Source organism: Argopecten irradians, chromosome 2 (assembly GCF_041381155.1).
Source record: "Argopecten irradians isolate NY chromosome 2, Ai_NY, whole genome shotgun sequence".
Taxonomy (NCBI): domain Eukaryota; kingdom Metazoa; phylum Mollusca; class Bivalvia; order Pectinida; family Pectinidae; genus Argopecten; species Argopecten irradians.
In genome coordinates, this window is record NC_091135.1 from 49,452,912 (window position 1) to 49,597,090 (window position 144,179).

General features: G+C 33.5%; 5 protein-coding genes and 2 long non-coding RNA genes across 12 annotated transcripts in view; 5 read left to right on the forward strand and 2 right to left on the reverse strand.

The window, feature by feature from the left end:
- The first annotated feature begins 17,613 nt into the window (after window positions 1–17,613).
- Window positions 17,614–28,508, forward strand: LOC138316687 (b(0,+)-type amino acid transporter 1-like). The gene is made up of 8 exons (XM_069258352.1): window positions 17,614–17,838; window positions 18,793–19,019; window positions 20,126–20,227; window positions 22,115–22,375; window positions 25,207–25,332; window positions 25,986–26,085; window positions 26,667–26,711; window positions 28,376–28,508. Exons 2-8 carry the CDS (start codon window positions 18,821–18,823, stop codon window positions 28,506–28,508), a joined length of 966 nt encoding a protein of 321 aa, XP_069114453.1. The 5' UTR covers window positions 17,614–17,838; window positions 18,793–18,820.
- Window positions 28,509–32,925: 4,417 nt separating this feature from the next.
- LOC138315797 (uncharacterized) lies at window positions 32,926–34,668 on the forward strand. Its single transcript, XR_011207525.1, has 3 exons — window positions 32,926–33,044; window positions 33,775–34,093; window positions 34,512–34,668. It is a non-coding gene; the product is annotated as an uncharacterized lncRNA (long non-coding RNA).
- A 4,572-nt stretch (window positions 34,669–39,240) lies between these two features.
- LOC138315799 (b(0,+)-type amino acid transporter 1-like) lies at window positions 39,241–63,408 on the forward strand. Of its 4 annotated transcripts, none has more exons than XM_069257070.1 (15): window positions 39,241–39,400; window positions 48,551–48,731; window positions 51,494–51,595; window positions 51,882–51,983; window positions 52,501–52,625; window positions 52,866–53,001; window positions 53,717–53,842; window positions 54,129–54,228; window positions 54,440–54,484; window positions 54,613–54,736; window positions 55,234–55,337; window positions 58,585–58,681; window positions 60,490–60,639; window positions 61,487–61,655; window positions 62,168–63,408. In XM_069257070.1, the coding sequence occupies exons 2-15, from the start codon at window positions 48,710–48,712 to the stop codon at window positions 62,227–62,229; spliced, it is 1,464 nt and encodes a 487-aa protein (XP_069113171.1). In that variant the 5' UTR covers window positions 39,241–39,400; window positions 48,551–48,709; the 3' UTR covers window positions 62,230–63,408. The 4 variants fall into 4 exon arrangements, with proteins under 4 accessions (XP_069113171.1, XP_069113173.1, XP_069113172.1 ...); XM_069257071.1 differs by lacking the exon at window positions 39,241–39,400 and adding an exon at window positions 47,803–47,942; XM_069257069.1 differs by lacking the exon at window positions 39,241–39,400 and adding an exon at window positions 47,804–47,942 and having other exon boundaries at window positions 48,231–48,731.
- A 1,786-nt stretch (window positions 63,409–65,194) lies between these two features.
- On the forward strand, window positions 65,195–90,406 carry LOC138315798 (protein unc-93 homolog A-like). Of its 3 annotated transcripts, none has more exons than XM_069257068.1 (6): window positions 65,195–65,321; window positions 81,970–82,054; window positions 82,778–84,249; window positions 84,486–84,621; window positions 87,364–87,495; window positions 88,246–90,406. In XM_069257068.1, exons 2-6 carry the CDS (start codon window positions 82,012–82,014, stop codon window positions 88,479–88,481), a joined length of 2,019 nt encoding a protein of 672 aa, XP_069113169.1. In that variant the 5' UTR covers window positions 65,195–65,321; window positions 81,970–82,011; the 3' UTR covers window positions 88,482–90,406. The 3 variants fall into 3 exon arrangements, 2 of the variants coding, with proteins under 2 accessions (XP_069113169.1, XP_069113168.1); XR_011207526.1 differs by lacking the exon at window positions 65,195–65,321 and adding an exon at window positions 74,254–74,466 and having other exon boundaries at window positions 86,851–87,495; window positions 88,246–88,262; XM_069257067.1 differs by lacking the exon at window positions 65,195–65,321 and adding an exon at window positions 74,259–74,466.
- On the reverse strand, window positions 90,401–94,052 carry LOC138316688 (LWamide neuropeptides-like). Its single transcript, XM_069258353.1, has 2 exons — window positions 94,008–94,052; window positions 90,401–91,048 (listed from the first exon to the last, which is right to left on the reverse strand). The coding sequence occupies exons 1-2, from the start codon at window positions 94,050–94,052 to the stop codon at window positions 90,401–90,403; spliced, it is 693 nt and encodes a 230-aa protein (XP_069114454.1).
- A 17,923-nt stretch (window positions 94,053–111,975) lies between these two features.
- Window positions 111,976–132,010, forward strand: LOC138315801 (forkhead box protein F1-B-like). Its single transcript, XM_069257073.1, has 2 exons — window positions 111,976–113,345; window positions 131,307–132,010. Exons 1-2 carry the CDS (start codon window positions 112,247–112,249, stop codon window positions 131,435–131,437), a joined length of 1,230 nt encoding a protein of 409 aa, XP_069113174.1. The 5' UTR covers window positions 111,976–112,246; the 3' UTR covers window positions 131,438–132,010.
- Window positions 128,088–144,179, reverse strand: part of LOC138315802 (uncharacterized) — a 24,223-nt gene continuing 8,131 nt past the window's right edge. The window contains exon 3 of the long non-coding RNA XR_011207527.1: window positions 128,088–128,163. This is a non-coding gene — a long non-coding RNA (uncharacterized lncRNA). The remainder of the gene's footprint in view (window positions 128,164–144,179) is intronic.

Sequence of the window (144,179 nt, forward strand, 5' to 3'; positions counted from 1 at the left end):
CGATCTTTGGTTTGAATAAACATAGAAACAGCCATTGTAGTTTTCATGCTCGCAACAAAATTGTTTAGAATATCCAAATAACTTATTTCACGATCTCACAACAAGTTTGAAGACTTTTCATTCAAGAAATAATCGCGATATTTGTTTCATTATCTACTCTTCCTTTGAGCCTAAAAATCAGCATCATGTTGAAATGTAAGATATTTTTTAACCCTAAAATTACCTCATTCTAGTATAATTGATGTTATTTGAAATTACTAATCATTCTTGTCCGTGTTGTGATTTTGAGCACTGCCGATACATGCGGGTTTCTGATCAAAACCAAACACATATATACACAAGCTTCTGACAAAGCCATCATGGGGTTGGAACCACATTATGAACAAAATGCAAATTGTGTACAATAGGGCAAGTGATGACGATAAAAGGCGAAATGTGAAATTAGACTTATGAGTAGTAGGTGAAACTTTGTCTCACGGGACTTAAAAGTCAAAAAGATCTTTAAAATCGATATAGGCTTCAGAGTGAAAAAAGTGATTCGATAAATATCCTTGAAATAATTCAAAAATGTTTAATGAGATATCCGCGAAAATCGTTATTTTACTTTTCTTCATACAGATGACATTTGTTATGTAATCAGAAATTCATTCATGGTAAAAACAACATTGAAATATTGTAGTTGTGGGGATATCCGATGATCAGTCACTCTATCAATTAATCCACCACTGTTTTTATAAGGCGATCAATATTGGATATATTGTTAATGTTGTGGTGGTATCGCCTACTGTTAGTACTGGCGCTATAACAGAACTCCCACCATGGGTAGACGCGCCTATTCATCAGACGTACGTGGTGCTGTCATTGTAAATATTACAGCAGACATAACCGAAGGCTCGTGGGAATAATCTAAATCATTTATTTATTGAGCTCTTATAGATGAATACACTTGTGATATGCTATAGACACAACTAACAAATTCTGCAAGGTTTACCAGGTAGGAACCTTCAGACAATAAGAATCAGCACTAACGTTTATTTAATCACTGATTATCCTAATGACCGGAAGTTTGATAATCATAAAGCTTTAAGACCTAAAAGAATTACAACCTTAAGAGGATTCGAAAGAGATCATCCACCATCAGTGGAAATATCGTTTACTATATATATGCTTCCTTCGCTGATATAAAATTTAAAAAAGTTTTTTATCTTCCTATGTAGATATATGTATATGTATTTTACAATGTGTGATGGTCAATAATGTATGGCGTATTTGTACTTTTGATCAGTACACGACAAGAAAATATGGTGTTTAAGCCACCAACCAACTGTAAATTGGTGTGTTGTTTAAGTTCACATAGTAATTGAAAACACATCAAAAGATGAAGCATTCCGACAGCAAAAGACCCATTAAGGGCATAAATCTATTATATAAAGAGAAATTCATAGACATACGCTTACGGTTTTGCAGTTATATTCTAAGAAAAGGACTTCAAATAGTTGCGCTTTTGTTTCTATGGCAACCAATAAGATATCTAACGAAAATGGACGCTCCCAAATTGAAAAAGAAACAACCAAGCCCGTAACCTACAGGACATTTTTCGGAAAAGAAAGGATGTTGTAATTTGGTATTCCATAAAATATATCGAGCAATGGGAAGTTCCCAACGGCCAAGCCAACAAAAAACTTTGTAGGACTGAAATAAACGTTGTTTTAGCCCAGAAACGTCACGCAGATGTAGGGTAGGACAGACCAACCGAAATCAATATCCTCTGCAAATCTCTAGGTGGCTAATTATATCGACTAATTCAAATCATTTATAAACACAAACTGGAGACTTTTTAGATGTTTTACCATGTTCGACAATCGAAATACCCTGGGAGAAAGTCATCAAAGGATAGCTGTCAACCGAATGTTTATGCTCGATTGGATAATAACAAACGAGGCAATATATCAGGTCAATGCAATTTAATATGATATCGGATTCGACTGTATTACCCTATGGATAGTGCAAACAGCTTCTTGTTTCTTCTAAAATATTTGTCTTTGTTAACGAAACAGACTTGTGGAAAGTTAAACAGAACTACGTTTGTAATACAAACAATCACATATGTACTGTTATCACTTTTAATACGTTTGTAAACATGTTGTGTATATTGCAATGGATGTTTATTTCCACCAAGACTTCCGAAGCACGTGAACCATGCTATTTTATCTCGCCAACTAATATAATGTCTTTTGTGTACATCTATACATGGTATTTCGAGTGCACGGCGTGCATATTTAGTTTATTCTATTAAATGTCCCATTAAAAGCTTAAAAGAGGAGGTAACTATGTACGCCAGCGATGGGCATTGCAAACAGTTTCTATGTTATAAAACATGAACTACTTTTAATAAACTAAATTTTGCTAATTAATATAAATTGATTTTTTAAAGACATTACTGTATGTACAGAGTTCATGCTTAATGTTTCAGCGATGCTCTGAAAATATCATGTTAAAGTCATATATTTAAAAAATTACATACACAACCAAGATTGGTCTCCATAGCTATCCATTGCAATATCCATATGAATGGCATTACAAATAAACTTGAATGCCAAACTGATACTAAAATAAAGTTAAACATACATGTAGGTATGATTAAGCGGTAAGTTTGTACTCAATTAAATTGATATTTTTTATTAAGCACCAGCAAACACAAATGTCAAGTATAATAGTGTTTTAATGAAATTCGGGCAACATCTGTGATCTTCGCGGTGCCCTGTCGAATGAAAAGTCTCGTTTGACTTTTAACTTATCATTCTTACGCTAAATACAAATTGTTGTATAACAAATATGGCTTAAACTTCATTTGTCAACCATCGTAAATTAGAAAACTAATATTCCTTGTCATGTCAGCAGGTTTGTTGTTCATTATAACCTCGCTTTCGGTCAGCTTTCGTTTTGTATTCCAAAAATAGAATATGAAAGTCTATTTTTATCATTTTTGAGGTAGGTATTCCCCACGTTTTCCTGTCGTTTTAGATAACCAATTATTGTAATAAAATATTCAATAAACATCTGAAAACCATATCTAAACATACAGAACAAATTATTTAAGGTTCTTGTCCCTTTAATTTTGTGTCATGGTTATCAAATTAAATAAACCGAACCATGAATCAGTTAACTGGTAAATATGACATTGTTCAATGTTACATACAATAAGAAATAATTGGAATAGTATAGGATATAGAATAAGGTGGTTTTTTTATTTTATTTGTGAAAGTAGGAAAACAACTAAATGACGGAATATTGCAATAAAATATTAAAGTGTTTTATCGATTTGGTTCATCGAGATATTGAAATCTGAAATGATCAACCTACTAATCTACTGAGTTCAGTTAGGTTTAGGTAACTCCTTATTACATACATGCTATTTATGGTATAAAGTGAGGTCTGTGCTGATAATAATTTGATATCACAGATATTTACAATTTTATAATCGGCTAAAGTAACACTCACTATTATTTTTTTTTCAATTATTTTGGTAGCCTTTGTTTAAAAGATACGCTTAGAACCTTAAATCTTTTTGACTTGTAATAAGTATTATTTCATTATCTTTCTATGATTTTCCTGCAGCGTGCAATACTCACCACAAGACCGGACCGCCGCCTTCGTCTCCCGTGGTTATCTTTATCGTTTTCCTCCTTTTTGTCTGACTGTCGCGCCCATTTATTTTTCCCCATTTTGAGTTTTTCCAACGTTGAATTTTTCAACTCAATTTAAACTGTCATTCTAAATTAATTGACACCACGCCAAAATAGCTTACATATACAACACATGGAATCACATGGAATGGTTGCATTACGTAAACAATGGTGCGTGTTCGTTAAAGAGCTAAAACTCCCTAATCAATATTGTAATTAATCTTTATCTGGCGATCGCCCAGTCCAGATCACTTAAAACTTTCTATTCAGTGTTATGATGACCTTCTGATTGTATATTAAACGACAAGGCTTAAACACACAACAACCATTTAAAGCATAATATCTACATTTACAAATGTATTATTCTACATTGATAAGGACATGGAGAATTATTGCTTAATTATAAAAAAGGACAAAACCTTATTGATAGAATTGGCCATCAAACTAACCAGGCGTAAGCAATTGTTGACCTTCCCGAAGTGATACTATTTGAAGGTCAACGAGTGCAGCGACTAAGGTATCTCAGACAACGCCCTTTCCTAGTCTAAATATGTTTTTATCAAACTAGTAAAAGAATCCTTACTGGATACATTGATTTATATATACCATGTATATTTTTATGTAATATATTTTTTTTTATTTTAAATTAAAACTCCTAATCTGGGATTTAACTCGTGACATAATGAACTTTTCAATTGATGAAAGATGTCAGTTATACAATAAAGAGATCAAACTTATTTAAAATGACATTATTTTAGAACAAGAAAACTCATGTTTTATATTCTAAGTACACAATATAAAGCAAAAATACAAATGAAAATATCGTCACTTATATCATGGATATCAAACAGATTCACATTTGTGATCCTTAAGTAAAGTCACGAAATCATTGATAGGCATTTGTATCACGTAAGTAATGAGAGTTATTATTCTTGCAAAACTGATTAAGACTGCACAGAATACAGTAACACATCTATATCAACACTAATGAAGGGGAAGTGGAGTTCGAGTGTAAACATACATTAGCATACCAATGGTTCAGATAGTGATGTGCAATAAATCATGTTAATGCACGGAGAATAAAACAATAAATCGAAAAACAGGGACAATAGCCACATCATGACATGACATATAACGGAACTAAGACAAGGGGAAGGATGGAATATACAGCATCGTGATCAAAGTCAATTTAGACTAAAATACTGATTTAGAATACGATTATGATTCTTCCAGTGTAATCACATCAAAGCTATTAATTTCAAATTTTATGATTATACATGGGGTTTTTTCAATAATCTAATTGTTTTGTCATTAACAGTTCGATTGTAAACGATTGAGGTGCATTTCCATTGAGACAATAAACTACAAGTGTTCGCTCAAATTTTGTCTGTCATGCATTGAGTGTTAAGATTGTATTTACTGAACACAAGTTAACATGATAATATTGTATTATCTTTTGAACCGTTACGATACTCATTATCGACGGTAAATTGTATGTAATTTTTAGCATTCGTTATATTTGCCTGTACAATATTTCGCTATGATATACAATATCGGCAACATTTTGGAGCATTAACTATGCAACACGCAATGTCACGTTCGTTACCCGTGATATTTAATCAACAGCTACCTAGTCATCAGTTATAGCAATTTCTTTTTAAGGTTGAAATTTAAAAAAGGAATCCAATTAAAGAAAGTAATAAAATTTGGTTGAAACAACTCAAGCACAAAATCAAGACGAAAATAAACCCAATGTATACAAACAGCTTAATTACATATTTATCGAATGGTTGTGTTTAGAACCAGTGTAATTTATTTAATTTTCCTATTCTAACGAGCTACATTGAATGCTAAATTGAATTGTTTAAATAAATCTGAAAAATCAGACACAATTAACACAAAATCCACGCTAATATACATAGTAAATTTATAACATATCAACCTAGACATCAAATCTAATGAAGATAGAATGTAGCATCGCAATTATCATCTCCATAGAATTCTGTCGCTATATCAGGAGAGGTAACTCTGCCATACCAGTAATTGCCTGGGACAAATACCACAGACGATATGGCTCGAGTGGTCATACCTATGATTGTGTCAATGCTTGAAGGGTGAACATATAAACGTTAATATAAACTTCACGTAGTTTCCCTTTGTTTAATAAAATATCCGTTTCCAAAGATATACTTTTCAAATGTGTATCACATTAAAAATTAACACATGCCATAATTAAATGAGTCATAGTCAATGTTTAATATTTTATTTCTACATGTATATATTATCTAATAGCTAGTATTAGGGTTTGTGATCTTATACAGGTCGAGGAAACTCATTTTCCTTCAATAAATGTTATAATTGGATGTTGAATCTAATTGGTTTATATTAAACTTCTGGTAGAGGAAGCCTTTCAAACCTAAATTCAATTTTATTTTCAATAAATTTACATGACAGTCAATATCATCCGTTGTGTTTAGGAAGTTTAGAATGAATCATAGTGCACAAGGGCGATATCTAAATTGTCAATAAATTATCGATATGATATTATTCCTCACATCTGCCATGACGCCACTTCTCTTTTAGGTATTACATGACGGTTCACGCCAGTGAAGAAGTCTGTAATGAATGCAGCCGAAGACACTAAGCAACACACCCCATCCGGTCACATACTGGCAACAGGCGAACCAGTCATCCCATTCCCGGTATGCTGAGCGGGACATTTGTGTGTCTTGGCAGGGGACAGAACCCGGAGACTATCCCACAGGAAGTGCGGCGGTGTCAAGGGAAACGTTAGAAAGAAGAAAGTTAGTTAGGAAGAAGATAAAAGATAAGATCCTAAATTTAGTCGCCTTTTACCATCATTCAATAGAGAGGGCAACAGGTACTATTTAAACGCCCTATGTACAAGTCAGTTCATGGTTGGAGTAAAGAGAGTTAAATGACTGATTTGCCCGTTGTCAGTATAATGTGAAAGTTTAGTAGAAAACAAATTTACCGGTTAGTAAATCCATGTATAAATACCATCCATTTGCCTAACATAGCCATTTGAAATTTCCGATTGAAAAATGTATGTCTCTAGCCGCCATGTAAGTATGTGTGCAGTAGAGTTGTTTTGTCGGAGTTGATTGGCTCTCGAAAATTAATTGACCAATCAACGCCGAGAAAACAAATGTACTACACACATATCAACATGGCGGCTAGAGACACACGTTTTTTTCAATCGGAAATTTCAAAAAGCTGTATTGAGCAAATGGATGGTATATAGATAAATACTAACATACCGGTAAGTTTGTTTTTTACCAAACTTAAATTCCTATGAAGCTGAAATGTTGACATGCAGTGGTTTTTGAGCTACCCATTAGAGCCCTGGCGTGTTTATCGGAGGACACCACAGTGTCCAACCAGTTGAAATCTGGCTGTTTCCGAAGTTTCTGGATACCTAGTGACATTTATACGGCATGATATATATTGTATCATATACCAAATTAAAGATAAATTATCTGGCTGTCGATTGAGAGTATTCCTATTGTCATATTCTATACGGTTGGTTAATAATCATACTTTTTCTGAAATTGGGTAGTGTTATGTGGCCGGCCGAGTTATAGACCTTGACCCAGTATTATACTTATACTTATATTAGAAACGAACACCTGTGATGTGACAAGGTGAGTTGTTCTGTGATTTTGGCAGTTCAGTATAATTTAGTGAGATAACACTGTAAAAGAGTCCCACTATATTAAGTAAACAGACACATCACAAATTAATTTTAGTTTCCCAAAACATACACAAAGCTACCATAGCGCGCACAGTGGGGGCCGTCCTCAAGTGGCCTTAGATGCTACTGGGATATTAAAGTTTAAACAACAAGCATCCCACCGTTGTTTTTCTAGCAAAGACCTGGCTCGTCATCCCACTCGCTTGATACGGAAAGTTCATAACGTTTATAAACTACCACTTGTATAAACTGTGGTGTCTAGATATCAAATGCCTTCCTCGCAGGGATGAACTATCAGGCAACAACAGAGGTAGTGGCAACATATCTTTAGATAGTCCTTGATGGACATTACATCTTGAAGATGTACCACGAGTGGAAATAAAAAGAACATATAAAATGTCAAAATATGGAGAATTGAAAACAGAATTGTATTCAAATGTTTTCCTACTTTATCTATATAGCTTTTATCACAAAATAATAAATAACATAAAATACAGCTATGTTAATCCATCAACGTTCAATTCATCAATTAATTGTCGGAAACAAGTACCTATAATATTATGTGATATTATTCCCTACGTTCGAAACCATAAATTTTTATAAAAGTAAAGTAAGGTAAATCTCCTGTATTTCGATTTAAAAATCCTAAGATTATAAATGATACGACGTTATGGTATTTCACTCATCGCATTTAAATATTTTGCGAGCATTCTGAAATGACAGATTTCCATGTGGTTAACGATAAAATTAATGAAGGAGAACCTTACAGTTAAACCCTATTTCAATTGAAATGTTACCAATCACAAATGAGTGATAAGGTCATACCATATCAAACTTGAATCGATATACAATTATTCCTTGTGGGAATATCATTACTACAGATTTGATAGAACTATAAATTAATGGATTGAACATCATCAAAATACATCGTTACCTCCTCTGTTTCGGCGTTATGAGCGGTCATCCTTTCCTTGACATTTTCCATCGTAATTTCCTATTTAAACACACAGACTCCGTGTAAGATTTATCAAACAGTACTTCATGAGCAATCCGGATATTGTTCACAAGATAGGTCCATATATTACAATACTCTAGAAAATAACGTGCTGGTCACAAGATAATTGGATATCCATCAGTATCAGCTTATACGGAATCCATCATCCTACTGCCGGTGGCATCGCTGTGTTCTAATGAAACTCGCCATCGCATATATCTCCTACATCTAACATGATAGATATTTTGACATTTTGGAGCATTGATACCTAAATGGTGTTTATTTAGCATAATGAATGACTGAATTGTGATAATGACATTTTAACGTTAATCCATTAATATATAAATTCTTATAACAGTGACTGTTGCTATTCCCTTGGTATAACTATTAATATTTAGCTGAATATGTTGCAGCCGATACCAAACGCCCTTCACATTTCATATATACACCGAATAGGCCTGTTAACGTTTCGTCTCATTAGCATGATTGGGATTAATAGACGTTATTAAAACAATAGTGTATTATACATCACATGCTTGCAACAACCAACAATTCTCGAATTACATTTGTTCAATTAAAAGGCTAAAAAACACACATTGAACTCCTTTTAAAAAATCAACAAGCTAGCATCAGTTAAATGCAAAAAAGAGGTCCATGGACTATAACGAGCACATGAGCTCTGAAATGCAACAGAAAGAATCCAGTCTCGCTCCGATTTCAGCCCCTTGATTTGTATACAATAATACATTAATATGTGCATTGGCCGGCATGTATGATGCTACACATCATATCGGGTCTTTTGTCTCCAGTGATCGTAAAACCATTCGGTCGATATTTCAGCATCACCACCAGTGACCAGTACGACCAAGTATGACAGTCAGTCTTTAAACCTCATGAAACCATGCTACATACCATGATACCAGGCATGGGTGATTACAATTAATTACTCACAAAAAGTAATCGAACTTATTTTCAAACAGTTTTCGAAAAAACAAACTTGACTTACTACTTTTCATCTTTTATAACAATATTTTCATAATTTCTACAATTAGATGGCATTTCAAGACCTGTTAGTAAGATATAAGATTCGGTATGATTACTTTTCTATTTTAGATGTACACCTGTCCTTAATCATACTCAATAAATTCACGGTCACGTGGACAACCTCAGTAAAAACGTCTGGAAGGTCTAGTTACCTGATATAGAATATGTAGCACGCAGAGAAAAAGGCTACCAGGATAGTTTAATATAAATGACCTTGACCATAATTTCTTGTGGGTGAAAAGCCCGTCAATTTGACCAATGACAATATCTAGTTTAAGGTTTCTTTGTTTCAATGAAACAATCTGATTGTGTTATGATATTCAATTAAGATTACACGTAAGGTTACATAAGGGTATTGTCTTGTACAAATATCAGTAAAATGTAATTTTATTCCATAAATGTACACTTTACTCCTATAATGTTGGAAAATCATGATACTCGTAATAATTTTTAAACTTTAGTTTGAATAAAAATCATTAACGATTAAGTCTCCAGCATTTCTTTAATTTCTTTTATATAGTCGGAAAATAACATTCTTGGAATTATAAACATTGAAAGTAAACGATAATCACTTAGTTTAGTTTGCATAGCAAATTATTTCTTATATCGTAAACTCTATACAATCCAGTTCCTTCAGGACACTCGTCAATCCATTTCCTTCAGGGAATTAATTGGTTGATCAACTAATTTTAAACATTCCACTGACTCCAAAACCTCTTTGCCCGTTTGACCAGGCCCCAGGATTATGAAACAGTCTTAGACTTAAGTTTTTGGTTAGTCAATCAAAAATGAGGTAACGTTTTATAACGTCATCTGAGATTGGCTAAGTCTAAGTTTAAGACTTAAGAATATTTCGTGATCTTGGGGCCAGGTATTGTATAAAGAAATAAGTGCCCTCAATAACACCAAAAAAGTATCAGATGAAAATAGATAATTTTTCCAAAATCTCTCACGACTTTAAATAGGTAACTCGAGCATCCAAAGATAAATAGAAAAGAAAAAAGTATTTTTTTCACTAATTATCACTAAAGTTCACATACATGTAGATAATTAGGATGTCTTGAACTTGTCCTTTGCAAGGTTATGAATTCAAGGTCAAGGTTTCTTTTACTATTTTTAGGAAACATTGTCAAATATCTCGTGGTTTCATATTCTCTCGCGGGTTTTCATTAAACATGTACAAATACCTCAAATTATCGTGAACAGGTTCGATTTTTTAGGGTTATCTGATCGTATTAGATGTTGAGATGTCACCATATTTGCGCGAAATTTAAAACCAATAACACAGTAATAAACAGTCTCTCCCCAAACGATAGGATTTACGCAAATGAGGGTTTGAAAGGCATTATCTAACCTATTCTTTTATCAGATGCCTTCCGTTTTATTCGTTTCGAATTTTAAAATTTTTGCTCGCTATAGCCTCGCAAAAAATGAAAAATTCTAAACTTGTATCATAAATCTTTTATAAAGGGAAGCTTTTGACTTTGACAGATTCTCTATTAGTGTAAATGATACGTAGGACTTCTCGAAAATCAAGTGTCTACGGCGACAGAATTTTATCTCAGCAAAATATATACAGTATAAGACCAGTTTGCTTTAGAATTACTTAACAATTGTCATATCACTCTTTATTTCTCTCGGCAGGCGGGTATCATGAAACAAAAGATGGCATGCATATATAATCCATTCAGGGGATAAGGACGTCATTATAATCATGACCGAGTAAGCAGAAACTTGTTTTCTGTATGTTTTACAGCTTCAGACGCCCACGTCAGTGAAAGAGGATTATGATACCCAGTACAAAATGCCAATGTCCAATTAGTTATCATTCTGGATATTATTCTATATAGCGACAATTTAATCCTCGAATCGTGACTCGATCAAATACGATGATTAATCTCTCATAAAGACATTCATGACATATCAACAACATAAAACCGTCGTCGTTCTTTCAGAGCATCGAGTCAACAAAATAATTTCCTGACCTATTTGTTTGTTATTCTTGGAAAATAAAAACAAAATGATATACCAGTTTCTTTGGTGAACGTGCACTTCTTTGCATAAACTGTACTGTCTATGACAAATGCATGTGCACATACTTTAGGTAAAGAATTACACAAAAATGTAATGCTTGCTATTACAAAAAGTTAATTTAGGGACAGAATATATCTTGTATGAATCTAATGGAAATAACATTAGTTTTCTTTTGAACAAGATACGAAATTTATCGTTGGCACAGCGTTCCGTGAATTTTCCCTTATTATTCATCGAAATCGGGTACACATTTGAAAAGAAAGTTTAGATCACCCGTTTCTTTCCTTAAGCCAACCAGATCACTCCTTTCATTCTGGTGACGTAGAAGCTCCGCCTACTTTTAGTCTTTCCAGCTGATTGCCTAGCTGATTTTGTGTATGTATCTGATGTTGTAACAACAACATGTTGTGGATGTTCTGTAACTTTAAGATTATCCTACTTCCATTTTATTCACTTCTGTTATGTCTCGACAATACTTTATGAAATCCATTTATATCTGTGACGACAACGTCACCAATTGCCAATAATATTTAAGTAATGAAAATGATCCAATGAAAGCAGACGTTATATCAACATTATTTTAGACTTTTGTTTGTGCTTTTACTTCTACGGATGGTAATTGATCAACATCAACAATGAAAAAAAATATTTAACAACATGTTCTGGGTAGTTTTGTTTTAAATACTATTCACAAAACAATATCATACATAGAACAACCTACCTGTAGTACGCTTGCCACAGAATCCCACAGCGCTTCATGGCGAAGTTTTTCACGTGGTGACTTAGACTTCTTTTTCCACATTTTGTAAAGGTCAGTTTTTCACATTGGTGATTATATACTGTAGACCACTGAAAATAAGATTATAATTAAACAAAATGGTCGTACATTTTTAGGCAAACGCTTCTCAAACTATCATGTCAACCGTTCGTGAGTAGTTTCATCCTTGTTTATTTGGTGCTTCATATCACACCATGAGTTGACATATTTGTGGTTTACAAAAGACAATGTTATATCAATATCAAGATTCATTTTTTTTTATTTGATATTCGGTGTTCAGTAACGAGCATAACAACGAATGTTTTTACTTGACGAACAAATCATTCCAGAGCAGTTTCGATTGTTTTGTTTTTAAGGACTGTTTTATTGGTAGACGGCTTCGTTTGAAAAGCGAAATAAAACAACAATGAGTTGACAATTAAAGTTGTTATTATTCTCTAATATTTAAATGTATTTTGCATTTGGCCTAATTAAAGAGTAAAACTGCTCACATAAACAACAGGGAGATAATATGTGCTGTATTAATATATTTTTATAAGTTCATAGTGACATATATAGTTAGGTAATGGGAACATGCATCTTTTGCTTCTATATCCATATCATATATACTATACAGTATTATATATAAAAATAAGTTCAGATTCCATAAAGCTTTAATAAAGCAGAGTGTACATTATACAGTTCATAAACAAATAATAAAGAACTCATGGACCATGCAAATACTCAATAAAACTGTTCTATTTGAACTTATTCGGATTTTCGTTTTACATATAACATTTACACAATTATCGTTCAACCATCTTAACCAATGTCTTAATTTAGTGTTGTATTCTTCCAAAATGTGTACCAAACAGTTATGTTTATATAAAACAAATATTTTGCCATGGTTTTTTTTTAAAGAAATTCTTTAGCTAAAAAAAACTTTCTCGTGCACGCATGCTCTTAATCTACATTTATATTATGTTATCACAATTCAATTGTTTTGTTACGCTGAAGACTTTTATTAGAGCATAAATATCTCAAAAATAAGTACACACTTCTGTGGTATATCTGCCACATCATCCTAAAAGAATGCCTTTGTGTGCTGACCTACCGTTTCGCAGTCGTGGACCGAAACAGATATTTCTCCTAATGATATTATTTGTATTCACCAGTGGTCAATTCATAAGTTCACAGCTCAAACACGCGTCCGGAAGCTTTGTTAGCGTAGCCCATTAATACATTAATACTCCTAGCACTGTGACTCCACAAAAGCGCAAAACTTGTTTTTGTGTATAACAGTTTCCAATTTGAATTGTTAAATATAAGTAATGAACACCTAATCTAAAAGGAATTTTCCCATGACAGGTTTAAATACTATCTTCATACTACGTGGACGACACACAGACAGCTTCCATATCTATAAGCAGGGGAGACATTACTTCTATAAAAGGATTTCGGTAGACGGAGACAAAATTCGATATCACGATAGTTAGCGAGACTCTCACAAATATATCTATATTTATGTATCCTAATTTATATTGGATTTCATTGTTTCAAATAATTCTGATTTTAATTGGAACAAGAACCTTGAATTCACGCCATCTAAGATACCACTATGCATTTATTTCTAACACAACATTCAGAATGCTACAGAACTACTTTTTATTTTATCAATTCCCCAGTAATACAAATTTTGGAAGTCAGTCTGGCTCAAATATACAATGGCAGCCATAAATAAAAGGTGATATTATTTACTAACAACAGTGAACAAAGGAGTTCTTAAGAAAATAAACTGTCCTTCTGGACTGACAATGGCTCGTTGAACAAGTAAACTTTATATCCTCAAACTTGTACTTTACGGGCATATGATTTCAAAGCAATAACGCGTAATTAATGAATAGATAACATAATATTATATAAAGTCTTTGAAGACAATTATAAAGAATTTGAAAAATGGGTAATATTGTTCAAAGTCAGCTTCATGAAATACGGAGTTTACTTAAATTATTTAGAAACATTTTCCTTACGTTCAGTTAACATAAATTGAAAATTAGGTTTGCTAGCTAGAACGTACCGTCATAGATAATTATAGTATTAAATATGTAACTATGGATTTATTAAAGATTTTAAGCTTCAATACTGTGTTGGTACTATAATTAATATTCACGCACACTACATGATATCAACTTTTCACTTAAAACCTGGAGTATGTTTAACCTTCATAAAGATTAATAAACAAATTAGAAAGAGTTCACGTGAATTTAGAATCAAAGGTCATCATTATGACACGTTAACCCTTACACGAGATTCGAGAAATCTATTTAGAATCAAAGCTAACCTCAAATGTATGCGTTGATTCACACGTTCCCTAAGAACCTAAAGATTTTGGGACGAGACCAACGAAATGGACGATAAGACTTACCTGTTGTATTGATGTATCGAGCTTGGTAAGGAAACTACTTCTATGTAGATAGGGTGTGTCTGGTACGATTGCCATCGAAGAATAATATGTTATCTCAAATCAATACTATTCGTATATCGTAACCAATAATGGATCAAATTCAAAACACTTCCATTTCATTACCGGTGCATGGTGTTGCCATAGAAACTGAACTTTGATATGTCTGATTTAGCTGATAAAACCACCTTTAACATTGCTAACTGTAATATGACACTAGTGTCATGGAGATTAAAACTTGTATAAAAACTGAAGCTGTTTATACACCATCATTGTCATTCTATAGCCTGTTTCCATACTATTACCTTATCATGTCCAACAATAATGTTAATCGTTATCATATAATTCTCTTTTGGTAATTACTTTTTGCAAATTACATTTGTTTATTATTCTTTTTGTAAACACTGTGTATATGATAGATGTGATCGAGTAGAAGCGGATATCATTGTATTTTATTGTCATATACGGAGTTAAGATTCATGTCAAAACTTAAATACTAAAAACGTAACAGATGGAACTGATTTCAGTGGGGAACTTATGAGCAGAAATCTTGGCCAGGGGACAGAACCCATAACCTTCTGAACGCAAAGCCAAAAGTGAGGCAATATTAAGGGAGACGTTAGCAAGATGAACGACAATTTGGAAGAATGGAAGAAATGGAAAGATAAAATCCTACATTTTGACGCCCTTTACGATGATCCAGAAGGATGCCAACAGGTACAATACTATATCATCCATAATAAAATGAGACTTGAAATATTTGAATAAGAATCCAATAAGCGAACTAGATATAGCATAGTCTTGTAAAAGTAATAGTTGATGTTTCTACTCAGCGTTGAATATTAATGGAGGGAAATTACTGGTTTGTTCATGGTCAGTAAAATGAGACGGGATGTGGTGTGTTGTTCAGTTCTCTGACAGTGCGCTTCAATGATATAGCTCTATAATATGGGCAAAACATTAATAAATTACAAGATGACATTACACAGACATACAGCAGGCTTTTAAAACACACGGATTCTACACTCGCGGTAAAATGATCATATTAGGGAATGTATAATCACACAATCTTCATTTACTTCCAACATCAAGGTAACAGGCACATGTAAACAACGAAAGGTCAGACGAATGATACTAGCTACAAAAGCCAAAAGTCTTCTATCAGAAAAATAAATCAAATTGTGAAGGAAGATATCAAACTAAGAAGGTGGGTCTAGAAAGATCGTTGTGTTTTTAAACTTAATCCAGAAACTGTAGGAAGATGTTCGAAGACGTTTGTTAATATTTTCGTGTATTGTGACTGTATTGTTAAACGGTCGACAATAGAAGATATCCCCGCGTAGACAAAACCCCTGTGTGTCAGAGTTTCCACAGAATACATGATCACAGCCGACCTAATACGTAATAAATAACACTGATTAGATATTAGACTTCCGTAACCTGATCTGTGGAGTGATTGGCACCGATCGGTAAGACTGGAAGTGAGAGATAGACTCAATTCACCTCTGAACGCTCTGTCAATCATTCATTGATTTTTTGTGTAACATTATCTACTGTTCATTTCAAGTGGTTTCCTAATATTATATGTAATTTCCGGCGTAATCTGACACATGCTCACATAAAACTTATAACACTTATAACACATAACACTTATGCAGCAGACTTCATGTTTCTACAAAAATATAACTTGATTTACCGTTATGTAATAAAGTCGAGTATGGACCAAATACCTGTAACTTTTAACACAGCGTGAAAAAAGAGATAATGAAGGCAATGGCATTACAACAGTATACTCCGATGGTTAATTTTGTCAAATACATGTATTTTTATCAAATATTTAGATCTTCTTTGTTTACAAAAAGCATACCATCCGACAGGTTTAACGCAAAGAATACGAATATACCACAGTCTCCCAAAACACGCACTTCGCACTTCATACACGCTACACACCGCACACATGAGAGGCCGTTCTTACATGACCCTAGCTGTTAATAGGACTTTTCATAAGGGTACTTACTTTGAGTGTAGATACTTTTGTTTCTCCCTCACAAAGTCAACGTCCCTGTGGACAGAGTACGCACATTACACGTGCATCGGAGTCTGAAGTTTTGATAAGCTGATAAAAACCGTGAAGGTAAGGTTGATAAATTCTAACCAGTTGATTAACCTCACCCATCCATCACACACAGTCTCATTTTCACTTTAAAGGGACAATTCACTGAGGCTAATTCTTTTACATAACCAAGAAGTGAAATATGGTATAAATGTATTGTTCTATATTCTTATGAAACAAATAACGTTAAACATTGACAAATTCCACGTCATTGTTAAGTATGTACAAATTTTAATGTTCTCTTAGAATGAATTGGGCCTTTAAAGGCTTATTGACAGCTTCTGTTAATTTTTTCGTGAAAATAATTTGCAAAGAGTTTGGCGATATCTAATATAAATTCAAGGGCCAAATATCCGAAAAAAAATGTTTTTGATCGTATTTATATTTTGCGTTTGCTTTAGAGTTTCTACGTACGTCATTCATAATACCCAATTACTCATTTTGCTTAGACTTACGTACTGCACTTCTGATGTTTATGAATCGTTCTACAAACACATGTTTACTATTATATTTACGTATTTGATATATAGGTAAACATTGCAAAATACAAGGTTTACTAGGGTATATAGAAGTGTCGTATGTAAACACGCTGATATCATCCGATAAGCGTTGAGGGAGTTGACAATATTTGATATGCACACAATTAATTTGATCTAGTTACAAACTACACTCCATCTCCGTTGATCAGCGTTAAAGTCAAAATTAACTTATAGGGATACTGTATCACGTTCACGTGATCGATTACGTCACTATTATACACTAGTATACGATACCCTTATATGTAGTAATATATATTCTATTACGTTTTTCTAACTTACAACTGGATTCAACCGGTTGACAATGAACATTTATATACATCCTACCATACCATGGCATGTACGTCTAACTGCAGTGGTACTTTTCACAAGGGTACTAACTTTGAGAGTACATACTTTTGTTTCTCCCTCACAAAGTCAGCGTCTAGGTGGACTGAGCTCGCACATTACACGTGCATCATTGTCTGAAGTTTTGATAAGCTGATAAAAACCGTGAAGGTAAGGTTGATAAATTCTAACCAGTTGATTAACATAACAGTGCTACTATGGTTTTTTTTAATATATCTATATTCATATTTGGTACGTCAGCTAAACGTTCCACAGAAAGATGGCGAGGCAACTGGTTTGGGCTTTGTCATTATCATGTAATCGGATGAGGTGTGTTGTTCGTTGCCTTTGAGTGTATGCTTCGTAAATATACGTGATGAAGAACGTTAAGCAAAATTCACCAATCAAGCAAATTTCAGTCGAATGTCACTATACATAAAACAATTATCATATGCGAAAGCAAAAAAAAACGAAACTGACTTTCTTCTTAAAGTAGCAAGTGTAGGTAAGACTTCTGTCCTATTTTTACGAAACCTAATCATTATTGGTATTAAGTGTGGCCTTTGTATATCCTTCAGTTCAGCTGACTTACCTTGATAGGAAATCATGTCGCCAATTATTTTAACATTACTTTAGATAGGACACGCATTTGCCTATAACAACAATTATCCAAATACACGCCAATCTTGTGTTGTAAAAAAGGATTGGTAGAGTAGAAAGAAAAAGTAACGTAGCGACTGTATCATTTATATAAAATACCTTATCGTCTCTTTAAAGCGATTAAAGCAATTTTCCCACTATATTGAACACTAAAAAGACAAGATAGTGCGTATTTTTAGTAATTTTCATGTAGAGTTTTCTCCTAATGCCTGTCGTTGCTTGATTACAATGGTGATATCTATCAGCGGCAGAGAGGCAAGATATTAACCTATATTCTATCGTTTTTCACATGGTACAATGTATGTAATTATATTAAAAAGTTATACTAAACTAATTCAAATGCATGTCAGATACTAACTCGGTACAAATCGAAACAAAATTTTACACCCAAAACTAGATATATATACATATATATGGTAGGTCTAATCCAACGCTAACGTTTAACATTTAATTTTTATTTTGTAGTGAATAGGAGAGGAACTGCTATAAAAAGATGACAGGGAAAGACAAAGCCCTCATATCTCAACGAAAACAACAGAATGGCCTCCATACCAGTAGTCACAACAACAACAATGCAAAGTGTCACGACAAGTCTGAGAAAGAGCCAGGTCATGAACTGGTAACTCCGATCGATCTGAAGAAAAACATGGGCCTTATAAGTGGGACAGCTCTTATCGTTGGGACAATGATAGGTATTAATAATGTTTAATAATAGCTGTAAAACAAGCTGTGAGTACTAATGATTATATTTCAAACACATGTTTATGCTCCCCTGACTAATTAAATATTATCAGTGTACACGTGAAATATAGGCTCGAAATATGCCAAATCATTCCGAACTCTTCCTAACATCGTCACGACAATCTCGTAGTTGTGAAACCAAGAGAAAATGACAACAATTTGTCGTAAACAAAACATGTGGTCGACCTCAGCAGACTTGATCTATAAAGAAAATAATGCTCTCACATTACAATATTTCATTTACACAATATTGAATCGCGGCATTATGTGTATTGGATGTTTCAAATACTCGCTCTGTGGACATATTCCAGCATGATTTGCTTATATTATTATATGCTTATTATTATAAGGAGAACGTAAACAGAAACATATGCGCTTACGCTAGTTACCTGGATCATCACGTGCAGGTCGTGTGGACGTGAGTCACGTAATACGATTCGGAATTCCGACAAAACCCGATGGTACTGATCATGGCGGTGATTGAAGGCACTTTATTCAAAACCAAGAATATATGATCCCTAGATTTCGGCTCTCTTATAGACCTACATATGCGATTTAGAAGATAAATCATCAAGTTACATGTCCATGTCCAAATATCAAATGTTTAAGCGACATATCAATCCAGTTAAATTAGCATGAAATATAACTTTAACATCACGTTTTCGGATATTTTGAAGAATACACTGTGAAACCCAACAAGTGAATATTTTTATAATATAATGTATTTGAGCCACATACGTTGTAATTGTCAGCTATAAACCTTTATCAACATAGGTCATTATTTTATATGCATTTTAATTACTAGAACAATGGTGGCCTTAGGAACCCACCCTGCTCAACCTAGCTTATGAACAATGATAAAACATTAACCAATTTGCGACATATCGACCTCCACGCGATCGTTTATTAGCCAATGAGAACATTGACAAGTCGTATCATATCTAATATTATTATAATAATTCAAATCAGTGATTCTTAATCCTTTACCATGTTCAGGGGCAATTTCGTGAACCTCATTTATACTGTAAACAGGTTTCCCCTGTTGTCTATTTCTAAGGGTCGGGGATTTTTGTGTCCCCTCGGGGTGTCTTAGAGGGTTCCGGATCCATCGGAATGAGTCTTGTAGTCTGGACTACATGTGGCCTGCTTTCCTTGTTTGGTAAGTACAAATGTTTTAGGAAAAAAACTATTCTATCTAGTATGCCGCTAGATTGATAGGATTGATAGATAGCTTCAATCAGTAAGATGGTAAGTTTTGATTTATGTTATTTTGACTCTATTACACACTTTCATATCGTTGCTTCTTATATATTATCTAGGCTGAGCATAATACATCTTAATATTAAACACTCGTATTCATCACACATACGTTGTTAACATGTGATGTCGTACTTAAACCATGTTGTGCCATCAAGAATCTTCGAAAATCAAATGTAGTTTTATGATTTCATAAGAAACTTGCCTCATCATGGCTAGGAGAGTAAAAAACTTTTTAACTCATTTAATAAAATCCCATATGAATTGAACAGTTATTTAAAGTTATATATATGTTCCATAACTGAATGCAAGGTTAGACATGCTTTTTGTTTTGTCTTAATGATAACCAAACAAACAAAATGTTTTGTCTTCAGCAATGGTCTGACCGCATGCACTCATTTCACTGCACTTTAGATGTACATATAATGATTTTGGTAGTATTGCCAAAAATCATTTTCAACTATTTGTACTTTTAAAATTAAACTGTATTGAAAGTATTTTTATTCTCAAAATGTTGGTAACATTTGGTGGTAAATAACAAAAAGTCCTTCTTGATTCGTGAGTGTGCATAATATAGCACATACAATATTAGTTTAACTAAACCATTCAAAGGCACATTTAATAATGCATTATGCCTTATAAATATTAGTTACAAGTTTGCAAATTAATGTTTAGATGGAAACATAGCTGTAACGGTCTAATGTACTCAGTTCATTGTACTGTAGTCGTAGTTAAATCATTCATGGTAGTACTGGCACAATTCATTTTGAGTTTTTATTTATCTTCGTACAATTTAAACTTATATATTTTAAGTATTGTTAAGTTGGTAACTTTTAGTGATGGATAACATGAAAAGTTCTCCTTGATGTGTCAGTATAAAAATAACGGCGCATATAAATGTAATATCCTATATATACCGCTCTTGTAGTCTGATGCCATTCTCTTAAGTTCTAGCTATCACAGGTATAACCCCAAATCAAAGGTTTTTAACTTTTATAATTCATATTTAATTCATGTAAGATATGCATGATAATTAAATGAAGAATGATGGCCCTAGAACACCGCTCCTGTGAATTCACCAATTGGGTAATGTGAATTATATGTATTATGCTTTAAAATTGCACACATTCATATCAGTAATATGTGCTTTGTTAAAACGACCACAGATTTACTCAAATTACATTATAAATGTGTTCAGTTAAAACGTCCTATCTATTTACATCTTCTTACAAAATAACAACATGTATCATCTCAACGTAAATTATACGCTGAAATGTAATTAGATTTAAGGATAGGTAAGCTTTATGTCCTTTCCGCTCTATTAATCCTTTATAGTAGCATTTTCCTCTTTTATAACAAACTGACATTTCCACACAAAAATTCCATATATACGGTCTTTTGCTTCTTTTATCGTATATCTGTTTGAGCTGTCATTGTCTGAGCATTTAGTTATTAGAATTATCACTTAAATTATTTCAAAATTTGACCTTGTTACCGTACCGTTATTTATTAAAGTGGTAATTTCCACTCCTTATTTGCGTTCAGTATTTGGGAATGACGCTTTATATTGGCTCACGAAATAAAATAATGACCAAATAGGTTGTGATTGACACTTAAGTTGTGTAGCAATATACAAGTATATATAACTTTAAAAGAAAGGCTTGCAATGACAATGATACACTTTGTAATCTCTTGAATACATTGCATAAGTTGCCAATATGATGTTAAACTATATAAAACCAAGCACAAGGCATACAAATTATGTCTTTAAATTTATTTCCTTCTATAGGAGCCCTTACATATGCAGAATTAGGCACCGTTATCCAGGAATCAGGAGGGGAACATGCCTACCTTAAGAGAACGTTTCTGCCAATGGGTTGGCTAGGGAGGCTGCCTGTGTTCATGTTTGATTGGCTGGGAGTGTTCGTCCTCCGTCCTTCTATGTTCGCCATCATGGCGCTGAGTCTAGGAACGTACGCTACACAACCATGGTACGGTCACTGCCAGGCTCCGGAACATGTCATCAAAATCGTCACTATTATGTCTATGGGTAAGGTCCGTATCTGTTTGTAAGGTCAGGCTGCATGCCATTTATTTGCTTATATCTACTTCAGTTTAAATGTTACATGGAATAGAGGACATAAGTTGTTTGTTATGTCCCTGTTATTCCGTGGCGTCTAGGCCAGATATTATACAGAGGCGGGGCCATATATCTCAGATTCGGGTTATTTTGACCCAACACGAGAACATCTAGAAGAAGGGATTGGGACAGAAAGAAAATCATTGTATCGTTTAGGGCGTAATAATTGTACCTGCTGCCTCTAAAATTAGCACCGTATTTTTTTGTTTTCTATCTAACTGACTTTTTCTGTCCAAACGTCCCTTGACAACATCTGAGTTCTGTCCCCTGGCCCTGACACGGCGTGGGTAGTATAATGTGATATGGTGGGTGTGCTCTTAGGCATCTCTGGTGATAATGGGCGAGAGTTCCTCTTTTCAAAGAGACACAATATAAACATCTCTCAGTCTTCCAAAACCATATGCACCTCAGATACATTACACGTCGCATACACGGTAGGTCGACTTAAAATTTAAGACCCTGGTTGTTGTTGATATGACGTTTATATAACCAACCAACCATCCATTTATGCACATATGTTGGATGAACACCATGGCAACTAGTGTAAACTGTCATTACAATTGAATCAAAGAATCATAAATATTTCAAACACAATTATTTATGAAAAATCGTACGAATGATATACTCCTTTCTGCCATTTGTGGTTTAATCTTATGCAGAGTAAATTTATTAAAAAAACTGAGTACAGATGCAAGTCATCATGTGGGGATGATATCGTATTGATAATAAATATTGGAGCAAATTAAAACTCAGATACGACTGACGCATTTGTAATTACAGAGCATTTCTATATTGTAAAATGTAACGATAATGCAAATGAACAAATAAAAAGGAGTAATAAGTAGACTGTTGTTATTCTGTACAAACATCGCAGAATATATAACAGTGCTAGATATAGACGTTCTATACAGGTATGATAATAAGTAACTCAATCATGTGTATACACCCTATTATTCACAGTTTAGATATAAACTTAGCTGGGGTATGGTTAGCTTAACAGAGAAACACTGAAACCAATGTGGCGATACTCTGGTATTTGCGTGGATTTGCTTAGAATTAAATACAGAAAACCACACTCCGCACGGCCCCGAGATGAGACGGTGTCAAGGAAGACTAAAGAAGGAAGAAAGAAGCGAAAATAATATATCTCAAATTAAGTTATCTTTTACGATCGATGTAATCAGGCCGACAGTGACAATGCGCACGCCCTAGCAAATGTATAAACGTAATTTTATTTTGCTAGGATATGATATCATTAGTTGTTTCCAAAAGGAATCATGGTTATGAAATATTAAGACTGTTTAAGAATTATTCTAGTGACTTAATTATAAAAATATAACACTAAAGTAGCGTAGCTCCATCCTTATATTGAACAACAGCGCAAGGTTCGTTGGAACAGAAAGGCCATATTGAACACGGCTTGTATGAACCTATTGATATCGTTTAAGTGGTCCTAAAACGATCTGATTCGCAAAAGGATGTTGATTAGTTGTCTGGATGTCAACTTCTATTATTTAGCCGCTGAAGTTAGAAAGTATTACCAGTATATTGGCATAGACATGGATAGATAATCTTGTTAGGTTCTGTAACTTCATCTTGAGCTATCAAAACAGTTTACTTAACTTCACATATTTGCTTTGGGAGATAGTTGGTCATCAAAAAAACACCACCCAAACACTTTACATACAATAATAACACAAATCGTTACACTAAATATAAAGTTTCGTTTCTTACAGAAATAGGACGCCATCACGTAATGTGGTCTGGTTCTACGACCCATAAATAAAAACCAGATATCCTCAGCTGTATCCCGGGTATCTATTATTGTCACAGCTGTGGGACATACTAACCTAGGTCCTAAACTTACAAACGTAACTCCATCATCCGTTTGTGCAATGGACTAAATGTACATTTAATCCAAGATGGTTCCATGAATATTTACTACTTTATTATCCTACTATGCATTGAAACATATACCAAAGTGAGTGATACGTGTATTTTGTCGTGTCCAATATCGTTGAGTAGTTTCGCATTGCACACTCAATAGCCGTACACAACATATACGGGGATGATAGGCTGCTGAGTAAAATTTTGATATCATTGTTAGTTTCTTCGACACTTTTGCTTATGTAAGTTTCAGTAAAGTTCGTTTCAGGTTTTGGAATGATATCAACATATAAGTACAAATAATCTTCTCATGTATGCGGCAAGAAACAAAAATAATTCAGCACCTAAATATAAGATAATCAAATTTACGTCCCAGAAATAGGAGAGTCTAGGGCGTAAGGATCTACTTTGTTAAAAGTTCTTAAATAGAAATCTTATAAACAAATGGTTTTTTTTTAATTTGGCAACCCAGCAAATATGTCTCATATAGTCAAACAAAACATCACAATAAAGGGAAAGTCGTAGATGTTTCACCACAATATATATATCCTAAAACTATCAGTTTTTAGCTGGCGGTGTTCTTTTTCATTGAAATTATTTACACCTACTTAACGCAACCAATTTTCGTCCCATAGGCGTGCTTGAAGACAGAAAAAAATCTAAGGATGAATTCTAAATCATTAAGAAATAAACGTTTAATCTCTAAACTCATATTGCATGCTGTTTTTCTGTCATCGACCGGATGTCGGATGATGTTATTTTACTAAATGTACAGGAATGCGCACTCTATGTCTATGTGTATTTCCCTTTTCAGCTGTGGTCGGTTGTTTAGAGCCTTGTTTTCATTATTCCAGCCCTTGCTGGTATCATTAATGCCATGAGTGTCAATGCAGCCCTGATGGTCCAGAATACACTGACAGCTACAAAACTACTGGCGGCAACTATAATTATTGTCGGAGGCATAATTAAAATCGCCCAAGGTAATACGAGGATAATGCTTTAATTTAATGTTTAGCTGTATGAGCTAGAATCTTATTCACCTTAATGGGCCGACCCTTCTCACTAGGACGAATATCCTGATATCGGTCCATGAAAAAGACACACTAATACTCCCATACAGCTCCATGTCTGTGTATTGTGTGGCATGTAATATTTTTGTAATGGGTTAAGACCTGTTGTTCCTCTTAAACTATCAAAAGATTTCTTCACACCACGAGGAGCCATATTGTTTGTAAAATGTAGCCTCTACAAACGTAGTATTTATCAAATACACATCACTACGCATTCATGAGAAAGTATCCCTTAATTCCATCAATCTATGCTCTGACGTTTAATATAAAGCCAAAAGAGCGACGCCTGTGACAAGGCCCAAATTGTGTCCTTTAGTTGAGTAGTCGCCCTTTAGAGGATGATTGGATTTTGTCCTAGTCCTTATGCCAGTAGCAAGGATAGGCCACCAGAAAATATAGATTTCTAATGATTGTCTACCTTTATGTAAATTATGTCTAACAATATAAAATAAAGAATATATGTAAACAAATCAATATCAATAAGCGCAAAATGAACCACTTAGTTCACCAGGACTAAATCAGATCCGATAGTCGAGTGTAATGCATTTGTCTTTGATCTGTAGGGAGCACAGAGTACCTAGGTGAAGGATTTGAAGATACAAAAGAAGATCTATCATTACTTGCGGTGTCGTTTTATAATGGACTTTGGGCTTATGATGGATGGTAAGGCATTTTCGATTTCTAAACGAATGCACTATTAATTGAAAAAATTATCATTGTTATATAAATTTATTTTGTCCTCAATTATAACTTATGAAAAATTATACTATACAGTGTTACTATATGTGAACATAAACAATGAGGAAGACTCCTTCGTCGGTTTTCTTTCTCAAAGACTAATGTGTCTGAACACCTGTGTTTGAAGAAGCACTTATTAATTAAACAGATCTGTTGTATTGTCATTATTCCGATGATATATTTCAAGTTTACCTTTTTGTATTGGTGTTAATACTATCATGATCTAGTATCTAGTTAAATGAAAACTATCATAAAGAGCTTTACAGTAAGTAGAGAATAGACATGCATAAAATGAAAAACGTTTATAAAAAAATGAAAAATTAGCAAAGAAAGGCAATAATAATTGTTACTTAAATCTCTAAAATGTCTTCAATAGAAACATAAATTGCTTAAGTCTTGCTGCAACACCAGTCGAAAATGATGGTTTTTTTTAAATGTTATAGAGGACCAATTGAAGCAAAATCGAATCATTTTTCTACAAAGAGTAATACAATCTCTTTTTTCAGGAACAATTTGAATTTAGCCACAGCCGAGTTGAAGAACCCGTCGGTGTAAGTATTATTGATACGGTCAACATTACCCACGAATTTTACAAAGTGAACAGTTCAGATCAATTGAGTCTGGGTTGTACTTTCGTTAGTCACACCTGTATCTCAATCTTCTGCCCTTCAGATAGGGCGTTAGAAGTATACTTGCTTCCATTATAAATTATCGTAAAAGGCGACTAAATTTTGCTTTTCTCTTCTTCCCTTGAGCGATCGCCTCTATGATGAAGGCTCTGGGCTCTGTTCCCTGGCCGAGACACACATGTGGTAGTTTCTGCTCCTGCATAGCTTCGCATAAAAGGAGTGGTGTGACAGATTTGCCTGTTGTCAGTATAATGTGGCCAGATCGGGTGTGTTGCTTGTTATCTACGGCGACATACTTAGTGAATTCTATAGACAATGCATACCAATATAAATCAATTGACATTTCAAAAGAGGACAAAAACACTTTTTGGAGGTAGCAATGTATAGAAAATGCATGTGATCTAAGTACAGGTGGTATAAAGGTCATCCGAACAGGACCCCTTATGGGATGTTGTCAGATCCTCTATTGGACGGAGTGGTTAGAAAGATCTTTATTTAAATCAGATTGACATGATGGCTCTGCAGGTAGGGCATTAGAATTGTACCTGCTGCCCCTATTGTGTGATCTTTAAAGGCGACTAAATTTAGGATCTTACCTTTCTCTCCTTCCTAACTGACTTTATTCTTCCTAAAGTCTCCCTAGACACCGCCTCACTTTTGGCCATTTGTTGAGCGCTTGCCCTTGGAATGTCGGCTCTTGGTTCTGTCCCCTGGCCGAGACACACCAAAGTCTATAAAGGTGGCTCTTGGTTCTGTCCCCTGGCCGAGACACACCAAAGTCTATAAAGGTGGTAGTTTCTGCTCCTGCTTAGCGCTCAGCATACTGGTTCGACTGGAACGACTGGTTCGCTCGTTGTCAGTATAATGTGACCGGGTTAGGTGTACCGCTTGGTGTCTTCGGCGGCATGCTTCAGTGATATAGCACTATAAAAACGACAAAAGTTCCACTATACAAGTAGACACAACACGAATATACCGAAGTTTCTCAAAACACGCACCACACACTACATACAGGCAATACACTGCATACATGTGAGGCCGTCCTTACATGGCCCTAGCTGTTCATAGGACGTTAATTGAATCAAACAAATAAAGATTGACATGAGATGCCCCTGACTATTAATAGAATATTAATCTAACAAAACAAATAATCTAAATCATTGTTTATGCAAAACTTGCCTCCGTTTTAGTGAGAAACAAATAAGGACTATTTCATTAACCGGTTGTAGATTTTCATTGTTGACATTCATATTAATATTAGTCAATCATGTAACAATGAATTTTGTTTTATCTGTCCATAAAGCAACTCGTGACATTATCGTTTGTAACGGTGCTTCTTATTGGCTGATACACAACGGCCAAATAATTTCATAAAAAAAGAGTCCCCCACTACATTTTGAAGACATTATTTATAGAAGATTGAATTATTACGATTAACTTGAATGAATGCTTTGGTTATGCAAATAACAAATAAGAGTACACTCAGACAACTCAGATTCTTGTGTTAAACAATTTATTTGAGTTAATCTCATACGTTGACTGCAGTTATTAAATTTAATTTCTTTATACATTTTATGTCGATTTAGAAACTTGCCACGATCGATTATGATTGGAATTCCGTTGACGACCATGGTGTACATCCTGGTCAACATTGGTTTCTTCTCTGTCATGTCTAAAGAAGAGGTCCTACAAGTAGACGCGGTGGCCGTGGTAAGATAATATATCGTATATACAAGACTAACATATCTTATATAAGGTAAGCATACCTTATACAAGGCTAGCATACCTTATACAAGACTAGCATACCTTATACAAACTAGCATACCTTATACAAGGCTAGCATACCTTATACAAGGCTAGCATACCTTATACAAGGCTAGCATACCTTATACAAGACTATTATACCTTATACAAGACTAGCATACCTTATACAAGACTAGCATACCTTATACAAGACTAGCATACCTTATACAAGACTAGCATACCTTATACAAGACTAGCATACCTTATACAAGACTAGCATACCTTATACAAGGCTAGCATACCTTATACAAGGCTAGCATACCTTATACAAGGCTAGCATACCTTATACAAGACTAGCATACCTTATACAAGACTAGCATACCTTATACAAGGCTAGCATACCTTATACAAGACTAGCATACCTTATACAAGACTAGCATACCTTATACAAGACTAGCATACCTTATACAAGACTAGCATACCTTATACAAGACTAGCATACCTTATACAAGACTAGCATACCTTATACAAGACTAGCATACCTTATACAAGACTAGCATACCTTTATACAGCAACTATAAACTAGCATACCTTATACAAGACTAGCATACCTTATACAAGACTAGCATACCTTATACAAGACTAGCATACCTTATACAAGACTAGCATACCTTATACAAGACTAGCATACCTTATATAAGACTGCAACATATACAAGACTAGCATACCTTATACAAGACTAGCATACCTTATACAAGACTAGCATACCTTATACAAGACTAGCATACCTTATACAAGACTAGCATACTTATACAAGGCTAGCATACCTTATACAAGACTAGCATACCTTATACAAGACTAGCATACCTTATACAAGGCTAGCATACCTTATACAAGGCTAGCATACCTTATACAAGACTAGCATACCTTATACAAGGACTAGCATACCTTATACAAGACTAGCATACCTTATACAAGACTAGCATACCTTATACAAGACTAGCATACCTTATACAAGACTAGCATACCTTATACAAGACTAGCTACCTTATACTATACCTTATACAAGACTAGCATACCTTATACAAGACTAGCATACCTTATACAAGACTAGCATACCTTATACAAGGCTAGCATACCTTATACAAGACTAGCATACCTTATACAAGACTAGCATACCTTATACAAGACTAGCATACCTTATACAAGACTAGCTAGCATACCTTATACAAGACTAGCATACCTTATACAAGACTAGCATACCTTATACAAGACTAGCTATACCTTATACAAGACTAGCATACCTTATACAAGACTAGCATACCTTATACAAGGCTAGCATACCTTATACAAGGCTAGCATACCTTATACAAGGCTAGCATACCTTATACAAGCTAGCATACCTTATACAAGACTAGCATACCTTATACAAGACTAGCATACCTTATACAAGACTAGCATACCTTATACAAGGCTAGCATACCTTATACAAGACTAGCATACCTTATACAAAGGCATACCTACTAGCATACCTTATACAAGGCTAGCATACCTTATACAAACTAGCATACCTTATACAAACTAGCATACCTTATACAACTAGCATACCTTATACAAGGCATAGCATACCTTATACAAGACTAGCATACCTTATACAAGGCTAGCATACCTTATACAAACTAGCATACCTTATACAAGACTATTATACCTTATACAAGACTAGCATACCTTATACAAGACTAGCATACCTTATACAAGGACTAATACATACCTTATACAAGACTAGCATACCTTATACAAGACAATATACCTAACCTTATACAAGACTACATACCTTATACAAGACTAGCATACCTTATACAAGACTAGCATACCTTATACAAGACTAGCATACCTTATACAAGACTAGCATACCTTATACAAGACTACCTTATACCTAGCATACCTATAACAGGCATACCTTATACAAGGATAGCATACCTTATACAAGACTAGCATACCTTATACAAGACTTAGCATACCTTATACAAGCTAGCATACCTTATACAAGAGCTAGCATACCTTATACAAGACTAGCATACCTTATACAAGACTAGCATACCTTATACAAGACTAGCATACCTTATACAAGACTAGCATACCTTATACAAGACTAGCATACCTTATACAAGACTAGCATACCTTATACAAGAGCTAGCATACCTTATACAAGACTAGCATACCTTATATACAAGATTAGCATACCTTATACAAGACTAGCATACCTTATACAAGACTAGCATACCTTATACAAGACTAGCATACCTTATACAAGCTAGCATACCTTATACAAGACTAGCATACCATATACAAGACTAGCATACCTTATACAAGGCTAGCATACCTTATACAAGACTAGCATACCTTATACAAGACTAGCATACCCTTATACAAGACTAGCATACCTTTATACAAGACTAGGCATACCTTATACAAGACTAGCATACTCTTATACAAGGACTAGCATACCTTATACAAGACTAGCATACCTTATAAATTACCTTATACAAGACTAGCATACCTTATACAAGGACTAGCATACCTTATACAAGACTAGCATACCTTATACAAGACTAGCATACCTTATACAAGACTAGCATACCTTATACAAGACTAGCATACCTTATACAAGGCTAGCATACCTTATACAACTAGCATACCTTATACAAGACTAGCATACCTTATACAAGACTAGCATACCTTATACAAGACTAGCATTACCTTATACAAGACTAGCATACCTTATACAAGGCTAGCATACCTTAAACAAGACTAGCATACCTTATACAAGACTAGCATACCTTATACAAGGCTAGCATACCTTATACAAGACTATACATACCTTATACAAAGATAGCATACCTTATACAATAACTAGCATACCTTACATAAGACTAGCATACCTTATACAAGACTAGCAACCTTATACTAGGACTAGCATACCTTATACAAGATGACTAGTATACCTATATAACAATACTATTATACCTTAATACAAGAGTTAGCATACCTTATACCAAACTATCATACCTTATACAAGACTAGCATACCATTCCAAGACTGACTAGACTAGGCTCCTATATACAAGATTGGCATACTAATACAAGACTAGCAACCTTATACAAAGGACTAGCATACCTTATTTTATACATTAGACTAGCATACCTTATACAAGACTAGCATACCTTATACAAGACTAGCATACCTTATACAAGACTAGCATACCTTATATACAAGACTAGCATTACCTTATACAATACACTAGCATACCTTATACAAGAACTAGGCATACCTTATACAAGACTAGCATACCTTATACAAGATAGGCATACCTTATACAAAAGCATGGCACCGCCTCACTTTTGGCCTTGGAGTTGAGCGTTCGCCCCTTTGAGGAAGGCTCTGGGTTCGGTCCCATGGCCGAGACACACCAAAGTCTATAACAATGGTAGTTTCTGCTCCTAGTTCGCCTGTTTTCAATATAATATGACCGGGTGGGGTGTATTACTTGGTGTCTTCGGCGGCTTGCTTCAGTGATATAACACTATAAAAAGGGCAACAGTTCCACTATACAAGAAGACACAAAACGAACATACCGCAGTCTCTCAAAACACGCACCTCGCACTTCACACACGCTACACACTGCATACATAGGAGGCCGTCCTTACATTACATGACCCTGGTTGGTAATAGGACGTTAAAATAATCAAACAAACAAACAAATCTTTATTGTATCATATTTACATTTTGCCACTGCGACTCCCATTACTCTAATGGTAATCGTGATCTGCATTATGAGCCAATAAATGCAGCCTAGACTTGGTGTAGTAATATCTGCATACATGGATATGAGCATTGTTTACTGATACCATGTTAGTCCGCGCAGGAAAATTGGCATTATAGTTGAATGAACCATTTTGGTTATGAAACTTATGATAAAACCTTTTAAATGTATTGATTATTGAAAGAAAACTGAAAAGCTATTGAAAAACATTGAAATTTTGTGATCTTTTCCATTTTTATAGGGACTATTTTTTATCACATTGAACTTCGCTGATGAGGTTAACTGACTGAAGCGGGAAATTAAAATGTTCACTCGCATCTAAATTATGTTTTACTTTGAATAAAAAGAAAGTAAAATGTAAATATAACAATTGAAGGAATGTTAGATTGCATTTATTGGAGAAATAAATGCAATCTTGTTGGCAGATAAATATTCATAGCGCCCTAACGGGCGCTATTCTATTTATCTGCCACCCAGATTGCATTTATATCTCCAATAAATGCAATCTAACAATCCTTTAATTGTTAATTAAATGCCGTTACCGATTAGGTATATATTTCACTGCTGGATGTTTTTGTATCCACTCTATCAGGTTGACGTATGTGGCTGCCAAGGAGAGCCATCTTCCGTACGTTCTCTCCTATATACATGTGTATAGAAAGACACCGCTACCTTCTCTGATATTTACAGTAAGTATATGTATACGGGAATCATATTAACAGTATACACACTATACGGCAGTAATGTGTAACATTCAAAAGGAAAAATTAACCCTACTAGAGCATGACCCATCAAAAATCTATGTACTTCTGTAAATAACACTGTTCAGTCAGTAGTACCACGATTAAGATATTTCTCTGTAGAGAGATTTGGCACTAATGGCATGTGCAATGACAATCCGCGTGGACATCTCGGCAATTCTCTGTAGATACTAATACAACTTACTTCAGTGTATATATACGTGTGTGAGTCTATAAGAGTTATGTCCCTTTATTTGTTTACCTCAAAATATTACTTTTCAATACTATAAAGATACTCAAGATATTTTATAAACATTTTCTCCACAAACTTTAGCTAATATTCGGTGAGAAAGTGTATAGTATTAGCCTGTTATCCGATCATATTGATTGTGCAATCATCAATATCAATGCAATTTGTTGAAATGAAATGAAAATATTCAACAAAATATTTTTTTTAAATAGTGAATGTAGGGAAGGGATATGGGAACCAAGATTTACACGTAATGCTTCAGCATTTATTTTTTAATTTATATTCCATTGCCATATCCACATAATCTAAGTTTAAATATATTTGACCTAAATAGAAATTTACAAATTCAGTATGTTTGAGGAAAACGATGTGCGTCATCCACGCAAATCACAGTAAAATCCGGTCAATGCTGTATTTATTTATTTTCAGACGATAATCGGAATCCTTCTTATCCTACCTGGGAACTTAAGCAGTCTTATAGAATTTTTCAGTTTTTCCGCTTGGATGTTTTACGGTCTAGCTGCGCTGGCGGCTATTATACTGCGGTTTACAGAGCCGGATTTACCCCGGCCCTACCGAGTCCCTCTCATTCTCCCGTCCATTGTTGTCATCGCCTCCATCTACCTGCTCGTCGCTCCAATCATCCAGAACCCCCGACTGGAATTTCTATATCCCATTATCTTCATGGCTTTTGGGTTTATTGCATACATCCCGTGTGTTCATTTTAAATACTCGCCTCGCTGGCTTGGTAAGTGTTGTAAGATTGAACAGAACATGTTATTTTTTAAATCAGGTTCGGATCGATCTTATTTTAGTTTTAATTAACAGTATTCTAACAGTTGAATCAAATGTGTAATGTTGCAAATACTAAAACTATGTAATTAAATGAAATGTGTATATGATTACAATCTCGAATTGTAACAGGATAGTCGTGTAAATAGAAACCTGTATATAATACAGCATTACGTCAGGTGGTTTTGTTCCTAGCAGTGATTTAACATGTACTTCATTCGTACAGTAAACAAAATATTTTGCATATATTCAAAATATTAATATATATTTTGAAATATTGTTACCCAGTATATTACTTGAGCATGAAAGTTAATTACAATATAACTGAGAGAGGGAAAAATACTAAACTTATTATCGTTTTGTTTCTTTTTCAGGTTGGTTTTCAGTATTTCTCCAGAAATTACTCGTCATATATCCAACAGACACTAATTAATGGTTCATTTGTATAATACATCTACACCGACATCAAGTATCCGATACTGATTTTTTTCAGTGTATTATAACATAATGCCATTTGGTGAATTTTTTGATAATTAGAACATCTAATGATATTTGATATTTGCAAATAGCTTTATCAATGAACAATATCAAGTTCCTATATTTATTCAATCAAAATAATATCAAGTTCCTATATTTATTCAATCAAAACATATTGCTAATATTTCAAATGATAGCCATACACCGATAATAACTGTACAAACCGTTACTATAGAATTGGAATGTAATCGTCTATTGACATGTTTAGCTAAGGTAATTACTATACGCATCGTTTGTTCCATTACATATACAACCTGTGCTTCTATAAAACACATTTATAGCATTTATTGATTTTATTGTCTTATATAGATATACAATTTAAAATCTGAATACATACATATATTTAAATAGATACAACACGTTTTGTCTATACTATATCTTAACTTGAATCTAGTAACATATGTAGTCATCTTTATTTGTAAATCCATATCTGTATCTATTAAAATAATTAACTTGTGACGTATGGGCTCGTCAGACATAAATGATACTATCCTTTAAATGATTTCATGTCAATAGTTCATTACACATTTTAGATTTTCTTGTATAAAAACTTGAATGTATTCAGCTTGTTTGGATGAATTCCACCTTTGCTTTCCTTTACTTTCCAAAACTTTAAGGAATTCCTTAACATAAGGTCTATATGAAAGCAGTATAGAACTTTAATCAATTTGGGTTTCCTCTACTTCTGAAATAATTTTCTTTGGAGAATTTTGAATAAAGAAATTCATTTAAGTATTAATGAAAGTGGAACCTGGTCTTCGTTTGAATGAGTTGACGCCAGGACAGTTACAAATCAGCTGTTTGTTTTGTGTACATTCCATGGATGTTAATTACTGAATGGCTATATGATGTTAAATTGTATATACAAAGTTTTGATATTCTAGTGTTCACTTTCTATATCACGATGTTTCTTTATAAATGACATATGTAGTAACGTTTTAGTTGCATATCCGTGATTGATGTCAACATATATATCCATTGTTATTATTCATTGAATTACAATATTGATAATATAAACGGAAGTTATGCAAAATGAGATGAATCTGCATGAAGAAACGAAACAGCCGGTTATTCGCAATTTTTTTTTCATTAATCAACATAGTCGATAGCGAGATACTTTGAAACTAATATTCATCGAATTGAATGGCGATATATGTATTTACGTTTTTGTCAATACAGTATAATACATAATCTGGCTTTGCATCAGTTATTTTTATAGTTTATTTTACATTAAATTTTATATCGATATCTCATACTGAAGTGTTGAAATGAAACACATCGTCGATTTTATCAGTGAGACAATGCAATCCTTTATTTCATTAATATACTATGATAATGAGGCATCGCGTCACACCCCGTGAATGTATTCTACTACTTTCAGCATCTTGATTGAAATGTAAAATACTACAACATATTTATTTGGCAAATTTTTCTCTATAAAGAAATATTCATATTTACCATCTTTTTTACATAATCTTGAACTACATTATCTAAAAACGTCAGTAAGCATTCTATTACTTTTTGTTACATTTCTCCTTTGTTGCGCATGCCATTATAACTTGTCTTTATTAATACATATCTAAAGGCAATTCCCTATACTAATACTTAAATATCTAACCATGTCAATAATCGGAATACGTAAAAGGTGAATATTTTGATGAGTCTATTCCATCGGTTATCTATAAATAACTACACAATAACTCGATTGTGGTCACTGTTAATGCTTTCATTACAACACGTATGTGATATAAAATTTATCAAACGAATTCAATACTTTGATATGCCTTTAGGCGAGAGGCATATAAATTGCTTAACGAGTTTGATAAGTTCCATATCACATAGTCACTAGCGTAAGATTCTATTTATCCCATAACTTGTACAAATAGAAATATAAGCAAAATTTAAAAATTTCGTCTCTATATAAAACAGTAGAAACTCCGGCTCGGATGTGACGTTACCGTCTACTGAGATGATCATGCGACGTCATATATACTATCATGATGTCAAAACGAATTGTGACGTCATAATTGTGTTAGTATACCTGTGTCTACGATATTTATGACATGGCTGGACGGGCAAATTATGTGATAAAACAGGACTTTATATTGACTTCCATATGACCATCTTAACAATGTGACACTTATATCACTAATGTAATGATAAAGAGATGATTGTGCAATAAATATATTCAAATGAAAAAGTGTTGAGCATGTATCCATATACATTATCACATAGCATTGTCGTAAACCTTTCTTATCACGTTGGATTCTTTATTTGTCCGTAAGCATATATTTTACCGACTTAAATGACCTACTTCAGTGAATGTTTGTCGACTGCGTGTTCTTTTTTCGCCTGTGACAAGAAGAATAACATACTTGACTACGTAAGATAACTATATACCTTATAAACATCACTTGATCCGTTATTTTTATGGTGTACAATGACCGATAACCTGAGACAAATATAAACACTAAGATCAATAAAAGTTTGGGAAAATGTTGTTATGTACCCGACACTTAATTGGAGGTATGCTTCCTCACTCGTGCTCGCACCTGTCCTCTTCTGTCCCATCAAAGTTTTATATATGGAGACGGAGTCGTTTGTGCCATACAGAGACTTCTAGTGTTAAACCTACACATGCCGAACATATCTAGATAAGAAAACCATTTAAACAGAACATAACTCTACACGATTGCCATTTAAACAGAACATAACTCTACACGATTGCCATATACACAATGTTTAATGTAAATTATTTGAAATATTATGCACAATAAATGTTGTAAATGCTTTTTACGAAATCTAGTGGTGTATTAATCAGCTATAATATTGGAAACATTGTCACGTTCTCTGATGTTGTTAATTGTAGTAAAACAACTATATCCATTCTATAACTATTTTATTATCGGTGATGTAACTGCTATACAGCTAACTATGGACGAGTTAACATGACACAGTGCCGTTTGCAATGAAACATTAAACAAATCGGCACTACCACCCCTTTAATTCATCTATCATGTATATGTACATATACAACAGAACAGTGGCAAAACTTCTGATTATTAGAAAAAAAGATTTTGTCGCGCCCGTGGATTTCAGTTTTTGGGGAACAATAGTATTTTTCGTGTCCATCTTTAGAGGATTAGTGCTGTTGATGAGGACAGCAACTCAATGCAAAATTAGCATCAATAGGAACAAAGGTCATTTTCCATTTGTAGCAGAAAGGCAATACAGTTCTTAAAATGAATGTTTCATTCCCTGATAACTAAATATATGCATATACCTATATAATCATCATTAATGTGAAGGTAGGAAAGCCGATCACAATCAGGTATACAAGTTTTGAAATGTTAATTTTCGTCAGTAGATTTAATATCAACTTTCTTGATAATGAAACAATGCAACATCCGTGTGACATCAAAATACAACAAATTTGAGGTTTACATTACAATATATATACATGCAGTATTCTTCAAAGAATTTTGTATTAAAACACGTCTTTATTAGACTATCTATACGATATCTGGCTCGTGGTATTAAAACGCCCGAGAAGTCAGGTTCTTTTCGTGACATCTTCAAGTAGCATTTCTTTCTTCTTTATATAAATACAAGATTCTATATTTGTCAATCTTATATTTTATTCTTCGACAACATACTATGTGCATGAAACTGAAGGATGTTGTAATCGAAAGCTTAAGGGCACCGAATAATGAATACCGTCTATCTGTCCCTCTATAACATAATGCAATCTAAATATGTAAATTTTCTAGGAACCTTAGAAGTGCAAGGGAAATTATTACCATGTATGTCGCGATTTTAATAAGTCTGAGCGTCATTGAAGACATTTTCAATACAATAGAAAACTAGATCAAATCCAGATCAAACAAGATACATATTAAGTGATAACCACGTGATGACGATGGCTCTATGATAAAATTGCTGCACCAACCACATCTGTAGCATGCCAAGCAGTATTTCTAGTGTCATCCTTATTTTATCATCGAAACCTTTCTTTGTCTTTATCTCCTTTTTGGAATTATCTGTGTTTCATTTTTATTTGGGTTTTCACAATCCATCACATATTTTGCATTTTCATATATATTATATGTGTGTGTCATGCGTTGCATTAATGAAATTGATATGATTAACTCTCTTTTCTACTCGTATTTGTTGAGTCAATGCTCGGCGTAAGTAGGTCACCATAGAAATATAATATTACGAAGGTCATCTTATAGGGATAACATTACCGGCGATAAAGTCATTTGCACACCCTTTATATAATATTACAGAGAATTGTAGTAATGAGGAGGCAGCTACATGGAATGTGCAGCTATACGTGTACACCTGAGGAGAAGATGTCACAAAAACACCAAAACCTTGCCTTCTATGTGGTCGTTTCAGGTATTAACCACCAAAGTATGTGTATCCGGTTTTCAAACCAGGGTATTTTATGTTCTTCGTTAGAGAAAATAATATGTACAAATGGTGATGATATTGACATTGGTCACACAACCTCAAGTATCTTACACGTGTGCAACATACCCAGAATACCGTGCAACAGTGTAGTTCTCCCCATTGTGTTTCGGGGAGACACATGCATCACTTTGAGTCAATACGATATCGCTGTCTACACTGTGACGGATCAGTATACAGTGGAATATACTTGAGGGAGCAGAAAATTAGATCATATACTCTCCCAATCAAGGAATTATAGCGGAAATTAAAGGTAAGCTCTGCAATGCATCAAATGCAGTTTAGACCGAGATTTCTCAATTTCCTGAAATAAAAGGTGAAATAAATATGAGTCTTGAGATTAGTTCCAAGTTCATCTATTCGCAATATCGGATTAAGTTAGGCCACACCAATTTGAAAAATAGTTCTTCGGGATTTTGGGAAAAAAAAGTGGGGCGAGAGGGTTTTTTTTTTTCCCCAAAATAATGAGTCGAGCGGTATCAAAAATGAGAATATGATGTATACAAACATTAACACAAGGCTAAATCCATTATATTTGCGTTTTATTTACATGCTGGTTGTAGCATTTATGTTTTGAGAGTCAAAAGAAAAGATATAAATAACATCTTTGGCCGCTGTGCTATTGACTTGTTTGAAAGACTAATTGTTGTCTGAACAATGCAAAGATTTAAAGAGAACAAGGTAAAAACCAATATGATTATAAATTCAACATTTAATAAGAACAATGATACCTGACTGCCATGCCTCGGCATTGAAATTTTTTTTTTTATCAAATTCAAATATATTTATACTATAAAACTTCTACTATAAATCAACAGTGTTTCTCGTCCAGGTGGAACTCTACTAAAACATTATAGGAGAATCATAAATATCTTTGATCTACATTATTGGGAACCTGTAAAATTTGCCACACCCAATAGAACAAAAGGTTAGCATTTTCACAGTATAGATATAATCTTGACTAGTCATGCAAAACTATAGAAACATTCAATATCATCATATTAATTTCAATTGCATTAATTCTTATATTAGTTTATGTGACCTTGCTTTCATTTTTGATAACAAATATACAATAAAAAACATTCTAAAGTTGGAAGGAGATTTATTCCATGTTTCGCTGTTGTTGCCATGAGATGAAGTAAAAGCGAAAAAAAAATAATAAACATTGAATTTGAAGCCAATATTCAGAAGAAGAAAATAGGTTCGTAATTTTAAGCATTGAATTATCTATGAAGCATGTAATTTTACGTCTAACACATCGATCACATTTTCGTCATTTGCGTTTAAACAAATCTTTAAACGTCTAACGATACGGGGAACAACAACATCTCTGTCAAAAGTTCTCACAGTTGCAACATAAACACCCGCCATTTTTTCATTCGTTTTTTTCTTAATCTGGTTCCCTTTTGCGCTTAAACTTTCGTTTTCTTACCAGTTTAAGCTCTCAAAGGATTTCAGCGTGCCTAAAGCAAAAATCAGAAACGGGAAGGGAAAAATCGGACTTTCGCTCGTCGGATTTCCGAGCATCTGAAATAGGGGTGGTAATTTTTTTTTTTTTTTTTTTTTTTTCTAACTTTTCCATTTTATGGGCGGGAAATCCCGAAGAACTAGGTTTCAAATTGGTGTGGCCTTAGATGGAAAAATAACGTATTTCAAAATAATATGATACAATATGAATCGACAAAATGATAATTAGAAAGAGTATCTTATTTATCAGTTTTACTCATGTTTCTTAATATGGGATCACTGTTACTTACCATGAGTGCTTGATGTTAAAAGAAACATCGTCTTGGTTACGATTTCTGAGTCACTGTTTCAGTGATTTATTTGTATAGAAAGAGAATAATAGTGTTGTTATGTTGTAGTCATAGAATATTCGTGTTATATTTCCTAACAAAAAAAAGTAGAAATTAATAAATAACATAGAAGTCGTGAATATTAATGAAATTCTCATAATTTTATTTTTATTCTCTTCTCCCACTGTAGTGACACCCACGTTTCAGGTATACATTTCATTTTATTTTATTTTAATGGTAATCGCATTAAAAGAAACACACATCACCATATGTCAGATATAAAGTAAGCTAACGTATATGTTCCTGTAAACCAATTCAATTCCCTGTGACCGGGTGGTAAGGTGGTTGAGACGCTAGCCTTTCACCTAGAAGACGAGGGTTCGATCCCCGGCACGGACGTGAAAAGGTTAAGAGTCACCTACTCGATCACGCGTTTTTTTTGTTTTTTTTTGTGTCCGAGCATTCTGGATTCCTCCCTATCTTAAAGACCCCATGCGGACTTACATCCGGACCATTAAAAATGATTTCAATAGGTTGTTTACCTAGTTTGGCTATCGATGTAAATAAAGTTTAAGTAGATAAACGTATTTTTGGCGTGCAATGAAATTTCGCATATTTCGCTAATATGTTTCAAACATCCGTAGAACGAGGTTTTTTCCCACTCGGATCTGATTTTTTCCCATTCAGATCTGAGATTAAGGTTAAATCGCAGAATCCTTTGGATACGAAAACGCTAAATTGAATTGTCGCAAAAATAAGCTGGTTTGCAATACACGGATAGTATATTAGTTACCATTTTACTGCCCTACATATAACATAAAGAAAGGGTCGTGTGAACAGGCTATAAACCATAATACAGATAATGTTGGCAAATAACACGTTCAGCTCATAAACTTTTTAATCTGAACATTTTTAAGGTGAGATAGTAAATTTAAGTTTAAAATACGATCATTCGAAGTGCCCTGAATGTCAAATGAAATCAAAAGGTTAATTCGTAAACGAAAACGTGTCCACAAAAGATCCAAACGTTCTCCTACAGATGCTCACTGGTCAAATATCCACCAAATTCGTAATAAATGTATCAGTTCTATCAAACAGGCTAAAATCATCGCATATGTCAATAATCTTTGTGGAAACCTTCGGAAACCCTCTAATCTCAGTGTAAAGAAGTGGTGGAAAGCTATATTACTCATTACTTCCCTAATCGTAAAAATTCCGCAATACCCCGACTTCTTCATAATGACATCTGTATTTCTGATGATTTCGAAAAAGCTGTTTATTCAATGATTTTTTCTGTTCCCAGTCCAATATTGATGATACTGACACTGTTTTGCCTAACATTGACTATTGGCATAATCACAATCTATCTAATATTGACATAACTCTTACTGATGTTAAGGGTGCAATTTTGAATCTTGACTGTTCTAAAGCTTTTGGTCCTGATGTTATAAATGCTAGATCACTCAGGGAATCTGCTGATGTTATATGTAAACCTCTTTTTTTATCTTTGTTATCAGCTAATGTCACGCCTGTGCACTAAAAAGAAAGTAAATCCATCTTAACTAACTACAGACCTATTTCATTACTGTCTATTGTTGGTAAACTCATGGAAAGATGTGTCTTTATATATGTCTACAACTTCTTACACACCCACTCTATACTATCCCCTTACCAATCTGGATTTAAACATGGGGATTCACCGGTAAATCAACTACTGGCTATCACTCATGATATTTTCTCTGCATTAGATAACGGTAAAGAAATAAAAATGGTATTTTTTGATATTAGCAAAGCCTTTGATCGTGTTTGGCACAAAGGGCTCTTATGCAAACTGTCATGTGTTGGGATAATTAATTGGTTCAGCAATTATCTTCTTCATCGCATACAAACAGTAGTAATTAATGGTAAGTTTTCTAAATGGTCAAATGTAAGAGCCGGAGTACCCCAGGGTTCAATTATTGGCCCACTTTTGTTTTTGGTATTCATAAATGATATTGTGGAAGACATAAGAGCTAATATAAAGTTATTTGCAGACGATACCTCATTATACGTCATTGTTGATACAGTTGGAAATACTGCAGATATTCTTAATCACGATCTAAAAAAAATTCATGAATAATTAACTAAGTGGTTGGTTAAATTCAATCCAGCAAAAACTGAAACCTTATTAATATTTAAAAAGAATAATATTCCGCTTCATCCTCCTTTGTGCTCTTATGCAAACTGTCATGTGTTGGGATAATTAATTGGTTCAGCAATTATCTTCTTCATCGCATACAAACAGTAGTAATTAATGGTAAGTTTTCTAAATGGTCAAATGTAAGAGCCGGAGTACCCCAGGGTTCAATTATTGGCCCACTTTTGTTTTTGGTATTCATAAATGATATTGTGGAAGACATAAGAGCTAATATAAAGTTATTTGCAGACGATACCTCATTATACGTCATTGTTGATACAGTTGGAAATACTGCAGATATTCTTAATCACGATCTAAAAAAAATTCATGAATAATCAACTAAGTGGTTGGTTAAATTCAATCCAGCAAAAACTGAAACCTTATTAATATTTAAAAAGAATAATATTCCGCTTCATCCTCCTTTAACTATGAATAATACCTTACTAACTGCTGTTACCTCACATAAACATCTTGGTTTATTTCTTTCGGGAAATGGTGGGTGGACAGTTCACATCAATTTCCTCAAATCTAAAATTTCACCCAAACTTAACATGTTACGTAAGTCCACTTTAGGTCGTGCATTCCTTCAGTCTCTGTATTGTACTCTGATTCGTCCAATTTTTGAAAATGGCGACACAATATGGGACAACCTTACCAAAACTAAATCAGATATGTTAGAAGATCTCCAATTAGAAGCAGCACGGATAGTTACTGGTGGAACTACACTTACTAGTAGGGTAAAACTAATATTTCGAGACAGGCTGGTTTCCCCTAGAGCAAAGACGTAAACATCACAAGATAATCCACTTTCATAAAATAGTTCATGATCTCCTTCCACAGTATCTTCAAGAAATACTTTCTCAGCGCAACAACAATATTCATGATCATAATACTACATTAGGTAATAACTTCCGTCCACCTTCCTGTCGCACAAGACTTTTCATGAAATCCTTTCTGCCGTCTGTAATAAATCTTTGGAATGCACTTCCTGATGAAATCGAAATCAGTCCCTCAATAACAAAACATCTCATTTCAAATCACAAAAGTTCCAAGTCCCACCATATTATCTTATCGGCATTAGATTGGGTCAGATTCACCATGCGAGACTGAGGGTGGAGTGCAGTTCTTTGTTTCGTAGGAATCTAATAAACAGTCCGCTTTGCTCCTACTGTCAAGTTGATGAAAATAGCGAACATTTTGTATTACATTGAAGACTTTTTTCCGATCTTCGCATTCATTCCTTTGCTGTCCTAAATCATCCTATTATAACAGAACTATTACTTTTTGGCAACAATGATTTAACCATTAACGAAAATTCTTTGATTTTTACACGTGTCCAACAATTCATTATCGGCTCCAAGAGATTCGATTGATTCTATGATTTATTTCTGTAGTTATCGTTTCACAGTTGCATTTATTTAAAGTGAACAATGGCATGGACAGTCTCTCTTTTTCTCTTCCCCTTTCATCTCTTCATTTCCTAATACCTAAATCTCTTATTCATTCTCCCACTTCATTACCGTACAGAACTGATGAGTCTAAAATGGAGACGGATTAATATCAGTATAAACACTTGTTTCTGAACCCATTTCATGTTATATCTATTTGATTGTTTTTGTATTGTACGATTTATAATTGAATGAATAAAATAAAGTTTATATTAAATTTAAAATTTCGTTACATTGTATCTATGAATATTGTATGAGCTTAGCTCATGACGTAAGTTTTGATGATTACCAATAATGTTTAAGTGGTCTTTAACCCCAGGGATATGACTGGCGGGTTTAAAAGGGGTTATTTTGTTAAGAACCACTCTGTTGTTCTACCTCAAAAATACTTTATCAACGCGAACTACAGGATATTTTTCAAACTAACTATAAGCTTTTAAATATGTACGATGAAACAATATTTTTATTTTCACTATATATCTAACTTACTATGGTTAATAAATCAATCAAAGTGGATCAAACATTTTGTGATCCCGAACGTAGAATATCCCTATCCTTCATATCCAAATATGAAAGAGTATTTTTCTCTCGACGTTTCATTGCATTTTACTGGTATGATTTTCCGCCATTTTTAAATAAATTAAGTCAATTCTCAATACATGAATATTGCGTGATATTTTCAATGCAAATCCCGTTGTTTGTATCTTTCAAAGTAAACCCAGCCTAGTTTATGAAAAAAAGCGTTATTTGAGTAGCCAAATATTAAGTATGAGCGAAAATGTATACTGCATTACAACATTTTTCCTGCAACTGCCCCACATACTGACGGATAACTACTGCCTGATGAACTTGTGTTTTATCCGTCGATACGAAATGCTTTATCCGTCAATAAGATCACGTGAATTTGTTCAATATCTGACGAAACTTTTTCTAACTTTACCCAAAATTTTAATCTTCAGGTGAATGAAACGTTATTCAGTCCCAAATCACGTCATTTTACGATATCGAAAATCCCGTCTTCTTTTTCCAGGCTCATGGCAAAGGTATGTATTGTAACGTAGTTCTTTAACTGGTAATTATTGTTCGTTTTTTCTATTTGTTTCTTTCCAACGGTTGAAAAACGGAGTACACTCTCATTCGGTTTAGCGAATGAATCTTTCCCTTCGTACAAAGAAGCGTCCAAGTAAATAACTGGTATTAAATTGCTTTCGTTTTGAATATCAGAATGGTTGCAGGACAATACATGGTTAGTATCTTACAATACAAGTTTTATTTTGGTGCTCGACACGGAATGACGAGATGATTTGGCATATTCTCGTCACCTCGGGATTCCTAAGTCTCGCACCAATATAAACCTTGTATTGTAAGATACTAACCATGTATTCTCTATACATCCTTTGCAATGGACAGTAGAAAATTGTTTTTGTATTAAACGACCCTCGTCCTACCAATCATCTTCGCCATATATTTTGATAACTGGATTTTCTTATAATACTGTTATTTCAATTCATGTATCCCTCGTAGTATATATATACACTATAGTGAGTATAGTGGTTAATCATATCTAGTTACATTTAACCTACTGTAGGTTATTATTTTGTATCGACATTACATTTTTTGTCTTGCATGCACCTACGTTAACCACAAACGCATATTGATCTGCAAAGTCGACAATGTTTATCACATTACCGGCGTTACACATACTCACCTACATATATTATGTTGGTTAAATGTTCGAGAATTGGTAATAAATAAATGTCAGTATATTCAAGTCAGACGTGGTTAAACTAAAATTATTTTGTATAAATGCCCTGCAGGTAGATACAGATTGAAATAAGTACTACTATTAGTCATCAGGAGTGTGCGATGATGATGCAGAAATAAATAGGTCTAGACTATCCAGACTTTCCTCTCTGCCCGTGACGATGCAGAAGCCAGCAGTCGTTATAGTTAGCGACCTGTGTCTACACTCACATATACTGCTCACTTGCTTTGAAAATATATCGGTATTGTAAGTAGACCGTAAAGCCTGTTTTACAAGAGTTTCGAAATAGAAGGGTCACTTTATAGAACTTTGTAGATTGTAGCCATGATGACAGAAATCAAAAGGTGAATTTGGGTGTTTGCGTACATTATAATGTTAACTGTTGTTAATTTTCTATATGGGCAGTGGTAAGATAACTCTCATGTGCTGGACATCATATTTATGAAATGGCAAGTGCGCCGAATGACACTATGTCCTACGAAAACTCAACAAGCATATGTTCTATTAGTACACCGTTTTGCCAGACAGATGTTGATGCCTTATTTTGGTGTAATAAAAACTGTTTTAAAACCAAAACAAAATCAATGGTTTCTTCAAATTGACCATTATTTATATAATCTGTTTTCACCATGACGACAATTATCAAGCTGAAGTATGTATACAATATACGTCTTGTGAATCGTCTGTATCAATATTTGATGGTTATTTGCCGAGATATAAAGAGCTGATGAAATCAAAACCCTAATGCCGTCACATGTGTTACCACAAAGAGTATTCACGTCTTGATACAAGTCATCTTTGGCCAAGGGATAATCTTTTGACGGGTGTTCTATGATTTATAACGATGGCTATGCATTCCGAGATGTTCCGATTATCATTCATGTATGTTTAATGCCTCTGATGAAGCAAAGCGCATTCACTTGTTATTGGTGAAGACTCCGTACAAAACTATATTTCTATTCAAGCCCTCAGTCCTACGGTTAATGACACCATAATTACACAGTGTATCATATGATTTGACTTCAAAGCAAAAACTTCATTCTGTTTAGCTGTGTTTTAACAAGACTAAAATATACTAAAACTTGAAATATAAACAAAGATAATGATAGGTATCATTGTTTCTTCAAAGACGTCTGACGTCACCATTTTCCTATTTTAGGATATATTAAACTTTCCAGAATACCGGCAATATCCTTTCCTTTTTATTACGTTTACACTATCAAGAGAGCGTCGTTAGCGCAGTATTTAAGACATTCAAGTTCCTACAACTTACCTCTCATTCCTGTATCTAGACTACTGGATCGAGGTCAGAGATCGGTGTCATATCATTTTCAGGTAAATACAGGGAGAAAAACAACACCTGTACCTAACACACCTATCCGGTAGATCCGGTTTCATTATTGATAAAATATGTATAAGGGATGTTAAGTTCAGGTATTATATTAGCCTATTAGACATATCCTACGAACATCGAAGGAGAGAATGAAACAAAGGATAGGACTAGGAAGTAGTTACATAGAAATACCTTCGGTACAAAGGAGTTGAAAGTATTACACTATTTCTATCAAGGGTTCAGCATTGATCTGAAATTGAAATAGCTTTCCATATAGGTAAGGTCAACAGGGTAATATCTTACTACTGAAACAGATTTTGACAGATACAGGGCATCATGCCAAACATGTTTCTACGCTGAATAATATGTCCAAATTCGAGAAAAGAATTTTCTAAGTTGAGCAATTTACGATCAAGTTAATTTGTAATATTTGGTGTTCCTAGTATAACATGAAAAGAAAAACATTTCTCATTCCAGTCTGTATTTTCTAGTGCTACATATTTCTACAATATCTTCAGGCAAATTCAGGTCACCTGAAATTGACATGAAAGTTTCTTCATTTCAGGTCATTTTCACGTGAATTCCAGGTGGATTTTAGGTCAAGCTCTTTTCAGGACAAATTGACCCAAAGATATATTGCCTGTGTGAAAATCAACATAAACAAAATTTACACTAGATTATATTTCAATATAGTGCCTCTCATATCTTATAGGCAATCCACACAGTCGATATCGACGATCATATGAAATAAAATCCTTACGTCAATCCTTCAACATCTATAAGGTACCCATTCCTTATATAGAACCACTGTTCTAGAATAATCCTACACCACGCCAGTCTGTGATTTACAGCATACCCAGCTGTGTGTATTTCTCTGCATTATAGGGAGGGGAATCCCACATACACAGCCGGATACATAAATAGAATGTTTTCAAACTGGCGTCTGCATAATATCCTAGACCGTCGTGGACCACGCAACGTACAGGTATACATAGGTAAAAAGACGGACATATACACAGACTGGTCATCTTATATACTGTAACCATGAAGTTAGTTAACAGATCAGGTAAGTTGAATTGTATAGTCTTTGTTTATTCCATATTGTTGATTCTGTAACATTTTGTATGATAAGCATGTACATACGTGTTTACAAATCATTGGTGTATACTGTTTACGGTGTATGTAATAATTCGTTAATATCATGATTTTACACAATTTTATATAGCGATGACTTGAAAATGGTTTAGTTTGTGGGGGAAATGGAGATAGTCTACACGATGTTTATGAATTGTAAAATATACTACGTGTAAAAATCGTTATGGCTGTGTAAATTCACATTCAATAAATACAAGTGAATGTATACTCTCGAACGGTATCATTTCAATCAGTACAATTAACTGGTACGTAAAGGAACCTTCAAAGGGTTATTTTTATCCTTTATCTATGTAATGAAATGTGTTTTAGCGGACAGTAAATATATAACGTATGTGTGTAGCTGAAAATCATGGAAGGGTTAGATTGTCATCATTAGATAAAGAATTCCTCTCTCTTGGAAACGTTTGCAATGAGTCCAAGTTGTTGTAATAATCAATATCAATTGGATAATTTAAGCAATATATCGTCATTAACCCGGTATGTCTGAATAACCATGTATGCTACCATACATATCCTACAGAAAATATATGCTTTCCTTATACAGACAGGAGCATCATAAACATATGAATCAATATAGATAGTTATTGTTTATGGTAGTTTAGACATATTTCAGTGGTCTGCAAATAAAACATCATATAACACACATTAATCGATGTCATACTTAATAATATTTGTTTTCGTAATTCAACCTGCTGAATATGTTAGAACGGAAGTTTTGAGAATCCATGCTTGATCTTGTGACTATTTGATATAATGTCAAACATTTGTCAAATGTAATATGATTTTAAGTATGTAGGAAAGTTGTAAATGAGTTGCCATCTTTAGAGGCAATTTTCTCGGTAACTATATCGATCTTCCAGTGACACTGTTATCTTGTGGAGCTGGTTCTTTGTGACATGTCAAACGAAAGTTCTAGTTAATGCTCCCATGAGATTTCACAAGCACTGTTAGCCTAGGAATGAATCGAGTATATTATTGGTTTAATGTAATGCTTTAAAATGTTACTACACAGTTGCCGGTTTCTTTGTTGAGGATTGATTCGTCCTTACATTACTTGAATTTCTTCCTTAAATGTTTACACTGAATGTTTGCAATGAAATTCTATGTAGACCTTTTGTTTACATTTTCATATCTGTCTTCAGGTAACATGAAAATCTGGCGAATAAAACAGTTGTAGATCTTAAAGATAACGATCTACCATGCAATATGATAGCGAGTACATAACCAAGGCAACAAGTACCATTTTTACTTGGTTAGTAATATTCAGCGTGTTTGACCCTAATCCATCGAGCCTGGGATGATGAAATCCTCGGTAGCAGGTTTGATCACAGACACAGCTGTGGAGAGCTCGAGGTCGTAGGCTGATGCAATCCCTGCCCATTACGGGCTTCACAGTCATAGCTCTCTACTCATTCAGAAAATTATCTTTACAGAAGAATAGCTGACTCTACGAAATATATTCATAACCATCAGCATAGAAATCTGATATATAAGCCGTCATATATATGTACGTGGTTTCTTGTCAGAAAGTAATATTGACACTTACAACAAATACACAGTATCCTGTCGGAGTGGTATTCAGAAACTTTTTAGAAATAAAACGACGATGTAAAACGAAAAGATTGGAAAAAAAAAACATTTTCAATAGGGAGAGAGATCTATAATATAAAGACTTGTAAATGGTTAATATGTATTCCCGAATTATTATTTTTCAGCTATAAAGCCTTATGTTAAATTGCATTGATCTTACAAAATGTGTTTGATGATTGACTGGTTGGAGATAAAACGCATAACATTGGTTTAAATATATATTTATGAAATGCTGAAATACTTATGGTTTTACTTGTGGCACACTTATGCTCCATACCATTGAAGGTATCTGACCTGGTAGTGTTTTTCTATAAAAGTGACACTAGAGTAGATTTATATAGTCTGTTATTGTTCCTTATTTAACCTTACAAACACAATGTATATACACCATCTGACACCTCCAACACGTGTGTCCACATAGTGCCATACACGTGGTACATAAACAGTAATAGGGACTCTTCAAATAGAATTCTTTTAAAACACGAAAGGTCAATAATCAGAGCTCACATAATGGTTTTGTTCTTGCTGATTGTCCTCACCTGAATAACCGTCCGTCTAGACCGCCAAAGTCATTGTCCACGACGCGATCACGAGAATCCATCATGCAGCACTTCTTTAAACATATTTCAGCTTATAAGGAAAACGGTTTAAAAAATAGTATTAACGAAATAGCTAACATATATCAAAACGTCAAATGGAAAGGAACAATAATATTAATGCGATAGATATAAAAACAAATAATGGATAGTCATTTAGAAACACTGACGGGGGGTTTTCACCGACACTACCCGAGATTTGTGGATTGATTTCGAATTATTCCCATAGATCGATCCATGCACAGAGCTTTCATATCACAAAATTATGTAACAATCAGTCTGCATTGTTTTATATGTTCCCGTCGATTGTGACCTCGGTTGGTAATTAGACAACTTGCAATGTTAGCACTATTTGGGTGCTGCCAACGGCGGTTTTTCATAAAATATTCTTTCAGTTTGGAAAAAAAACTTCAAATCAAAGCAGCTTTTAATCCAGTTGGTTTATTATTATTATTATTATTATTATTCATTTGTTTATTTATTGAAGAATCATCCAGTATGGAATCAGACACCAGCAGTGGTGAAGTGAAGCTGAAGAAGAGCGTGGGTCTATTTACAGGAGTCGGGCTTATAGTCGGCTCCATGATAGGTTAGAATTTGGTTAATTAAAATATGTTTATATGACAGCATATAGGATTTAACTACCATTAAATAATGAATTCCTAATTAAAATCATTGAGGCACATTTACACTCATAATGTACAGTAAAATATCTGGATGAATTTGTAAAGGAAAATTTAAAAACATAAGCTTTGATTCTTTTTTTATTAAAGCGTGTCACACGTTACTTTGGTGAGGTTAAGACTTTGAAAGAATGGCGTGTTATCTCAAAACCAGGTGTATAGCATGTTGTAACGTTTTTGTCTCTTCTAAAGGATCAGGGATATTCATTTCCCCGAAAGGCATTTTAGAAGGTACGGGATCCGTAGCCATGAGTATGATCATCTGGGCGTTATGTGGTCTTGTCGTTACACTAGGTAAGCTGTGTCTCAGAGAATCTTTTGTTTACTGTACTTAGAACAGAGTTTGAAATCATACACTTTTTTTTTATTTGGGTCAATAGGACAGGAACAGAAAGTATGAAGTCCTTGAAATAGTAAATCCTAAAGTATGTTTAAATTATATAATATTAATGTTTTATTCATATACAGCCTGATGTATTTAATGTCTCCTACAGTGTACTTGAAAGGATCAAATACAAATTTAAATACACATAACGACAGAAAAATAGTTGGTGATATTATAACATATTTGTTATGAAGGTGTGTAAAATTTTATTTTCAATGTTCATAGGACAAATGTGGCTTCATTCATAAAAATGTGTTGGAATTGGAAGAAAATTTCTTTATATGAATTTTATACAACTGTAATTAATATTTTTTTCTTTCAATCGCATACACCCATAACATACCGATATGGTTGTTTGTAGCAATTGATAGCAATGAGCACTGACTAATACTTTTTTTATTACTTTCCATACCAATATATTTCCAGGTGCCCTGTCCTATGCTGAGATGGGTACCGCCATACCAAAGTCGGGAGGAGAACACTCCTACCTCATGTTTACATACGGACATATGAGCAAATTTGGTGCTATTCCTTCATTTATATTTGACTGGGTAGGTATCACAATTATTCTCGATAATCTAAGCTTAACTGGCCATATAAATGATAATATTAGACATCTCATTCCTTCAAATGAGAAAAACTTTTTTGTTTTATTTCGCTTGATTACAATTATTTCGCAACTCAAAAAATTGTTATTGATAAAGTTTAGCTTGTAGATGCCTTTCCTGTTTTCTTTGTATCCAGCTACAGTTTTGAATTGTTTAGTGAACTGAATGTAAAATGTGTTGCAGGTGTCACTGTTCATTATACGACCGACCCAGTTTGCCCTTATAAGCCTCAGTCTAGGGACGTACGTGGCCAAGCCATTTTTCCCGGACTGTGACCCTCCTCTCAAGGCCGTGAAATTGATCACAGCAGTTGCCATGCGTAAGTGTCATGTGGCGATATCATACAATGTGATTCCTTTAAATCTTACCCTATCCATGGGTATCCCCATGGCCAGAGCAATTTTACTTTACAAAAAATGAGCGAAAGGAAACAATGGATGATTATGTATTATATAATGTACAAGTAAATAGGGATCATATTTATTTAATCCTATTAACTGAACACAGTCATATATATATACCAATTAGATCTGTTGAAATTGTAATCAATAATAAAGGACATAAATTTCCTTTAAGATGCTACACCGCTGATGAATGGTATTTGGAATCTATTAAATCAGGAGCAGAGGAATTAGTTTTTTCTTACTTACAAAAGTTACTTACTTTACATCATTATCATCATCACAAATGTTGAGCTTCTTATTTAACTTGAATATGAAAATGTTAAAAATGACGAATTGCGTTCCGAAAAAAAATCTTGGCACTATGCCCTTTATGGAATGAAGTACTGGTTGCGGCTGTATCAAAAGCAAAACAAATTATATTATGTGCATACAGAATTTAACATCAGTTGTTCAAAAGATGGGTATCGTTTATCTCTGTCGGCAGGGGAGCATCTTAAATGAGAAAACAAATTAAGTAAGCGGAGATGTCAACATCTCCTGAGATGAACAAATACTGGTCCATCACCATTCAGAGATACATCTTACTGTTATAGATAACTAAAGCTAAAACGTGTTGTCTTTTTTTTGCAGTTCTTGTCACTTTTATCAACATCACGAGTGTTAAGGTGGCCGTTTGGCTCCAGTCCTTCTGTACGATGGCCAAACTACTTGCCATAGCTATTATCACTGTCGGAGGGATATACAAATTAATTACAGGTAAATATTAAAAACTAATTATCAAAATACAATGTTCAGATCTTTTTTCCAACACCAACCAAACGTAGAAATAGACTGCACTCATTTCCTATTGTAGTATATTACCCTGAGAAACACATTGTTTAAACTCTATTACGGTGTGTAGACCGCAACGTAGAGTAGGTTAGTTACCTTGGTAACCGACGATGCCATTTTATATTGCTAAAAGCAAATGACGACAACAAATACCCGAAAGATGGACAACGTACTTCATTCCAATTTATATGCCTTCTTTATGATTCCGCAGATGGCGGAGAACATTTAGCAGACGGCTTTGAAGGAACAAGTGAGAACGTTGGTCTGATCGCTATAGCATTTTATAATGGGCTCTGGGCTTTTGATGGATGGTAAGTTTTTTCATGGCGATAATGTTTGCTTTGTCATACCTTTTCACCGCTAAGTTAAAGTATCTCTTTTTTTAAATGTTGATCGCAAATCCAAGATGGTTCTGACATTCTGTGGTACTATTTTCCCCGGAAGTACCCATCATATTTATAAATTCATGCTAAATACATTGATGTTTTGCATTGAACGTAAAAAGTGTGCTTTATCTTTCAGGAATAATTTGAATTTAGTAACAGAGGAACTGAAGAGCCCTCAAAAGTAAGTTGATGTATTAAGCTGAAATGAAGGAATGCTACATTTAGAATGTATTTAAAGTTTAATTGATTCTAATTGGTTCTATAACGGTATCATTAATACGGGTACTTAGTATCATTTCACCGTTTCAGAAATCTTCCATTGGCGATTATTATCGGAATTCCTATGACGACTATGTGTTACCTCCTCGCCAATATTGGTTACTTTGCGGTCATGTCTAAACACGAGGTTCTCGAGTCACATGCTGTAGCTGTGGTAGGTGTCTCTGTTGTGACTTATATGAACTTATTACCTACAACACCTCCTAATCATTGTTTTAAAGACCATCTACAGTTGATACTTCTTAGATTTAGGAAAACTTAAACATTATACGTAATTTGAAATAGAAAAAGGTGCAGCAAAGTCGTGAAATATAGTCGATCATTTTGTGTTGTGATGGTTTAAACAACAACTGTTATTAGCACTAATGATGTACCATTGACAATAAGATCGAAAAATAGGCCAAGCCTATATTGATTCTTTCCATCAGTGGCATATTATATTGCGTTTAAAATATAATATAAAAGAAATTATCGTATTGATTATTCTTCATTTCTATGTGACATTTGTGTTTTGAGCGTACTGTTTGAGAAACTATATGAGAACAATTTGAAAAGTGCAATTGGGAATAAAAAAAAATCAATATACATGTACTAGCTAGAAATTCATTCGATAACAAGACGTTATCAGGAATATTTATGTTGTCCAATCAGACCTGGGGTGACCACATGCTCGGTGTGATGTCATGGACAGTGCCTCTCTTTGTCGTTATATCCTGTCTGGGGGCTGCCAACGGTTGTCTGTTTGCCACTTCGAGGTATGTCATACCGTCAACAGAGTTGCTTCCCTTTACTTTATAATATGTTTTTGGAGGCTAAGAAAAATTTCGTTGTTTTTAAAGATAATATTCAATAATGAAACGGAAATAAAATATATTTTATAGGACATATTGCAAGCAAATTTATGATAAATGTAAATACATAGTGTATATCACGTACGCTTCCCAAATTGGTACACTTTTAATATATATGAAGCAGAATTTTCAGTTTACAATCTAAACGGACAATAACTATCCTGAACAAAAATTAAGTTGCTTAATAGTAACTGTGAAATTTGTCCTATGTCATATTATTTCCTGTTGCTTAATATCTGTTTTTAAACAGAAAAAATAATGATATTATGAAAATAAACAGGGAAACTACGTCGTGCGACAACCCTAAAACACCATATATTTTAAAACAAGGAAAACATTTGCTGAATAGATATTTTTGACAGATATATGACTGAAATAAACTAAAAATGTCTGAACTTTCCTTAAACGAATTCAAACATTTTTAATCATATATAGATATTTATAGATCAAATCAAAGTTTGGAGGTGTACCATTTTGGGTACTCAAAGACCGGATTTATATGCACTACTGACAAGCAAACAAATCATGAAATTAAAACTGAAGGCATCTTTTTGTGGAATGTTAAAAGAAAAATCTGGATTCAAGCACACGTTAGAAAATTTGAACAATTTTCTTCAAAAGGTGTACCAATTTGGGTAACGCAGCGTCACGTTAACTTTCTTATTCGGATAACAGAAAAACATTATTAATGTCTCTTCGTAAATCAATAAAATAATCCTTCTTCGAAACTGGCAATGACATGAAAGCAATGAAAATCAAGGTGTGAAAGAGCATCAAATAAAGAACTTAAAGTGTACACGGAATGGAAAATAATATTTAGATATGTTATTCTGTTTGATCTCCTGACAAGAATGTTGAAAACCGCATCAAAATCGGCCGCTTCAGTACCGTGATACCGCCCTCCGAAGTGCTCGATTTTTACCTGTATATCAACTGCTAAACAGGCTGATTTGGGGATTAACCGGATGTGACGTCACGAGGACAACGGCAGTGAGGTGTTTGGTAGTGGGGTTATAGCACAAAGGTGGACATATATGTATTCCTAAAATGGGGTTACGAGAATTTTACATATATACATACAGTATACAGTTATGGTGACGACTTAATTATATATAAAATAGGAAATATTGCAACTGAAATCATGCTAAATACATAAGTAGATTAGCGGAAACATGTATAAGTTATTTATGTTTCTGGTAAAAGCCATGTGTACCTTGTGTAAAAACTTTTAAGTAGAGATCTTATCTCTGTTTTAACAGCTTACTAAATTATCAAACCTGGGGAATATTCAATTTTCATAATGTCATATAAAAAGAGACGAATTCGAAAAATGATAGTCATATAATAATCCATTTGAATATGTGTCTGTATAAATAAAAATTCACTAGGCCTATGGATTTCAAGAATCAGCATAACGAAAAGAAAATGTATTAAATGTATTTTATAGTTCAATACACGTAGATATCATAGACATAAATTGGGAGGGGGAGTAAATAAAAAATAAACCACTTGAGAAATTGAATTTAAAATACATAATTCACTTATAGCTGTAACGAGTCTATCTTCCTTTTAAAGCTACATGTACATGAACACGTATTCAACAGTACATTTATTGGTCATATACAAAAAAATGTAGATTATCATTAATAGTATTATATAATGATCGATATTGACCAAATTCACAAAGAATTGGATATCCAAAATCTAGCAACTACCAGAAATATCAAAATTCTGTCATTGTGCATCATATTTGCATTGTTCTTTCTCGACATGCCATTTGTAAATAATTTTGTAGTTTCTGTTAAAAAAAATACATATACATATAACTAGAAGCATATACACGAGACAAATGTATACATTGGTCATTCTGAAATATACAATTATGTATACATCTAGTAATTTATACACTTGTTATATGTTATGTTCGAACGGTATATTTTGCTGTAAACCAAGGATTTATAAGTGTAAACAAATATGACATTATACAACAATTAAATGATGGTCCATCGCTAACTTACCTGTGATCTTACTTTTGACACCTGACGTGAGCTAATCAACGAAGCGGGACAGGTCACTAAACACCTTTCTTACGTAATCTGGTTATTAGCCCCCTCATTAGTCTCGGTTGACCACGCGTTTTAGTTACTGCAGTATGCAGGTAAAGATATAAACGCAGCACGACATATTCGGAAGTACAGTTCTGATTTTGTTCTGTACTTGATATCTGCAACTTGGATTAGACATAGACATCTTCAGTCTTTTTTTCGTTTGACTCGTGCATGATTTATTTTTTCAATTAAAGACACTAATAAATGAACTTGAGCGAAATATCAACAAGTCGTCGGATGTATTTCGTCGAAAAAAAAAAATGGATCGATTTCAGATATAACGCAATTAGTAAATGCATTAACATATATGCAAAAAATTCTGTTTAGAATCATCAAAACTTAATCGTATGGGCATATTTTTGGGGTTTTTTTTAAGTCAGAAATTTGTAAAGCGGGTTTGACCAGTACAACGACCCGAGTCGGGTTTTGGATAACATAGTCAAGAATCCTTTACATAATATTCATGTATATGTGATTCCAAATACCGTAGATTTATAACGTACGTGGATTATGATACACATTATATTGTGTATAATTGTGCAGAAATCGCACAGAAATGTTCATTTATCTACGACAGGTACATCAATATATGCATGGTATAAATCTCTATTTTCAAGCGTATTCCAAACTCATATCTGCGATTTAATATTAAATAGGTATCGGACATGACCACAGGTACTTGTGTCTGTAAAAATCGATATTTACAAACAGATAGTTTATAATAGATGGCAGACACAGAAAATCGCCACTCTATATCTTATGCGAGTAGAGTAGGTCCCGTTGTCCTCGTGACGTCACAGGTCAGGGGTCCCGAATCGGGGTCAATGGCTTGGGGCTTCAGGTGTGTTCTAGAGAAAAGTCGCATTATCTCTAATACCGTATTCGCTATGAAACTCGTACTTTCTCCATTCTAAATTTTATACAATGACACATTTATCAAGCCTTATATACCAAACCATTCCGTGTACACTTTAAGAATCTCCGTATTAGAAGAGGAAAAAAAGAGAATAATTATAAAAATATAAGTTTTACTTGTGTTGTAGGCTGGTATATGTGGCGGCTAGGGGAGGTAACTTTCCTCAATTTTTATCCTTCATTAACATGACCAGACTGACACCTCTGCCATCTGTCCTTTTTACGGTAATTATCAGTAATTTCAATACAGAAATTCACAAATACAATGTATGTTCAACATTCATTAGCACTAGCATTGTTTGATTGATATTAGCCCGGATATTTGATATTTAGAGAGCTACTGCTCTGATAGCGCGATTTTATTACTAATACTGTCTCTGTTATCTTCATACGTATCACTTAATTTAGACAAATTGGTTTATTTATAGATAATAACATATTGGATGAACTTTAGTTTACCAATACAAAAATATGTATCACTTAATTTAGACAAATTACTTTGCTTTATTTAATATAAATGATAACCTATTTGATGTACTTTAGTTTACCAATAGCATATCTACCAATAGCATATAATAGTATTAACATGATATAATCTTACATAAGTTTAGATGGATCAGTTTTATGCTGAAGGTGATTAACATGTATCTCGTAATAAATCCATATATAATTTATATTAATGTGTGAAATAAACGATAAGAATTCATATTTAGATTTACAGTTATATTTTTTTATTCCACCGTCTTTGGTAGGTTTAATTTTACAATATTTTTGTTATTCCACCGTCTTTGGTAGGTTTAATTTTACAATATTTTTGTTATTCCACCGTCTTTGGTAGGTTTAATTTTACAATATTTTTGTTATTCCACAGTCTTTGGTAGGTCTAATTTTACAATATTTTTGTTATTCCACCGTCTTTGGTAGGTTTAATTTTACAATATTTTTGTTATTCCACAGTCTTTGGTAGGTCGAATTTTACAGTTGTTTTTTGTTATACCACAGTCTTTGGTAGGTTTAATTTTACAATATTTTTGTTATTCCACAGTCTTTGGTAGGTCTAATTTTACAATATTTGTGTTATACCACAGTCTTTGGTAGGTCTAATTTTACAATATTTTTGTTATTCCACAGTCTTTGGTAGGTTTAATTTTACAATATTTGTGTTATTCCACAGTCTTTGGTAGGTCTAATTTTACAATATTTGTGTTATACCACAGTCTTTGGTAGGTCTAATTTTACAATATTTTTGTTATTCCACAGTCTTTGGTAGGTCTAATTTTACAATATTTTTGATATTCCACAGTTTTTGGTAGGTTTAATTTTACAATATTTTTGTTATACCACAGTCTTTGGTAGGTCTAATTTTACAATATTTTTGTTATTCCACAGTCTTTGGTAGGTTTAATTTTACAATATTTTTGTTATACCACAGTCTTTGGTAGGTCTAATTTTACAATATTTTTGATATTCCACATTTTTGGTAGGTTTAATTTTACAATATTTTTGTTATTCCACAGTCTTTGGTAGGTCTAATTTTACAATATTTTTGTTATTCCACAGTCTTTGGTAGGTCTAATTTTACAATATTTTTGTTATTCCACAGTCTTAGGTAGGTTTAATTTTACAATATTTTTGTTATTCCACAGTCTTTGGTAGGTTTAATTTTACAATATTTTTGTTATACCACAGTCTTTGGTAGGTTTAATTTTACAATATTTTTGTTATACCACAGTCTTTGGTAGGTCTAATTTTACAATATTTTTGTTATACCACAGTCTTTGGTAGGTTTAATTTTACAATATTTTTGTTATACCACAGTCTTTGGTAGGTTTAATTTTACAATATTTTTGTTATACCACAGTCTTTGGTAGGTTTAATTTTACAATATTTTTGTTATACCACAGTCTTTGGTAGGTTTAATTTTACAATATTTTTGTTATTCCACAGTCTTTGGTAGGTTTAATTTTACAATATTTTTGTTATTCCACAGTCTTTGGTAGGTTTAATTTTACAGTTATGTTTTGTTATTCCAGTCTTTGGTAGGATTTGCTATCCTTATTCCCGGAGATATTAGTACTCTAATGGACTTCTATGGATTCTCCGCCTGGTTTATCTACAGCATGACGATATTTTCTGTTCTAGTCCTCAGATACACACAGCCTAATCTCCATAGACCATATAAGGTAAGGGGGATCGTATAACTAAATCTCCATAGACGATATAAGGTATGGAGTGATATAACTATATCTCCATAGACCATATAATGTATGGAGTGATATAACTAAATCTCCATTGACCATATAAGGTATGGAGTGATAAACCTTAATCTCCATACACCATATAAGGTATGGTGTGATATACATGTAACTATATCTCCATAGACCATATAAGGTATGGAGTGGTATAACAATATCTCCATAGACCATTTAATGTATGGAGTGATATAACTATATCTCCATCGACCATATAAGGTATGGAGTGATATAACTATATCTCCATCGACCATTTAATGTATGGAGTGATATAACTATATCTTCATCGACCATTTAAGGTATGGAGTGATATAACTTATTTTCCATGCACCATGTAAGGTATCGAGTCATATAACTAGACCATAGAAGGTATGAAGTGATATACATGTAACTATATCTCCATAGATCATAATCATATAACTGAATCAACATAGAATATGTAAGGTAAGAAATGATAAAATAAAATGAAATCTTCAGAAATCATGCGATACAAGGAAAACTACTTAAATCTTAGAAGACAAAGGCAGGTAAGATATGGCTAGAACGTTTACGTATTGACATTATAAAACTGAAATTATGTAGACCCTATTATTAGGTTAGCAATAAATCTAGCTAGAGGTGTTTAAGACATTAGAAGACAAGTATTTGGTCGTCTTCTTTTTCATGTATCAGCCCATATGTACGTTTTAATATCGTAAATTATAGTTCACTATATGAAACAACATTACATCATATAAAATGGATTTTTAATGGATTCTCTTTTCTCTTTACTTTACAGGTTCCAATTGTTATTCCCATTTTCGTCTTCCTCATAGCATCATATCTACTGATCTCACCTATCATACAAAGTCCCAGGATACAGTTTGTCTATGCCTGTATATTTATAGCCAGCGGAATGTTGTTTTATATTCCTTTTGTTTACATGAAGTTACAAGTACCTTTTATTGGTAAGTGGAACGCTATACATATCCTGAATACAAGTTTTATTTTGATACTGTCATTTTTTTAATTATTCTTTTATCAAAATGTATTAGTCAGCATGATTGACTAGAAGTCTAAATCTATACCTACTCGTATAAATGGGTTAAATAATTTAAATAATGTTTTGTTGGTTTTTTTTAACATTTTCACAGTAACACAAAACTATCATTTTAATATAGTGTTTTGCCAACTAATTTCTATAAGTAAAGGGAAGTAACTCATATTTCATCTTAGCTATTACAAAGAAGATACTTAATTATCGCAGTGTAGTTTGTTTGGGTTTTTTTTCACAAATTACAGAAAAATGCTATTTTTTGCATTTCTTTTAGCATTACTATTACGACATAAAATATTTTTCTCAGCAATTAAGTCAAATTGAACGATGGTAAGTTTTCAGCCACATCAGTTTCGGAATATTATGATGTTTATAATTTGAATATATTTCCATTTTCTTTATTTTGTACTTTTTATATTTCAGATAAATTCAGTACAGCGATGCAGAAGATATTCCTTATTGTACCAGGGAAGGCAGAAACATAAACGTCATACAAAACCATTATTAATGCTAACGCCTGCACCTAAGGATATGGACTATTGTGGACGTCTTACTGAATTTCCATAGGTGAATGACATCAGCACGATCATTTAATCATTATGATCATCTCGATGTGGACTTTGGATGACAGTTTTACAGTTTATCCAAACACATGTTACAGCTTACAGCCTTATTACACCACAGTCCAAGGTACAACCCGTGCTTTGACCAGTCAAGAATGGTCAATGATAATACTGCCAATTCTATTGTTGTTGACATTGTTGTCGTTTTTGGTCGTTGTTAATTACCACCTGTGTGAGATCACAATACATATTGGCAATATGGCTTAGCTGTTAATTGGCTTTACTTATGTGATGCATTCTGTGATCATCATAAAATACAACGTAATGGTCGTGAAAATATAGCTATATATTTTGCTTTTGTTTCTATGATTCTGGCTTATTAGACCTAATGTATTTGACGTGATGTGAATAATGTGCTGGGACCTAGTCCTATACATTCTTGTTTTAACTTATTGCATGTAGTTCTGCTGCTGATGTTGATGGTTGTATTCTCTAATCGTCACTACTACCACAAGACTTGATAATATTAATTAAAAAGTCTCACAATAGCATTCACACTAGAATATGTTGTATTTGTAAGAGCATAATACATTCAGAGATAAATATTTTAAGTTCTTTATGTCTTATATGGAGATTTGTATTGTTTATGACGTAAATGTATTCAATTATGTGCCTTTTGGAAATAAGCTAATGTAACTGCGCATTCGGTGTAGGGCAATATGCATACCTTTCCAACGTTGTTTAATATTATGATTTTAACTACTTAAACAACTGTTTGAATCGTTTGTAAAAAAAAAGGCGATTCTCTTAGATTAATGTATATATTTAACCAGACGACTCTAAGCCTTAAAATCTTATTGGTTGTATAATTTATTCTGTGATATAGACTATTATCGCTATTAGCGATGAATCATGTATGAATCAGATACATTACTGTCTGCATTTATTGCTACCAAGTAAAATTCCATTTGTTTATAACACGAAGGATTGTGTCGTGTTAATGATTATCGATAAATATTTTGAATACATCGACCAGTTTTATCAATATGTTATATATACTTACTTGGAAAAATAGATAAATATATCAAAACCTTCTGAAGACCTTTTTGTCAGTCTTTGTCAACTGATTTATATTATATAAATTTAATCTTAAGTTTTCAAATATATTTCAAAAGTCTACAGGAATTGAGCTGGATACAAATAGTGGTGACCAATAGTACTATTATATTATTTCATCATTTGATGTTGATTTATGTAGCAGTAATAATTTAATGTACTGATAATCCGAAACTTATTTTCCTAGAATTGTTTTACATTTTATCTTCTTACCCATATTATGAGATTCATCTATTAGTTTTTGAAGATCACATCATTTTTTCTTTTTCTTTTTAGAGGGATGTTTTGGGTGTGGGGGGCTTCAGTTTGAGGAGAATGGTTATTGGTACTGTACCATATATCTTAAAATCATTACATTGTGACTGGTGTGTGTATTAGTATATCGAAGTAAAGCGATATAACGATATAACTGTTCTATCATATATACTACATAGAGCCTTTCTTCGCAAATGTTTTTTTATGGTGTTTGCTTTCGAGAGGTTCTAGATCTTCGGGGCAGGATGGCTAAAGTCGGTAAAAATGGTGTGAATGTATCCAGTATAATTTCTTATGAAATAGAAAAACAAAATCTCTCGCCAAAATCTGTCTGCGTACGAAGAAATTAATTTAAAGTATAGGAATCCTAAAACGTCTTCCCGGCTGACTATGTCCTGGTTACATTTACATGCAGCCTCGCTTTCAATGCTTTCAACTTTCCTTTACTTTAATGGTCAGAACTGGGAAACGTAAGCAGAACTTGGCCGTCGTATTAATATGTGAGAACTTTTGGAAGGCCAATGAACCCATTAAGACTGGTTTTCTTTGCCCGACTATTCACTTTAACGTGGGTGATGTGTTACCGTTCATATCCTAGATTCCACTTCGTTATTGACGTCATATGATGCCTATATATAGCATGTTATGACATATTGTTTATGACACTGTTGTGACTATGTCATCGATGATAGCTTTCATAAGAGGTCATTTAGTCATAGACTAAAATGTCCATTTAAAATGTTTGAATATTCAAAATATCGACCAGTGATTTGTTGTATAAAATTTGCACAAATGTAATCTAATCCACAGAAATCTAATGTTTTATTCCTCCTATTGTTGGATCAGATAGTTATATGGTTTCTTTATAATGTAATATGGAATGTCGTAAATTGTATTTTATTTATTTCCAGTTTTGTGATTGAATTCCTTTTTTTATTTTATTTTAGTATGGTCACGTTTATTTTATTTTGATATGTTTTGTTATCAACGTTTTTTGTTAAATATTGAATTAATGTTAACTTTGATCTGATGTTAAAATGAATCTCGTCGAGACTTTAGATCTATATATACCAAGGCATAATAATCATCACCATATAACTTATCACTACAGACTTCCTGTCTAAATGAATATGTTTCATATGTTAGTTTTGGTATATGTAATGTCCATGTGAGTTACTTTTTTTATTAAATGTCATACGTATAACGTAGATGATTATTATGCTTGGTGAATTAACTATTATACTACACGATTGTGCTTCAAATGTTAATGAAGCGGTTGTTGATTTGCAAAATAAAGGATCTATTTTCCTACAAATAGCTGTATTATATGTCTGCTATGCTAGCGTGGTATATCAACCTCGAAACATTCATTTTGAAGCATTTTGTCATGTTACAATTTAATATTTATTCTAAAACACTTAATATTTCTTATAAACACTCATTCAAAAGAACCGTTACAAATGTTGGTGGTACTATGCAATCTAACGGAGTTGTTTATCCCTAAGTGCTCGCACGTGGGATAAAGACGACAACACGTGCATTGTCGACAACCTCATTCACTGTCGGTGACTCAGTTTGCGTGAGTCTCAGTTCCTCAACCGATTCACATCTTTTCGCTGGATTACGAACTCGACACATTATAGGTAAGTAAATGTTGATAACAGTCCGATTCAACATCACAATCGTTCAGATTGAAATACTGTTAATGTATAAGAGTAGTTTAGTGGTATCATTGAGGACAATGAATAGGTACACGGGGTATAAAATACTGTTAATGTATAAGAGTAGTTTAGTGGTATCATTGAGGACAATGAATAGGTACACGTGGTATAAAATACTGTTAATGTATAAGAGTAGTTTAGTGGTATCATTGAGGACAATGAATAGGTACACGGGGTATAAAATACTGTTAATGTATAAGAGTAGTTTAGTGGTATCATTGAGGACAATGAATAGGTACACGGGGTATAAAATACTGTTATTGTATAAGAGTAGTTTAGTGGTATCATTGAGGACAATGAATTGGAACACGGGGTATAAAATACTGTTAATGTATAAGAGTAGTTTAGTGGTATCATTGAGGACAATGAATAGATACACGGGGTATAAAATACTGTTAATGTATAAGAGTAGTTTAGTGGTATCATTGACGACAATGAATAGATACACGGGGTATTAAATACTGTTAATGTATAAGAGTAGTTTAGTGGTATCATTGAGGACAATGAATAGATACACGGGGTATAAAATACTGTTAATGTATAAGAGTAGTTTAGTGGTATCATTGAGGACAATGAATAGATACACGGAGTATAAAATACTGTTAATGTATAAGAGTAGTTTAGTGGTATCATTGAGGACAATGAATAGGTACACGGGGTATAAAATACTGTTAATGTATAAGAGTAGTTTAGTGGTATCATTAAGGACAATGAATAGGTACACGGGGTATAAAATACTGTTAATGTATAAGAGTAGTTTAGTGGTATCATTAAGGACAATGAATAGGTACACGGGGTATAAAATACTGTTATTGTATAAGAGTAGTTTAGTGGTATCATTGAGGACAATGAATAGGTACACGGGGTATAAAATACTTTTATTGTATAAGAGTAGTTTAGTGGTATCATTGAGGACAATGAATAGGTACACGGGGTATAAAATACTGTTAATGTATAAGAGTAGTTTAGTGGTATCATTGAGGACAATGAATAGGTACACGGGGTATAAAATACTGTTAATGTATAAGAGTAGTTTAGTGGTATCATTGAGGACAATGAATAGGTACACGGGGTATAAAATACTGTTATTGTATAAGAGTAGTTTAGTGGTATCATTGAGGACAATGAATTGGAACACGGGGTATAAAATACTGTTAATGTATAAGAGTAGTTTAGTGGTATCATTGAGGACAATGAATAGATACACGGGGTATAAAATACTGTTAATGTATAAGAGTAGTTTAGTGGTATCATTGAGGACAATGAATAGGTACACGGGGTATAAAATACTTTTATTGTATAAGAGTAGTTTAGTGGTATCATTGAGGACAATGAATAGGTACACGTGGTATAAAATACTGTTAATGTATAAGAGTAGTTTAGTGGTATCATTGAGGACAATGAATAGGTACACGGGGTATAAAATACTGTTAATGTATAAGAGTAGTTTAGTGGTATCATTGAGGACAATGAATAGGTACACGGGGTATAAAATACTGTTATTGTATAAGAGTAGTTTAGTGGTATCATTGAGGACAATGAATTGGAACACGGGGTATAAAATACTGTTAATGTATAAGAGTAGTTTAGTGGTATCATTGAGGACAATGAATAGATACACGGGGTATAAAATACTGTTAATGTATAAGAGTAGTTTAGTGGTATCATTGACGACAATGAATAGGTACACGGGGTATAAAATACTGTTATTGTATAAGAGTAGTTTAGTGGTATCATTGAGGACAATGAATAGGTACACGGGGTATAAAATACTGTTAATGTATAAGAGTAGTTTAGTGGTATCATTGAGGACAATGAATAGGTACACGGGGTATAAAATACTGTTAATGTATAAGAGTAGTTTAGTGGTATCATTAAGGACAATGAATAGGTACACGGGGTATAAAATACTGTTAATGTATAAGAGTAGTTTAGTGGTATCATTAAGGACAATGAATAGGTACACGGGGTATAAAATACTGTTAATGTATAAGAGTAGTTTAGTGGTATCATTGAGGACAATGAATAGGTACACGTGGTATTAAATACTGTAGTCCAGTGCATCACCATAGTAAACTATTACCTGTTTATTCAGCACCTTTGATTTGATGAGCCTAATTTACATGAATACACATACTAAACATTATAATGGGATTGAATTAAAGGAATTAGCTGTAAATTCTCCATACCTACATAAATACGTCAGGTATAAAACTGAATTATTACGGATTGATCGTGTAGTCTTTGGGGAGTACATATCGTTTTCTGTAGTTTTAGCATTATAAAATATTAAAATTGTGTAAACTAGTCAATGATAAATTGACTGTACTTTTATATGAATATATTTGCCTTTGCTTTAAATCTTTCTAGACGCTTTCACTGACAAGTCATACAATGCAAATATATGCAGCATTTTGATATAAAGTGTGAGACACCTGTGAATTGATTAAATAAGTCTTGCTGGAAAATCATCCACGTTTACCCCTTTGTGATAGATATTTTGAGGCGCATCTTTATAACAAATTCTCCAAAAATAGATTTTGTTATTGTTTTAACCCGACATATATACCACATCGCGCCTATTTTACCTACACTACATAGCTTTTCATGGGGGTTTTGTTGTTGATCTTATCATCACTAAACCTACTGAAGTAAGGCGAAGTGCTAATAAAAGCCATATTCGTTTTACAACATACAAAGGCAATTTTCTCTCCACTTGCATACTGTGTAATACGTCGTGTCTTGTCTACATTCACACTGAGTGGATACCACTTATAAGCCAAACATCAGACCCTCTCTCCTCCTAACTGAAGCGTTAATCTAGGATCAAAAGACAGCTCATTTTTATGCCTCATCAGGTGACTTAAACACCTATAGAAAGAATCACCTGTAATTAAGTGTATCAGGTGATATACGTGATGCTTTCGTCACACATATAATTATATGACAATACTTTACTACAAATGTAATCGTTCTTGTTTTGTTATGAATAGCTTATAACAAAACTTTGTTGTATCACCCCGTGCCTGGCGGAACCTTGTCATAATGTAACGGATTTTCCCGCACAAGGCCAAAGGCTTCATCCGACATGTGCTCGGCGTTTCATCGTCATATTGCACGTGGATAACCACGTGGTGGAAACGTGATACCACAGAATACGTGTTAGTGCATATGAATTTTGCATGTGATGTAATAGTCATTGATTTGTCCGGTTATGGACTTATATAACCACCAAATCCAGCACGATATAAAAAAAATCATCACTCGCGGTTAACACTTGTCTGACCTTTTATTTTTATACCTGCATCACCTAAACTGCGCCGTGAGTGGTAAAGTGAATAATACAGTTCACATAACACTTTCTCTAAAATCAACCTTAAAGAACGATGTCATCAAATCCGTTTTGTCCTCTGGTACTCAGAAGTACGAGAAAAACAAATTTGAATTATACCTCGGGGCGCAATGTTTCTGTTCCTATATATTTCTTTTTAGCCTAGGATTTCTATCAATGAGGTGGTATATATGCTTTCTCCGTGACTACCGCGTGATCTACAGGCCAAACAACAATGGTGGTACAGCTGTGACCATTAGTAATGCGGGAGATTGATAGTGAAATAACTTTTCATAGTATATATCAATTTTACAAACAACTTCATTCGGTGTTTATGTTAAATGGTTTACTTGTAGCTGTCACAAAATGTATAAATTTTAGAGAACCTTATAATGGACATGGATGCAATTTACACAGGAAATACACAAGCTATTCCTCACAGGTTGAAAAATAGAAGCATTTCTTTATATAAATATTTTAATCAAGACAAGATTATATAAATGATAAAACAACAAATAGATTTAACGTTTACTCTACCTACAAATACATTACTAGATAAATGATACTGACAATACAGTTTTAGAACTGAATTGATTTATTGATTGTTTACTGAAAGGGAAATAATCATTCAGATCGATTTCCTCTAACGTCTGTATTGAAACACTTTCGTCCGTCGGTATTTCTTGGTCTTTATAGCCAGGGCTGACTGTACAAAAAGAAACATATTAAAACAAGTTTAATAACTATATACTCGAGACTACAAACACAAAATTACTAAAATCGTTCATGGGAAAGTCTACGGAAAATAGGCACGAGTAAAGCTACCATATCTGACGCCAGAAATTGTTTTTCATGTGCAGATAAGACAAAATTAATATATAAAAAAAACATTTCAAAAAACCTGTCAGTAGAACGGAAGGAATTGAATCGTCGTACAATGGTTCGAAAACGCTAAGTAAGAAGATTCGAAATAAGATTTACAATTTGTTATTAGTTATGAAAGAATACAATGATTGGAGTAGGTGGTTCTATTGTAGAGCTACATGTACCACATACATATGACGATAGGTGAAAAGCCACTTAAGTAATGAAATAATAAATTGAAGTCAGCCCGTCTTTTCATTATTCATGCCTATTTATTCGTATGAGAGTAATTTTGCTAACTTCTAAACAAAATTTTCATTAGACATATATCAAACATATCATAACATGACAAAACTGAACATATTATATGGACACATTATGCAGGCATTACGTACAACTTTAGCTTTCTTGTTAACCTTGTGGCGGATCTACAGAATCTACAGAAACCGCCAGAGATGTCTGAACCATATGCTATGTACAGAGAGTGCAAACATATTGATTTCTGCAATCACTACATCTATACCAAATGCACAACTCTTGTTTTAGTTTTCAATCAATACAATACTACATAATATTATCAGCGCAAATCTCAAGATAGACATTGTTAAAAAATTTATATATTACATGATATGTAGAATGGATGTAATGTCAACACTTCACCTATTTTCTTTGGTAAATTAAATATTATTCCTAGAATGGGGAAATATTTCCTTAATATGCATTCTTTACCATTTTTGGTCAGGTACTGTTCATTTGAAGGATTTAAAATAAAATTACAACTAAGGGATGAAGAGTATACGTGATAAAGTAGACTCACGGTTACTATCAAGTAAAGATTATTTACATGTACATAAAGAAGGTCCTATTGATAAATGAATAAGGAAGATAATTTCACCACATACATTGGTAACCTAGTACATAATCTATGTTGTACTAGGACATCCTGTTGACCTATGCAAACCCACATGTTATTCACTGTATTTAAAGTATCAACCTCATCATTTTCCTTGAAATAAATTAAGCATAGTGTATGTCAGTCTAACTCTTTAAAAATGTACCATTATGGTAACTTTTTAAGATCGACAGATTATGTGATATTCATAAAGAAATTATCGCTTAAAATAACCCAAACTTATCTTATGAAATAAAATAAAAACAATAAGAGAACGAAACACTTTTGTAAAGCATTTCGTTTGACAGAAATGAAACGTCTTAAAACTATAACATAGTCCATGTTCATATAAGCATTGTTTTATTGTACTTAACAATGCCATTGTGATACATTTATTGTCTTCAGATTTATCATTGATTTTTTTATCTTTTAAATCCTCCACTAAAGTTGAACTACATTTGTGTGGCTTATTTTGCTGATATGTACGGTAAATAAAGACATGGTTTTAAATACGATATTAGTCATCGGGTGTCACCAAAGTACGTTACAGTTATAGACCTAGGTAAATATTATATCCGTGTTCAAATTTGACGACCCAGAATATCACCCACAGAAGTTCTTTAAAAAGGAACCAACATAGCCTTACTAACGTATTTTATCCAAACAAATGTATAATCCTGAACATGAGAATACCAGTCATAACTGGAATGCTTAAATAACGATACCTCAGATTAATTAAAAGCGTAATACTTTCCTTACAAACCTTATCCCAGTATCGCTATTTAACTAGCCAGATTATTATTTTGATTATTTCCGATAGAATTTTTGATAGTTGGAAACATAGTACATTTATACTGTATAATAATTGACCAACATTTGAACAGTGGACGTCGTTGATTAAGCATTGGAAGCTTACAACTTCAGATATTCCTTCTATAAACAATCTTGCATTTGTTTACCCTCATTTAATCTTTTGAATTAGAAATAAGCATTGCAATGTCTTACCTCGCGTTGCTATATGACAACATTTCAATGTCTTCAGCATAATGTGCATAGCACAATAGCTGAACAATGAAAGAAATGCTTTACACTTTTGGAACCAGAAGATACATTTTCGTGTATTTTAAATATTTTAAATTTACGTATATTAATATTACTTGATCGGTTTAATATAAACAAAAAGTGTTGTTTAGTCCTTATACATATGTATCTATAACGGATGTCATATTTAAGATGATTGTAGAAATGACACAAATAACATGAAGCAAGTTTGACAAAAACTTATAATAATATAAGATGTAATGTTATGATGGTCACGTTATACACCAAATCCTTTATTTAGTCTTAACAAAAATATCTATCCGGGACATATCAGTTTTATTTCCAATCATATCATTAAGGACAAATGTGATTGGGTCTCTAATGTTCGTATTTAATTAAATCGAGCTAACTTAACTTCGAAATTCATTTTTAAAATACTGTGAATATATACTGATCTGTCTTGCTAAAGTGCACTCACTCACTTGCATTCACAATGTACATAAGTTTGAGATGAGTTGAAATGTCATAACTTTGACTTTCATCAAGTATATATTTCCCGTGTTAGTAACTAATCTTTTGTCCGTACCACACGGGGATATGACTCGTCATGTAGTGTACATAACACTTAGTACAATATAGCAGTATCTAGTCAAATATCACAAACACAGAGAAATTTCGTTTAATAAAACACCTAAGTTACTTTCTACATAAATATTATAACCCACATTCAATACTAGACCCCGATTTGTGGAGCCTAAATGAAATCCTATTGTGGACGCACATAATTGCTTCCCATAACTGAATGTTTTGTTATATACAAAAGGTTGGCGTTGGATTTAAACATGGAACCACACACACACACGTGTACAGGTTCTTAATGTCTTTTGTACTTGTTCACAATGCCTGACCCCACCAGTCCCAAGGGTCACACCACACACCTTCTATAGAAGTTGCTGACGTTTCGTTTTTCTGATATGTTATTTGTGACTCTCGTCTACAATACATATAATACATAGTCAAATAGTCGGTGAATTAAGACCTAATACACTTATTTGCATTATTTGAAGGAAACACTGTATTAACTAGAATTATACTGTCGTGCATGTAGGCTAAACCAATTGCATGATATTGTAAAGGCGACTAACTTTGAGATTTTATATCCCTTTATTTTTCTTCGGAATTTACTTTTTCCTTTCTAACATCTCTTTTGACATCGCCTCTCTGTTGCCTCGAGTTAATTCACACTTGTGAGGAAGGCTCTGGTTTCTGTCCCATAGTCGATACTCACTATTGTCAATAAAATGGTAGTTTAGGACACTCCGCATAAAGGTAATGGGACGACTGGTTTGCCCGTTGTCAGTGTTATGTGACCAGGTGAAATGTGTTGTTAGGTGTCTTCGTCGGCAGGCTTCAGTGAGATATGCCTATAAAAAGAGACAAAAGGTCCACTATTACAAAGAGACGCAATACGAATATACAACAGTCGCAAAAGACATGGGGCTGACGTCCTAAATAAATGAAAAGAGAAATTAAGCATAATTAACCGGGCATCATGTAATACTGCACAAAATAATGGAACCAGGTTTCCAAGTATAGCAAGCCCTACTAGTGTCAGATTTGTCGACGACACCAGCCATACATATCAAACACCAATTATATATGGTATAACTTTGTATGCTTTATATGTGAACTGCTGAACTTAAACTATAGAAAGACGGTTAGTTTTCCGTGACACTTGTTTAATTATCCATCTATGAGTCCCTATAGACATCAGTCATTTGTTTTTATCACACTTCCTGTCTGGTTATGTAATAAACACACGTTTCAATTGAGGGTTTTTTCATTCCACAAAAGACAATTTAGATCATGTCATCATCAACAGATGAAGTTTAAGAAATACTACAATTATACTATTGTTAAGATTAATTATAGAAAGCATTTATATCTGGCGATAAGGAAATAATACAATACGAAAACCATGACACGACACGGCTTTCATATTATATCGCATTATATTTCCTCGTTACCATATATAGAATCGTGTATTACATCAGATTTATACAAGAATATTTCGAACTTATATTTTAGACAAGTATATCTTGTAGTTGCATTTCTCAAAATAGATTATTATGAAAATCTGTATGTGGTTAATATATAAGACAATAATAACTTTAAGCTTTCGTTTGGAGATTTCTGTTGTACAGTGTATACCATTCCTAACTGTACAATTGGATGTACTACCTCTTGTAGTGTGTAATGCGTTATTATATTTAACAAATGATCATATTGTGTTATCATATATTACGTATGTTAATACTAATTATATAGTAATCCGCCATTGTTAATTAAACAGTTGTTCATGCCACAATGACCTTTATAACGATACTTATAATCCAAACTGCTAGTGTGACCTTATGTGATAGATATGGGTTTATCTCTCGTTGCGGTTTCCTTCTACTTGAATAACACTGAACAGACGTTCTATACAAATCGATGACTCTAAGCCGCACAAACCAGCTGAAACCGGCAGGTTGTGGTTTTCAAACGATAACTCATACATGCAAATTTATCCACAGCCACACGGGAAACGCTGACTATATTTAGGGGCGCACAGGTTTAAATATCTGCGAGATTTTAATGCCTAGTCATATGTCATGCAACAGTATGATTCACTGCAATAATTATTTTATCTGGGCTACTGTGGTCTTTGAAACGATACACATCATACTGTGGTACCAGACCTGGTTCAATCGATAATTATTTCTAACAGCATATACTATTCTCCCCTAAAATGAATATTCGATAATTGCAACTGCGCATGCGCAGAGCTATCAGCTGTTCGGTGCTGTGTGATCATCCTCAGCAGAACTTCGCTGCGATAGACCAAAATATTACAGTTGAACGTTAAACAACGACAAGACAAGATCAACTACAAACAGGTATTTTGAATTATTAGCCAATGTAATTGCTTGTGTTTACATGTAATATCATGCAGTAAAGACCATTTCAATTTTTGTCTGTCGTGTCTTTGTAGAGATCGAAGGGCCACACGGCACATGCGCCTTTGTTTACATCGGCTAAATTGATGATGTGCTGCCTTATGTGGTTTTCACTGTGATTAGCATTCAAAAGGTTTCTTTTCTGCATTTACTGTCTGCGATAAACCAATTGATTATAAAGATATTAAATGTTTTGTAAGTTAATTTAAATGTCTTTCCATCGAATACGATTACGATTCATTGTTGGGGAGGGGGGGTACATCAGTAACGTAAATAAACAGCATCAATGTGAGGGCATTGTGTTGGTGGAGGCTACGGTGACCGGGTAACCGCTGGTTCACCTCCCGCCCGCCTCACTGACCACAATACATGTAGTACAGTGTGTTCTGACAGGCGCTTAAAATATAAAGCTGTTAAGACTAGTACAGGTGTATCTGATAGAATGGTTAGATTACAAACCTTTAGTGACTACAATAACGTGGCACTAAATTCCGTTACTAGATTACACATACTGTAGGAATGATATGTAAGAAATAAGATTTCACATTTATAACCACCAAGAGGCGTGTGGTGTACATGTGTGTGTGTTCCTAATGATATCATCATATCATACCTTTATATCTAATGAGTAATACATTTATTCCTTGAATAATCTTTTTTATTATATTTTTTTATAAGTGAGAATCCTGCATTCTGATTGGTCGAGAGATATTTGGTATTTTACACAATCACACGGCAGGTAACATTAGAATAATAGGAAACAATAGACACGTTCGTAGCAACCCCCTAGCAACGGGTGATAGTGTATTTTTGATAGTGCAAAATATTAACCGCCCGAAAAAGATGCTCACTCGTTTCTTTTTTCGACGCCATCTTTGTTTTTTGAAGCCACACTTCAAAATTTATCTGGAGCTATTTAATAATAGTTTTGCCAAATTAGTCTGATTATCAATATTTTTTTCAAATTAAGGATGGAGCTATCCGTTTACTTTCGCTTACCGTCCAAGCGCTATATGTTTGTTTCTATGAACCAGTCGGTGATTAGGTGAACTGGCCCCGGGAGACATGCGATTTCAAGCGTCTTCGTGACATTGCTAATGTTGTAAACAGACGACGGGACGAAACCAAAATTCATTGAGATTTACAAAAACGTTAAGATTTTAACAAACGCAGGAGATAAGACAACAAGAATTTTCACTAAATGATTATTGTGAGTATTCTTTTTTTATAATGCAATGATAGTTAGCGCTACTGAGTAGAAGCTGATATGCTATTCTACTGCCGACGTTGACTGTTCGACTTTAGCTATAATCAGTTTAAATGTTTCAATAGATTGCAAATACTTTAAACCTAGTTTTGTTTCTAGACTTTTGGTACAATAGAATAAATACTACCTTCATTAGAGGGTGACAGTGCCTAGTGTCACCCCTCGGAATATTAATGTGTCCCTCGGCTTCGCCTCGGGTGACAGTGATATCCTCGGGGTGACAATAGGCACTGTCACCCTCTAATGCAGGTAGTATTTATATAATAGTCCACCGGATTTGTGCAGAAATTTGGTCAAATTGTGCACTTTTTGATAAAAGCATGAAACTTGGCACATATCAAGAACACAACCAAAAGAAACTTTTTAGGACCCGGGCCACTTCCAAAAATAACCTATGACGTCATAGCGGCCATTTTTCCAATATGGCCGTCACACATATTACTTATTATATTCCAAAACATTATGTCATAGTTATCAAAATTTATTTCAGATTGAAAAATAATTAACTTGATTGGCGTCAAGAACACAACCAAAGGAAACTTTTTAGGACCCGGTCAATTTCCAAAAAAAATAGCCTATGACGTCATCGCGGCCATTTTCAAATATGGCCGCCACACACATTTTACTTATCGCATATCTTCACATCAAATTATAGCTATCAAAATTCATTAAGATTTGAATATAATTAATTTGATTTGATATCAAGAATACAACCAAATGAAGCTTTTTAAGACCCGGGCCATTTCCAAAAATAGCATATGACGTCATTGCGGTCATTTTCCAATATGGTCGTCACACATATAACTTATTACTGTACTTTCTAACCGTATCACGTCATAGTTATCAAAATTCATTTAGATTTAAATATTTTATTTGGATTTGACATCAAGAATACAATCAAACAAAACATTTTAGAATCTAGACCATTTCCAGAAATAGCCTAAAACGTCATATCGGCCATTTTCCAATATGGCCGCCACACTCATTTTGCTTATCTCATATGGCCGCCACACTTATGACTTTTTACTGTACATTTCAACAGCATCAAGTTATAGTTATCAAAATTTATATAAAGATTTCATTATAATTTATTGGATTTGACATCAAGAATACAAACAAAGGAAACCTTTAAGGACCTGGATCATTTTCCAAAAATAGCATATGACGTCATGGTGGCCATTTTCCAATATGGTCGGCCCACATATTACTTTTTACAGGAGTATCAGAACTCATTTGTGATATGTAAATAATTAATCTAATTCATATAAGCTTTTAATTCTTTAATTCCATAATTCAAATTAGCTTTTAATTTTTAAGGCAAGTGTTGTTTCTGCTTTGAACGCAGACTCATTATCAAAAAGTTATTCTCTGCGCATTGCTTTCCTAACTGAAAAAAAGCTTACACTACCTCCTGTGTAGATAAGTAATGCAACTTTTCATATCATAAGAGCATGTGATGATTATTTTCCTTGATCACTTTGGGAATCAACCTTCCAAATTGATGTTGCATCATTTCTTAAGATTACACTATTTACTGATTTTTCTTTATTCATGTGACATATTGGTGCCATTGGAAGAGTCAACCTTAGTCAATAAAAACGACATTTCTGCTTTTGCTTAGCAACCAGCATAAAGTAAATGGGACGACTGGTTTGCCCATTTGCAGTTTAATGGGTCTTTGGCAGCATTTTTCAGAGAAGAAATTCTTAGACAAGAAAATTTAGAGTGAAGACATAACAAAGGCAATTATATGCTATATTCATCTATCAGGCTCATTACAAATACCTAGAAGTAAGGAAAAGACAGCAGCTGAATCATAGGAACATGTATATTAACTTAAAAACTTTTCTACTAATGAGAGATCAAGACACTTGCAGGTGTGATCTCTGGTAATGATAATCCATTTTCAGAACTGAACAATTCTCTTGTATTTTATGCAAGATATAATGAAGGCGTAATGATCGAGTCCATGCAAGCAATGGAATGTATCGGTACAGACAACAACTTTTTGTTTTAATCTCACTATCTTTGTCCCAAATAAAATAAAATAGAAGGTGGAGGTTTCCAACGTCCTTGAGGTATTTCATAATGGAAGGATGTATCGGCAGAGGGATCAAAGGTGGATACCAGATACCAGTTCCAAATAGGAACACAAAGAAGGTTTACGTACCTGGAGCTTCTTACCAAAGGAATTATCATAAATAGTTTTAGTATTACCCTTAAAACGTATAAAGTCATAGAGGTGAATAAAGTCATACAGGTTTATACAGGTTTATATAGTAATACAGGTGTATAAAGTCATACATGTATATACAGTCGTATAGGTGTATACAATGATACACGTATATGCAGTCATACATGTATATACACTAATTCAGGTATATTCAGTCATACAGGTATATACAGTCATACAGGTGTATACAGTTACTTCGGTATGTACAGTCATTCGGGTATATACAGTCATACAGGTATATATTTATAGAAAGTCCTAATGTTGTAAACAGTCATACCGGTAAATACAGTCAAACAGGTGTATACAGTCATTCAGGTATATGCAGTCATATAGGTGTATACAGTCTTAAGGGTATATACAGTCATACATGTGTATACAGTCATACAGGTATATACAGTCATACATTTGTGTACAGTCACACAGGTATATACAGTTATACATGTGTGTACAGTCATACAGGTATATACAATCATACATGTGTGTACAGTCGTCCAGGAATATACAGTCATACAAGTGTGTACAGTCATACATGTGTGTACAGTCATACAGGTATATACAGTCATACATGTGTGTACACTCAAACAGGTATATACAGTCATACATGTGTGTACATACATTTAGGTATATACAGTCATACATGTGTGTACAGTCATACAGATATATACAGTCATACACGTGTGTACAGTCATACAGGTATATGCAGTCATATAGGTGTATACAGTCTTAAGGGTATATACAGTCATACCTGTGTATACAGTCATACAGGTATATACATGCATACATTTGTGTACAGTCACACAGATATGTACAGTTATACATGTGTGTACAGTCATACAGGAATATACAGTCATACAAGTGTGTACAGTCATACATGTGTGACAGTCATACAGGTGTGTACAAGCATACAGGTAAATGCAGTCATACATGTGTGTACAGTCATACAGGTATATACAGTCATACATTTGTGTACAGTCACACAGGTATATACAGTTCCACATGTGTGTACAGTCATACAGGTATATACAATCATACATGTGTGTACAGTCATCCAGGAATATAGAGTCATACAAGTGTGTACAGTCATCCAGGTGTATACAGTCATACATGTGTGTACAGTCATACATGTGTATACAGTCATACATGTGTGTACATACATTTAGGTGTATTCAGTCATACATGTGTGTACCGTCACACAGGTATATACAGTCATACATGTGTTTACAGTCATACAGGAATATACAGTCATAGAAGTGTGTACAGTCACACATGTCATACTGTGTTGTACAGTCACACATGTACAGCATACATGTGTGTACAATCATACAGGTAAATGCATTCATACATGTGTGTACAGTCATACAGGTATATACAGTTATACATGTATATACAATCATACATGTGTGTACAGTCATCCAGAAATATACAGTCATACGAGTGTGTACACTCATACATGTATGTACAGTCATACAGGTATATACAGTCATACATTGTGTACAGTCACACAGGTATATACAGTCACACAGGTATATACAGTCATACATGTGTGTACAGTCATACATGTGTGTACAGTCACACAGGAATATACAGTCATACATGTGTTCAGTCATACATGTGTATACAGTCATGCAGGTATATACAGTCATACATTTGTGTACAGTCACACAGGTATATACAGTCATATATGTGTGTACAGTCATACAGGTATATACAATCATACATGTGTGTACAGTCATTCAGGAATATACAGTCATACAAGTGTGTACAGTCATACATGTGTGTACAGTCATACAGGTATATACATTCATACATGTATGTACATTCAAACAGGTATATACAGTCATACATGTGTGTACATACATTTAGGTGTTTACAGTCATACATGTGTGTACATACATTTAGGTGTTTACAGTCATTTATGTGTATACAGTCATACAGGTATATACAGTCATACATGTGTGTACAGTCATTCAGGTATATACAGTCATACATGTGTTCAGTCATTCAGGTATATACAGTCATACATGTGTATACAGTCATACAGGTATATACAATCATACATGTGTACAGTCATCCAGGAACATACAGTCATACAAGTGTGTACAGTCATACATGTGTGTACAGTCATACATGTGTGCACAGTCACACAGGTATATACAGTCATATATGTGTGTACAGTCATACAGGTATATACAGTCATACATGTGTGTAAAGTCATCCAGGATTATACAGTCATACAAGTGTGTACAGTCATACATATGTGTACAGTCATACAGGTAAATGCAGTCATACATGTGTGTACATTCATACATGTGTGTACAGTCATACATGTATATACAATCATACATGTGTATACAGTCATCCAGGAATATACAGTCATACAAGTGTGTACAGTCATACAAGTGTGTACAGTCATACATGTGTGTACAGTCATACAGGTATATACAGTCATACAAGTGTGTACAGTCACACAGGTATATACAGTCATACATGTGTGTACAGTCATACAGGTATATACAGTCATACATGTGTGTACAGTCACACAGGTATATACAGTCATACAAGTGTGTACAGTCATACAGTATATACAGTCATACATGTGTGTACAGTCATACAGGTATATACAGTCATACAGTGTGTACAGTCATACAGTATATACAGTCATACAGTGTGTACAGTCCAGATACAGTCATACAAGTGTGTACAGTCAACAGGTATATAAGTCATACATGTGTGTACAGTCATACAGGTATATACAGTCATACATGTGTGTACAGTCATACAGGTATATACAGTCATACAAGTGTGTACAGTCACACAGGTATATACAGTCATACATGTGTGTACAGTCATACAGGTATATACAGTCATACATGTGTGTACAGTCACACAGGTATATACAGTCATACATGTGTGTACAGTCATACAGGTATATACAGTCATACAAGTGTGTACAGTCACACAGGTATATACAGTCATACATGTGTGTACAGTCATACAGGTATATACAGTCATACATGTGTGTACAGTCACACAGGTATATACAGTCATACATGTGTGTACAGGCATAAATGTGTATACAGTCATTCAGGTATATTATGTCATACATTTGTGTACAGTCATACAGGTATATACAATCATACATGTGTGTACAGTCATCCAGGAATATACAGTCATACAAGTGTGTACAGTCATACAGGTATATACAATTATACATGTTTGTACAGTCACACAGGCATATACAGTCATACATGTGTGTACAGTCATACAGGTATATACAATCATACATGTGTGTACAGTCATCCAGGAATATACAGTCATACATGTGTATACAGTAATACAGGTATATACAGTCATACAAGTGTGTACAGTCATCCAGGTGTATACAGTCATACATGTGTGTACAGTCATCCAGGAATATACAGTCATACAAGTGTGTACAATCATACATATGTGTACAGTCTTACAGGTAAATGCAGTCATACATGTGTGTACAGTCATACAGGTAAATGCAGTCATACATATGTGTACATATATTTAGGCGTATACAGTCATAAAGGTCACACAAGTATATATACAGTGATAAAGGTATATACACTCATACAGGTATCTATATAATATATATTTATACAGAATTCAATAGTCTTATAAAATACAATGTGTTTATGAAATCGAAATCAATTCTGAATACCATAGATGTTTCCCAAGCAAAACAATGTAATAAAACTTAAACAAATATGACATGAATAGCCATTGCACAATAAATAAACATTCATTGTTTTGGATATCGGTTAAATGTGACATTCATGTCATTGTATGCCTGTTACATTGGTGAGTAATCTCTATAGGCCAAATACATTACTCGTACGTTATGTAGCTGTGGCAAAACTTCGTGACTCTCTGTACTTTGTATGTTCTATATACAGAATATTGATTTCTTTTGTAGGCGATAGACCACTCTTACATTCACGCTAAAGATCCAGCATCCATGGCGAATGAAGATATGGAGAACACGAGTCAATATATAGAGAGTGAGTAGTCTCCATCGATTTTTGCTTCCATTAAATCATGAGATGAAATCGAAGTTAAGGACTGTCATTCTATATCATGGCATTTATAATAAAATGTAACAGTAATACGTGTATTATATCGGACTGAAGAAAGCCCTATAGTGGCTGTATGATTAATTATTTTTTTGAGATATTAATTTGGATTATTAATATACTAGGTTTATACCTGTTTATCTCATATAGTAATACGTTCCCTTATTGTTTTAATAAATAGTGGCGATAAGAAACGTATATTTATGAATTTAAGAATGTTTCATAACAATTTCAAAACATATCATTTTATTTGAAAATCTTTATCAAAGCATACCAATATTTTCTCTGTGGCATTTTAATTATATAATCGTCAATTTTCATATATTTCACAAATTATCATAAAGGAAAATGAGATGACATCTGTCAAAACTTGCGCCAGTCAAGTGCGCCCATAACTCACGCCATGCAACATGATAACGTATTATATATAGTGTGTGATGTAAGATCAAGGCTCGTTACATATTATATAGCACTCGACTACTTTACCTGGAAATTAATCATATTTACGTCCACACGTACTTATTTATGTGGCTACGTTAGACCAATGTTCTACCTAAAGTTATGTCTGAGTGTGTCACATTACAATGAAAGGCATAATTTGTCTCGAGCCTGTTTCTAATTAAGCGTTCTTTTCATCTTTTTTTCATCAAGGGCCCCCTGAGGATGACCCTGGTCCGTCTGAGGACAACACGGACAGTGTCCATTGTGATACCACACAGGACGTCACGAAAGGACGATCCAGCGAAACTAACGACGACACCAAATCCGCTTGGACAGTGGAAGTAGAAGAAAGCATGGACAGCTCTTCATATAATGATTCTATTACTAGTACAGATAGCAGATCAGCGCTGCTTAAAGGAGAAACAGGAACCGACATCGCACCTCAGGAAAAATCTACGATTCTTGACATCCCATTCATAACGATTGTGTATGAAAACAAGGACTACCAAGATGTAACCACCGCCGACCAATACCGATCTCGATCCAATACCATGATGGGGCTTTTGGAGAGTCCCGCCTACATTGATTCTGTGAACTGTCCCGCTCCTGATCGCAGGCGTCTTGCCAGGGCATGTCGCAACGCAGTCCTTACTCTTAGTCAGGAGATAGTGCAGAAAAAGACAACTGATGTTCCTATTAACCCCGATAAGTACAATGATGTCAAACTAACAGATAAAGACGAAGAAGATGTAGGTGACTTTAATTCCATATATAACCACATGAACAACCTCGTGTTCCTAGGCATCACGGTATTTCTTATGGCCACTGCAATCGTATCCCTGAAGAACTTGCAAAGCAGTTTGAATCACATTGACAACGTTGGACTTTACTCCTTGGCATCTAGCTATGGAAGTTTCACAGTATTCAGTCTGTTTACTCCTTTCATCGTTCAACGTTTCCGACCCAAACGCTGTCTAGTCATCGGACTCATCCCACAAGTATTATATGTGGTTGCCAATCTCTATCCCACTTTTGAAATTCTCGTCACCATGGCTTTTCTACAAGGCATCGGGAATGCCATCTTATGGAATGCCATTAGTACCTATGTCACATATCTTGCTCGCTCATACGCTCTTAAAAACGATGACCGCACAGTTCATGTTGCCAGTAAATATTTTGGAATTATCTTCTTCTTCTACCAGTTTTCCATGGTAGTTGGAAACCTCATATCATCCATTGTTCTTATGTTGGGACGTCCTAATGGGGCGATGGACACTCATAACATCACCGTTACAGTATTCGCCACTTCGCCTATTAACCACTCCTACAGCCATCCACCGACAGACATTCTCCCCCCTTCCCATGACATTAGTCCGAACGTCTGCGGAAGTAAATACTGCCATTCCGATAACCTTGTACTTCCTAATATGTCTGTAAATGAAGAAACGAAATATTTGCTCATGGGTATTTTTGGTCTTTGTGTTGCATTTTCTGTTGTTGTTCCGATGTACCTCCTGAGCGCCCTTAAGCCCTATAGGACCACTCGTGCTAATTGTTCAGTGGTGTGGAAACAGTTTACCTCCGTCCTGAAGTGTACATGCGACCGCCGCTTCCTTATGTTGTTCCTAGCATTCATGTACAGCAGTGTCCAAAATGCATTCGTCACTGGAGACATAACGAAGGTAAGAGATTGCTCTCCTTAATGTCCCCGAAAACGTTTTATTACAATATTCTATGAAATACATACTTCATGTTTAAGTTTTCGCTATGAAACATAAAGAACATCCGTTCCATTCCGTCATGTCGCGGCCTACGCCTTTAATCTAGCCGCAGATTTATGTCTTGTATCGATTAAATACTAATTTGTTATTTTTATATTTGATTTGAATGGAATATGATAATAATTTGTTTATTTCAGGCGTTTGTAACCTGTCCCCTCGGTATACATATGGTTGGGTACACGATGATCTGTTTTGGTGTCTGCGGTGGCTTCAGCTCCTACCTCAGTGGTTACATCATCAAATACACTGGTCACGTGTGGCTGCTCACAACAGGTAGGTCTTCCATTACCATCGTTATGCCTGATTGAACACCTTGTGACACGTCTATCGAAATGTGTTTTCCACTTCATTGATTCTCTTGTTTTGTTTCATTTTCAGATATTTCTTTTTCAGATCTTCTATTTTTCATTTCAGCTTTATTTCAGCTTTGTTTCAGTATTTCAGGTTTCTCTCTTTCAGTTTTTTTTTCAGACTTATTTTTGCTGCTAATATTGATTGTGATTTTGTGCTATTCTCTCTCGTGTGATGCGACACCCTTTCTAACTAATGAAGGTCGAAACTTTAAAATAGCATTAAATAATACAATTTACAAATAAAACCTAAATTACAGCTGCTTTAGGGCTTCACATCTTCTTTTAAGCCCACCATCATCAGATGGTGAGCTATTCAAATCGCCCTGCGTCCGTGGTCCGTCGTCCGTCGTCCGTCCGTAAACAATGCTTGTTATCACTATTTCTTAAAAACTGCTGCAGGGATTTTGTTCAAACTTCACATGGAGGGTCCCCTTGGTCCATATTTGTGCCATACAGATTTTGAAGCTGATCGGAAAAACAAGATGGCCGCCAGGCAGCCATCTTTGATTTTGGCAGTTGAAGTTTGTTATCGATATTTCTTGAGAACTACTTAAGGGATTTTGTTCAAACTTCACATGGAGGTTACCCTTGTTCCCTAGTTGTGCCATACAGATTTTAAGGCTGATCGGAAAAACAAGATGGCCGCCAGGCAGCTATCTTTGATTTTGGCAGTTGAAGTTTTTTTTATCGATATTTCTTGAGAACTACTGAAGGGATTTTGTTCAAACTTCACATGGAGGTTACCCTTGGTCCCTAGTTGTGCCATACAGATTTTGAGGCTGATCGGAAAAACAAGATGGCCGCCACGCAGCCATCTTTGATTTTGGCAGTTGAAGTTTGTTATCGATATTTCTGTGATTTTGGCAGTTAAGGTTTGATATCCCCATTTCTCAAAAAGTGCTGAAGGAATCTTTCTCAAATTTAATATGTAGGTTCCCCTAGGGCCCTTGTTGTGCATATTTCATTTTTGGACCAATCGGTCAACAAGATGGCCGCCAGGCAGCCATCTTGGATTTTGATACTTAAAGTTTGTTATCGCTATTTCTCAAAATGTACTGAAGGGATCTGTCTCAAATTTCATATGTAGGTTCCCCTAGTGCCCTTGTTGTGTATATTGTATTTTGGGACCAATCGTCAACAAGATGGCCGCCAGGCAGCCATCTTGGATTTTGATAGTTTAAGTTTGTTATCGCTATTTCTCAAAAAAGTACTGAAGGGATCTTTCTCAAATTTCATATGTAGGTTCCCCTAGGGCCCTAGTTGTGCATATTGCGTTTTGGGACCGATCGGTCAACGAGATGGCCGCCAGGCCGCCATCATGGATTTTGATAGTTAAAGTTTGTTATCGCTATTTCTCAGATAGTACTGAAGGGATCTGTCTCAAAATTCATATGTAGGTTCTCCTAGGGCCCTAGTTGTGCATATTGTGATTTTGGACCGATCGATCAACAAAATTGCTGCCAGGCAGCCATCTTGGATTTTTATATTCAAAGTTTGTTATCGCTATTTCTCAGAAAGTATTGAATGGATCTTTCTCAAATTTCACATGTAGGTTCCCCTAGGGCCCTAGTTGTGCATATTGTGATTTGGGGCCGATTGATCAACAGGATGGCCGCCAAGGAGTCATTTTGGATTTTGATAGTTGAAGTTTGTTACCGCTATTTCTCAAAAGGTACTGAAGCGATCTGTCTCAAATTTTATATGTAGTATGTTTGAAAAAGTTTAAAAAGTAGAGAAAAGATCCATCTTTCCTTTGTCAGATATAGATCATTCTTTGGTGGGCGCCAAGATCCCTCTGGGATCTCTTGTTAATTATCATTATTAGGTTAATAAAACAAAATCAAGACCAATAGTTTCAGGAAATAAAATTAATGGTGCCAACCGTCCGCAGCTACTCATGTTCAAAACACAAAACGACCAATTTATGTATTCAGTAACAAATTCCATCTTTCCATAATAACTTACCTTTGACTGCAATCAATTTATCCAACCAATTTCTAACCTCACACAACCAAACTCCTTTGTTATTTATTTTAGCATCAGGTTGCCGTGGCGACGCAGACCACCTAACCTGGTTGGGCCGTTGTCCTGCTCCAGCTGTAGACACCAGTTCACCTGTTCACTGATTCATGTCAACTTATTATTTCAGTTCCCGCGACTAGCACACTTAAGTTAAATTCCAGTTGCCTACTGGGAAGTGCCATTACCAAAGCTTTACGGCTTGCGTCCAGAGATGTTCACAAACTCAGTAGAGTTTTCAGCTGATACCGTTGAGAAAAAAGGTAGCATCATGTTCTCTTCATACTGGACGTTTCGACTTAGTCGAACAGGAGAGAACTATTGAAAAGTTCCTGCATGAATTCGGACAGGAATAACCATTTATTTGGTTTGATGAAGCCCCCTAGGTGAGTAAACCTTTTCTCGTGGACCTCTTGGCCATCTGCAAATCCATGCCATGGCCAAAAGATGCTCCATTTTTGGCATTCTCTTTGCCGAATTTTTACTATGACCTCTAAGTTTTCCAGGTGTCGATAGTGGAACCATGTGTCCGTGTGATTAGCTTTATTTCTATTTGGATTTCGTGTGAATGGTTCTAAGTTCGACACCCTAAACATCACCTATACAAACCTGGTTAAGAGTTTCATGTTTCTATTTATTATAGCCGCCGTTCTCAACCTGGTCCTTCTTCTTCTGATGTCGTTATGGCAACCACATGACAACGAAATCATCTTCTACTTCATCCTGGTTGGTTGCTGGGGACTCGGCGATGGAATATGGATCTCACAAGTTAGCAGTAAGTAAAAGCCTTCGACATTCCCCCTTCCTTTTTAAGCATTTTGTTTCTGTCTGCCATTGAGTCGTTTCCAAACGTCACGACACGGTGTGAAAGGACAACGTTGAATGCAAGGTTTGAAAAGTTTCAATCTCCAGACTAATCAAGCAATCATCCGGTTTCATCTTAGCTCCTTGAATAGCTATTCGGACATCTGAACCTTTAAAAATACAAGATATCATTTATTCATTCTCTTTCGGGTTATGCCCCTTTAAATGTACCTGGTTAATACTGGAACTACTTTTTTCCAAATTTCAGTATTACGTTTTTTTCTTCTAAATATTGCCCCATATTGATAACATAACACAATAATGTATGCACATTCAGTATAATCTGTCAAATATTCAAGATAACCCTTTCAAGTCACCTTTTATGTTTTTCCTTCATATTGTAACCTCTCAATTACATTAAAATCATTATCTCCTTTTCCAATTCTTCGATAATATTTACATTTCATTAATATTTCTGTATGTTGAACGAGAAACTTCATGCGTTACAAAATAAAATTGTCCTAATTTTACTTCTTCTTAAAGACTTAATTTTTGCTTAAATTTTGTTGCAATGTATTTCCGAAAAAAACATAAATGCAATTCTAAAGTGTAGTTCCCCACCGAAATATTCAATTGGTGTGTGCTAGAAACGATGAAACGAACGTTTTGAGTGATGTTATAGTTATACCTAAAGAAATCCAATATCTGTCTCTGTTTCTAGGTCTGATCAGTCAAATATTCCCAGACTGTCTGGAAGAGGCGTTCGCGGCCCAGAGGATGGTTCAGGGACTTGGATCTGCCCTGTGGTTCGGCCTGGTTACTCCTCTGTGCATCATGTCGAAGATCGCCATTATGGTTGTCCTGTGTATCTTAGCGATTGGCCTCTACATCTTACAGGAGGTCCTCACCAAACGCAGACAACCTGACGATGAAAAGGAAGTGAAAACTGCAGTTTAAGACGATAGCGTCTGTTAACGTTTGCTTTAAATCGTCGTTTCACATCATAATTGACGCCCTTTTGCGTTAAAACTCAACGCACAGACAATAGATAAATCCTTTAAATTCAATGACATGTGCATTTAGATAGAATTCAAATAACAAAGACAATGAATATTCTCAAATAGGATGAATAAAATACATTTGCTTACGTGGCAAATCTATAGTTAATAGAAGTATGCTAACTGTGTGTTAACTCTGCACTTATTGTTGATAATTTTATTTTCATTTTCAAACAGCGATATGGTTTTGTCTCAGATTGGTACTACTAAGTACTATTTTTTTCATATTTGACACTTTTATTTTTTATTTCCCTTTGTTTTTATTCTTTTTTAACTGAAGTGAGAACTCACGGCCTTTTTGAAGTATATTTCGTTCCTTCATAATAAGAATTTGTTTTGATAAGTTCATATGTAAAACAAGTTAATTATTCTGATTTTCATTCATTGTGATGATATGCATTGATGCATTGTGCGTATCATTTGTCTAAAGTTCAAATAATGTCAATAGTCTAAGGTTCAAGCAATGTCAGTAATTTACTTTAATCTATTAACTTGAATGTTTCCTCAAAGGTCAAGTGTGCTGTTCCCCATTTACCAACAACTATGAGTCATCGTCACAAGATGTGACGTCGATCTCAGTGTTTCAAATTGTACTATTGTCACAGTATTTGATTCTTTGTCGTAAACTTTTAGTATTGTAATTCTTACCAATGCCAGTATATTTGTGGGCATGCGTAGACATCTTAGTCGATGAGTGGACTAGTTTCGTTTCTTTCTTGCTAAATGGTTTTTAAAGTTCTAATCTCTATTATATCAATTGATCTTTAGATAGGGACTTGTAAGAGTCCATAGTTTATTTTAATAAGGATGAGCTTGCTCATGAAGGCTTCAAGTTCGACTCAGGGTAAACGTCTGTATGGTGATATGTATACTTGTTGTGTACAGTACGTCTTTGTTAAATCGTTAAATTGTGAACTTCCTTAGAAATCTATTACGTATAAATTGATATGTACAAATTCACTGTGTGCAAGTTTACAAAGTATAAGTATTCTGAGCACAAACATTGTGCAAGTTCACTATATACGGGTTTACTTTGCGCACAATTACTTTTCCAAAGTTTATCTGTTTTAAAGTTTCATTCGAAATTCAATTTAACAGAATGTGAATGGTGTCAACTTGTATATTTGAGATAGATTATTACCGTTAAAGTTATCGGTACTGAGAATGGTATACACGAAAATGGCAATGTGAGTGGGAGCGAACAATTTGTCGGTAGTTTTGTAAAATGCGATGATATATACAAGTAATGCTGTCCTACTAACGTGTAAACACTGTCTGAATTCTTCACATTTGGAAATGTAAAATAATGCAGAAAATGTCAAGTTTTAGTAAATGTATCGAAACTAAAACTAAATATTTAATAATTGCAGATTCAGGCACTATTGTATGTAGATAAGTGTTATATTAGTAGATTATGTTATTTTGAAAATGGAAAGAAACGTTACAAATTTGTGTTCAAAAGCAAAGGTAAATTAATATATTCATAAACCTGAAACATGAGAATTAATAAAAACGTGTCTAAACTAGGCTTTTTAAGTATAAGATAAAAGGAATGGGCATTTGTTTGTATTCTGTAGATCAGTGGTGGGGCGTACTCTATTCTGTAGATCAGTGGTGGGGCGTACTCTATTCTGTAGATCAGTGGTGGGGCGTACTCTATTCTGTAGATCAGTGGTGGGGCGTACTCTATTCTGTAGATCAGTGGTGGGGCGTACTCTATTCTGTAGATCAGTGGTGGGGCGTACTCTATTCTGTAGATCAGTGGTGGGGCGTACTCTATTCTGTAGATCAGTGGTGGGGCGTACTCTATTCTGTAGATCAGTGGTGGGCGTACTCTATTCTGTAGATCAGTGGGGGGCGTACTCTATTCTGTAGATCAGTGGTGGGGCGTACTCTATTCTGTAGATCAGTGGTGGGGCGTACTCTATTCTGTAGATCAGTGGTGGGGCGTACTCTATTCTGTAGATCAGTGGGGTACTCTATTCTGTAGATCAGTGGTGGGGCGTACTCTATTCTGTAGATCAGTGGTGGGGCGTACTCTATTCTGTAGATCAGTGGTGGGGCGTACTCTATTCTGTAGATCAGTGGTGGGGCGTACTCTATTCTGTAGATCAGTGGTGGGGCGTACTCTATTCTGTAGATCAGTGGTGGGGCGTACTCTATTCTGTAGATCAGTGGTGGGGCGTACTCTATTCTGTAGATCAGTGGTGGGGCGTACTCTATTCTGTAGATCAGTGGTGGGGCGTACTCTATTCTGTAGATCAGTGGTGGGGCGTACTCTATTCTGTAGATCAGTGGTGGGGCGTACTCTTTTCTGTAGATCAGTGGTGGGGCGTACTCTATTCTGTAGATCAGTGGTGGGGCGTACTCTTTTCTGTAGATCAGTGGTGGGGCGTACTCTTTTCTGTAGATCAGTGGTGGGGCGTACTCTATTCTGTAGATCAGTGGTGGGGCGTACTCTGTGTACTACACAGACAAATCTGAAAAGCGTGATAAATTTCTTAGTGAATATGGAGGAGTTCTTATAGTAGGATAAAGGTGATGAGCAAAACTGAGAGGAGTTGTCTTGTATACCTACTGAGTGGAACATTGAGGATTATTCATGTATGGGTACAGAACGAGACACTGTAGCTTGAGGAGTGGTATTGTGTGGGCATAAAACGAGACACTGTAACTTTGAGGAGTGGTATTATGTGGGCACAGAAAAAGATTTTTTTTCAGGAGTGATCCGATATGGTCACAGAGTGGTATATTGTATTTTTGATGAGTGATCCGATATGGTCACAGAGTGGTATATTGTATTTGTGATGAGTGGTCCTGATGAGGGATGTTTTATATGCTGTACTTGTTACGTAGATTTTAACATCTATTTGTACATATATACATAGTTTTTAATTGCATGACCCGACCAGTAATATGTCATAGAATCAAACAAAGAAGACGGTATTTTGCTATTCCATAGCAATAAATTTAGCTTGTGCTATTTGCATTGTTTATTTCATTCTGTTTGTTTGGCCATGTTGGTGCTTTAAACAAAGATCTCTGCATAATGGTTATGCAAATATTTTTTTATTTCCTATCATACTAGGATTTTGTGAAACATATCCCATTTTAACGTATTTATCTTTACTTATACTATTTCTGAATTCTCTACGGATGTCCATGACATCAGTTATTATCCATAGGTCGCCAAAGATAAATGTCACACCTTTATACAAAAGATAAATGTCACACATTTATACAAAAGATGAAAGTCACACCTTTATACAAAAGATAAATGTCACACATTTATACAAAAGATAAAAGTCACACCTTTATACAAAAGATAAATGTCACACCTTTATACAAAAGATAAATGTCACACATTTATACAAAAGATGAAAGTCACACCTTTATACAAAAGATAAATGTCACACCTTTATACAAAAGATAAATGTCACACATTTATACAAAAGATAAAAGTCACACCTTTATACAAAAGATAAATGTCACACCTTTATACAAAAGAAGGTCCCTCCCATTGTTTTCTCATCGACAGACCAAACACACAAAACACTAATTGATCATGACAGCTCGTTTGTATTCCATTGAATTTTATTACACAAAAAATGCTTAATCAATGGATGACTCAAAAAGAAAACAAATGAAAAGAAAAACGAAACGTAACGTTTAAGCATATTTGATAAATATTGAATATTAAAATATTTTCAGAAATGTACATACAACTTATTAGTGAACTTGTTGTATATAACTTGTTGTATATATCATTGTTATATAGAATACTCATAGTATGAGACTTTACGGTAGACACCGTCGCATTTTTATTGTGTACATTATGTGTTTGTTCAACAAGCAATAAAACGGAATAAAAAATACAAGACTTTCTTTATCTTTGACACAACGTTTGATATGCAATCCAACATCAGGATATTCTTAATCTTTGACACAACATTTAATATGTATTCCAACATCAGGATTCCATTTCGTATACATGTAACATATCGTTTTATGTAGTCCTACTTCAGGCTTCCCAATCTTATACATGTATATCACTTTTTCTGTTCGATCTTTAACACATCGTTTTATAATGATTAACAATCGTTTTATTAGTCCTACTTCAGGCTTCCCAATCTTATACATGTATATCACTTTTTCTATTCGATTCTTTAACACATCGTTTTATATGTAGTCTACTTCAGGCTTCCCAATCTTATACATGTATTCACTTTTTTACTTCGTTCATTAACACATCGTTTTATATGTAGTCCTACTTCAGGCTTCCCAATCTTATACATGTATATCACTTTTTCTATTTCGATTCATTAACACATCGTTTTATATGTAGTCCTACTTCAGGCTTCCCAATCTTATACATGTATATCACTTTTTCTATTTGATTCATTAACACATCGTTTTATATGTAGTCCTACTTCAGGCTTCCCAATCTTATACATGTATATCACTTTTTCTATTTGATTCATTAACACATCGTTTTATATGTAGTCCTACTTCAGGCTTCCCAATCTTATACATGTATATCACTTTTTCTATTTGATTCATTAACACATCGTTTTATATGTAGTCCTACTTCAGGCTTCCCAATCTTATACATGTATATCACTTTTTCTGTTCGATTCATTAACACATCGTTTTATATGTAGTCCTACTTCAGGCTTCCCAATCTTTACATTATACATGTATATCACTTTTTCTATTGATTCATTAACACATCGTTTTAAATGTAGTCCTACTTCAGGCTTCCCAATCTTATACATGTATATCACTTTTTCTGTTCGATTCATTAACACATCGTTTTAAATGTAGTCCTACTTCAGGCTTCCCAATCTTATACATGTATATCACTTTTTCTATTTGATTCATTAACACATCGTTTTATATGTAGTTCTACTTCAGGCTTCCCAATCTTATACATGTATATCACTTTTTCTGTTCGATTCATTAACACATCGTTTTAAATGTAGTCCTACTTCAGGCTTCCCAATCTTATACATGTATATCACTTTTTCTATTTGATTCATTAACACATCGTTTTATATGTAGTCCTACTTCAGGCTTCCCAATCTTATACATGTATATCACTTTTTCTTTTGATTCTTTAACACATCGTTTTTATGTCCTACTCAGTTCCATTAAATGTACACTTTTTCTTCGTTTAATGTAGTCCTACTTCAGGCTTCCCAATCTTATACATGTATATCACTTTTTCTATTTGATTCATTAACACATCGTTTTATATGTAGTCCTACTTCAGGCTTCCCAATCTTATACATGTATATCACTTTTTCTATTTGATTCATTAACACATCGTTTTATATGTAGTCCTACTTCAGGCTTCCCAATCTTATACATGTATATCACTTTTTCTATTTGATTCATTAACATATCGTTTTAAATGTAGTCCTACTTCAGGATCTGTTCCTGAACTTTGACCGAACACTTCATGCGTCATATGTTTTCCAACATCCGGTTTAGTAGCCCACCAACATCAACTCAAGACAGAGGCAGACGAAACATTCTAATTAAAACTGCAAATTAATATACCTGGTAATGTGTTAATTGACGGTTGACCAACTGGAAATCAAACCGCACATGACTTTGCATTGTGCAATTCCGATATTGAGATACGTCTAAAGCATTTAAATCTAAATCAATCACCGAAACATAAAGAATGAGTGTCAATTTGGGCCCTCTTGTGGCCATGACCGAGAAGCTTTATTTTTTGTTTACAGATACCAGGGAGTTAGGACATCATGATATGACATATGATTCAGGTCAGGTCGGAGTCCCTTGTGAGTTATGGGGGGGTTAAACAGGAGGGGCTATTTTCTTTTTTGTGCAATTTTTTTGGAACCAAATTATATTTTTGAATGATTTTTTATGATTTATAATGCATTTAAAATCAAATATTCGGGTTTTTTCTAAGGAATTAGTCATGATATAAAAATATATGAAACGTAGATATGTGAAATGATGTTTAGACACCGACTTATTATTATCTACAGCTATCTTTTGAGTGACGACAGACTGTGAACAGACAAATTGAGCAAAATAAAATTATAACAACAAACCCATGCCATGCTTTTCTCAGCTTGGTAGTGTCATTGATGACCTTTTATATTGGCATAATGACACAACGAAAGATATCTATAGGCGAAATCAGTACAAATCTGGACTGGAAAACGTAACCCGTCATTTCTATATTTCTACGTAATATTAATATATTATTGATATAACATGGCCTGGGGGAGAGGGGAGGTAAAATAGTATCTTGTAGAGACTGAACCATTGATAAGACAAATGATTTGGCGCAATATGGCAATTCAGTTTAAACAATAATTATCCATATATCGATATATGTACATACAATACATTGAATATTTGGGATTGGAAATCAAGCTTAAAGCAACAAAAGAAATTTATATATTCATTATGTGACAATTGATAAGAACAGACACAATTACATTTGTATATTAGTATTAATTCATCATACCATTGACGCTGCACAGCTAACGATCTACAAACTTACAAGTATTTCAAAATAATTCACATCAATTTTGCATTATCTTGTTCTAATCAAAATTTGCCGTGTTAAATAAAAAGTCAGTGTGTCATCAACTCTTACTATTACATCAGATTTTATTTAGCAGAAGTCGGAGGACTGAACGCGTTTCTTCCCTTTACACGTATAACTGATTTATTGGAGTTGTCGCCCTTCCAATGTCATGCATTCAATATTCGCTAACGATTGAAAATATGAAATTTAACAACATAACAAAATCATGCATAATTATATCATAGAAAAATGAATTATAACCGCATCCATTGACGAATAAATAAATTATCCATCTATGATAAATCGCAATAAGATGAAAGCAACTTTGCGGTCATCCTGGATTTTCCAGGGGTTACTATAACTAGCATTATATCCAAATGATACAACGAGAGTGATAATAACTTCTGGGATATCTGTTATACTGTGTGGGCTACACTCTAAAGATGGTAGCAATATTATTTTTGTGCCTTTCTGTGATAAACCGTGAACTTTGGATTTCCTGTGTTGCCAAGCTTCATTTAACTGTTTATCACACACTTCCGTGGACTTATAGTTCATGCTCTTGAACTATTAACTTTCTTTTTTTCACTGATTTTGTTTTTACTGAAAAACAACCAAAGATAGAAAGCTCTTAAATAATTATAAATATTATTTACTTTTGTTTTTCCTGGGTCTGCCTTTGTTAAGGTCTTCTTTATTTTCGGTACCATGAGTGGTAAAAAGCTGCATTCATTGAGATGATTCTGTCTAGTTTTTAAGCACTTATATGTGCATAATCTTTACAGATAGGCAAAGAGATTAACACAACATCAGATAAAAATATTGATAATGCGATTTGTCACCACATGAGTTAAAAGGTACCACTTTTAATCGTTAATTTTGATTATGCCACAAAACATATCAAAGAAAAGCAAGAATTCATAATAACGTCAGATCAGAAAAAAAAACTTTTGATTTCTGCGAGTGTAAATTAAGTGTAAGTAATATAAAAACAAAATCACGATACACTGTTTCCTCAACGTGGAATGTACCTCACGTGCGTTGTCTGACGTCAAGGAACACCCGGATCTAGATATCAAACAATTAACCGGGACAGGATGCATCAACTTGAAAGACTTCGTCTGAAAGATTGATTTTTAATGTTTATTTTCAGCGAATACTAATTTTGAAATAAAGATATGTTTTTAACGCACACCTGGTCGGCAAATTAGCAACTATCTACGAGCGTGATAGTGTGAAAATAATGTTTAAAAGGAATACAATGCACCAGTACACCTCAAGTCAAATAGCAAAAGGGGGTCAAGCCTATTTTAACAATGTGATAAGGCCAACTCAGCTTACAGGGGTAACTGGTACTTTGTGTCCACAAAAATATTTGCAAAGAGGATGTAGTGCCTATCAAAATTGACTGAAAAAATGAGGCAGATGGAAAAGGATCCAAATCTGCATTGTAATTTGGCCAGCAGTTTTTTTTTTTTTTTTTTTTTTTTCAAAGACTGGTACTTTGTGTCCACAAAAATATTTGCAAATTTACAAAAACAAAATATTTGGAGAACAAATTAAATGCATCGATTCAGTTTATTCCACATGAAGTAGGCGAGTTGCTGGGATTCAGATATAAGATTTGAAAGTTCGGCCAATACACACATGTCCTTACCATGGTACATTCGGTCTAACGAATGCCAACAATTACACAAATTATAGTTATTTAACTTTTGGTGCATGCAGTCAGTATTTCATGAAATATAGGATCGGTAACTTTTTAATGGCACAGACTATTATTTTCATATATATTTTGTTTTTATTTTGAAGATAATTTAGAAGATGACACGTTTTAGAAGAAGAAGTGTGTATAGTGCGATATCGCATATCCTTGTTTTTTTTATGATGAAAAATACTGAAAAGAAAACTGTTAGTCGGCAGTCACCCTATATTTTGACCACCTCAGGACATATTAAATCTCGTTAATGGGTTGGTAGGTAATTTCACACCAGGATGACAAATGAGTAACAGTTTGGTACCAAACAAAATCAAAGACATTACATAAACCCTTCAATTCTTCATATATCGATACATAATACCGTACATATTTAATCTCTAATTGCATACAGAGGAAGGTGATTTTCAGTTTCTCCTGTGTGCGGTGAGCTATCATCATAAACATTCAAAATACTTAATGTGTAAAGTTCATTGTATAATATACGTCAATTAAAATATAAGGCATGTTCACATGCAAATTGTTGACACTGTTTAAGAAAAATAGTTTTTTTTTGCATTTGGAAAGTAGCTGAGTCAGTTCTAGTAGCAGGTTTTGTGATAAACATTTAGCCGAGTCGACCATGTCCGTGTTCCTGATACCTGGACTACCTGCCACACGTAAAAACCCGCAGAACGTGATAAAGAGCAGGCCATCAAACTAATTTCTCTTATCTCTTTATCCGATTTACCATATTCCATGAGCAAATTGAAATCAAATTCACAATAATTGAACGCACGAGAATTGTATAAATATTTATGTGAATGACCAAGTCTCCGCCGGAGTCCGAAGGCTACATCCGCTCAATTATCCTTTACACATATTTCCACATTGTTTATAAAGAATAGCATAGACCAGGATCTCTGTCTACTATTGGCCATCTCAGTCCTGCTACCAAATGTCAATATGTTAACATTCATATGTATTTCATCCTGACAAATGTATGATCTGTAAAACTGTAAATATAGAAAATATTTGTAATTTAACCATGCGGTTTGTCCTTTTTCATTACACAAATACATTTGTATTACAAAAATTAAAAATAATAGATAAACACAACGAATCATAATTATTATATTGAAGGAGAATCTATAAAGTTATGTGAGTGATAATCGACAAATTTTACACGTCTTTAATTGTTCATCGAAAAACATCTTAAGATAAGATCATATTAAAGGGTTTGTATCGATTTCCCGGTTATTGATGCTATAACGATAACGTTGAATGTAATGCCTATTCACTTTTAGAACTCTTCAAATCATATTAATTAAGATATCCTTCTTTTCTTTAAAAGCAATAACTATAAACGACTTACCAACATTACAAATATTATTTTATTTATTAGATAGCTTTTCATTCTCTATTACTCTAATTCAGTTGATAAGGGAAAAGAGAAGCGTGAAAAACTCGACGTATTTAGGGAAGCCATTTTAAGCATTAATTATCTTTATAGCATTCCATGTATTTTACATTCATCGCAAGTCTCTCTGATAACTAGCATTATGGATTCAACTAAACTAGTTCAAACATTACCAGAAAAGTTGATACCTGAAGAATATATCCATTCCGTGATCTTACACATCAATTATAGCAAGCTATACTGATATTATAAGGAACGTAATGTAAAAGAATATATTAAAAAGTAATTACCAAATATAATTAAAAGTAGGAAACAATAATATAACTACCAATTTTAGTTTGTTTTAGTTTGTGTGGTTTTTTTTTTGTTCTTGTTGTATCTTAATATGTATCATATTGATATAATTAGATTTATTGACATCTATCTTCATAAAGTGGGATTTAAATATAAAATCATCGATTGCATAAGTTCAAATGAATATTCACAAATTGAAATTTTCGTAAAATATGCAATTCTTCATAAAATTAATTTAATTCTTTTTAGTTTAAGGAAGTTGTTCAGTCAAATATCATTAAGCAGTTCGTATCGCTCATTTAAACAAAATCTCTACCTTATCTTGTCGTTCTATATATACAAGATAAGTGTTCCGATCTGCTCCCTTCGTTCCCACTCTCAATTTACGCCACATATCGACGTACGTGTTCTCCATTTGTATGTTTGGTAGTTTTTTAGGCTGATATAATCTCACGGGTTATTATGTATCTAATTTGACTACTTCCAAAAATGTTGTGTTTACATATCAATGCATAATTCCCACCGATTCCTTAAATATGATAATGAAAATAATTTTAATAAATCTAGTATAATACGAAATTAAAGGTGATAGCATAAATATGACTGATTGTAAACATTTTCTGTCTTTTTCTACATTACAAAGCCTGATTGATATTCTGTAACTTTTCCCGATTCAAATTTTAGCTTTATTTATTTTTTCATAAGGTTTAGGTGAAGTAAGATTTTATATCCATACCCCATGAACATAATATGCAAAGACGCATTTTTTTCTCTTTACTGGAATTATATCTGAAGGTTATTATTTAGCATGAAATTACTGCTAAAAAAGGAAAACTTCATTAGAAAACGAAAACACAATAATTTAATGGTTTTTGTTTCATTTTTAAAATTTCTCATTATACAAACGATTATTTATTATAATATTTGGTGTCATATTTTGTTAAAAAAAAATTTTTTTTAAATCAAACATGACTAAATTAATTATAATAGATATTTTGAAAATTATTTAGTTACGCTGTAAATGTACATTTTCATGCATATGTCCTGATTGCACTAAATAATCTAGCAATGGGGCAATTTCAATGTTGAAAAATATATAATAATAAATCAAAAAGTAAGATTCAAATAATAATTGAGTAAAGAAATTCGAATGCGCTAAATTCGTGAACTTATCGATATATCCATTCACCCGTATTTTCAATTAATTAATAATAATGACTTCATAACTGCAATTAGAAATCTGTCATCATCATAAGTGTTTGTTTCCAGTATTATAAACAAAATAAACAATTTTATTTCAGAAATATATTTCATGGTCTCATTAACATATTAACAACAAGCATAGACGTATATTTATTTAACATTTTGTCTGATTAGATCCAAGGTTATACTCCACAGTGTTGAGGGGAAGCAGTGTTTAGAAAAGTCGCACCCTCGTCTTTCACAGAGGGACAAATCCTCGTCAGACTCCGGCACGTGTTTGGACCCCGATTAAATATTTGTTCTTCGCTCGTGTTCAAATCATAATATTAAAGAACTACTGGATACACAAGCGGTCATCGAGGATCAAACAGCCAGTACACCAGTGTTTCTCTACTTGCCAAACGCGTCGTTGCAAATGTCAATTTCATATATATCCAATTATCACTAAAATACAAATATTTTGACGTCAAAGTTTACCAACTCGCTTAAATTTGTTTCCATTAAAGATTAACAATTTATCTAATAAACGGTTTTATAATCCAAAACGTGTTCGCATCATCATTTCATTCTCAATGGGAATTTATTATATCTCTATGCCATTACTACATTGTATGATGAAAATTTAAAAAAAAGATGCTCCACCGCTGAGAAATGATATTTTTCACTATCAAAAACAGAGCGAAATAAATTACTTTATATTATTTTTTGTGTTAATTATATATATGTATATATATATATATATATATATATATACGATTAAACAACAATTATTGTTCAAATGATGAATATCATGTATGCTCTGAAGGCGGTGGAGCATCTTTAAACGTTTAACGGCATACATTATTTTTAATTATTTAAAAATAAACAGAATATATCATGTTAACGTACCTTTTAATATGACCGTTTCCGATTTAATATTCATTTGGAAAAAAAACTAACTCAATAAGTCATTTACAATTAATAGCACATAAAGAAGAAATAAACACTAATAAAACTCTTCTAACTCATTGTTAGAATGGATTATTTTAAAGAGAAATTTCTCTCAAGTTTAGAAATAAATTTTGTTTCCTAATATTTTGTTGCGTAGGCAAGAAATGTTTGAAGGGACGGGAAACAGGAAATAAATATTGAACTGGTTTTTCCCATAAAGTCTTTATGTAAATCAGAAAGCTGAGGATAAGTCCTATTTGCTAAACCCAACATATGTTGTTGGGTTTTTTTGTTGTTTATTTTTTTATTCTGAAAATTTTATTGTTTCTATATGGGTTTTTTTTTGTTGTTTTTTTATTCTGAAAATTTTATTGTTTCTATATGGGTAAAATGAGTCCAATTGCGTAAAATTACTTTCGGGTCATTTTTTTAATAATTCTTACTTCTTTCGGTATTCCTAACTTCAATGGCATGTTCTATGTCACTAGTGATATCACCACCTGTTCTTTTGAGGTATTATACTGTTGGCAACACTAGTTGGAGAAAAAGTCAATATACTGTTGGCAACACTAGTTGGAGAAAAAGTCAATATATTTCTTTCACCGAAAAATAATGCTGGTACTAGTACTACCAACGTTTGTTTTACCGGAATTGATTTGATATAGGGTCCCTTTTGACCTTGGCCTGTATATGGCAGTTCTAGGCAAGAAAATTGTCACTAGATCAGTAAGAAAAATGATTAAAAAATACCAAACTATAGTAAAAAAAACCAAGTATTTTGAATATACCGACCATACAGGTGTAACACAATTATAAAAAGTTGAAATAATGAAATGATAAAACAAAACATAATAAATAGTTTTAATTATCAGCAATAGTTAGTAACATTGCATAAGTATACCTACCACGATGTCGGGGCCGTAAAGCAGTCAACACGGCATTAGAAGGTTTGATACAAACTGTCGATGTCATCAACAAATTGGCAACCTCTTACAGTCATAATTCATCATTTACACTTCAAATGACTTCACTGACTTTCATTTTTATGTCAACGAAAAGTCATAGAAAGTCAAAACAGCTGCGTGTTTGAGATTGAATTTTTCCTCTGACATCAAATAATATTTATGTTATAAAGTTCTCTTATTTTTTCTTATTTTTTTCTCAATTTTAAGATGTCAATCACATGTGCATTCTGTCAAAAATAGCAAATAACAAAAGTTACAAACGATTTAAAATTAGAAAATGTACATTAAAGAAAATAGTCTTTTCATAATATGTATTTATATCATCAATGTTCAATTTAATATATAATTATTATGCATGCCATTCATCATGTGAAGACCAGTTTACCTTATTCAAGATCAAATTTATTTCTATTTTTCCTGCGTATTATATTTTATTTGTAAATGGTAAACAAAATACCTTTACAATAACAGAATTCTTTATAATCACAAATTAATGTAAATAGTAGTACATGTATTTACAAATATCACCATCATAGACACCATTATAGCGCATGAAATAGAAACTTTAGTATGTTATGAATGGTATATTATTGCCCTGGTCAATTTTTATTGGGAGTAAAAGGTATTTTCATATTAGATGGTGAATATTTCATTAAATCTAATTTGATAAGCAATAAAATGAATGAAAAATAACGGAAGAAAACAATTTTTGCAATTGATGAACATATATTAATGAAAAGGGTAAAAGGCGTTAATTTGTCCTGCTGACTCCATAGTTTATATACAGCGACTGTGATAGACTATCGATTGCATCGATTTACCTTTATTAAAGCTTTCATCCCCTGAAAAAATATTTTATCATTTAATATCTCAGTCGATGGTTTAGATGAATAAACAAAGGTTTATAAGTCTAAATAAAAAAATTAATGATATTAAATAAAATGGTCGAAGACGCTATTTTGATCCGACTTTCCAAAACAGTTTATCGCAATATGAATACGATTTTACTTTACGTGAGAAAATAAATCGTTGATTCCCTCAATAGGTTATAAGTATAATTAATAATTCCTTTACATTAACATCTTAATTTTAATAGAATGTATTCATTGATACATTCTGTATCATTATTTATTATATCTGTGCACAAATGCCGTCCAAGTGATTGAGGGAAACCTCATATCAATATAATACTATAAATTACAATGTTCTTCGTTTAGGTCATGTTGTCGCACGTTCTTACTACTTTTAGTGTAAGGGAAGCTGTTATATATAAATGATAATATGAATGAACGACGACTTTGACTGGAAACGATATTTTGGAGAAAAAAAATTATTTGAGAATATGCTTCTTCCTCTTTTTTGGATTTGTATTGTTAGAGTGACAATATATACAAGAAGACGGTGCCTGTTACATGAAACAACATTTATCATATCGTATATTATACCGAGTTAGTTAACTTCTAAATCGTAATTTTTCATTAGTTTTCAGATTTCTTTTCCCTTTTTGGTCAAAGTTCTACCTTTTTACCTAAAACACGTCTTTGATTTCTGATTTTGTTTCTTTACAAAGAACGAGTAATCCTTTACTACACAGCAAACATCAGATAACCAAGTGTATTCCAGCGATTGGCTGATATTTTTGTTTGCATTTATGATTATACTAATGAATAAAAAAAGGCTTTGAGATTTCGTTCCTACCATCAAATGAAGCAGTCCTCTTAGCCAATTTTCCAAAACCAATCCCCAATTAGCAGGGTTGTTACATATTTGTTCCAAATGGAAATGGACTTTTGTCCAAAATTGATAACAGCAAGATTTGAAATGTATTAGCAGTTATATTTCCTAGGAGATAGTCTGCGTCACAAAACATTGTTTCCTGTTGATAACGCTACACTGATCCATTTCCTTTTTAGATCAATAATGGTGATACAGTTCAAAATACACAAAGCTGGCTATGCGATGGTCTTTGAATCTGAACATAGAAAGTTTTATTATTAAGCAAAAATAAACTATTCAATCTAATTAAAATTCGATGTTGATTGTCTACTCCGTAGTTTACGAAGTAGATAACGAACATCGAATTTTAATCAGACTGTCAATTACTGAGCCTTGTTTAATATATTTCAAATTATTTAAATCGCATTCAGCGACTAAAAGGACGTCTCAACTGTTCCATTTCGTTTCTAATATTGAATATGTAATGTAATAAAATAATATATGTAATATCGTAAAATTCATGGTAGGGATCGTTCATACCACCCATTATATTTTTTACTTACATATTCTCGAAAATTCTGAATATCTATGAAAAAAAAAATTACAGAAGAAAAGTGACTTATTTCAACCGTATCAAAGAACGCTACAGAACTATTACCTTCTTGTTTTAACTACTTTTGTTTATCTGGAAATTGTGATTATCTATCTTAGTTAATAATCTGGTTTGTTTATTTTTACGTCCTATTAACAGCCAGGGTCATGTAAGGACGTGCCAGGTTTGTTGGTGGAGGAAAGCCGGAGTACCCGGAGAAAAACCACCGACCAGCGGTCAGTACCTGGCAACTGCCCCACATGGGATTCGAACCCGCATCCCAGAGGTGGAGGGCTTGTGGTAATATGTCGGGACATGTTAACCACTCGGCCACCGCGGCCCCATCCTTGATTATCTATCTTAGTTAATAATCTGACATGTCCAATAAGTCCTATTAACCTACTTAGACTGAACACACTTTATATCGATGTGTTCATTGTGTAAGCAGTGCGGTGTTTATGTAATGGTATGTAATTGACATAATTTGTTTCCTTGGAATGAACTTAAACTCAATAAAAATAAAAATAAATATTTATAGTTTTAAACTTCTTTTTATCTATATCGTCAATCTAAAGCAATGCATTTCTTTTTTTCCATTTCGTACATATTTCTGGAAATAGTTCTGTGTTCAGAGGTTAATTAACATATCCGTCAACACTGGAGTCGGGGTGACGTTTGGACTCAGACCCGGGACGGGAGCCTGGACGTTTAATTTGTGTGTTCCGTGCTCGTGCAATGTATCACGCGGACAGCTGGCCTGAAATTAACAACAGGTCGTATGTTTCAGTCGCCGTGGAGGACGGTTTGTTTATTTGTCCTGAAACTCATCAAAATATGAACGGGTGTAGCTGGCAGACATTAGTATGAGGGATGCGTATGGTTTCGGCCGCCCGATCCTAAATTGTCGTTAAAATCACATCTACCTTAGAAGTTGAAATAAAATCTAGTGATGGTATAGATTTGATAAATAGGGTAGTTAGCTGAACGTTTAAATTCGTTAGCTGGTATTAGTTGGCTAACAGACCAGGCACGGTTTCCCACAGCAAGGGAGAGGTTTAATTTCCTCAGATTAGCAATAATTTCAAATGTGGAATTTTTCTGTATAGTAAACAAAACTATAAGGAAGAAACACATTTTGTATAAAGGATTTTGAATTAAGAAAATTACTTGCAAAACTGCGAATTAGCAACCACAGTTTCGAAATCGAGGCGGCTATGCGGTTATGCAAATTTTGTACTGACATTGAGGATGAAAGCCACTTCATTTTTAAGCGTGCCGTTAACTCTACAATCAGACCAAATTTCTTTAATAAACGTAAAGATGTAATGAACCATCATCTAACATATCTTGAAAATTTGATACGACTCTTGTCTTCTAGTAATCTACAACTTCTACAGGATTTAGGCCTCTTTGTTAAAAAATCATTTTAACTGAGGAAAGCTGGCTTGATAAATGTTTTAAGTTGTTGTTGTAATCTACTTTGTATTTCATATGTTTTGCTAAAGATACTTTTTGTATGGATGTAAGAAAGCAATAAAATTGAATTGAATTGAATTGTAAACGTAAAAGGGAATATAGGCATTAACATGTTAAAACGTAAAAGGGAAGAACACTACAAAGGGAATGATACAAGTATGAAGCGAAAGTTCAATCTGCTACAGGACCTACCTGTTTTGGGGATTTTTATGAGTTGTGGTGTAAGTTTTATATTACGTTGCCTACCGTCATCCATACATTTTGTTCTTATTGTTACCGACGAAAACAATCAAATAATAAATGGGCAAACATTTTACAACAGGTTTTGTAATCGATGCAAAAAAACCAACTAAATATTTTATTAAAGTTAGTTTTGTTTAATTCTAATTTTCTTGACTCATTTAATCTCCAGAATAATATTGGAATAGTATATAGCAAATGTTGTTATCAGATCAACCAGTTGTATGGTGCCGCCTGTCTTAAATATTGACATGATTGATATCACTATTTTATAATTTCATCTAGGTTTCAAACAAAATTGTTTGCAAACTATGTGAATCTACAAATGGTTATTTATAAACAGACGGTGATAATTATAAACTAAAATATTTCTATATTTGTAACTATGATTGTTATCTTTATTCTGTATATTTTCATGTCGAAAGCTATAGTCAGAACAACATACCAGTCGGATTAAATTATTTCATGTCATTAATAAGATTTAATACATAATCATTAACTTAAAGAAAATGACACAAAATATAATTCAAGATTCCAAATGACTGAAAGTGAGAAAATAGGTATAAAGATATTTCTGAAAATGCCAAACAAATACAACCAATATAGTACCAGGAGTTTCAGCAGATTAAGCGATCGCAGCTTTATCTTTGAAACCAGTCAATCTATGTCAAATCCTGGGGAAGTCAGACCTACACAGGTATGGGGAAGGAAGAACGATAAACGACCCAGTCCAATGACACGCTTTTTAAAAAGTCGCTGACTAACGTTCACGTCTAAATAATTACAGGACGGCTATTGGATACAAATGCTTTGTTTTATGTAATTAATTTCTAATACTTGAGAGAAAATATCATTTTAAAACAACTGATATTCATTCTAATGTATATGGTGAGTATACAAAGTTCTGTTACTTAAATAGTGATACTGTAGACACAGTGATGGTATGAAACAGTTGTTCGCAACAGGAAACGTGTTTAATTAAGTTTAGCGCTAAACTGTACAGGTTAAGATTGATTATCAAAATACGATAGAATAAGAGTAAAATGATATGTCATCTCAGTCAGCGACTAGGTCCTACATTGACGGGCGTATTTAGCGCGCCTGCGGGACGGCGGCTAGAAACAAACTGGTGAGTTGTGTGGTTTGTCTATAAGCCGATCTGAAATCTGATACTGTAGAGCCGTTTGTCATCGCTATCGGACCGTGATCGCGGTAATTCCTGATAATTTCCATCTTTCCACAGATCCAGGAGAAATATGGCTGCCGGCCTTCAAAGGCGAGCATGCGCATAGAGTATGATTGTTGTCAAGGTCTTTGCTGCGTTTCATCAAGACCACCTGCTAAAGAAAGATTTACATTTTATTAGCCATATCGGTAACATCTTTAGATAAATTAATATCATAACACTATCAAATTTTATGCTCATGAATGATTTTATGAAGGCAAATAGCAGTTTTACGTGCGGAAATGCAGCAAATCCAATACAGGTAAAACATTTAAGATGCAATCAAATAAAAAAATCGCAACCTTCGGAGTTAAAATCATAAAGGCAGTCTACACTAACCAAAAATGCTATAAACGTTTGTTGTCCTTGGTTTAGAAGATAGGGGGCATATCTTTTGCTTCGTTTGTTTTTGTTTTGGAAGATTATGTACGGACAAAACCTACATTACGATGAACATCTGGTAAAAAAAAACCATTGAAACAAATACTTGCAACAGATGTATCCCTCCATTTGAGTAGAAATAAAAGTAATATCCGGTGAAATTTGCTTCATTAAAACGACAGCATTGGTTTAGCTTTAAAATTAATTTCTTTACGTCCCATCAACAGCTAAGGTCATTCATGGTTGCCTCTCCTGCATCGTATCTGTATCGTGCCGTGAGTGTTTGAGAGAACCGTGTTTCTTTTCTGATATTTCTCATTTGGTTCGTTGATTAGATTAATGTCCAATTAACTGTCAAGGTCATTTAAGGACTGGCATGTATGCGGTGTGTAGCGTGTATGAAGTGTGTGTATATTTGGGTGATATTCTTTGTAGTCTTTGTTCTTGTCCTTTCATGGTGCGATATCAATGAAGCATGCCGCCAGACACATAGAACAAGCACAACTGGGTACTGATAACCGACAAACCAGTCGTCCCGCTTCCTTAAAGCTTAGCGCTTAGCAGGAGCAGAAATTACCACTTTTATAAACCATGGTGTACCTACATGGGACTTCCTCATGGGGGTAAGCACTAAATTTATGGTCAAACTTGAGGCGGTGTCAAGGGAGATGCTAGAAAGAAGGTAGTCATTTACGAAGAAAAGAAAAGATAATATCCCAATTTCAGTCGCCTTTTACTGTCAGCGAGTACATTACTTACTGTTGAGCATTAAATAAGAATGGTAGACAATGGTGTGCCCTGGTCAGGGGATAAAATCCATAACCTTTCTCACATGGGCAATCGTTATACTCAAGGTCAAAATTAAAACCTGTCAATGGAGAAAGTAAGATGAATAAACTTTACAATAGAAATTATAGCAACCCAAATTGAGTCGGCATTTGTATTCTAATGCCATACCTGCATGTCAACGGTATGAATTGTAGCTAACTTGTTTCTTCAGTGCAAAAAAACGTGTAATTTGAAACAATTAGTTAATTCAACATGGATGTTATCACCTTTACAAGACAAATTGTGTACGTCACAGTTCATAATTACTCCGAGAACGAGAGCGCGTGCTGTGAAAACTTGGTAAGACAGTACGGGGTAATACGTGTGTAGGACGGCAGAGTGAACCACCATAGGACTCTCGCATTCACACACATTAAGATAAATGGCGATAATGTTCTGGGAATCATTTGCCAAGCTATCTTATCTAACCACGCTCCATGTTTTTATCCTACACCGCTTTACACGAACCTCGGGAACAGACGGAATGGTTTCACAAAAGAAACCCTAAGTATATGCGATCATACCTATTTAGTTGAGTTTTTGCAGTAGATCTCACATCAGTTGGACAAATTGGTCACACCTATCTCTGAGATTCTCATAATCAGCCAATCAAAAGCCAATATAAAGGTCAAGGGTTATCATAAAGACCCCTGCGTGAAATCGTCAAAAGATTGTAGAGCCGAAGTTAACTTGACACATACAAAGCCCAGACCCCCAAAACGTCGGTCCCCCTCTCTGCCACACACGGTGTTCAGCTTTGATGGGGGTTTTATCCTTTCGTACGGGACAGACACAGATATATGAGTATTTAAAAGCTAAGGATTTAAAGATTATGATCAAATTCATAGAGAGAAAAAAGATAGAAATGGAGGCAGTAAAATGTCTTTGAACTTAAAAGAGGTATTGATTGATAGTAAGTAGCTGTAACAATCCATAAGACTGGGAATCTCCTGAGGCGCTGGTAAACCTCACAGGAAGGTGAAGAAGGGTGAGCAATGTAAGGAGCTGGACAGGTCACAGCTAATCCGGAACACTCACAAAAATATAATTAGATATTCCATTGCTTGGATTGTTTTACTATAAGACTTACTGTAGTTCCTGCCGGAGTAGACTAGTGACCGTGATACTGGCAGATGTAAATTGTTGGTAGAGGTTAGAAACTGGGTCATCTTTCTAAAATGACTTGATACCCTACACTCGTACATAGAATAACATTCAAAACACCTCTATATTTATTCTACAACTTGTAGTAAAACAAAACTTGATTTTTGCGTATTAAGATCTTTATTGTTGTCATGTAATGTCATAACATATAAAGATTATTTTATTTATGTTTTTCGATGGAAATACAACTGTACAATGTATATTAGTTTAAATTCAAATTTGTTTAAATTTATTGACACTATACGGAAAATGGTAACTTTTTCACTAACCAAACTCTATTAATTTTTGCTTTAAAAGAAATACATTTGTATTTATAGACCCTTTATAACAGTTACGCTGACTGGTAGTTCTACAAGCCTACCAACAGACCGATCGCCTCCCGTTGTAATAGCCTTGATTTGATCACCTGAACACGGGTTCAGTGAAGAAGTAATTTCAGCCATAACAAAAAACAACACATTTTGGTGAGAATTTATAGTTATAATCGTAGGAACATTTATAAATTTTGTTTTTAAAAACCAACATATTTTAACTACATATTAGACATCAGAATATATCATTAATATCTTTATCTAGAGTATGTGATAATATCTTTACATACATGTATAACACTATAATTAGATATAAATAGCTTTTTCTTTCCGCAATACAGCCGATAATTTTTGTCTAAATATGTGATTTCGTGGGGATTTACATTGAAGTTTAGACTAAATCAGGACAGAGTACAACATGCATGTTATAAAAGGTTGGATCCAAAAACAGGTATAATTTATTATATTAATCCGTCTCCATATATATAACAGATAACAGACAGGACTGATTATATTTACCATGAGTTATCAGTGCTAAGGTGTATTGGTTGGAAAAATGAAGGAGCGCAGGGATTGGGTAAAAGAAAATGGTGTTTATTTTTTAACCATATAAAACTACAGATTTGTTGAGAAGAATAAGTCGGTCATAGATTAATCATCGAAGCAAAACTAATACAGGTCTGAATATATATACAATATATATTTGTTTTTAAATCTACTTGAAACGGTTAGAGCGACTAATGAAATTTTGAACCGAATCAAAAATTAGGATTACCCTTAAGTAAGATTTAACATCATTGTCTTGCGTAACATCTTACTGAATTACTAATAGAAATGGACATGATTATCTTGGTCATCAGATACATATGTACATCTGCTTTCAGAAATCACACAAGGGGAAGATCATCTCGGATTGGAATTATTCTAAAAAGTACTTTGGTATAAACATACATTGATTGAGGAGTACTTTAAATCAAAAAGATATTGTTCTCGTGAAACCTTTTTTTTTTTTTTTTTGCAACAACAAAAATAAATGAAGCGCTTTCGGGTCAGAGTTTGAACTTTCAAAGACACGCTATTTATCAATTAAAATTGAAAGTTTACACATAAATATTACATTTTCATTTATTATTGTTATGAATTTAGTTTCCATGTAAAATTACCAAACACTTCACGTAAACATTTTTAATCAAAAGCTGTATCAAGTCTAACATATATATTATAAGACTCTTTCATATGTGGATATGAAGGATAGGGATATTCTACCCGAGGGTCACAAAATGTAGTGAAACCCGAGGCTTGCCGAGGGTTTTACAACATTTTGTGATCCCGAGGGCAGAATATCCCTATCCTTCATATCCTCTTATGAAAGAGTATTTTTCTTTCATACCTCGACGTTTTATTGCAATTTTACACCTATAATTTCACGTCATTTTGAATTAAATTCGAAGAAAACAATGACTGCAAGTCACTTTTCCATATATGAAAAATTACTTGATATTTTCAACACAAATTTCGTTGTTTACATCTTTATAGTAAAACCAGTCAAGTTTGTTTACAAAAATGTGAACATTTTACCGAGTAATTTTGTTGACGCCGTGACGGCATAAGGCTTCATTACATGGGTAGTCCTGTAGTACAGCCACAAGCGACATGAGTGTATTGCCCTAGACCAGTCAGTATTTCATCCGTAGGTATGAAAGAATATAGTATATGCATAAGTAGTAGAACATATTATCAAATCATTATGTGGATTCACAGAGAATAATTTTATACGGAAATAATAAAATGAAATATTTCTCAAAAGGGAAATAAAAACAAATGTGTCGGTGAAATAGAGTGGACACAAAAGGTCGACGTCTATAATGCATAAATAACTTAATGAAATAGAATTTATTATACGGTGTACATTTATCCTAAAACGCCTTTTTTATTTCTAGCGTCACTGATTGAGACCTTACATAAGATGTTATATAACAGTTAAACTTTCAACTTTCCCAACCCAAATTTATGTAAAAGGAGTGAAAGATGTAAAGTGTGATCAATGTTTTGTCAACATCAATGTAGTCTTCTTAGATGTGAGAAAATTAGCATAAATATACTTAACGGACTCACACGAAGAAATAAAAACTGTGAACATATACGACAAGAGGCATTGACCACGCTCAGGTCAGCTAGTGACGGGGTCTTAGTAACGACTGCTGGGGAAGCGAAAGGCTTACACGATAAAGATGATAATGTCTTAAGTAACGCGCCTCCCATGCTGTCAGGTCTCCGCCAATCAGATCCCTCGTTCTCTAACCACCGCCACTAAGCAATTTGCTGCGCTAATTTGCCGGTATATTATGCATAAAATGCGAAATGCGTGTCATGGTTAATCAAACGAGAGCCGTGCAAACGTATGATAGAGTTATCAGGGCTGTCGTATCTCACTCCCATCTGATGTAGATAGAATTATCTCACCACTGAGGCTACCACGCTAGAACCTACAACCAGTCATATTTTATGTTATATATCTGGTGTTTGGTAGAAAGATGACATTTTAGTTCGGAAGAATTTTCAACAGTTGTATACGAGCTGAGAGTTGGGATTTCCTCTCTCGCGTTTTACACCGGAAAGTTTACACTAGTAGTATACAAAATAATAAACATGGACCCAACAGACGTCAAGGATATTACGGAACTCAGAGGAGTTCTTCATTGTCAAGAGGAAAGTTTCGTCCCCAAGAAAGAACCATGTTCTGTCAGCGAGGAAAACGATTCAGACGACGAATCCGACGATACACCGACAACGACATCGTCGATGAGCCCCGACTCGCCCTCGTCGACTCAAAAGGGAGCCAAGAAAGCTGGTGTCGGAGTTAGACGACAGGAAAAGCCGCCATATTCTTACATCGCTCTCATCGTCATGGCAGTGCAGGCTTCGCCAAACAAAAGATGTACATTAAGTGAAATTTATCAGTTCTTACAACAAAGGTTTCCGTTTTTCAGAGGTGCTTATCAGGGATGGAAAAACTCCGTCCGACATAATTTGTCTCTAAATGAATGTTTTATCAAACTTCCGAAAGGTCTGGGCAGGCCGGGCAAAGGCCATTATTGGACTATCGATCCGGCCGCGGAATTTATGTTCGAGGAAGGTTCTTTTAGAAGGCGACCGAGAGGATTCCGAAGAAAATGCCAGGCATTAAAGCCTTTCGGAATGTTAGGAGTTAACAGTATGGGCGGCAATCCTGGGATCATGGGAACACATTATGACATTTTTCATCAAAATGCCAATATGGCGTCAATGGCAGCGATGCAGACATGTTCAGTCGCTGCGACGACGCAGAATTATGACACAAGTGGAATGATGAGTCCTCAGAACGGGGCTAGTCTGCAACACCACGCTAGTTATCCCCCTATACCACAACACAACATGTCGTCAAACGTTAACTGTGGTGGATTCAACGTCAACATGGCGGTCAACGTGAGCGGCAGGTACGGACCGAGTTGTGCTATGGCCGGAATGGACAGTACAGACTATACAGCTACGGCTAATTTAACCAACGCAATGTACGAACGTGATCACTCCATGCAAGGAGTCCTACCTCCAACCTCATGGTCATCACAGCGTTATATTAAACAGCCACTGAGTCCGGCCGGAAGTACCGGATCCGTTCCTAGTATGTCCCCTTCTTCTTCCGGTGACCACTCGCCATACGGCCATGTTCCGACGGCGTCCACAGAACCAATGGACCTTGCCTTAGCCGGTAAGTTTCTCTCACATTAATTTTTGTTGTATGGCTGATGTCGTCAATGGAGAGGAGAGCGCATACTCCTCTGGAACACCTTGTTCTCGGGAGTCTAATCTGCGGTTGTTTTTATTTATTTTTGTAGTAATTATCAGTTTGTCAGAATTGGTTATCTTGTATATAAAGCATTTTTTATAAATTATATATCTAATTCTAAAATTGGCAACAGACAAAACCTATGTAGGCACAAATTTTAGTTTTTACAGATACTTAACAATAATTGTGAGTTCGTCAAATTGCCTTCTGTAAAAACAGTAGTTAGCGAAATGACTTGTAAATTTTCAAAGCTTTAATGTTTAATTTACAGAGGTTGATAAGCTAAACATCCTGTGAATTCAATTAAAAGCAAGTTATTATTACCACAGTCATATTTAATTTTTGTATTCTTTTTATTATTTAGAATAAAGAATTAAATAATGATTCCTTTATGAAAAATTACATTATATCCTAAAATTAGATACGAAGGCCTCTGACATTATAGACGAGAGGAAGAAAATGCTGAAGTATATCGGCTATTTATTTTTTCAATAATATATTTTCTGACTAATAATTCATTTTAGTTTACAAGATTGCTTTTGTTTACACCAATTTTGCCGATGTTATCAGAACAGTTAGACGCTTTCCTAAGCCGAAAACATTTATTTCTCAAAGAAATTCCGAACTTCAATGATATAAAATTTGGAAAGTAAAGCTTTTAAGGGATTCCAATATGGCGCTAGCATAAAAAGTAGCTCCGATTCAGTGCCTACTCTATGATAACACAACCTTTGGCATGAAATGTCATCAATTTGAAGCGAACATGTGTGTTTATGTGTTAAAAAATCCACAAAGATATGTATTGATAAGAGAATTTGGAAAAGTGATATTTTAATGAAGTCGCCGTATGGTTAAGATTTCAGCCGTGTGTGCCACCAACAATAAAGCCGGACGTTGAATGTTCCGAATACAAATGTTGGGTGGACTACGATCTGTCAACGTGACGCTAATCAATTCGGAGAACCTTACAAAAATAATACAATGGTCGTTTTCATTCCGCGGACAAGAAAAAGCTTTTTTCCGCCTGCTTTTTGGTATCCTTCAACGGAAGCCTCCAACCAGAGGCAAGTGATTAAAACACATATAACATTAATCACGTTTTCATACTTATCAATCTCGGCCCACATTTCCCCCCTTCTCTTGATCCAATTATAAAGCGCAATGGGTCTCTAAGACATTCAGTGGCAGGGTTTAGACCAATGTAGAAAATTAACTTTGACATTTTAACTTGGGAACAAAATATTTGATTTTGCAAGGCAAGCATTAGGGTCTGACGCTGCCCAAACCCCGGTCCCTTGGGGCTGATTTTAGTTCTGAACTACTTCCAGGACGCGTTTGTTTTCATAAATAATAAACGATTCAGGAACATTATTCATTCTCCGGGAAAATAAAAAGATAAGCTCTGGAAAAACGTTATTACGATTGGATAGTGTTAATAATTATAAAAAAAATATAATTAATTATCTCAAATGAATATTGTCATTTTTTTGAACTGGAACATGTAACCGTAAAATAAAATATTCAATCTTATGCATGTATATTTTGATAGCTAAACATCACTAAAGGAGTAGAATATAGCATTACAACAGTTAAGTATATTTCTTTCATAGTTATCATATCTTAAATAAGATGTTCGCTGAAAACTTTTTGCAGAAACCTACAGCGCAATTATCCAAAAATATCTTACTTTGATATTGCATTTTTTAAAGAAATAAATCTTCAGCGTATCACGATTATTAAATCATCAAGTGAAACTCTCTGAACGACAGATGCTAAAAATCTCGCTCGTCATATCCTAGTAATAGGCCAAGGGGGCATGGGAATCCCACCCGACACAAACTTTCATGTGATTATGATCTGATTGTGCCATACCGTACAATTTATAGATTCTGAATTAATCCGCCCGTGTTGTGACGTATCGTTGTGTCTGAGACCGCTCCCCGCCGGCCCCCTCCCCACGAAGATCTCCCCCTCCCCCAGAGATGTGACTGGTATTATTCACCTCATCTCCGACAAGTTTCGACTTTAATGGCCATGTAAAAACCTCCCCTTGTCGAGTTGATAAAACCAAACGCTATTCCGGAATTTAGAACACACAGGTTTTCTGTTTAAAAACTTATAACTTTTTTTGTAGATACGAAATTCCTTCCAAGGAATAAATGAAGTTGTCTTAATAATATACGAATCTTCAGGACATTGTGTAGGCGGCTGAGTTAGTATTTAAACTTGTTAAACGCTAATTGGCCTGACGTAGAATTCTCTCCCCCATAAACATAACTTATCAGTAGGATTTTGAATGGCGATAACGATCAGTTTATATAAGGATGATGATGTACATGTTAATAAAAACAAAACTAAAGAAATAGATTAAGATTCGTTTAATGTGTTATTGAGAATAATTGCCAATTACTAAATTTCGAGAAATATTAATTGTCGGATAAAAACAAGTGACTTTTTTTGTTTTTGTTTTATAAAATACTTCCGTATGTTAAGACGTTTAAACTTTTGAAAGCCGACTCTTTATGGTAGAGATGATATATGTATTCCTTTAATATTTTATGACAAATTGTAGTTTCTGTAGAAATATGACACTAGAAATAACTAGCCAAGAAAGGAAAGCAATTTAGTCCAACAATAGCATTTCCGAAATTTATGCAAAAATATCCAGCATAGTGGAAGTTTTTACAAAAAATGCTACGTTCGTAGAAATACTTGATTTGACATTTGTACAATTTGTTCAATTATGCATGTTTAAAGTGACAAATTCATTGGCATACCTCACTTTCCTATTTAATTCACGGAAATAGATCGCATTTCACAATGCATGTTAGGAAAACATCTTAGAATAAGATAATGACAACAAATTACATACATTAAAGTTGTAACTGTGTTTAGGTTTCCCACACGTCATAGAGAATAGAAACATAAATTGAATTTCGGCAGATATTGTGTTTATAGAAATATTGTTACAGGAATAATCAATAATATTAATAGATTATCAAATTGATTTTTTATCATTTCATAGCATTAAAATATATTGCATTCAATAACATAAATAATTTCAATCATTTGTTTTAAGCATATAGAGTCTGTGGTTTTGATGCACACCGTCCGATATGTGAATGTATATATATATTTCCTATATAAAATTAAAACAATAACAACAAAGTATACCCACACAATAATGGTATTTTACATATCTATAACTCGAAAATTAATATATTTCAGTTACTTATCAAAATACACAAAAAATATGAACATTTCGTTGTAGACCGAGATTTAATAACCTGGTGTATTAGCTTAATTGACAAGTACTAAACAATACCACGCCGGTATAAATAATTGGATAAATAAAAAGATAATAAAATAAATAAAAATAAAAAATCCGATACACATGTTCCGTCTCTGCAGTAACAGCTAAATGGAATACACATCTCATGTGTTGGGATGGTGACGTGTTTATCTATAGTAATAAAAATTCCGACACGTATTGGACATTTTAATAAAAACTTATCTGTACGTGCTTCGTACTGTGAACTATAAAAGTTTAGCCATATCAAATCAAACCAACAGCACGGCATGTTAGCAAATTTCGTTTGACAATTGCTTTCTCTTAATCCATTTTCAACTTGGGAATCGCTTTGAGAAATAATGATTGGTGTCAATTATAGCTTTAGTGAAATGAATTCCGTATCCAAAAACTTCACAATAATATAAATTAAATAAACATATATCTGGTATAAATAACACAGTTATCTAAATTGAAATAAACATATATGAGTATAAATAAATTTTAAGAAGAGCGTAGCATCATGACGACTTACTCGAGAGAGCGTATATTAGCTATTACAAAGAAAAGTAAGTAATTGTAATCCAAATTAATTTATGCAAATTGATAATTTATTGCCAGAATTGTTAATAATTTAATCATTTTTTTTAAAAATTAGCTTCATACTCTTAATGTTATAAAAAAACACTTTACTTTCTCATTTTTTAATAACAAAATATCCAGATTCCACAAGAAATTAAAGATAAATCGGAGTATTATTGAAAAGTAACGTGAAACTGGTTTGAAGTGACAACGCATACCGACTCCAGAGTGGGTTGAATTGAAAACGAAACAAATATATTTATTTGAGTCATTTTAGTTGTACAATGTTGCCAATTCCCTTATCTGATCTACTGTATGATTCGATCAACATGTTACACCATGAGATTTTCCGAGGTTGATCTCTATGGGCCCTTTGAGATGTTGGCTGACACGGGTACCGACCCGTGAACAATCTACTATTACTGAGTCAGATTGACGGATGTGACGTCTAGAACATTACTGGTGACGTAACACGCAAGTTCTGATATGATCAATACACAGATCGTAATTTAGATAGAACGCCATACATGTGACACGTCATAATTATCCGATCTGCGCGTGATTTACGCGTGCGAAGGTGTCATACAGATACAGATCTGTAATATCCGTGGTATACCAATATCTAAATCGACGTAATCACAATACGCACACTTCAGTAGCATAATGCTAGTCAAATACCAACACGTGACAATAGAATAGCAATGTTTGTAAACGTTATTGTCTATATCTCTAACAAAGTAACTCGTAAGATGTTTAATTCAGTATTAATTTGTTTCCGAAAACTTACAAAAACAGTTACAAGATGTATTAAGTATTATACAATCAATGGAATGCAAATGACGAATGTTTCCTCTAGGAAACTGATATTCACTGACTATATATAGAGTTTCTTACATCCAGCAGAAATGTCACGGAATATTCTGTCTAATGCTTGATAAGTGGTTATTTATTTTTAATCTGAAGTTAAAACTAATGATACTTGAAAAAATACGCCAAATTAGAGATATCTAGTAAGTTGGTGATTGTATTAAATAACACATAGACATAGAGCTCATTTTACAATGTTATAAATCTGAAAAATTTAATTTTACCCATGATCACAAATGGTTTGTTTAGATAGATCTATGCGTAATCTCCCAGACGATAGTTCAAAACTGCTCCATAGTCTTTATATGATTGTATATCATGTGTATATATATGTATATGGATATCTAAAAGAAAACTAAGGCATAATCTTTGTACTGATGTTTAACCGCAATAAATGTTTATATTCATTTCTGACACCGCAAATATTAAAGTTTGTAATGTCATGTTTGTCTTATTACATCATATACTTTGGGAAACAGTAGCCAGTTGAAGTGGTAAGATACCCCACCAGGTGTATTCAAATTTTAAAAACGACATCTACACTTGTCCATACATTTTTGACATCACAAATGCTTGTAATTAGAAACATCCATATAAATATATGTGTTATAAATACATATAGTCTATATCGCTGGGTTTTTTTTTACATTCGTAAGGCATATTCTACATTTATTATCATTACATATATGTGTGTATATATACCAAACTTGCATTCATATTTCAAAATTTCAAAATGAAACAGTATTTATCTGTACAATTTTGGTGTCAAAGCTGCGTATTTGCTTCTATTTTCATGATTGTCTTAAACTTGTAATGTGGTCTCTTCATTCAGAAGTAGAACATGTTATATATGATAAATGACAACATATCATGCACTAATAATTCAAAACAATATACATTTTATAATCATATGCTATTTGAACCACTTATGTTTTAAGCTTCCATACTAAGATTGTCTTGTCATCTACATCACTTTAGTAAGGTAGTATGTACTTTAAGTGGTAGCTTATATTCAAGTATGAAATGATAAATTGTGTATTGTCTTTCATGTGTGTAATATCATGTTATAATGAAAATTAATAAAAGGAAAATGATAAAAAAATATCATTCATCGAATCAGAATAATTGATACTAGACTTGTAAAAAAACTTATATACAAAGAGCCAGGTAATAGATACAATTTTACAAAACTGATTACGCCGTTTTAACAAAATCAAAATTCTCTTCTGTACATAATCTAAATCCCTACATATTTCTCCTATTACCATAGCGCCCTACCAAGTGACGCGATCCCTCTGTGTACTTGACGACAGGTTTGGCTGATGTTCACTATCGCCGTATTTAATCTGTAATCTCAATGTTGATCTTATAAAGAGATATCTTTGGATATGAAAACATGATTTTGCACGCCAAGACAAACGAGCCTGGATCTGAAGAATCAGTATTATTATTTCTTCTCTCATTTTTCGTCGCGTTAAAAATCAAAGAAATGCTGAAGAAAATCTGCCTTTATCCCCTATTCCTCGGGGGAATACACTGGCCCGTTGGTGGGTCAGTCTGATAGAGATTGATGGCACATCGATACGATAGCCGAGCTCTGGACCCGATCCGATGATAATAACTGGCGTATGTTTGTTTATTTTGGCCGCGCTGTCATGCAGGGAACCCCTAGCGCGTGACGTAACAGCACAGCGTTCACCGACGCGCATGCTTTCTCTCCCACTGCATTGCTTTGGGGGTACCGTTCCCGTATCAGGCTCCGTGGGTTTAAACTATTAGAAAAACAATTCCGGGAATTATCGACTTTGAAGTAGTTTACAATACATGTGGCGTTTGTACTTCAGTGCAGAGCACCCCAACGGTCTCAGGTTCATGAAGACCTTTCAAACTTATAACATAAATAACTTCCTTTTAGAACAACAAAAGCTGTTCAATAGTTCCTCAAGACATAAACCTTCTCAAACTTTCAAACATCTAAGATAAATACTTTCTTTCGAATGCACCTTCCAAAATACCGAAGCTACTCAAAACTCTTTATAGAACAATTCACCGCTTGTAAATGTTAATTTTGATCTCATTTTAGATAGCTATGATACAGACACGAGTTTAAAAATAATTCGTGGCCCATCAAGTCAAAATGACAAAATTACTGAATGTTAACATCATAACGAACCAATGGTCTGAACTCAAAGCCGATTAAGCAAATTTAAACAAAATATTTACTGAAAAATTGCAAGATGAATAGCAAACGTTTCTCATTTTCTTAGAAAGCTTCAGCATTTTTGCTTCTTTTTCTTGTATCAAAGTTGAGATCGGTGAAAAATAAATAACAATTAATTCAAGAAAAGAAAAATAAATAACAATTAATTCAAGAAAACAGAATACCAGTCTAGACAAACGAGGACCTTGCTCTCGACACCACAGAACTACTGTTGTTTAAGTAGGTAACATTTTTACAACAGATTGTTAGCCAGAAATATAAAAAGGCTGTTTTAAAATGTTTAATATATTCGATAAATTGAGAGAGAAAAATCGTGAGAGAATTGTTGGATAATGAGGGAGTTTGACTAAGATAATTCAGATTGAGTAAAAATCAATATGAAAACAAGGAATATTTTTAAAAAACGAAATTATGTTTTAAAACAAATTATCAAATAACTGAAGATAAAAATATTTCGAAGGCAGACAAGGATTACAATACGTCTTCAAATAATCATTGCGACAAATGAAATGTAGAGACAATGCTTATATTGTGTAATGGTTGAATTAGTGGAAATCGAAGCTCTTCTGTCTGTGAAATGATACACGAACCCTGTCTGGTGCCCTGTATAATGATTGATAATGGCCCGTATTTTGGCTGCGTCCGTCACCTCTAACTCGGACATGTGTTAGAGTGGGCATCTGTCCAGTGCAATCCACCTCGCATGTCTCAAATTCCGATAGCTCTGACAAAGTCATACGAGAATGTAGCACCATCTCAGAGATTTGGTGTTTTGTGTGGAAGTGTCTTCAATGAGGTATTGGACGTCTCAAGCTCCTCCGGAGCTCCTGCTTCAACGACCACCTGTACTACTAGGAAATGCTCATCCAACGTCCTGTTTCTGTTATATGTTTGTGATTTTGGATACGTCAATCTATACTTTGTTACCTTGATTTTCGTTCAAACCATTGTTTAATATTTTGTGCAATTTTGTAGTGTGAAACATGTTTGTTTTGTTTTTTGTTCTGAAAATATCACACTTCTGTGTATCTATTTGGAATATTCGTTGACAACACAATTTACAACACTATTACTGAACGGGTATGCGTTGTAGCTCTCACAGTAGACGCATATCACTGAGGCAAATTGTCTGTCGTAGAGAAGGAAATCGAGTGTTTCACAGTTTTTAATTTATATTTGATATTTAGTTTAATTTCGCTAAGTTACTGTTGTAAGTTTTATTATACTTTGATTTACACACATTAACATTTAAACGACATCACAAACATATGTTTTATATAACCTAGTGTTTTGAGCGCAGTGATTGATTTTGGTTAGGTTTATTGATTTGTTGTTCAGTTGAGATGGAGTGTATTTGAACGCAAATGTGAGTATTTTCAGTCTAATCCACCAACATCAAAAATACAACCATGATTGAACAATTAACTAGAAACATGACATGACATCAACGAAAAATTATTTTTAAGATCTTGGACCACTTACTATCCTCAAAAAAATGTTTATATACAATTCATCACATTACGACACATGCCAATACCTGCCGAATAACGAAACCGTTATCAATGCTAAATCAATTCTTCATCAAACAAATATACCTCCTTAACAAATGTTACGGAGGCAGCGGATCTCATTTCCAGCGATTTTAATGACTTATTTTGATAAAATGTTTCGCATACTGGCTACAAAGTTGCACAGGTCTCGAGTCATTCTTTAACACGATATTGAATTCAAACATGGCAAGTGATGCAAATTAGAGGTAGTATTTTCACTTAAGTTGAGTACCGTGCTATAATTCCTATCGAATCCTTACCTTTCTCAAACTGAAACAAACATATATGAGTTGACGTCATTTCCGGTCAGACGACGAATTCGTGACCGTATTTGAGAAGTGGGTCAATGGAAGTTTCGGTTATTTACTGACGACATTTTAATGGTAATAGTACGCTAGAGGACAACTACATTGTACATCGAGAAAGCGAGACTGACTTGTAAGAGATATAGCAAAGTGTTCCGGAAGGTTCAACGTTCTGTGCTTCAGAGGTGTACGTCAAACAGATCTCTTGCAATGGGTCAAGACCTCTTCAATACCTTGTTGTAAAAACCAACCCAACTTTGTAGATTTCTCAGTTGTTCGTCGGTTTGAAAATATCTTTCTTTATATTTTTTTTCTATCTTTTAAAAATATATATATTATAAATAGATTTATTCATTTTTCTGTTAATATCTTATCATCTTATCTTAAACAGATTTATTTATTTTTCTGTTAATAACTTATTATTTAATCTTTTTCATTGGAATATTTATTATTATCTTACAATACTTGCTCTTGTTACTAAAAATATTTCTACTGAAAGTCTATTTCATGTCCCTTTATTTAAACAAATGAGACAGAAAACCATAGCTGACAAAAATATTTGAAATGTGAATTACAAATCGAAACCTAAATATTACATATAAATTGCACATATCATATGATTTTTTTTCTCAAGTTTACTCTTTATACTATTGAAATTATCGCAATACTCACTACGGAAAAAAATCACAGGTAGCTATCCGAGTTTTGTGTTCTACCTTGTTCACCTATCATTTAATAATCTTTTAGCTAAGACGAGAATCCTTTGTTTACGAGGCCACACATAACATATCTCCCAACCAGCGATGACCAGGAGTTATCACATTCTGGTAGGTAGGGTTAATGATTTCTTTTCTTCAGGCTTGACACAGTTCATCCTCTAATAAAAAAATGAAGCATTATATAATATATTTGAAAAGTACATATGCTATAAGGAGCGCAGCAATCATATCGAGAACATAAAATATAAAACCAAAACAAAGATCATTTGTACCCTGTATGAATCTATTCCACTTGGATGTAATAACCACATTGTACCTAGTGTAGAGATTCTCAAAATTCGGACAAAATTAGTCCTGTATCTAAAAGAAAAAAATAAGGAGCCAATACTGTCGAAAACTGTTCTGAACCTAAGACATTTGTATTCATACATGCTTACAACAAATCCAGAACGTGACCTTGATCTCAAAAACACCTGTTCGCTAGTGACCAATGACGTAACTAAAAGGAAACACAACTCCCATGACGATTCAGAGTTATAATTAGCTGACTTCGGTAAATCATGTGACCAGACCAACGTGTTGTCATTAACAGTAAGTGAACCTTACCACATCATTAGACGCTGGTAACCAGACACGATAAGAAAACAGAGTTAATGGCTTAAATGTCTGAATTAATATTAGATCAGTAGTAAGGACATTATTCATTAACTTGGACCGGGAGAGATGTCAGCCGGCCTGCAACGCTGGGTATGGGAGGGTAAAAAATTGCTAGTTATTTTATTAGATGACCGTAGTTAATGAGGCGATATTCGCATCATTTAGAGAAGATGTAGGAAATTTATACATAAATATATAATACATTTTATTATATATAATAAATATTACACAAAAGTGTTCAGCCGTTAGTATAGTCACCAGCGTAAAGTGAATTAGCGATATACGCATTAATTATTAAAAAGATAAATATCAATATTCTCTTTACATAATTGAAAGAAAGCTTCAATAGCGCATGTCTTATTCACAGCTCCCTAAGTCATTATTTGAGTAATTAAAACATAAAGAAAAGACAAAAACAAAATTGTTAAATTGCATTTAGAAGTCAGCATAATGCAATAAAAATTAACACTTGCCTATAACAATATCAATATCATACCATCTTCAACAAAGTTAATTAAAACATAGCGAAACATACGTAAATACAAAAAATACTATCATAATACACTCGGTTTGTTATATCAATCGTATACTGGTACTTGTAGGAATTTCTTTAACTACAGATTTGAATTGTCAAATGCTGCAAATGTTTTGTCATGGCAAATGTAAAACTGTGAACAACGTAATATAATAAAATGTATGAAATATTGACCAAATTGCTTCTATATATCATTGCGTGATCTTGTTGTTTATATATAAAATCAAATAAAAGACAAAAATATCCTTATTTGATTTAAAAGATACCAGGTGTCCTATTTATCGATAAGTAGATAATTAATTTACTCTGGTTTTTTTCTTCAGATTTCAGGAAACTGCCTATATATTTGTTAACCAATAATAATGGACTGTATTTACACAAACAATAATCAGATAAATGAGGTAAAATAATGTTTAAACAAAAGGAGAGGTTATTTAACAAAACAATACCCGCATCAGATTATGGTTCATCTATTCACCTTGGTATTGGACAAGAACATTAGTATTGAACACTGACGTGAACAAGAACAAGATTGTTAACAAGAACATTTCTGTACTACAGATTATCTACAACTACTGACCACTCATAAAGTAACTCAGACTAATCTAAGCGCCGCACCCCCTGCCAGTCCTGCACTACAGTCCAGCATGGACCCGTTATTAGTATGGCCATTTGTATTATTATTAGGACGCATGCCAAGGAAGCACGCGCCGTGTCTTGTGTTCGTACGTAGGTAGACAATACACTTATCTGCGTGAGGTAATCCGCCATATTATCATGTTCGTGGTATGCCGTGTCGTCTGACTGAAGGTCAACATCAATAAACCAAATATCTGTAATTCTTATATTCAATTTACATATGCCTATTCATTTATAATGGGTGTCTATTCATTTATAATGGGTGTTAGATTGTGATGATATTTACTTAGCTTTCCAAGTAAGAAGTAACAATCATTAATGTATATAATTATATGTAGGTAAACCTAAAGATATTATTTATCTTTTTATTAAAAAGATACGAGTGATTTAAGTAAAAACAAAATAGAAATTAACAAATAATACAAGATGTCTTTATCAATGATAGTATACAGTTGTTGACTGGGGCTGAGGGCAACAGATGATTTGTTGGACCCGAAGACAAACTGTTGCCCGAGGCCGAGGGCCGAAGGCCGAGGACAACAGTTTGTGTGAGGGTCCAAGAAAGTATCTGTTGCCCGAAAACCCAGTCGATAACTGTTTTGTTATACTTCATTGTGACGTCACTCCGGTCCAACAGCACATTTTAACAGTCGATTTTAACAGATCTTTGGACCGCTCGACGGAACAGTTCATTTATTGGCATTTTTGTCGATATATTTTGTATAGAAACTATTTTATAGGGGTATAACAATTTTAATTGTTATTTTATTACCATCATTTTTCTTACTAAAGATAAAATTATGACTTGTACATTGTACTAATTATCGTAATCAATGGTAATAATACGCTAAGCGAATTTTTTGTTATCTTCAACATTAAAACAAACAAATACAAAGAAATTTCTTAAATTTCAATTTATTTACTTGGAAAACTTGTTTATTGTAACCATCCTCCTTTGCTTTTTCAGGAGCCTGTGTCTTGTTCCTATCTGTAGCCTTGTACTTCTCGCTAATCCGTTGCTATAAAACCAAATAGTAACTTCTTCGTTTTGAAATTAGATCATGTTTTCGGTAAAACGTCAGTAATTTATGAATTTACGTTTGATATTATTCTTCATTTTTTATTTCATCTCCATTGCCATTTTCATCATTGAAACAAGCCGATCGCTACTTTTTAACGACGGTATCATAGTATACATTGCAAAAGTGGTTTCTAATATGGAAACTTCTGAAGAAATGGCTATTAAGAGTTACATTTAGAATGATATTGGCCGTATGTTATCTTTCCCCGCCTTATCGAGAACATGAAAAAACGTGTACAAAGTAAACCACTGTCCATTACCATTCTGTGTGAACATCTCGGTTATCGATGTTAATATTGAAACTGTTTGGTCGTTCACCTTAAAAAAGACTAGAGTAGAGAAATTATGTACAGAGATCCTTCATTATTTTTGTGTTGACTGTATTTCGTATTAAACAGTTATTTCAACACAAACACAAACGCAATCTTCTACTATTGAGTGTATAAAGGGATTAAACGATGTTATGAAACGTGGGAAATCAAAAAAGCTCATGTAAGCTCATAAGATGCAACTGTTTTAAAAGAAAAGTATAATCAATGATATTATATTCACGCAAGGTAAATTTATGAAATTCCGAAGAACATAAATAAGTACAAAAACATCAAACGCCAAAAGAAAAGAAAAACACGTGATTGATATGAAAATATGGCAGGTATATATGTGAATCTGTAAATCATTAACAACCTTATATAATAATAATAACTGACGGGAAGTAAGCAGGTACAGGCAGGAGACACACAACCACTTACTTCCACATGAGTAACTGCAACCTAGCAATTAATACAGTAATAGATATAATAGAGAATACGTGTTTCTTCATAACTGTTAATTCGTAAAAAAACACAATATATGGTTTTATATGTATCCAAACCCAGCGCATAATTATTATATAAAGCTGACTTTAAAATTTGACAAAAATACGGTTTTATCAGATAAAACGATATAACGGATATTGTTTTTGATTATCAAGTATTTTGCTTTTCAAAAGGGTTTTATTAAACGTTGTCACAATGCTTTTACGAGCAAGCACACTTTCAACAGTGTTGTTAAATTTCCATGAAGCCAATTCAATTTCTTGAAAAAAAATGGCTTCAGGACTCAAAAAGTAAAATTTGCCGGATGTAATTTGCCGGATGTCATGTTATTATTACAGAGAAATCTGATAACATGAGTAAGTAAATCAAGCATTAATACCGAGGTTAAACAGTCACCAGTTCACGTACTTGTTGGATGAAGTATACAAAGGAAAAGAACAAACAAAGCGTTAGAGTAATGTTGATAATGACACTATATAGTCTGTGAACTTACTACACCGCGAGGTATATTCCGTAAGCGCAGATCAAATCGCACATTTTAACTGATATGTAGGCGCCCTCTGTTTAGCTTTTCAAACACAATTCATTTTTTTAAATCTTTTTTTCACATGAGTGTATGTAGAGAAGCCTGGAGATGAAAACAATGATAAGAATTTGAGAGTAGTCGGAGTGATAGCAGTAGTTGATAACCGGGGCTCTACTCTACCATATGTTAGTACTTGTCTCCGCCTCATCCTATATATCTAACTACCTAGGTGTTGTTTTAACACCCAAGGGGTCAAAATAATTTGTGAGCACACGGCCTCTTTCTGGTGGTCTAGAATGCTGCTAAATATCGCCTGGTTTACGAGTAGGATCCAATTTTATTTACAAAGACGAATTACTGATTTTGTATTATTTTAGATTATGCTTGAGTATTTCAATACAAATAAAAGAGGTTGTAAATGTCATCTGCCATGGAAGGGGGGCCAAGTGGTAAAGCAGATGGTGAGTAGGTGATCCCTCCCTCGGCGGACCACCCCGCGTCTAGTGTAAAGGCTTGTACATAGCTACACCGGAACATAGGAATAACACACAAATAGTATAATACAATTACTAGAAGGTGTATCAATTAATATACAAATACAAAACATGTATATTAGCTTATGATGTAAGCATTTAAATCAACAATCAAATAAGCTAGAATATATAGTGATCACTTTTTTTCAAGATATCAAGGTTTAAATCATAATATTAATATATAAAATTGCTATATACATGTAGCAACAAATATAGCCGAAACATTTGTTAAATTGATATCAGTTTATTTATATCAATACGTATTTTGTTTGAACACAATTATATATTTATGTCAAAATGGATTATGCGATCAATATTTGCATATTATTATAAAATAAACATAATTACCATGTATTAGAATGCCCCTATATTGTATTGTGTAATCACATGTACATATCCATAGTTCATTTCCTTCAATAACCTGAAAGAAATTTAATCGTTATTAAATTTTCAAAAATGTTTTTTAATCAATTAAATCTACACGAAAATAGGTTGGTGACATATAAAACAGAACACATAATGTATTTATCTTTTGTCCCATTGGATTTATATTTTGTGTTCCAACTAAGCCAAAAACACGTCAATCAATATTTCTGTACTGAAATATTAAAAACTCTTAATAACGTAAACCTAGTATCAATTAAATGATAATTTTGCAAAGTACATATTTTCATATATCGTTTCTATCCATATAAAACAGACATGGGCTATTGTGGAATTATTCACTTTCAAACTTTATAAACTTTCATACAGATCAGAAACGAATAGTGTCATTTGTAAATTGTGTCGGAAAGAAACGGATAACATTGCTAAGCACTTCCTTATACAGTATCCATCCTTATACGAATCCAGGGATGCATTGTTAGAACATGTTGTAAATACGTTAAAAGTTAGTGACTATGTGAAATTTGACTTACTCGAAGATGATGATCAATATTTATTTATTCTGGGTAGTAGAATTTGCATGGAAATAGAAAATGACGAGTGGGAAAGCTGCATCATCGGAGTTGCCCGATACGTAGAGCTTATGATCTCTAAAGTAAATTTTCTTCTTACAAAGTGACACTTTATCTGAAATGTCAGCTTAACTGACCAATTGCCTATGTACATACCCTGCATTGTTTATCACAAAATATGTAACTTATGCACCAGTTACCATGTTATCTTTGATTCAATCGAGTTAATGTTATAACATTTCATTCGTGTAAAACATGTAATCTCAATATTGAGGAAATAAAGAATCTGTCTGTCTGTCTGTCTATAAAACATTTGTTGACATTGAAAACAAGTCTTAACAATAGTATTCCAAGTAACATATGTTGATGCATTGGATAGTGTTACAATATATCTTTTAACATCGTTATGAATGTATTATCATTAACCCAAATCATCATTAATAATGATAATCTTAAAAATATTTTAATTTAATAAAATAAAATGCTGTTTGGTCAAATAAATCTCGCAAAGCGCTATTTCATGGCGTCTTTCTCTTATATAAGTTCTGTCCTGTCGTTTATCATTTTGATAGTTGCATACATATTAAATATTTGACAAATGGTGACTACAAAATTCATTGTGTCATTGTTATTCTTTTCGTCTTGAAAGTTATGCATTTTAAAAATAACTGACAATTTATCGCCTTTATGTATTCCTTGTTTATTGCAGAGTTACTTCCCTTGCGGGTAGACATTGACTGTGACACAATCATTTTGTGAGCTGAAAATTATAACGTCACGCTCGCTAATTAACATTTGATGTCACAATTAATACCCACCCGCAATGGCAGAGATATACTTCTTTTAATTTACAAATAACGAATTATGCACCGATTATTGGTGATTTCAAATAGGATACAATAAAAGATAAGTCTTAACGCCGTTTACAAGTTGAAAGTGTAAGCAATATATATTATATATTAATATATGCAATATAATATAATTATGAACAATATTCATATTCTGATAGATTTATAAAATCAGAAACACATTGTTCTAAGTTAGATGCTTGCTGAAATACTCACCGAACTTTCATCTAGATAATTAGTTAGTGTTGCGAAAGATAAAAAAACACAGTGATGATAATTGATGCGACAATGAAAACAGCAAAAGTGATATTCGAACCCGTGAAATTAAAATTATAATTTTGATAAATAACTTTTAAAGAAAACATTGCAACAACATTGAAGATTACTAAATTCTTCTTACGTAAACTATACACTTGCCTTGCTCAAATGTTAGCGGAAAGCCGTATATTTGAATATATTTTTATAATTCAAATGCATTTGATTTTAGACAGCGTATACTATTAACGTTTCTCCCTTTTAATACAGTTTCGTACAGAACTCATTCTTATCTCATCTTTGACAGAGGATTCTTGATATTTGAAATATGCGCGTGGTAAAAGAAGATCAATCACGTGACTGATTTCTTAATTTTAGATATGATTATTGAATGGCTACTTGATATACACGAATCTACTACGTCAGTTAGCTTGGCTTGATCACTAAATATCACATCGCATAACCCAACAGCTGTGCGCAGACGATACCATTTATGTAATGTAAAAAGTGGTGAAGGATAGGTTTGACGAAAAATCGGAGCAAGAAGTCACGGGAAAAACACATTTTTGCGGAGCGAAACATTAAACAGACGGAATTCTTAGTGTTACTATCGCCTGGTTTCTCATAACGAGATGTCGCAGCATTACTCAACAAATCCGAGCCAAGCAGTTAAAGCTATTTTCAGATCCGTGTGTCCGTAGGTGCTTTGTCTTATCTTAATAATCCGTTTTTTTACCGATCCGTAATTTCTCTGATGACATTTACCGTCGATTATCTCTGCCAGCCAACCAGTTTTATACGGCTGCTACGCCATTGGGAATCCGCCCAGTTCAAGCGTTTCGGTGACTCAATATATACTGATATATGTTTTGTTTCATTTGGAATTCATTAACAATGATAAAAATAACGATACGCTATAGAATGCAATTATAACAACAATAAAATCTGCATGCATTGCACATTAACTAAAAGTCATATTCCCAACAGAAAACCTAACTTAAAATTCATGAGTGAACAAATAATAATAAAATATCAAAACATTCTGAGCTATAGCCTCTGAATCGGCTCATTATTTTCATAATTACCGTAAGATGCAGACACTGTTCTAGTAAAATTGTTGTTAGGTGTGGTTATAAGAAGTAATGGTGTTATAATATCAGCTTTTAAACTGACCGCATTGTTCTAGAAATACATGTATCTTCAGTGTACAATTTATATAAAAAGAAACCTGCTAATTAACTTTGTACTATGTCATTTTCTCTGTTATAGATGTGAATATTTCGGCACACTAGTTATATTGTCTTTGCTACAAAATACTTGACGTGTGCGAATTCAAATTAGTATTCTATATTTGTAATTTTGTCATTGATCGGTTGATTTTTCAGAAGTTGACTACTCGTTTATATTCCTATTGTTATCGTATTGATAGTCTGGAGACGTTGTTCGATATATCTGTTTTTGATTTTAAGCCTTAAAGTAATTTCATTCTTCATTATATTTTTCAGGCATGAGACTTCCTCCCCAAAGTTATAACCAGAACACATCATGTGACAGAAAATCTTACTTCCCCTACAGTACCAACGGCATGAACGCATCTCTCCACCATTCACCGTATTTCGAGAAATGTGCCATGTGACCACGTGACTCCGGGACATTTTTCATCCATTGATATCATCTTTGACCTATATATACTTCAGGTGCTCAACTGGACATGACACGATATTGGGAATGGCCAATCGGCGTGGATCATGTTGACTTTGTAATTTATTTTGAACTTTGATATATGATGTACTTATTGAAAAACGAAATATTTGATGAGAATGTGTTTGTCTCAAAACGGTGTTGTTCTGCATTAAATGATTCAAGTATCGGGAGATTCGAGAGACTTTTATAAGTACAGAATTAAGCTACATTTTGAAATGTGGGCAACATAAAATAAAACATATTCTCTTCATTAAAATGGATATTAAGAACTGATACAATAAATTGGTGACATATTGTCAAAGAGCAGTTCACAAAGACCATTAACGAACAGCTGATAACGTGAACTCTCGTTCTGTGATCTCGTTTTCATGTGACCTTAGGAAATACACTTTTACCTATATGTGTAAATGTTGTGAATCTGTGAACGTATTTTAAATGTATACAATTATGTTGTAAATATAAATATATATTATATTGTTAGAATAAAAAAAAAATCTTAAAACTATTTCAGATTCATGTTTTCAAATATTTTATACAAGGAACATTTTCTAGCGCTGCTTTTGATACATTTACCTCCTTACAGGTATCGATAATTTTCTACAAACCAATTACATTATCAATAACAGAACAAATAATGGTATCTACGGTTTCTAATTTACGCGTTTAAAACGTGGAACATTTTATTTTTTCACAAAAGGAATATTTAGATATATTATTCCTGACGTGCTAAGCAGATAACCACATCTTTATTGCGTTAATTTAACTATTAACAAGAGCAGCTTACTCCGATAAATTTCCAAAGGCATGCCAGAGGTAAAGAAAAAACGACCTGTAATCTACAAAACATCATCACCTTTATATAGAAATATCAAGTTCGTCTTCGCTGAAATTATATGGACATCGAAACAGATATAATATAATATCCAACTCAAGTCTAAATTTGAAATAACAAAACAAGCAATGCCTCCTATTTTAGATTGTCAGCACATAAGCAAAATAATGCAACGATTTATTCCTATTTTATAATTCAGTTTATTGTATTTGATGCAAGTTTCATCTGAATACAACAATATATGATCAAGAAATCTACTATAGATAATCTCTTCGAAATTCAAATTTGGTGGAGAGACTTTTTTCTATGGAATCATTACGCCGTTATATCATCCAATCAGAAGCGACGTTACAAATGACAATGTCATTTCCCCTTTTATAGGCTGATGAAGTAAATTATAAATTGATGAAAATGTTTGTTACAAGCAAGATTGATGTATTGAACAAGTGTAAGCAGTTTGCAGGGGTGTTTCAATTTGTAGCTTAGGACAAGATACTTTAAAATGAATAGAGCTAAGTCGCGTATCAGATGACCAGTTGTATTAGAAAATTTATTTATTTCAAAACAACCGTATCAATCAAAAGTAATTGATCAAAACGTTTTGGCGCTCTCATTTTTACATTAGTAATGTAAACATTTACCATAACATGTTGGATATTCATAAAAAAATAAACATATCATTGAAAGAAACAATTTGATCAACCTTTGAAGTAATGGACAATAAATGTGAAGAAAAAGGAGGTGGGCGGGGGTATTTGGTAAAAATAACAGAAATTGACAGCTTCACGTTTGTCGTTAAGCTGGGAAACACATCTAAATTAACACTAAATGGATAAAACTTCTAAAAAGAATACGTGGGTTACACATCCGGATAAACAAGCTTAAAGTAAGTGTTGCAAGCAACACACGTCCCCTGCCATCAATTACATATTTCTAATCTATGGCAAGTTATTATTGCTTAGTTATGCTATCATTGCACGAAATTTGAAGAAATCAAGTTATCGTAATATCAGTACCTCAAACATGATTTTCGTCGGTTATTAAGATGAAATAAGACTTGGAATCTAAAATCATTAAGGTAAAATCTCGCATTAGATAATTTTAAAAAATGTATAAAAAATTGTTTTCGTCAAAAACCTCACCTGATATAAAATGATTTTAACTTTGTTGTTAAATTTTAATTGGACATGTAACAATTATTATGCTTATCTACCTCGACTCGAAGTTATTGAAGTCTTAGAAACCTTAAAGAAAAGCGCCCATCAAAATCATATCACCACGACGAGTTTCAAGCAGTTCAAGAAAAATATAGACATATAAAAAAACGTTTTGACAATGAACTTGTACTAAACATTTGAAGAGTTAATGGGGCCATGGTGGCCGAGTGGTTAGGATGTCTCGACATATTACCACATTTTGGCACAAATAGGCATACGACCCAATCAACATTGTGAATTATATGTCAAAAGGGGTCGAAATGACTAAAATTTCAAAAATAATTTGAATCAACATATTTGATGGAACCAATTACCCTTCATAGATAAAAGGTCAAATTGATAAAACTTCTGACTGACTATAAGAGAATGATGGGCCAATAATTAGTGTTTAGATGTCTTTGTTTCCTTTTGTATCCAAACTCCGGTGACGTTAAGGACCATAAGCCTCTTGCCATACCATTATGACCTATTTCAAAACTTTTGGCAAACAGATTTAATTTACTTAAATAACGGTCAACGATTAGCAAATGTAAATAGTTTTTACTGTTTTCATTGACTCCGACATATCTACTGATACCAGTATGGTATCAGGCGGCAAAAATTCAGAGCACAGTGGACCGTCCGTTATTATTCCCCGAGAATCCATGCTTCATTCAACATCAAAGCTGAAATACTCTTGATCAGTCGAAACTGCGATTAGCGCGTGATTTGTTTTTTTTTAAATTGTTAATCAAGGGGCACAAATACTTATACAATACAATGGTAGACAGTGGTTAATAAAAAAAAATGAAAAGTAATAAATTATAATAGTGCGTTGAATTCTGAGTCTTCACTCGTGTTATATTACATTATTATACATATGATTTCTTCTATATTCTCTACATATTCTTATATAAATGTACGTGGATTTAACAATCATATAACAAAATCGGCATACCCAGTCGCCGCGGTGACAACTAGTCTGAAATTCTACTACTAGCACTCCTATTCCGGATTAATGACTCGTTGGGGCAATAGAATTGTAAGGAATGTCGGAGGTGCGGGAATCAAAGAACTGACGTGGAACCGGACAGTATTATGATCAACTAAAAGATACTTTTATCAATTCTTACTAACCTCTGGTTTGACAACCTTAACAAGGCGACATTGGATGATACTATGGGTCAAAAATTCTAAATCAAAGTCAAAATAGGTGATAGACGATTGGTGGTTTTTCTTCGATTAGTCTTTCTTTCGACCAATCGCCAGCCAGTATGTAGTCACACCTGATGCTTCCTCCGTCTGGATAACTGTAAGCATTCTTGAATTCGGGAGTTTCGAGATCTAAAAACGAATAAAGTACAATGTACCTTCGATTAGCCCCACCATCCGGCGACTATGCTGTCATCGTTTGACATGATTTTTGTGACGTCATAATCAACGGAAGGTGGGACAACTCGGCAGTAAATCTTACTTTACTCACGTTGTTTTTGGATCTCGAAATCCAAAGTTAATGTGGTTTTTTTCTAATTCGTTAAGTTATTTTTAAATGCTCTAAAACATTAAACCTAAGTAGCATATCATCCACTCGTCCTTCATATTAAATTGATTATCTATTCAATAGATATGATATGATACTGAAATAATGAATAACCTAGGGATAACAGTTATAAAAAATAATGAATTACCTAGGGATAACAGTGATGAAAATAATGAAATACCTAGTGATAACAGTTATAAAAATAATGAATTATCTAGGGATAACAGTTATAAAAATAATGAATTACCTAGGGATAACAGTTATAAAAATAATGAATTATCTAGGGATAACAGTTATAAAAATAATGAATTACCTAGGGATAACAGTGATGAAAATAATGAATTACCTAGGGATAACAGTTATAAAAAATAATGAATTATCTAGGGATAACAGTTATAAAAATAATGAATTACCTAGGGATAACAGTTATAAAAATAATGAATTACCTAGGGATAACTGTTATAAAAATAATGAATTATCTAGGGATAACAGTTATAAAAATAATGAATTACCTAGGGATAACAGTGATGAAAATAATGAATTACCTAGGATTGACAGTGATAAAAATAATGAATTATCTAGGGATAACAGGGATAAAAAAAATGAATTACCTAGGGATAACAGTGATAAAAATAATGAATTACCTAGGGATAACAGTGATGAAAATAATGAATTACCTAGGGATAACAGTTATAAAAATGATGAATTATCTAGGGATAACAGTGATAAAAATAATAAATTACCTAGAATTGACAGTGATGAAAATAATGAATTACCTAGGGGTAACAGTTATAAAAATGATGAATTATCTAGAATTGACAGTGATGAAAATAATGAATTACCTAGGGATAACAGTTATAAAGATAATGAATTATCTAGGGATAACAGTGATAAAAATATTGAATTACCTAGGGATAATAGTTATAAAAATGATGAATTATCTAGGGATAACAGTGATAAAAATAATGAATTACCTAGGATTGAAAGTGATAAAAATATTGAATTACCTAGGGATAACAGTGATGAAAATAATGAATTACCTAGGGATAACAGTGATAAAAATAATGAATGACCTAGAATTGACAGTGATGAAAATAATGAACTACCTAGGGATAACAGTTATAAAATGATGAATTACCTAGGGATAACAGTGATAAAAATAATGAATTACCTAGGGATAACAGTGATAAAAATAATGAATTACCTAGGGATAACAGTGATGAAAATAATGATTAACCTAGGATTGACGGTGATGAAAATAATGAATTACCTAGGATAACAGTGATGAAAATAATGAATTACCTAGGGATAACAGTGATAAAAATAATGAATGACCTAGGGATAACAGTGATAAAAATAATGAATTACCTAGGGATAACAGTGATGAAAATAATGATTAACCTAGGATTGACGGTGATGAAAATAATGAATTACCTAGGATAACAGTGATGAAAATAATGAATTACCTAGGGATAACAGTGATAAAAATAATGAATGACCTAGAATTGACAGTGATGAAAATAATGAATTACCTAGGATAACAGTGATGAAAATAATGAATTACCTAGGGAAAACAGTGATGAAAATAATGAATTACCTAGGATTGACAGTGATGAAAATAATGAATTACCTAGGGAAAACAGTGATGAAAATAATGAATTACCTAGGGAAAACAGTGATGAAAATAATGAATTACCTAGGGATAACAGTGATAAAAATATTGAATTACCTAGGGATAACAGTGATAAAAATAATGAATTACCTAGGGATAACAGTGATGAAAATAATGAATTACCTAGGATTGACAGTGATAAAAATAATGAATTACCTAGGGATAACAGTGATGAAAATAATGAATTATCTAGAATTGACAGTGATGAAAATAATGAATTATCTAGGGAAAACAGTGATAAAAATAATGAATTACCTAGGGATAACAATGATAAAAATAATGAATTACCTAGGGATAACAGTTATAAAAATGATGAATTGTCTAGGGATAACAGGGATAAAAATAATGAATTACATAGGGATAACAGGGATAAAAATAATGAATTACCTAGGGATAACAGTTATAAAAATGATGAATTATCTAGGGATAACAGTGATAAAAATTATAAATTACCTAGAATTGACAGTGATGAAAATAATGAATTACTTAGGGATAACAGTGATAAAAATAATGAATTACCTAGGGGTAACAGTTATAAAAATGATGAATTATCTAGAATTGACAGTGATGAAAATAATTAATTACCTAGGGATAACAGTTATAAAGATAATGAATTATCTAGGGATAACAGTGATAAAAATATTGAATTACCTAGGGATAACAGTTATAAAAATGATGAATCATCTAGGGATAACAGTGATAAAAATAATGAATTACCTAGGATAACAGTGATGAAAATAATGAATTACCTAGGGAAAATAGTGATGAAAATAATGAATTACCTAGGATTGACAGTGATGAAAATAATGAATTACCTAGGGAAAACAGTGATGAAAATAATGAATTACCTAGGGAAAACAGTGATGAAAATAATGAATTACCTAGGGATAACAGTGATAAAAATATTGAATTACCTAGGGATAACAGTGATAAAAATAATGAATTACCTAGGATTGACAGTGATAAAAATAATGAATTACCTAGGGATAACAGTGATGAAAATAATGAATGACCTAGGGATAACAGTGATAAAAATAATGAATGACCTAGAATTGACAGTGATGAAAATAATGAATTACCTAGGGATAACAGTTATAAAATGATGAATTACCTAGGGATAACAGTGATGAAAATAATTATTAACCTAGGATTGACGGTGATGAAAATAATGAATTAACTAGGGAAAACAGTGATGAAAATAATGAATTACCTAGGGATAACAGTGATAAAGATAATGCATTACCTAGTGATAACAGTGATAAAAGCAATGAATCATCTAGGGATAACAGTGATAGAAATATTGAATTACCTAGTATTAGCAGCGATGAAATTAACAATTATCTAGCGATAACAGTGATAAAAACCATGAATTACCTAGGGATAACAGTGACAAAAATAATGAATTACCTAGGGATAATAGTGATAAAAATAATGAATTACCTAGGGATAACAGTGATAAAAATAAAAGGAACTGTTAAAAGTTGATAAAGGAGGAATTGTAATGAAAAGGTATCATGTAAAAATGATATATGATCAAAACCACGATGAGAAAACAATTAGATACATCTGTTTCGTCATTATAGAAGTGTCAGCAATGGTTATGGGCCAAACTATATTGTTTACAAAATACACCAACCTCGCTTATCACCGCTTCTATTGAATTATAGAAAGAACTTTTCAAATAATATTTCCTCAACGAAAAATAATTCAGATTACTCGACGCAGACTTTATCAAGTTAGAATACAGAAAAGAAATTATAGTGATATTAATGTGGTATGGCCGTATGGCCAAGCAGAATAAACGCCATTTTTCCATTATTTTCAACTGAATTTTCGTTGAGTTTCCGAACAAATATAGAATCTGGTTTCTTGGAATTGATGCTTGATAGCCAAAAACCTATCGTCTGTGTTACTGAACATAGACACTTGTTACACTAATACTTATAATCGGATGCGATCTCAAATCTGTCTAATCCGAAATGTATCAACTGTAACAGAACAGTGCTAAACACTGGCCTTACACAGCAAATGTGAAGACAAAGAACGTGTTTATTAACAAGTGTTGTTTATCAATAAACACTACAACTTGTATTTTCATTAATGCAATTCATCTCTCGGGTTCGCAAGCTTTCATTTATGATTGATACAAGTAATAAACAGCGATAGGAATTTACATCTCTGATAACGGGATATATTAAGATCAGAATGAATGGCAATGGCGATGAGATTAGCTCAAGTAATAATTTCTGATAGAAACTGGAAGGCAAAATCAACAATGAGCAAGATAGAAAGTCATAACCTTTAAGCACGAATTTTATTTTTTTTAATTTAACTTAGGGAGAAATAAATTCCATTGTAGATGTATTATCGTGAAAATTCGCAAACAATATGAAAGGTATGTTATTGTCATAAAAATATTAATAAATGGCACGTACATTTTGTGTAAGCTAAAGAAATGTTATAATTACTGCAATCTATCTTTTCTGTTGAAAAATAACGCCAATTAATAACGTATTGTCACATTTTTATTGTTATTTAATTTACAATTGTAATATAATACAACATGTGATAGATTTTCATGTAAATTCTTGTAAAATAATATAAACAATACAGGCAAATGTCGAAATAATTAAATACAAAATAACATTCAAATCCCCTTGATAGGTAATATACGAGATTATAATTATTGTGCGTAAATCTCATTTACTCACAATATGAAGATTTGTTCAGCAATTTTCGTAATATCTTTATATATGTATTGAGTACATAAATTAGCATGAGTTGTTAGGTATTTCTACATATGTAATGATATCACACACAATTGTTTGAGTAATTATACCAACTGAGGCTTATTTCTGTACAAATACGATGTATTAAAATTAACAGTTCAACAAACCCGATATTGTCGTGTTTATTACTTCTGAATGTTTAACCTAAATGTTAGAAAAGTCTAAAAAGGTAGAAAAGTCTTCAACGCCAAAACACATGAAAAGATGAGTGCAGCGCGAAACTATTTGTGGTCCTGTAGCGTTGAGAACCGGGATGCAATAAAACAAATTCTAAAGATTTCTTCTTTTCTGAAAACGACATTGTACTTAAACGAGGAATTAAGTATGAGTTTCAAAGCCCCCACATTACTTGCTAAAACCCGCGATAAGATGTAAACACAGAGAACATTAAAGGTTGTGGTTGTAGTTGATTATCTTGCATGGAAATCTAGAACTTTTCTATTTTTCTCAATTTTCTTTGAATCTTACATTTGTTCGTGTCAGTAAGGGCGTAAATTCGTTTGTAATCATCTCTATCATCGATAGAAAATGTCAGTCCCCCTCCTTTCCCCCTTCCCTTCACTACTTCCATCCAGGTCCTTCAGTTGGACACCGAGCCACAAAGCCACAAACCATTCCCATTGTCACTTGGTTGTAGATTAATGGCGGCCGGGAAATTCTACGTGTGGTCCTGGTATTGCGATTTCAAAGAAAACAGACGATGTGCGGGGAGCTGGCTGGTACGATTGCTCTCGCATATTTGCCAAAGAAAGCACTTGAAAAGCAATTGAACACATGCGGCAGGGCAATGTGGCAGGGCGAACGGTTCTGCAGCTCACATGGGTTGAGAAGCAAGGTCTCATTTTATCTCCATCTTCTAGAAAGCGATCTCCCGATGGAATCTAAAGTCAGAAGAGGAAACCGGACCAAAAACTTGAATCCAGAAGGAACGTACCAATAAAACAACAATTTGTTGAAGATTTGTGATCACAGCAGGAGAATGTCAGAATGTTCGCTTGATTGACGTAAGCGATACACACGGAGTCTGCCAATGTTCCATCGAAAGTGGGCGTGTCACGATGACTGACGATGATTGCCGAATGTAAACAATTCTTTCGGAACACGGACCAGAAGGCCACGTCAAGTGTACAATGACACCGTATATATGTGTAATTAATTTCTCATACAAGTACCAGTAGTATTAACAAAAGCTGGTGTTCTGGATTGGACTTACAAAAAACATAGGATGATTTTGCTGTATACGTATTATATCAATATGTATTGTTTGTTCTTTTGTTATCAGTAAATTATGGATATGACAATGCGCATTTTACATAATCTAAAACAATGGTAATAATAATAAAATAATATTTTGTTTCGTGGATTGCATTAGACAGCTCAGCAGCAAATTTATACAATGGTACAATAGTGAAAGTAAAGTATCAAACTAAACTATCATATTTTTCTTGAAAATGGCAGATTTATTAAAACGATATATAAATCATCACTCACTTGTTAAAAAACAAAAACATCATATTCTTTCTTAGAAATATAATTAATATGTTTTCGAATATAGAAAAATGCTGTCTTTTACTTCTATTCTTAAGCTTTAAGTGACACTTTTTGCTTAACTAGTATCAGACATACGTAGTTTTAGTGATTAAAAGAAAAAAAAGTCGAATTTAAATTTTTCATATTATAGAAAATATTTGCATAATTGCCATTTTCATCGTATCTTTATTTTTGAAATGGGACATACAAATGAAACAAATAGGTATATGACCTATTTTTCTGTTTCACATGTAAACAATGAACTTAAATTTACTACTTAAAATAAATTGCGCTTCTCATACCCCGGTAATACCACGAACACTTAAATGCTATAGCTAGGGGAGGAGGTAAAAACTAGGGTAAGTAGAGGTACCTGAAACATACATATTTTTTGGTCTCTCCTTCTGCTAACTATTTATTGAACCTACCCTAGTTTTTACTTCCGACCCTAGCTATTTTATCACATTTTTTCAAAACAAATATGTAGTGTGTGAAGATTTCAGCTTAGATTTTTACATTTGCTTTAAGTATATCCAGATAAAGTTTAAAGCAATGAGATTTAAAAGACTTCTAGCCAGCCTAAAGCCTGAAAGGCAATTTACTTCGTAATTTAGTAATAAAGCAACTGAACCCCTCCTCAAAAAAAATATTTAAAAAAAAATAAGATATAAAAAAAATCCCGACTGACCTACCCTATTTTTTCATTTATGTAACCTGAAACATGCATATATATATATATATATATTATTATTTTTTTTACCAGAGCCAATATCATCACATATTGTTGTTGGGAGAGTACTTTCTAAACACGAAGTATGTGTTAATTACATTTAGTTTCCGAACAATCCCTTCATATGACGTTTTCTGGTACAACATTTCCAGGATGTTACGTAGGTTGGAGTCCACATGATTTGCTGTGATGTACATCCGCTAACAAAACTTTACATTAAGATAGGTCATTCGTGTGCTGTCGTCTTTTTGTTCAAAAATTGTATATGATTTAATTACTTCAACATACTTGTACATACTAGTAGTTGTCATTTAGTTCTTTGGCGAATATGTAATTTCATTTGTGATGTACCTATAACTACGCTATGTTATACATGTATATAAACTTATATAAAGATAATATTTCATTAATCTATTCATATATTACTTATCTATTAACCAATTTATTACTTTAGTTAACTTGTACCATCCTAAAGTTTTAAGTTTTTCAAGTTTTTGATTTACCAAATGCCTTACAGCATAAAGGTTTAACATATACATAAATGCATAATACAATGTAATTGTTATGTTTCAATATGGCGAAGGATAATTCCGATCTACTTCATAGCAAATTAAACAAATTGACTAATATATGAATATGCTATACTACTGCGGATTAATGAGAGTTTTCCTTTTTTCTGATGGCTGAATCATATATTTCCCCAGCAAATTTAAGCTTTTTACATTTTTAAATGAAAATAACATTATTTAAGGATTAACTTGAATAGATTTTTTATGTTATGGAACGGCGACGCCATTTTTTCCTTTATGGGCTGATAAAGTAAATTTTTAAACCAATGGAAATGCTCGTAACAAGCAAAATTGAATTATTAATTTATATACACTTGGATGTTTGTGGTAATATGGTTTTATAAACTGTTTACGTAATTCAGAATAAGCAGGACACGGTAATGTATGTGAAGACACATTTAGGTTCTTCTCAATCAAGGACTAGACCAGACCATATGACGTTTCAGTGGTGAACGAGTTAAACCCCAATGAGATCTATCAGTAACAGTGACGTCACTACCATTCCACGCCTAACATTTCTTGCAGTCGTAGCAGTTGAAGTTGAAGCTTTTTCATGTTTAATAACATCAGTCACAATATATTTCCTAAAGTGAAAAACAATAAAAAAGATCAAATAAAATTATCAATTTAAAACCTAGACATTTAACCATTCACAGCAAATAACTTACATTCAAGTTCGAGTCAATAATTACGTAGAAGAACAGAAAACAAAAAACAATTGTCAACTTTTCGAGGTGATCTGCCCCTTTATCAAGACACACAAAACGAACACGATAAAATAATATGACCCGAACAGTAATACGGGACAATGAAAGTAGACAAATATTTTACAGCACAATGGAGCGCAATTACCCCTACTTGTTTATGAACCAAATATTGCCATTGTTCGTTGTCTTTAGAAAGTACCATAAAAATATAATTAACAAATGAAATCATCTTTGCTTGGAATTGATAACATTAATAACAAAATTTGCATATTGACACACTTATAGCAAATACCAACTTCTAACAAATGTACACCATGGTCAACCAAGCAAATATAAACATATAATGTGCTTTGTACTGCGATTCTTTATTCTGTTTGTCTACGAGAATACAATAGTTTTGCCATTGATAATATCAGTGTCATTGATTCCAACGAATAAACGAAATTATGTTAACAAGGTTTTTTTTGTTTTGTTTTTTTTTGCATTGCATTGTTTTGTTTTCATCAAATTCAAATGTTTGAAAATCTCCTCACTTGTACTTGTGGGGAAAAAATCTTGAAAATTTGTTTAATCATGTTATATCGCCGACGAATAGTTAGCGCAATACTATGGGTTTTTTTCCTAATAAAACAAGAACAGAATACTTAGTATATTTCTAAAGGTAATAAAAGTTATTTATTTTATACTATTACCATCGCTGAAAAGTTTTAGCTTCTTTCTTTACTAAAAATAAAAGTATTTAAAATAGGAATTTCACCCCGAGAAAAACCTCCATGGTACTATGTTCTATATGGAATGATACTACTAATTGTACAGACAACAAAAACAAAATATTTATAAGTTAAATTTCCATTATTATTGTTCACGTTATAAATGATTGTTTATGCTCTGTCGGCGATGGAGCATTTATAGAATGTGATTTACATTGCAACATGGAATGCTGAAAAAAATGCACAACAAAATCCTTTCTTGAAAACAGTTTTACTTCCTTTCTGTACATTATCTGACCAGTGTCACCAGTGGACCCTCGCCCACTTAGCGATATCTTAAAACAGATCCAGGTTTGATTTTTGTAATTACAGTATGTGGAACATGCGTGACTTTTACTC

Excerpts from the sequence above, each read along its gene's own strand:
- LOC138315801 (XM_069257073.1), top strand. The coding sequence starts at position 112,247 with ATGGACCCAACAGACGTCAAGGATATTACGGAACTCAGAGGAGTTCTT. Across the intron at positions 113,346-131,306 it reads AATGGACCTTGCCTTAGCCG|GCATGAGACTTCCTCCCCAA; the intron begins GTAAGTTTCTCT and ends TATATTTTTCAG.
- LOC138316687 (XM_069258352.1), top strand. The coding sequence starts at position 18,821 with ATGACAGGGAAAGACAAAGCCCTCATATCTCAACGAAAACAACAGAAT. Across the intron at positions 25,333-25,985 it reads CATAATTAAAATCGCCCAAG|GGAGCACAGAGTACCTAGGT; the intron begins GTAATACGAGGA and ends TTTGATCTGTAG. Across the intron at positions 26,086-26,666 it reads CTTTGGGCTTATGATGGATG|GAACAATTTGAATTTAGCCA; the intron begins GTAAGGCATTTT and ends CTCTTTTTTCAG.
- LOC138315799 (XM_069257070.1), top strand. The coding sequence starts at position 48,710 with ATGAAGTTAGTTAACAGATCAG. Across the intron at positions 48,732-51,493 it reads GAAGTTAGTTAACAGATCAG|AATCATCCAGTATGGAATCA; the intron begins GTAAGTTGAATT and ends TATTTATTGAAG. Across the intron at positions 54,229-54,439 it reads CTCTGGGCTTTTGATGGATG|GAATAATTTGAATTTAGTAA; the intron begins GTAAGTTTTTTC and ends TTTATCTTTCAG.
- LOC138316688 (XM_069258353.1), bottom strand. The coding sequence starts at position 94,052 with ATGACGCATGAAGTGTTCGGTCAAAGTTCAGGAACAGATCCTGAA. Across the intron at positions 91,049-94,007 it reads GTTCAGGAACAGATCCTGAA|TACACAGAGTACGCCCCACC; the intron begins GTAGGACTACAT and ends TTGTCTGTGTAG.
- LOC138315798 (XM_069257068.1), top strand. The coding sequence starts at position 82,012 with ATGGCGAATGAAGATATGGAGAACACGAGTCAATATATAGAGA. Across the intron at positions 82,055-82,777 it reads CACGAGTCAATATATAGAGA|GGCCCCCTGAGGATGACCCT; the intron begins GTGAGTAGTCTC and ends TTTTTCATCAAG. Across the intron at positions 84,250-84,485 it reads TCACTGGAGACATAACGAAG|GCGTTTGTAACCTGTCCCCT; the intron begins GTAAGAGATTGC and ends TGTTTATTTCAG.